Source organism: Podarcis gaigeae (genome assembly GCF_964106915.1).
Source record: "Podarcis gaigeae genome assembly, chromosome: 16".
Classification (NCBI taxonomy): domain Eukaryota; kingdom Metazoa; phylum Chordata; class Lepidosauria; order Squamata; family Lacertidae; genus Podarcis; species Podarcis gaigeae.
The window spans coordinates 8,410,213-8,543,567 of record NC_139693.1 but is presented as its reverse complement, the minus strand read 5'-3'; the positions used below and the strand labels follow the sequence as shown (position 1 = coordinate 8,543,567).

General features: G+C 49.0%; 6 protein-coding genes across 12 annotated transcripts in view; 2 read left to right on the top strand and 4 right to left on the bottom strand.

Annotated features, from left to right (window-relative positions):
• The window catches only part of LOC310833455 (cocaine- and amphetamine-regulated transcript protein-like), a 9,821-nt gene extending 6,675 nt beyond the window's left edge, over positions 1–3,146 (bottom strand). Inside the window, exon 1 of the mRNA XM_083716197.1 lies at positions 2,097–3,146. Within this exon, the coding sequence (XP_083572323.1) occupies positions 2,097–2,234 (138 nt within the window). The 5' untranslated portion in view covers positions 2,235–3,146. The remainder of the gene's footprint in view (positions 1–2,096) is intronic.
• A 16,732-nt stretch (positions 3,147–19,878) lies between these two features.
• Positions 19,879–43,899, bottom strand: CREB3L4 (cAMP responsive element binding protein 3 like 4). Of its 3 annotated transcripts, none has more exons than XM_083715900.1 (10): positions 43,836–43,899; positions 37,407–37,586; positions 35,501–35,756; positions 34,750–34,862; positions 31,404–31,511; positions 28,401–28,507; positions 24,763–24,831; positions 22,403–22,487; positions 21,198–21,294; positions 19,879–20,371 (listed from the first exon to the last, which is right to left on the bottom strand). In XM_083715900.1, the coding sequence occupies exons 2-10, from the start codon at positions 37,581–37,583 to the stop codon at positions 20,094–20,096; spliced, it is 1,290 nt and encodes a 429-aa protein (XP_083572026.1). In that variant the 5' UTR covers positions 37,584–37,586; positions 43,836–43,899; the 3' UTR covers positions 19,879–20,093. The 3 variants fall into 3 exon arrangements, with proteins under 3 accessions (XP_083572026.1, XP_083572024.1, XP_083572025.1); XM_083715898.1 differs by lacking the exon at positions 43,836–43,899 and adding an exon at positions 40,605–41,000; XM_083715899.1 differs by lacking the exon at positions 43,836–43,899 and adding an exon at positions 40,621–40,948.
• Positions 43,900–43,950: 51 nt separating this feature from the next.
• On the top strand, positions 43,951–58,967 carry SLC39A1 (solute carrier family 39 member 1). Of its 2 annotated transcripts, none has more exons than XM_083716013.1 (4): positions 43,951–44,155; positions 53,272–53,644; positions 55,071–55,201; positions 56,695–58,967. In XM_083716013.1, exons 2-4 carry the CDS (start codon positions 53,446–53,448, stop codon positions 57,382–57,384), a joined length of 1,020 nt encoding a protein of 339 aa, XP_083572139.1. In that variant the 5' UTR covers positions 43,951–44,155; positions 53,272–53,445; the 3' UTR covers positions 57,385–58,967. The 2 variants fall into 2 exon arrangements, with proteins under 2 accessions (XP_083572139.1, XP_083572140.1); XM_083716014.1 differs by having other exon boundaries at positions 44,128–44,704.
• Positions 58,968–66,088: 7,121 nt separating this feature from the next.
• On the top strand, positions 66,089–106,760 carry CRTC2 (CREB regulated transcription coactivator 2). Its single transcript, XM_083715650.1, has 14 exons — positions 66,089–66,798; positions 79,550–79,651; positions 83,748–83,866; positions 84,104–84,163; positions 87,953–88,021; positions 91,627–91,730; positions 92,072–92,101; positions 93,200–93,282; positions 93,460–93,509; positions 94,722–94,966; positions 98,234–98,709; positions 101,607–101,951; positions 103,471–103,714; positions 105,625–106,760. Exons 1-14 carry the CDS (start codon positions 66,562–66,564, stop codon positions 105,831–105,833), a joined length of 2,373 nt encoding a protein of 790 aa, XP_083571776.1. The 5' UTR covers positions 66,089–66,561; the 3' UTR covers positions 105,834–106,760.
• Positions 106,761–111,402: 4,642 nt separating this feature from the next.
• Positions 111,403–119,684, bottom strand: LOC310833469 (protein S100-A6). 2 transcript variants are annotated; one of them, XM_083716215.1, is made up of 3 exons: positions 119,640–119,684; positions 113,482–113,629; positions 111,403–111,625 (listed from the first exon to the last, which is right to left on the bottom strand). In XM_083716215.1, exons 2-3 carry the CDS (start codon positions 113,617–113,619, stop codon positions 111,491–111,493), a joined length of 273 nt encoding a protein of 90 aa, XP_083572341.1. In that variant the 5' UTR covers positions 113,620–113,629; positions 119,640–119,684; the 3' UTR covers positions 111,403–111,490. The 2 variants fall into 2 exon arrangements, with proteins under 2 accessions (XP_083572341.1, XP_083572342.1); XM_083716216.1 differs by lacking the exon at positions 119,640–119,684 and having other exon boundaries at positions 113,482–113,651.
• Positions 119,685–127,147: 7,463 nt separating this feature from the next.
• Positions 127,148–133,355, bottom strand: part of S100A5 (S100 calcium binding protein A5) — a 13,228-nt gene continuing 7,020 nt past the window's right edge. For 2 of the 3 annotated variants that reach the window (XM_083716210.1, XM_083716211.1), the window contains exons 2-3: positions 128,762–128,919; positions 127,148–127,389 (exon numbers count right to left, since the gene is read on the bottom strand). In XM_083716210.1, the coding sequence (XP_083572336.1) occupies positions 127,246–127,389; positions 128,762–128,905 (288 nt within the window). In that variant the 5' untranslated portion in view covers positions 128,906–128,919 and the 3' untranslated portion in view covers positions 127,148–127,245. Of the gene's footprint in view, positions 127,390–128,761; positions 128,920–129,535; positions 129,891–133,355 lie in introns of those variants that run through there. The other variant, XM_083716212.1, reaches the window with a different exon arrangement.

The following is a 133,355-nucleotide window of genomic DNA, read 5'->3' as shown; positions in this document are numbered from 1 at the left end:
CTACGAACATGAGTTTGACCAAACCGTGGGAGGCAGTGGAAGACAGGAGTGCCTGGCGTGCTCTGGTCCAGGGGGTCACGAAGAGTCGGACATGACTTAACGACTAAACAACAACAACACATTTTGAAAGGGCATTGGATGTCAATTAGCCAAAGGCTTGGTTAAAGAGTAACATTTTCGCCTGGTGCTTAATGAAGGCTCTAGCCGAGCCTCCCTGGGGAGAGCATTCCACGTGCGGGGAGCCACAGTAGAAAAAGTCCATTTTTGGGTTGCGGAGGTAGACTGCCTCTGAGACTGGAGGCTCCATTCTTAACAATCATGGCTGTCGGCCTAAGAAGTGCTTTGCTGGAGTGGACCAAAGGTACACAGACTCCATCCTGGAGGGCTTGAAGCTGAGTGGTAGACATTCCCTGTTCAATCCCTGGCATTTTCTGGTAAGCCTGGGATAGTCTCCCCTGCCTAAAACCCTGGAGAGCTGCTGGTGGTCAGTGCAGACAATATTGAGCTAGATGCACCAATGACTGGACTCAGTATAATACATGTTCTTTTTACATTCAGCCCTTTATCCAGAACCATGGAGCTGGAAATCTCACTTGATTCTTTAGGAGGAGGACTGTGGAGCAGTTGCTTGGCATGCAGAAGGTTCCAGGTTCAAATCTCCGGCCTCTCTAGGGAGAGCTTGGGATGTCCCCTGCCTCGAACCCTGGAGAGCTGCTGCCAGTCAGTGTAGGCAATACTAACCTAGATGGACCAATGTTCTGATTCTGAATGTAGGCAGTTTCCTACATTCTATAAGACGGGTCCTTCTTCTTATTGTTATTATTATTTGCATTTTTATCGCACCTTCTCCCCAATATAGCGATGTGCAGCTCATCCCACTGGTTCTGCTCTATACCACAAATCCATTAAGCAGACATTTGCTTCTTTTTCTTCTTCTTCCTCTTTTTCTTCTTTGCATTTTTATCCCACCTTCTCCCCAATACAGGGGTACCTCTGGTTAATAACTTAATTCGTTCTGGAGGTCTGTTCTTAACCTGAAACTGTTCTTAACCTGAAGCACCATTTTAGCTAATGGGGCCTCCCGCTGCCACCGCACCGCCGGAGCACGATTTCTGTTCTCATCCTTAAGCAAAGTTCTTAACCCGAGGTACTATTTCTGGGTTAGCGGAGTCTGTAACCTGAAGCGTCTGTAACCCGAGGTACCGCTGTATAGGGATGTGCAACACATCCCACTGGTTCTACTCTATAGCACAAATCCATTAAGCAGACGTCTGTTTTGCCCTGGGGGTGGATATCCTTGGGTACCACCCTTTGGGTGTCGGTGTCATGGGATAAAAGGTAAAGGTAAAGGTACCCCTGCCTGTACGGGCCAGTCTTGACAGACTCTGGGGTTGTGCGCCCATCTCACTTAAGAGGCCAGGGGCCAGCGCTGTCCGAAGACACTTCCGAGTCACGTGGCCAGCGTGACAAAGCTGCATCTGGCGAGCCAGAGCTGCACACGGAAACGCCGTTTACCTTCCCGCTGGTAAGCGGTCCCTATTTATCTACTTGCACCCGGAGGTGCTTTCGAACTGCTAGGTTGGCAGGCGCTGGGACCGAGCAGCGGGAGCGCACCCCGCCGCAGGGATTCGAACCGCCGACCTTTCAATCGGCAAGTCCTAGGCGCTGAGGCTTTAACAAACAGCGCCCCAAATATCTCGAAGGATGGAAGATGGAGCAAGCTTTTTTCCTGCTGCTCCGGAACTCAGGACCTGAACCAACGCATTTAAATCACAAGAAAGGAGATTCTGACTAAACATTTTTTTGGGGAAAACTTTCTGACGGGAAAAGACAGGGGAACGGGCTAACTCAGAACTCTGCTGGGAGGTTTTCAAATTCTTTTAAGCTACGCTTCCCACATGGCAGAGAGGGTTCGACTTAGATGACCCTGGGGGGACCCCTCTCTACTCTACAATATACCAGGGAGGATTGCCTATGGGGTTCTCGAACCCCTCTGCGCATCCTTGCCCACCGGGTGCAATTTATCCGCTGCCCCCCCCAGCACCGTGGCAGCCCACAGACGGGGACCAGCCGCAGACCTCGCCTCTTTTACTCACCAGCTCCTTCTCGTGCGCCTGGTAGGTGTGCTTGAAAGGGAACTCCTGGGGTGCCCGGCCGGCTGTGGCGAGGCTTCTGTGTGCCGCCCAAATCAGGCAGAGCAGGAAGGCCACTGAGCCCAACTGGGAGCGGTCCATTGTGGACAGGATCCGAAAGAGCAAGCTGAAAGCTCAGGGCTGAGAGAGAGCGAGCAAGACAGAGACTGTGAGCTAAGAGCCACAGGAGCTGTCCACGGTGCTGAAGTCTGATGTCTGTTTTTTTTCTGGCTTAGCAGGAGAGCGAGCGAGCCTGTCAGCTTCCGAGCCAGGCGGAGGGGTGGGGGTTGTCTTGGGAAGAGAGGGGAGTGAGGTTCCCCCCCACCCAGCCTGTGTCCCCACAGGAGGGGAGGCATGTGGAAGTGGTGGGTGGGTGTGGGGAAGAGAGCTAGGCACACAGCTGGGTGCAAAATTGCTCTTGGCAGCCCCCAGGGGTGAGCGCTGCGTGGGGTGCTTAAGCGGGAGGGGGGGCCCCCTCTGGCTGACTATTTATCAGAGGTTTACTCTGCAAATTGCAATTTTGGCAAGCGGCGGGAGGCATTAGATTGAGCAGAGAGCCTCATCCATCATCTTGGCCGGGGGCCCAGCGCTTTGCTGGGAGCAGAATGGGCTGGGAATTAGCTCGCTCCCCCGCCCAATAACCGTTGATTCTGATGTTCCACCCTGAGCATCTCTGAGCCTAATGATCTGCTATTATTCTGTCCTGTTATTATTAGAATTAATCATTGCTGGAGAGCGTCGCTGTGTCCAAAAGCGCTTAGAAATCCCGGCCTTGTTTATCTGTCTTCGTTCTCCCTCTCTCCCTCCCTATGCCCTTCTGTATTGAATGTCTAGAACACTTGCTTTGCATACAGAAGGGCCTGGGTTCAATCTTCAGCTAGGGCTTGTCTGAAGCCTTGGAGAGCTGCTGCCAGTCAGTGTAGGCAATTCTGAGCTAGATGGATCAATGGTCTGCTTCGGTAGGAAGCAACTACCTATGTCCCTCTGTAAAGCAGCCCTTTATTCAGAACCACGAGGACTAGATCCTTAGAGTCATAGAATTGTAGAGTTGGAGAGTCATTTACTCCAACCTTTAGCTAAAGAATCCATGACAGATGGCCATCCAACCTCTGCTTTAAAACCTCCTTTGAGAGCACACCACCTCCCAAGGGAGTCCATTCCACTGTCAAACAGTTGTCAGAAAGTTTTTTCCTGATGTTTAGTTGGAATCTCCTTTGTTGTAACTAGAGGCCATTGGTTCAGGTCCTACCCTCCAGAGCAGGAGAAAACAATCTTGCTCCGTCTTCTATTGCAGAGACGTCCAACTCCCAACAGACTGCGGTCTACTCACAGTATAAAAAACTGGCAGTGATGTACCCATTGTCGTTTGATGGATCAATGTTGTTGAGTTGTTTTTTTAGGAAGCAAAGATATATGGATATATGAATGAATGAAACTGAATGAGCATTGCGATATACACAGAACATAATAAAAAGTTGATTATATAAAACACCCAGCTGAGGGTCCTGAATCTGCAGTCAAATAGTGGACCTTAATCTGATAATCCACTTTTTTTGCTAGGAAGCAAAAGTTGCTGAGCTTTTTTTGGAAAGGCAAAGTTGTCCAGCTTTTCTTAGGAAGCCAGAGCAGTTGAGCTTTTTCTTTTTATTCCTCTTTTTTTGTGGGGAAGGAGATCCCTGAGGGACCAGAGATCTACCAGGAACACCCCACCCATGATCTACCTGTTGGACGTGCCTGTTCTATGGGACAGCCCTTGAGATATCTGAAGGCGGCTATCATATCTCCCGCAGTCTCCTCTTTTCCAGGCTAAATATACCCAGATCCTTCAACCATTCCTCATAAGGCTTGGTTTCCTCCAATCTTGGTCGCCCTTCTCTGCACACCTTCCAGCTTATCAATATCCTTCTTTAATTTTTAAGGAAAGGATTGTGGGTCAGTGCCAGAGCCACTGTTTTTTATACATAGAAGGTCTCAGGTTCAGTCCCAAATGGCATTTCCAGGTGGGGGTGAGAATGGACACTACCCAAAACAGCTCACTGGTTGGTTTCTGTCTCTGAAGCAGCAATTGAAAGGCAAGAAAAGAGAAGATCTGTTTGTCATCCATCCACCTACCTGTCCTGCTCCCCCCCCCCCGCCCTGCCTTAAGTTTCCCTCTGGCTAAACTCCCTTGCCTTGTACGTTAATCTCTATCCATTTATCCTTTTGACAGTTTGATCTTTGCTTTCTTCAGAAAACATTTAATGATGCTCCAAGGCTTCACACACACAAACACACACACACAAACACACAAACACACACACACTTTCAAAGCAAAGTAATCAGTGTTATTGGAAGGGAGGTGGAAATCAGGGATCAGGATCGTGCCTTTTGCCAGTTAAGGTTGCCATATTAAATGAGCCAGTTTGCCCCTCTGTCAAGTTAATTGCCATATTAAATGAACCAGTTTGCTCTTCTGCCAGTTAAGCTTGCCAATTTAACCTCCAGTGACTTAACCACAGTGGTACCTCAGGTTAAGAACTTAACTCGTTCTGGAGGTCCGTTCTTAACCTGAAACTGTTCTTAATCTGAGGTACCACTTTAGCTAATGGGGCCTCCCGCTGCCGCCGCACCACTGAAGCACAATTTCTGTTCGCATCCTGAAGCAAAGTTCTTAACCTGAGGTACTGTTTCTGGGTTAGCGGAGTCTGTAACCTGAAGCGTCTGTAACCCGAGGTACCACTGTACAGGAGTTTAGGGCACAGAGAAAAACAGGCCGCCCTTTCCGATGGACCCTGTACTAGTGGAATTCTGTCCTGCGTGGGAGATGTGCATCTCAGCCCCTTCTTCACCCACTTTTCATCAGGCCTTGAAAATCCCTCCTAGTTCAAGGAGGGCTGGGGTAACTTTCCTCAGCATGAGGGCCACATTTTCCTCATGGAAAACATTCCGGGGGCTGCATGTTTGTGGTGGGAGGGGCCAGGGTCAAAAAATGGGATGTCCTTAGGATGTCCCCATTTTAATTGGAGAAATGTTGGAGGGTATGGAGTTATCTGACCCCCGAGCCGCCTGAAGGCAATCCTGTATAGGGAAGGGTTTTTTTAAAAAAACTTTAATGTCATATTATGTTTTTATATATGTTGGAAGCCGCCCAGAGTGGCTGGGGCAACCTAGTAAGATGTGTGGGGTATAAATAGTAAAATTACCATTATGGAATGGGACGTCCCTATTTTCATCAGAGAAATGTTGGAATGTATGCAAGTGGCGTTGTCACAGTTCAAGGATAAACTCCAGCCAACCCAAAAACCCAGAGGAGTATGTGAAGCAGGTTTGATCTAGGAGAGTCCCGAGGGCCTGATAAAAAGGATTTTTTGGGGGGACGCATTTGCCCCACTGCAGTGCCTGAGACTTCTCAACCCTGAGTTAAAAGTTGCTGTTGTGGCTCTGCTATTGATTTTGCTGTTGCTTTCTCTGTTTTAAATTGTTCGGAATTGTTTCTACTGGACTTGCTGTGCCGGACTCTAGAGTGTCGTTAGGTTCATTATCCTTTTAATGAATTGATTTCATCTTTACTTTGTGTCTTAAAAGCTGGCTTGGGAGGGCCTTGTCTCAGATAACACTATAAGCCTTCCGTCGGGAAGCAAATAAGTTAAACCATCAGATCTGCTTCCATGCTCAGAAATCTGAAAGGAAAACCGATTGTTAGCTTTGTCCTTTCGCAGCAGGACTCCTGTGTCTTTTAAAGGCCGTCTGGCAGGCATAAATGCAAGCGGGGAAGCTTCATCAGTGCGACTCTGTGCTGTGGAAGGGAAAAGCCTGACCTGTTGAATTTCTGCCTCGCTAGCTTGCAGGTGTGTGAAAGGAGGAGCAAAAGATGGCAAAATGACTGCTAGCTTTGGCCAGGAAGCAAGGATGCAGATTGCCAGAATAACTGAGATGGTTTAGTGCATGGAATAGGCAAACTCGGCCCTCCAGATGTTTTTGGGACTACAACTCCCATCATCCCTGACCACTGGTCCTGTTAGCTAGGGATGATGGGAGTTGTAGTCCCAAAACATCTGGAGGGCCGAGTTTGCCTATGCCTGGTTTAGTGCCACTGTCAATTTGGCAGTTGATATGGCAGAAAATGGCACATGGCTATCTTTTCCCTACGTAATGATCCAAAATTCTAAAAGCGCAGGTCTGAGCAAGGATGTTTTATAGGACATATTTGAAGGGCAGGCAGGAGAATTTATGATGTTCTGAAATTTAGCTGCGATTCCTGCGTTGCAGAAGGTTTGACTAAATGAACTTTGGAATCCCTTCCAACTCTACAATTCTATGATTCTAGGTAAATACCCTAAAGAAAAGGCCTGGATTGAGCAAATCCTGCCGGCTTTATAGGCTTTTGTATTTCTGAAAGCCATTGGTTTATATACTACCGTAACACACTGCACTTTAAGTCTCCCTCCAGCCACTCTGATTGGGAGGGGAGCATCAAAGAAACCATCCTCTTCTGCCCCCACCCTGCACCTCCCAGATACATAACAGACTGCTCAGCCTCCCCTTGGCAGCTGGGGGGGGGGTTACCAGGAGGCCAACCCGCCCCCCTCGACCTCTGCAGCCGCCTCTTCCTTGCAGGAATGTCCAGCAAGTGCTCAAGGCCAGGACAGAAAGCAGCAGGGACCAAAAGGAAGGAGAAGGCACAAAGAAAAATGATGCAAAGCTTGAGAGAGAGGGGGGGCTGGGGGTCCCACACCACTGCTCTATGCTAGGGGGAGGACAGAGTTTGTCCCCCCTACCTCTGCTCTCACCTGTTGCACATAGAGATGTTGGAGGGGGACTGTTTTCTTACAGGTAGGGGGGAAGAATGGACCCCAGGCCATCCAAGCCCCCATGAAAAGCTACAGCAAGAAGAGCCCCCTTCCCCCCCACCTCTGAGTTAGACCAATGGGGGGTGCTTTTGTCTTTAAAGATGACAAGGTGACACTGACGTACTACTGTCTGTTCTTTAAATCCACAGAAGTTTTCCCCACTCTGTTTATATGGAATCCAGTAGGTCATTGTTTTAAATTATTTTTGTTGGTGTAGGTAGGGAGATTACCGTATTTTTCGCTCTATAAGATGCACCAGACCACAAGACGCACCTAGTTTTTGGAGGAGGAAAACAAGAAAAAAAATATTCTGAATCTCAGAAGCCAGAACAGCAAGAGGGATTGCTGCGCAGGGAAAGCAGCAATCCCTCTTGCTGTTCTGGCTTCTGGGATAGCTGCGCAGCCTGCATTCGCTCCATAAGACGCACACACATTTCCCCTTACTTTTTAGGAGGGAAAAAGTGAGTCTTATAGAGCAAAAAATATGGTAATTTAACAACAACACCCCCCAAACTACCATCACTTCTAAGTAAATCTTGCCTCATTTCTACCAGTCGTTCTGTTGTTGTCCCCATTCCCCGCACACTCTTCCCTGACCTATTTACTCTGCCTCCCTCTGCCAAGGGCAGGCTTCTGACATGTGGGTGATTACATAAGGGATGGACAAAACCATAAGCATGGATTCCTCCAGAGGATTAGGATTAATCACATCCTGCCAGAAGCAGGAAATTCAGCCAGATTACTGGACCTGCAGCTCTGCTGCTGCAGGCTGGGTGGCTCTCTAGAGCGCCCCCTGCAGCTAGGAATGTAAAGAGATGGGGCCTTTTTGGTGGTGGCTCCACGGATATGGAATTCCCTCTCCTAGGAGCACAGATTGCTCCTTCCTTGCAGGCCTCTGAATGGGCACTGAAGACACACCTGTTCCAGATGCCCTTTGAGGAAAGATGCAGTGGACATTCAAACCCAAGGGGGCCTCCCCATGGACTACAAATCCCATCATCCCTGATGATTGGGCCATACTGGCAAGGGCTGATATTCCAGCAACATCTGGAGGGCTGCAACTTCCCCATCTCTGTATAGGGTTTTAACCGGCCAAAGGGTTTGTTTGTTTGAATAGCTGTTTAAATTGGGAAAGGAGTACGACAAGGCTGTATATTGTCTCCCTGCTTATTTAATTTATATGCAGAATTCATCATGCGAAAGGCTGGGCTGGATGAATCCCAAGCCGGAATTAAGATTGCCAGAAGAAATATCAACAACCTCAGATATGCAGATGACACAACCTTGATGGCAGAAAGTGAGGAGGAATTAAAGAACCTTTTAATGAGGGTGAAAGAAGAGAGCGCAAAATATGGTCTGAAGCTCAACATCAAAAAAACAAAGATCATGGCCACTGGTCTCATCACCTCCTGGCAAATAGAAGGGGAAGAAATGGAGGCAATGAGAGATTTTACTTTCTTGGGCTCCATGATCACTGCAGATGGTGACAGCAGTCAGGAAATTAAAAGACGCCTGCTCCTTGGGAGAAAGGCGATGGCAAACCTAGACAGCATCTTAAAAAGCAGAGACATCACCTTGCCAACAAAGGTCCGTACAGTTAAAGCTATGGTTTTCCCAGTAGTGATGTATGGAAGTGAGAGCTGGACCATAAAGAAGGATGATCACTGAAGAATTGATGCTTTTGAATTATGGTGCTGGAGGAGACCCTTGAGAGTCCCATGGTCTGCAAGAAGATCAAACCTCTCCATTCTGAAGGAAATCAGCCCTGAGTGCTCACTGGAAGGACAGATCCTGAAGCTGAGGCTCAATACTTTGGCCACCTCATGAGAAGAGAAGACTCCCTGGATAAGACCCTGATGTTGGGAAAGATGGAGGGCAGAAGGAGAAGGGGACGACAGAGGACGAGATGGTTGGACAGTGTTCTCGAAGCTACCAGCATGAGTTTGACCAAACTGTGGGAGGCAGTGGAAGACAGGAGTGCCTGGCATGCTCTGGTCCAGGGGGTCACGAAGAGTTGGACACGACTAAACGACTAAGCAACACAATTGATTTGATGATGATATGGTTTGATTTGGTTCTTGGTTATAATTGGATTTATATATCCTATCCATTCCCCCCTCACCCACTGTATTAGTCTGCAATTTCTTTTCTTTTTTTTAAATATATTTTTATTAAAGATTTCTTGGTTTACAAAAGTATGTGCAATCTCAATTTTACAGATCAGTTTCATTTGTTGAGACATTAGTGTTGCATTAGGAAGAAAATGAGGGAAGAGGTGGAGGGGGGAATGGTGGGTGTGGTGACGATGCTTCTATTCTACTTAGTGTATGTGTGGGGTTTCGTGTCAGCATCGCTTGTGTGGGTTCTCTTTACTATTCGCTTGTATTCCTTTGGGGGTGGCCTTGGCTGCTTCGCAACTCTGCAAACACATTTAAATGAGTGATCCCTGATTGGCTGGGATTGACCTTCCAGATGTTGCTGTACTCCAACTCCCAGACTGGGGCTGATGGGAAATGGAGACCCAGCTGCCAACTCTGTCCTTGGGCCAACTCTGGAAATAGGGTTACCAGACCTCAGTGTGTGTTATCCATAGGGGCAAAGGTTCATTTGCCCGCTCGGCATACAATGCGATTGATGCCCTCCCCTGCCATGAACCCCCTTCTGCCTCCTCAACAGGGCAAAGAGGATGGTCCGTATGCAACAGGAGAAATGGACAGACGGATCTGACCTCAGAAATGTCAACGTTTCCAATGCTGGTAGCAGAATGTTTCAACCTCTCAGGACCTCTGTCGCTGACCTCGCTGTCCCTTTTAGTGCAAATTTCTCGTCATATGCACATTCGTTCCACACGCAGTCTTGCCAAATGCAGAGAAATTTCCACAAGGCAGTTTTCTGCAATATAATGTGTTTCTATGTCCCGTTTCCAATATTATATGCCATCTTAGGCACGCTTTACTCCAATATATGAATCTTTGTATACATGGCTCGGCTGGAGGACAGCACTATAAAATTCAGATTTTGAAGGACGGCTGTGTTTCTGTTTGTGCACCGTTTCGGAAAGCATGAATGAGTCAAGATTCAGGAGTGCATGCAGGAGCCAGGCCCTGTGATCAGTAGGACTTTGCAGGACTGGGGCATTCATTAAGTTTGTTCTGAAGAGGCAAGGCGTGGCCGCACAGGTGAGGTCAATTGGTAACTCACAGCACCTGGTGGCAAGAGCCAGGAAGGGATATAAGGTCAGCATTTTTCTTTAGCTCTTTGCCACAGCAACATATTCTCTGCCTTGCTGCATTTGGCTCCTCACTTCTTGATCCTCAGACCCCTGACTTCGTGACTCCTTGCTTCTTGATCCTCGGACCCCTGACTTCGTGACCCCTTGCTTCTTGATCCTCAGACCCTTGGCTTCTTGACTTCCGGCTCTCTGACCCTCGGACCCTTGGTGTGATGGCCTGGGAATCTGATTCAGAGGCTGAACCAGAGGAATCCCAGTCTACACAGGAGTCCCCGCCTCCAGGGCCGGCTGAACTGGGGCAGGGCCTTGATTCTGAAGCGCCTGCACCTGTGCCGGATCCTCAGGAGCAGGCACCAGGTGAATCCACTCTGGCTCCAGAGGTGGTTGAGGACACAGTGCCTACAGGTGCGCCTCTCCTGGCCCTGCCAGAGGAAGGAGAGTCTCCCCCTGGGTCCAGTAACTCCCCAGCCTCTCCTGAACTGCAGAGTCTTAGGGCAGAGAGGCGGAGGAAACTGGTTTCTCCCGGGAGGAGTGCTTGCCTTAAGGCCAAGAGAGGCGGGTCTCCTGGGGGCCGGGACCACCCCTGGCCTCAGAGAAGATAAAGGCCAGTCAGCCCGGTCCCAGGTTGTGGGAGCAACGTCGTTGAGTACCTGCTCCTGCCCGGACCCAGACCTGACCCTCCAGTGTTCCTGTCCCCACCTGGCTTCCTGCTTCGGACCTCACCCCGCTCCTTGTGAACTGTTTCCAGGCTAGTGACCCAGGACCAGACTTTGACTACGCCAACGGTAACCTTCCCCCCGGGACCAGCACACTTGGCTGCTTGACTCCCGGCTCTTGGACCATCGGACCCTTGGCTTCCTGACTCCTGGCTTCTGGACTCCTGTTCCTGCTCCCACCCCGCCATCTTGTCCCCGGTCCCGACGTCCCCAGCCGGGAACCTGGGAACCGGACCGTGACAATTCGCCTTCCGGTGCGAGCCAAATCAGATTTCTGCCCCCTACTCTGGATCTTCCTGAGCAGGTTGTCAAGATCACCCCGAATGAGATCACCCATCGCCGCTTCCATCCAGGGCCTTGCCTCATTAAAAGGTTCTGCCGCGAACGTGGGGCTCATGGATCAATGTCCTCGTAGTGGAGAGACTTGATTGATTTATCCTCCACCCTGATCTTGAAAATGAGTCAAGTCCTTTGCAGCAGCAACTAATGAGGACTCCTACGCCTCTCTCGGCCAAGGGTTTGGGAGCAAGCGATGGAAGACGTCAGCCGCAAGCCGCTTTTATATTACTGCCTGCCATGCTTGACATTTGTCTTTGTGAGATAATGAGGACCCGTCAGATCTATACAACAATTACACGATACGGCAGCGCGGCGGTGATGTCGTTGTGGGGGCGAGGAGGGGGTGATGCGTCAAGAAACTTCTGCAATAAACCAGGGGGGCGGCGGCCGCAGGTGAGGACATATTGTAAAATGGAAACACGGCCCGAAAGAATCAATCAAGCTCTGTTACCAATTTTATTTATGTGAAGACGACATCGCGGGCGTCTCTGCAGAGTTGCCAACTGACCAGGAAGTAAACCTGACTGCTTTGCTCCTGTGCCTTTAACAGAGGCTGGGCCGAAGCTGATCACAGGCATGGAGCTCACATGGAGTGTTGCTGTTTTTTACATTGTGGGAGCAGAGGAGCAGTGTCTGGCACAGAAGTTGGCAACCCTGCTTGTCAGAGCATTTTACACACACTCTCTCTTTCTTTCTCTCTCTCTCTCTCCTGTGCTTTTAAAGGGGAAATATGAAAATGGGGAAATAAAATACGCACAAGCAGCTGTCTCACATGAGGCAGACGAGGTCTCTCTGGGGGGTAGGATTAAAACCAAGGGAGTGGAAATGTCAGGGGAGCGGATTTCGGTGGAACATTAGGCAGGAGAAACTTCCCAATATTGAGAGCAGTTTAGCTGCAGAACGAATAAAATACAGTAGAATCATAGAGTTGGAAGGGACCTGAGGTTCATCTAGTCCAGGGGTCAGCAAACTTTTTCAGCAGGGGGCTGGTCTACTGTCCCTCAGGCCTTGTGGGGGGCCGGACTATATTTTGAAAATAAAAATAAAAATGAATGAATTCCTATGCCCCACAAATAACCCAGAGATGCATTTTAAATAAAAGCACACAGTCCACTCATGTAAAACTCACTGATTCCCAGACCGTCCGTGGGCAGGATTTAGAAGGCTATTGGGCCGGATCTGGCCCCTGGGCCTTAGGTTGCCTACCCCTGATCTCGTCCAGGGGTCAGCAGCCTTTTTCAGCAGGGGGCTGGTTCACCGTCCCTTAGACTATGTGGTGGGCCAGACTATACAGTGGTACCTCTGGTTACATTCGCTTCAGGTTACAGACTCCAATAACGCAGAAATAGTGCTTCAGGTTAAAAACTTTGCTTCAGGATGAGAACAGAAATCGTGCTCCAGCGGCATGGCAGCAGCAGGAGGCCGCATTAGCTAAAGTGGTGCTTCAGGTTAAGAACAGTTTCAGGTTAAGAACGGACCTCTGAAACGAATTAAATACTTAACCCGAGGTACCACTGTATTTTGAAAAAAGAAGAAGAATGAATTCCTGTGCCCCACAAATAACCCAGAGATGCATTTTAAATAAAAGGACACATTCTACTCATGTAAAAACATGCTGATTCCCGGACCGTCCGTGGGCCGGATTTAGAAGGCGATTGGGCCGCATCCGGCCCCCGGGCCTTAGGTTGCCTAGCCCTGGTCTAGTCTAACCTGCTGCAATGCAGGAATCTTGCCCCCAGTCATCCCTGGGGGGCTCAAACCACCAACCTTCTGGGTCCCAGGCAGAGCCGCTGACTCCCTCCCCAGGTCAGTCCATGTGCAGGAAGGCCCACCCTCCTCGATTCAGGAGTACGAGAGAGTTCCTTGCAAGGAGAACCCAGTGCTGCTTTGGATTGTTGTGTGTGTCTAAAAATGGATAAGATGCTTTTTCAGCCGGGGGGTGGGGCAGGGGGCGGACTACATTTCCTCCTGGACAACTTTCTCGAGAGCCACATCCCTCAGTGGGCGGGGCGGGGGGCAGAAGTGGGAGGAGCCACACATTACAATAAGCCGGTGTCGATCAGTCTTCTCGCCTGGGGAGAAAACAGCAAAAACCTGACAAAGAGAGCACAGCAGAGGTTATATTTTTTGAGAATCCTCTGGAAAAATAATCTCTCAAAGGACCTATTGATGGCATTTTCCCATTGTACTGTGGAGAGTGTATTAACTTATGGTCTCTGTGTGTGGTTTGGGAGCTTCAAGGTCAGGGGGAAAAACAATGCTGCCCAGGGTTGTAAAGACTGCGGAGAGAATAATTGGGTGCACTCTTCCCCCCTTGGATCAAATCTACGCTTCCAGGTACCATAAGAAACCTGCAGAGATAGTGCAGGATAGCGCACACCCCGGAAATGACCTCTTTCAGCTTCTGCCTTCTGGAAGAAGGTACAGGATTATAAAGACTAGGACTAGCCGCCTGAGAAACAGTTTCTATCCAAATGTGAGTTTGGTTTTAAATGCAGTGTAAGGTAGTCTTTATGCGAGCGTATTGTATTCTATTATGGGGTATCAGAGTTTTTAGGGGCTAACCAAGCTGGGATAGCAGGCTTGTGGGTTTTTGAATGTCTGATGTAGATTAATTCAATTTCGTTGTTCTGTATGGGACAATGACAATAAAGATTATCGGATCGGATCATAAGAGAAGCTCGTGTTTCTATTTCCTCAGCATTGGATCTCTGATCCACTTGAACCCAGCTAGTTTATACAGACAACTCACACCCATCTCTGAGATTCAGGACGGATAATAGAAAGTCCTTCTTCACACAGCCCCATAGTTAAGGTACGGAACTCCTTGCCACCAACTTGGATGGCTGTGGAGGACTATTGGACAAATTTGTGGAAAAGGTTAAGAATGACCACTAGCCACAATGGCTCTGACCTGCCTCCATGGTGAGAGGCAGTAATGCTTCTGAATACCAGTTGCTGGAAACCGCAGGAGGAGAGAGGGGTCTTGGGTTCGAATCCTGATTCCCTTTGGGGCACCTGAGTGGCCACTGAGAGAACAGGATGCTGGCCTCATCCAGCAGCGATTTATTTCAGTTCTGATCTCCCCAGCCAGGCAAAAACAAGGAGGGTACGAAGGAAGGTGGGTGGAGAAGGGGAGGATAGTTCTGGGAAAAGGTGGGAATGAATGAGGACTGTGGGCCAGAAAGATCAGCCCTGGAGGGAGCTGTGCATCTTTAGCCTGGAAAAGAGGAGACTGAGAGGAGATAAGATAGCCATCTTCAAATCTCAAGGACTGCCCCATGGAAGAGGAAATAAGCTTGTTTTCTCCTGCTCCAAAGGGTAGGACTCGAACCAGTGGCTTCAAGTTGCAAGAAAGGAGATTCCGGCTGTCAGGAATGAGCCAGCTCCCAGTGAAGGTTTGCAGCCAATAGCAGAAAGCAGCCAGGAACAGAGAGGCTTTGATGTTAGTCAGACAGGGGAGAGCTGGCAGCTGCAGACCTTGGCACTTTCTGACCCTGACGGAGAAGGCAATAGCTGAGAGCAGGCTAGAACACAGCCAACGCTTGCCGGAAGCACAATCAGGCGCAAATAAACTCAGAGACAGCCTGTTAGGTGTGTGTGTAGGAGCCAGGCCCTGTGACCAATAGGACTTCACAGGACTGGGGCCTTCCTAAGTTTGTTCTGGAGAGGCAAGGCACGGCCGCACAGGTGAGGCCGATTGGTAACTCACAGCACCTGGTGGCAAGAGCCAGGAAGGGATATAAGGTCAGCATTTTCCCTTTGGCTCTTTGCCACAGCAACACACTTCCTGCCTTGCTGCGTTTGGCTTCTTGCTTCCTGATCCTTGAACCTTGCCTTCTTGACTCCCTGCTTCTTGATCCTCGGACCCCTGACTTTCTGCCTCCTTGCTCTCTGACCCCCAGACTCTTGGCTTCCTGACTCCTGGCTTCTGGACCCCCGTTCATGCTACATCACCGCCATCTTGCCCACGGTCCCGACATCTCCTGCCGGGACTTTGATCACCCGCGAACCGGACCGTGACACAGCCTCTCAGAACTGGAAGAAGTTGGAGCTGACCTAGTAAGTCCGAGGAGTCGGCGAATGGGAGGGTTGTTAGACAGGAAGCAAAACAAGAGATGTAAGGGTCGTAAGTTCAGTATCTGCTGGAGACGCCGGAAGGAGTCTTCAGAAGGGTCATCTTGAGTGATGATGCCGGATGCTTTGTTAGAGCCATCCAGAGCTATCTGTTTGTTTTTGCAATAAATCCTCCTTTTTAATTAGCTATGCTTACTGTGTTATCAAGCTGAGAACCTGGACTCCTGACAACATCAGGAAGAACTTTCTGACAGTAATGGCAGTTCGACAGTGGAAGGATCTCCCTCGGGAGGTTGCGGAGTCTCCTTCCTTGGAGGTTTTTAAGCAGAGGTTGGATGGCCATCTGCAATGAATGCTTTAGCTGAGATTCCTGCACTGCTGGGGGTTGGACTAGATGACCCTCAGGGTCCCTTCCAACTCTATGATTCTATGATTTGTCCTCCGGGGCCAAGGCCTGAGCATCAGAAATTGGCGAGGGCTCCCTGAATGGTTCAGTAATCTGCGTTTGGCTCACTGGAAAGAGATGAGCTCATTTCAAGAGAGGGAGATGGTTCTGTAAACCAGACCTTCTGTGCTCCCATTCCCCTGCTGCTGCCTAAAAAACAGAGATTGCCTCTCGTTCGTCTTGCCATGTCCTTTTGAGTGCCTTCCGCAATATTCTCCTGGGATATGACTTCATCTTTGAGGCAGGCTTTGTCTGCCATCCTCTTTCATCCACCCTGTTCTCTCCCCCCCCAACCCCCCCCCAACCACCTTAATGCTAAGTTGTCTGGGTAGTCTTAAGAACATGGGTAGGCAACCTAAGGCCCAGGGCCCAGATCCGGCCCAATCGCCTTCTAAATCTAGCCCGCAGATGGTCCGGGAATCAGCGTGTTTTTACATGAGTAGAATGTGTGCTTTTATTTAAAATGCACCTCTGAGTTATTTGTGGAGCATAGGAATACGTTCATTTCCCTCCTCTTCAAAATATAGTCCGGCCCACCAATTGGATTATGATTCGGATATGTTGATTGGCTGTTTTTATTGGAAAATCAATAAAAATGATTTTTTAAAAAATACACACACACACACACACACACACACACACACACATATATATATATATATATGCTTTCGTAGATTTTCACGGGTACAGGAATGCAGGTTTTGGTGTCCTCGGGTGTCTTCCCGTGTAAAAGTTGGGGTGTCTAGGCGACGTTTCGACGAGGTCTCACTCGTCATCTTCAGGCTGGTGCTTTCGGCTTCTTGTTACTGGAACAGAGCGGGATCTCAATGTTTGAGTTCCTATAAATACTGTAGAGGGGGTGTGGTGTCTAGCCTCCAATGTTCTGGGCAGAGAGGAAGTTCCCAGGCTAGTGTGCCTTTTCTTCTTTTGTTCCTTAATTACTTGAGAGATACCTTGAGTGATTTCTTGAGTGATATCCTGAGTACCACTTAGGTGGGTCATTAGGTGTGGATTAGTTGCTAAAGTCTTTGTGTCTTGACCTCTTGAACTTTGTGAAGAGTTTTCCTGAGAAGATGGCTGTATTGCACTTAGTTGTGCTTTGGCTTGGCTTCGTGTATAGGGGCGAGCTGTGGTTTTGTGGCTTGTGTCAGCCAGATCTGTGTAGGGATTGCAGGGGGGTGCAGCATCCGGAGGTGCCACCATGGATTGGCTACTGGATGGTGTCAGTAATTCATCTGTGGAGAGGGTCTGGGTTTGGGTCTGGTGTGGTTGATTGGTGTTGGCGTTCTGTGTGCCTCTGGATCTGGTGTCAGTTTTTGTGGGGAGGGCTAATTTCCAGATGTCTGGCAAGCGGGATGTGTCGTCACGCTTGTTCATGTTGTGAGGGTGTTTCTAAAAAATAAAATTAGCAAAATCCTCCATAAACACAATATCAAAACAGCCTTTTGCACCAACCAAAAAATAGCCAATATCCTCAGAAACCCCAAGGATAAAATCCAGTTGGAAAACCAAGGGATCTATGAAATACCCTGCAAAGTCTGCCCAGCCACGTACATTGGACAAACAAACAGACGAATAAATGCACGTATCGCAGAACACAAGAATGCCGTCAAAAAAGAAGAAAAAACTTCCTCTCTTTTCCAACACATGAAAGAAACAGGACACGAAATTAATTTTGCAGATTCCAAATTGCTCTTTAACACGGAACATCACCACAAGAGAATAATCATGGAAGCCATCGAGATAGAGAAACACCCTCACAACATGAACAAGCGTGACGACACATCCCGCTTGCCAGACATCTGGAAATTAGCCCTCCCCACAAAAACTGACACCAGATCCAGAGGCACACAGAACGCCAACACCAATCAACCACACCAGACCCAAACCCAGACCCTCTCCACAGATGAATTACTGACACCATCCAGTAGCCAATCCATGGTGGCACCTCCGGATGCTGCACCCCCCTGCAATCCCTACACAGATCTGGCTGACACAAGCCACAAAACCACAGCTCGCCCCTATACACGAAGCCAAGCCAAAGCACAACTAAGTGCAATACAGCCATCTTCTCAGGAAAACTCTTCACAAAGTTCAAGAGGTCAAGACACAAAGACTTTAGCAACTAATCCACACCTAATGACCCACCTAAGTGGTACTCAGGATATCACTCAAGAAATCACTCAAGGTATCTCTCAAGTAATTAAGGAACAAAAGAAGAAAAGGCACACTAGCCTGGGAACTTCCTCTCTGCCCAGAACATTGGAGGCTAGACACCACACCCCCTCTACAGTATTTATAGGAACTCAAACATTGAGATCCCGCTCTGTTCCAGTAACAAGAAGCCGAAAGCACCAGCCTGAAGATGACGAGTGAGACCTCGTCGAAACGTCGCCTAGACACCCCAACTTTTACACGGGAAGACACCCGAGGACACCAAAACCTGCATATATATATATATATATATATATAGTCCAGCCCCCCCACAAGGTCTGAGGGACAGTGGACTGGCCCCCTGCTGAAAAAGTTTGCCGACCCCTGCGTAAGAACATGGGTAGGCAAACTAAGGCCCGGGGGTGGATCCGGCCCAATAGCCTTCTAAATCCGGCCTGCGGATGGTCCAGGAATCAGTGTGTTTTTACATGAGTAGAATGTGTCCTTTTATTTAAAATGCATCTCTGGGTTATTTGTGGGGCATAGGAATGCGTTCATTTTCCCCTGTTCAAAATATAGTCCGGCCCCCCCAATTAGATTATGATTTGGATATGTTGATTCGCTGTTTTTATTGGAAAATCTATAAATTTGTTATATCTATTGATATCAATTTCGATATATAATGGTCCAGGAATCAGCGTGTTTTTACATGAGTAGAATGTGTGCTTTTATTTAAATTGCACCTCTGGGTTATTTGTGGGGCATAGGAATGCGTTCTTTTTTTTTCTTTTCAAAATATAGTCTAGCCCAGTGTTTCCCAACATTGGGCCTCCAGCTGTTTTTGGACTACAATTCCTATCATCCCTTGCCACTGGTCTTGCTAGTCAGGGATGATTCAAAAACAGCTGGAGGCCCAAGTTGGGAAACACTGGTCTAGCCCCTCACAAGGTCTGAGGGGCAGTGGACCAGCTCCCTGCTGAAAAAGTTTGCTGACCCCTGCTTAAGATCATAACATAAGAACATGAGAAGAGCCCCACTAGATCTTGCCAAAGGCCCATCTAAGTCCAGCATCCTGTTCTCACAGTGGCCAACCAAACCATCAAGCAGCAATGAAAGCCCTCTGGTTTGCCTGGAATGGGGGTTCTTTGCATGCATGGCTACTATACAAAGCTAAGAGTCACATCCATTGCTTCACTGCACCGATTCTTGACTCCCATTGCACCCACCATGCAGCCCCCAAAGGGTTCCTCACAAGGCACTGTGTCTCCCTTTGGCCGAAAACAGCACCCTATCCCCAGTTTAAAGGCACAAGAACATAGCAGAACCAACAGCAGAACACAGCGCTCTCTTCATCCAGCCCTGTCCTTCCTAAAACGTCAAGCTCCAAATCTCCAGTTTTTTAAGAAAGAGAGAGAGGGATAGGTGCTGGGGCTCGAAGGTGCTCCTAAACTCCAAGAGGCAACTTCTCTGATCCTGTGCTTGTTGCATTTAACTTGGCAACAAGAGGCGAGCGGGAATCCACTTTGTGCATGCTCTGTGGCTCTCCTTGATTGCTTCCCCATACATCCCGGGGGCTCAGCCAAAACTGGCATAAAGGTAAAGGTACCCCTGCCCGTACGGGCCAGTCTTGACAGACTCTGGGGTTGTGCGCCCATCTCACTTAAGAGGCCAGGGGCCAGCGCTGTCTGGAGACACTTCCGGGTCACGTGACCAGCGTGACATCGCTGCTCTGGCGAGCCAGAGCCGCACACGGAAACGCCGTTTACCTTCCCGCTGGTAAGCGGTCCCTATTTATCTACTTGCACCCGGAGGTGCATTCGAACTGCTAGGTTGGCAGGCGCTGGGACCGAGCAGCGGGAGCGCACCCCGCCGCAGGGATTCGAACCGCCAACCTTTCGATCGGCAAGTCCTAGGCGCTGAGGCTTTAACCCACAGCGCCACCTGCGTCCCAAAACTGGCATAAAAAGCCCCTAATTCTAGCCTCCCTAGGACAGCCAGGGAGCTTCCTCAAAATCTGTTCTCTCCGCTAGAGATCTTAGGCTGCTTGTGCCATCCCAGACAGGATCCCGGCTGGATCGTGTGCCCCCAGAAAAGGAGGAACAGCACCAAGATGGATTCTTGGACGCCCTGCTGTGTCTTTTGCCTGGCAGAGCAAATCCCCAGTCTTTGCTACATCTCGTCTGCGTGCATTTGCTTTGTAGGGTCTTTCTCTGACTTGGGCCTCCTAGAATTAGTTTCCTTGACATCGCTCGGTGACCCTGGATCAGACGTGTTGGTGATCACGGTCTCCCTGGCGGTGTCAGGGTTACCAGCGGCCGCTGGGTCCCCGTCGCCGGCGTCCTCTCGGGGTTCTTCCATTTGAACGCGCGACGATTCTGGGCTGCGGGTGGCGGGAGACTCGTCCGGACCAGAAAGGCTGCCCTTAGTCAAGATGTGTCGGGAAATCACTAAAGGAGATGGAAAAGTTGGTTAGGGGACCTGGGTGGCGCTGTGGTCTAAACCACTGAGCCTCTTGGGCTTGCCGATCGGAAGATTGGCGGTTCGAATCCCCCCAATGGGGTGAGCTCCCGTTGCTCTGTCCTAGCTCCTGCCAACCTAGCAATTCTAAAACATGCCAGTGCAAGTAGATAAATAGGTACCACTGTGGCGGGAAGGTAAACGGCATTTCTGTGCACTCTGGTTTCCGTCACAGTGTCCCGTTACACCAGAAGCGGTTTAGTCATGCTGGCCACATGACCCAGAAAGCTGTCTGTGGACAAACGCCGGCTCCCTCAGCCTGAAAGTGAGATGAGCGCCACAACCCCATAGTCGCCTTTGACTGGACTTAACCATCCTGTCCTTTACCTTTTTACCCTATCTCGTGGGTAGGCAAACTAAGGCCTTCTAAATCTGGCCCGCGGACGGTCCGGGAATCAGCATGTTTTTACATGAGTAGAATGTGTGCTTTTATTTAAAATGCATCTTTGGGTTATTTGTGGGGATAGGAATTTGTTCATTCCTCCCCCCCCCAAAAAAAATATAGTCCAACCCCCCACAAGGTCTGAGAGACAGTGGACCGGCCCCCTGCTGAAAAAGGTTGCTGACCCCTGACCTATCTTATCAGAGACACCACAGAATCATAGAATTGTAGAGTTGGAAGAGACCCTAAAGATCATCTCTGTCCTCTCTCTCTACACACACACACACACACACACACACACACACACACACACACACACGTGTTCTTCCTCTCTCTGACACCCCATCCCACTTTGCCCCCCCCCCAATGATTACCTCCAGACGGCTTGTAGTCAACCCGGCTAACCTGGGTCCCCCCAAAGAAGGAGCTGCAGCTGGGCAGGATGAGAAGTCCAAGGGAGAAGATGATGATCTGGAAGCAGGAGGAGAGAGGGTTGATTTAAGCGCTGAAGAAACCACATGGGTGTAAAAGCAGGGATACGTAGCCTTTGGCCTTCCAGGGTGTTATTGGACTACAGCTCCCATCATGCCTCACCACTGCCCATGCTGGGAGCTGTTGCTGCTGGGACATGGAGTGCATCTGGAGGGTAAACTGAGTGATAGTCGCCATCAAATTCATTTATATCGATTACTTGCTTCCCTCGCCAAAGTGACCCGAAGCGACTCTGAAATATACTCGGAGTCGAGAGTGGATTTCATGCTCTTTATTCAGCTTGTAGTGTTGAGGAGGAATGGAAGTTGCCCCAGAATGTCTGCTTTATATACATTATTTACACAATGGGCCCCATGTGATTGGCTAATTCTGAGATTCTCCTGTAGGCCAATCAGGCTGCGGATTCACTTCCACCTGGAGCTGGATTGGGTGGCTCCTGTGGACCAATCAGACTGCTGCACTCTGGATCCTATTGTTCTAGGACCAATCAGACGGCTGCATTCTGGATCCTATTATTCTAGGACCAATCAGACTGCTGCATTTTGGATCCTATTCAACTCAGTACATAACAGACTCCCAGACACAATACAAACACTAAAACCAATTTATAATGAAGAACCGTCCATACATGTAAATACAAGACAGGCCTTAGGGACCCTGTCCCATCAAAGCCACATTCAAACCAAACCATGCCTTTATAAAGCCACCTTGACCAGTCATGGCTTCCCCCAAAGGATTCTGGGAGCTGTCATTTCGTTAAGGGGGCTGAGAGCTGTTAAGGAGACACTCCATTCCCCTCCTAGAGCTACAATTCTCAGAGTTCCCTGGGAAGAAGAGGGGTTGGTTCCCACCCCCTTTTTAAACCACTCTAGGAATTCCCAGGGAGGGGGAACGCTGAAAAGGGCCTCCCACCCCTGTATTCTCTCTCCCCACCACCGAATTTTTGACACCCCCTCCAAGATTCATCACTCCACATCTGCACACCAACGGGAGTTCTCTTTTGAAAAATGATTTTGCCGGTGTTGAGTCTTATCGCCACTCATGACCACCCCCACTTTGCTCTCTCTCTCCCCCCCCCCCAATTTACCACGAGGCAAGTGCTGGTCTGGGCTGCCTTTGTGGAGGTCTGTTTAATGAGTCCTTGTAGCTTCTGAAGCTGACCCAGCAGGGACCTGTAAGAGGAAATATGTTTGAGTTTCCCATGTCCAGATCTGGAGCCAGAATGTTTGCCACATGCTGTGTGTGAAATCATTGCAGAATAGATAGGTCTATTGTCTATTGCTCACCTTGCCGACAAAGGTCCGTATAGTTCAAGCTATGGTTTTCCCAGTAGTGATGTATGGAAGTGAGAGCTGGACCATAAAGACTGATTGCCAAAGAATGGATGCTTTTGAATTACGGTGTTGCCATGCTGTTTTCCAGGATATTCCATTCCAGTCTGACTGCATCCCATCCCAGATTGCCATTCCCTCACCTGAACAATCAGAATTTTCTGTATCGTTGGCCTGTTCAGTCCTTATTGTGCTATAATAGTGGTGCTGGAGGAGACTCTTGACAGTCCCATGGACTGCAAGAAGATCAAACCTCTCCATTCTTAAGGAAATCAGCCCTGAGTGCTCACTGGAAGGACAGATCCTGAAGCTGAGGCTCCAATACTTTGGCCACCTCATGAGAGGAGAAGACTCCCTGGAAAAGACCCTGATGTTGGGAAAGATGGAGGGCAGAAGGAGAAGAGGAGGACAGAGGACGAGATGGTGGGACAGTGTTCTCGAAGCTACTAACATGAGTTTGACCAAACTGCGGGAGGAAGTGGAAGACAGGAGGGCCTGGCATGCTCTGGTCCATGGAGTCACGAAGAGTTGGAAACGACTAAACAACAACAACAACATTGTCTATTGCTGCTGGGTAAATGGAACCTTTCCATCTAGGGGCAGTCAACCCCTTTTTCCCCAGCAGCGTTTTTGCTATCCTTGAATTCTGACAATGCCCCTTTAAGGTTACCAGACCTCCGCGTTTCCCGGGGGACAGTCCCCGGATTTACAAATCAGTCCCCTGACAAAATCCATCTATTTAGTATGAAGTTGAAAAGCGTCCCCGGATTCATTGAAAAAAAATCTGGTAACCTTAACTTACTTGCCTGGAGGACAGAGCTGTGTGTGCCGGCGTGTATATCAACCAGCTGACTAACATTCACATTTCCTTGCCTACGTTTGCCTCTGGCACCCCAAAAACTGGCATGTGGCCCCTGGAAGGTTGTGCATACGGAAATGTGGCCCTTGGCTTGTGAAAAGCGTTCACAAACTCAGATATAAAATGCCAATTTGGTCGGCTATTGTTATGATGCTTTGCGCCTTTTATAAATGGAAATAATAATAATAATAATAATAATAATAATAATAATAATAATTTATTTATTTATACTCTCCCCGGCCAAAGCCGGGCTCAGAGCAGCTAACAACAGTAAAAATGGCACAATTTAAATAAAATCATTGTCAATTAATTAAAATATATTCTAAAATCAATTCAGAATCAAATTAATGGTAACCATTGGGCTAGAGTTCTATGAGGATTACAGAAGGAGAGAGCGGGTCAGACTGTGCCTTGGCCAAAGGCCTGGTGGAACAGCTCCATCTTGCAGGCCCTACAGAAAGATGTCAAGTCCCGCAGGGCCCTAGTCTCTTGTGACAGAGCGTTCCACCAAATCGGGGCCACAGCCGAAAAAGCCCTGGCTCTGCTTGAGGCCAGCCTAACCTCCCTGTAGGGACACGAGTGGTGCTGTGGGTTAAACCACAGAGCCTAGGACTTGCCGATCAGAAGGTCGGCGGTTTGAATCCCCGCGACGGGGTGAGCTCCCGTTGCTCAGTCCCTGCTCCTGCCCACCTAGCAGTTTGAAAGCACGTCAAAGTGCAAGTAGATAAATAGGTACCACTCTGGTGGGAAGGTAAATGGTGTTTCCGTGCGCTGCTCTGGTTTGCCAGAAGCGGCTTAGTCATGCTGGCCACATGACCCGGAAGCTGTATGCTGGCTCCCTCGGCCAATAAAGCGAGATGAGCGCCGCAACCCCAGAGTCGGTCACGACTGGACCTAATGGTCAGGGGTCCCTTTACCCTTTACCTTTAACCTCTCTGTGGCCTAGGATCTCCAAGATGTTTTTATTTTAAGTCCGTAAGGGCCTCTGTGGGACATACCAGGCGAGGTAGTCCCGTAAGTACGGAGGCCTAGGCCATATAGGGTTTTCAAGGTTAAAACCAGCACCTTAAACCTGATCCTGCACTCCACCGGGAGCCAGTGCAGCTGGCATAGCTCCGGGTGAATGTGATCCTGGTGTGATTTACTGGTCTTCTGGCAATTAAATTTCAAGTGAAGCTTTCCCAATGGACACTATCCTCTTGCCTGCTGGTAACAAAAGGAAGGACCTTGCTTTCAGCGGGGCAGTGGCAGACTTACATGTTGTGGGTCTCTAGTTCCTGCACTTTCTTCCTCAGTTCCTGGTTCTGCACAGAGCAAGCTGCCACCCTACCGAGGAAGGAACAAGAGGGAAAGCGGTTACATTTCCTCACCTGTACATTTGTATTTTATCATCTTTTTGTAAAAAACACACAACCAATCAGCCTGCACACACTGGGAAACTGTGCCACAGATTGCAAAGAGAGGTGAGTTGGTGACGCAACAGATGCTAGCCAATAGGCACCTTTCATGGTGGAGAAGATTCTCCCGACGCTGTTGAACTCCACCTTCCACAAGCCTCAGCAAAACATGGCCAATGGCCAGGGATAATGGGAGCTGGGGTCCAGCAATCTCTGCAGAACCACAAGTCCCATTACCCCTGACCTAGACGTATGTCCCAGCCTATCAGGGATCACATGTTAAATGCATTTGCAGAGATGTAAAGACGGGATGGAGAGGATGAAGGATTTGATGCCCTACCATGTCACCCAAAATTAGCTGCCTGAGGCCATGGCCTCACTCTGTCTCAGGGTAGGGCCGGCTGTCTTTATAGGCAGATATTCTGCTAGTATATGCCTTTTTGTTAACCTGGCTGGAAAACCGTACTGCAGTCTTTGGAGAACTGTGAATTCCGAAGGAAGGCTGTGTTCCGGTTCATACACGGTTTATTTGTTATTTTAAATATATATTTTTATTAAAGATTTCTTGGTTTACAAAAGTATGTGCAATGTCTCTTTTTCCAAGTTACATTTTCTACAGATCAGTTTCATTTGTTGAGACATTAGAGTTACATTAGGAAGAAAAGGGGGGAAGAGGTGGAGGGGGAATGGTGAGTGGGGGTGGTGTCAGGTGGCAATGTTTCTATTTTACTTAGTGTACGTGTGGGGTTTTGTGTCAGCATAGCTTGTGCGGGTTCTCTTTACTATTTACTTGTACAGTGGTACCTCGGGTTACATACGCTTCAGGTTACAGACTCCGCTAACCCAGAAATAGTGCTTCAGGTTAAGAACTTTGCTTCAGGATGAGAACAGAAATCGTGCAGTGGTGGCACGGCAGCAGCAGGAGGCCCCATTAGCTAAAGTGGTGCTTCAGGTTAAGAACAGTTTCAGGTTAAGAACGGACCTCTGGAACGAATTAAATACTTAACCCGAGGTACCAATGTATTCCTTTGGTGGTGAGTGAGGTTGGGTTTGGCCCAGAACAGGGGTCAGCAAACTTTTTTAGCAGGGGGCCGGTCCACTGTCCCTCAGACCTTGGGGGGGGGGCGCAAAATATATTTTGGAAAAAATATATATGAATGAATACCTATGCCCCACAAATAACCCAGAGATGCTTTTTAAATAAAAGCGCACAGTGTACTCATGTAAAAACACGCTGATTCCTGGATCGCCCGCAGGCCAGATTTAGAAGGTGATTGGGCAGGATCCAGCCCCCGGGCCTTAGTTTGCCTACCCATGGCCTCGGTTGTGGTTGGCTGTCTTTGACTAGCTGTGGTAAATTTTGTTTTGATGTGTGAGTGGGGTCTGTGCGTGTTTTTGGATCAGGTTAGCCAGATTGATTCGTATGCTGTTGGCGGGTTCTTGTTGTTGTCTTCTTGGGCTGTGTATGTGATAAAGGGGAACCATACCAGGGTGAAGGCGTCTTCCTCTATTTGTCCCCGTGTCAGTTTCAGTTTGTTGGTTAGTTTTTCTAATAAGGCTATCTCCCATACTATTTGATAGGTAAAGGTAAAGGGATCCCTGACCATTAGGTCCAGTCGTGGCCGACTCTGGGGTTGCGGCGCTCATCTCGCTTTATTGGCCGAAGGAGCCGGCGTACAGCTTCTGGATCATGTGGCCAGCATGACTAAGCCGCTTTTGGTGAACCAGAGCAGCGCACGGAAACGCCGTTTACTTTCCCGCCGGAGTGGTACCTATTTATCTACTTGCACTTTGACGTGCTTTCAAACTGCTAGGTTGGCAGGAGCAGGGACCGAGCAACGGGAGCTCACCCTGTCGCAGGGATTTGAACCGCCAACCTTCTGATCGGCAAGTTCTAGGCTCTGTGGTTTAACCCACAGCGCCACCTGTGTCCCTTATATTATTTGATACCATTGGTCTATGCTTACTCCTGACAGGTCTCTCCAGTGCCTGGCTATGATGCTTCTGGCTGCTGAGAGAGTAGGTGGGTTATGAGCTCTTTGTGTTGTGAGTTGGCATTATTGTCTTGGAAGATGTTTAGTAGGGCCAGTTCTGGGGTCGGTTCATGCATTGTTAAGTGCAAATTAGGTATAAAAGGTAAAGGGACCCCTGACCATTAGGTCCAGTCGTGACCGACTCTGGGGTTGCGGCGCTCATCTCGCTTTATTGGCCGAGGGAGCCGGCGTTTGTCCGCAGACAGCTTCCGGGTCATGTGGCCAGCATGACTAAGCCGCTTCTGGCAAACCAGAGCAGCTCACAGGAATGCCGTTTACCTTCCCGCTGGAGCGGTACCTATTTATCTACAGTGGTGCCCCGCAAGACGAATGCCTCGCTAAACGAAAAACCCGCAAGATGAAAGGGTTTTCCGATTTTTTAGCGGCTTCGCAAGACGAACTTCCCTATGGGCTTGCTTCGCAAGACGAAAGCCCATAGGGAAATCTCCGGGGACAGCGGGGAAGCACAGCGCGCCTTCTCCTCTGTTCCCGGACCTGTCCTAAGGCTTGTGGTGGGAGGTCCGGGAACAGAGGACAAGGCGCGAAGGGCTTCTCCTCTGTTCCCGGGGCTTGCGGTGGGAGGAGGGTTTTTCCTCCCCACCGCCAACATTCAGAACAGCATTCTGAATGTTGGCGGTGGGGAGGAAGCCCTCCTCCCACCGCAAGCCTTCAGGACAGGTCCGGGAACAGAGGGGAAGGTCCTGCAGGGCTCCCCAAGCTGCGAATGTCTGCCCCGCGTGAGGGGCGCTCTGCTTAAGAGCGCCCCTCGCGCGGGGCAGCAGGCTGCTATCCGCAGCTTGGAGAGCCCTCTGGACCTCTTCTGAAGGCGGGCGGGGGGCAAAAGTCTTTGCTCCCCCCCGCCTGCCTTCAAAAGCCGTCCGGGAGCATTTTAAAATCGCCCTGGGACAGCGGATGAATTCTCCGCTGTCCCGGGGCGATTTAAAAGCCCCCGGGAAGGCAGGCAGGGTGGACAAAGACTTTCGCCCCCCCGCCGGCCTTCAGAAGAGGTCGGGGGACAGACTGTCCCCGGACCTGGTCTGAAGGCGGTTTCCATAGGAACGCATTGATTGATTTTCAATGCATTCCTATGGGAAACCGTGCTTCGTAAGACGAAAAACTCGCAAGACGAAAAGACTTGCGGAACGAATTAATTTCGTCTTGCGAGGCACCACTGTACTTGCACTTTGAGGTGCTTTTGAACTGCTAGATTGGCAGGAACAGGGACCGAACAACGGGAGCTCAACCCGTCGCCGGGATTCGAACCGCCGACCTTCTGATCGGCAAGTCCTAGGCTCTGTGGTTTAACCCACAGCGCCACCCGCGTCCCATACCAAATTAGGTATGTCCACCTTTAAATTCACACTGGCTTGAATTTCTACCCTGGGCCTTGTGGCTGGGAATACAGGAAGGGGAATCTGGGATGCAAAATGGACTGGGGTCCCCACGCCACAGACCCCACTCTCACCGGCTCTCCAGCCCATCAATATATTCTTTTTTGCGACGTCGGCTGTCCTGCGCCGACTGCTTGTTCCGGATTTTCCTCCGCACCTTCTTCAGGATCCGTTCCTCAGCCTGTTGAAGAAGTTGAGGGGCGAGAGAACCTTTTAGGTGCACACAGATCTTTGGGGCGAGCTTGAAGCTCACAGAATATAGTTCAGAAATCCCCAAACTATTTGCTGAGGAGAATATGCTTTGGAATTATATACCCAATACGTACAACCTAACGAAGGGACAATATGAATGGTCTCTCTGCGCCTATACTATGGCCAAAAAGACAGGTATTGATGGAGAAATAAAACTGCAGTTCCCTTCAACGATTGGATAGAAGGTATGTAAAAACTCACAGCACATGAACATATTGCACATAGTATACACATAGACTTGTCACGAACAAATTTAATGATATTTGGAATCCATTTCTATAAACATTGTATTAAGGTTGGATCTATACACAGGAAAACCGCCCACTATAAATACCGTAAGTCAGAAATTAGATGTTATAACGAAAGTAAAAAAATGCTATGGAAAATTGCAATTTTTTTACTCTCCAGCGCCATCTGGTGTTGCATTTTTATAATGCGTTCAAAATGCTGTTTTTTGACTAATGTAGCTGAGTCCTAGGTTAAATGTAGGTTAACTAGAATAACAAACATTTAATATCGATGGTTCTGTTTTTGTTTTGTATGGGTGTTATTTCTCTTTCCCTTTTCCTTTACCCTCCCCTTTTCACGTCTTATTTTGCACTTACAATTGTATACACATTACTTTTTATCTTTCAATAATCTATCTACATGTCCACAAACTACACCTGAAAGTCACTGCTGGGTGAACATGAGTGGGGTGACTGGGTGAGCCAGGGTGTCGTAGCAGTTAGCATGTCTGACTTGGACCTGGGAAAGTCCAGGGTTCAAATCCCACTTGGCCATGAAGTTGGCTTGGGCCTAGTTACTGCCCCTTGGCCTAACCTACCTCTCAGGGTTGTTGTGGAAATATAATGAGGAGGGGGGAGAACCAGGTACAGAGCTCCTTGAAGGGAAAAGGTGGGACATAAATGCTATAAGTACAGTGGTACCTCAGGTTACATATGCTTCAGGTTACATGCGCTTCAGGTTACAGACTCTGCTAACCCAGAAATAGTGCTTCCGGTTAAGAACTTTGCTTCAGGATGAGAACAGAAATCGTGCTCCGGTGGTGCGGCGGCAGCAGGAGGCCCCATTAGCTAAAGTGGTGCTTCAGGTTACGGACCTCTGGAACAAATTAAGTACTTAACCCGAGGTACCACTGTAAATAGATTTTGGGGTATAGCTTTGCCTGATTCCTAGTGCGCCTCTGAGATCAGTTTTTGTGGTTTTCGCGCTTTCCGAACATAATTCAAAGTGTTGGTGTTGACCTTTAAAGCCCTAAACGGCCTTGGCCCAGTATACCTGGAGGAGCGTCTCCACCCCCATCATTCTGCCCGGACACCGAGGTCCAGCATCGAGGGCCTTCTGGGAGTTCCCTCCCTGTGAGAAGCAAAGCTACAGGGAACCAGGCAGAGGGCCTTCTCGGTAGTGGCACCCGCCCTGTGGAACGCCCTCCAATCAGATGTCAAAGAGATAAACAACTACCTGACATTTAGAATACATCTGAAGGCAGCCCTGTTCAGGGAAGTTTTTAATGTGTGACATTTTAATCTTTGTTGGAAGCCGCCCAGAGTGGCTGGGGAAACCCAGCCAGATGGGCGGGGTACAAATAATAAATTATGATTACTACTATTACTATTTAGACACTTTGGGGAGAACTCGACAGGGAGGAGGATGGGGACAAGACTTGCATTGCTTGGCTCCGCCTCTCATTTATTCTAGCCCCGCCTCCTGATAGTCTCCATGCCTTCCACTCCCCAGTCCCAATGGGCCACAGTCAGGGCTGGATATAGGTTTGATGAGGCCCTAAGCTACTGAAGGTAATGGGGCCCTATATATGTCCAGCTGTCCTTTGTCAACAACAAATTGTCACTGTTTTTTGTGTTGAATATATGCTATATGGTAATTTATGGACCTAATAGGTATCTAAAGCCATTTGCACATAACAAAATATGTATTTTGTCAAACTAATTGTTGAACTGACATACAATTAAGAAGAAGTACTGTATATTAATAGTGAAATACAATTAAGAAGAAGTATATTAATAGTGAAATAATTACCAGTGATATTTTAGGAAGCAGGCTAGGGGCCCGTTATTTCCATCATGGGAGCCTACCCAACACAAAACACCGTTGCTGTATGTAGGTTTTATTTTATTTGTTTTTTATCTTTTATTTTGGAAATGCATATCCAGGTTTTTCCCCCCTTTGAATTTTTTTGGGGGCCCCCAAGAGAGCAGGGCCCTAAGCTATAGCTTGTTTAGCTTATATGTAAATCCGCCACTGGGACATGGGTGGCGCTGTGGGTTAAACCACAGAGCCTAGGACTTGCTGATCAGAAGGTTGGCGGTTTGAATCCCCGTGACAGGGTGAGCTCCCATTGCTCGGTCCCTGCTCCTGCCAATCTAGCAGTTCGAAAGCACCTCAAAGTGCAAGTAGATAAATAGGTACCACTCCGGCAGGAAGGTAAACGGCGTTTCCGTGCGCTGCTCTGGTTTGTCAGAAGCAGCTTAGTCATGCTGGCCACATGACCCGGAAGCTGAACGCTGGCTCCCTCGGCCTATAGAGCGAGATGAGCGCCGCAACCCCAGAGTCGGCCATGACTGGACCTAATGGTCAGGGGTCCCTTTACCTTTAAATCCGCCACTGGCGACCGTGCCTGGTGGCTAAAGAAATCTTAATGTAGCATTAAAAAGAGAAAAAAGCCACATGCACATATTTTTTAAAAAATTAAGAAATAACCCAAGGAAAGCTATCAAACTGGATGAAATCCCTGCTAATCTCGACTGGTCTCCGTTCCTTCTGGGATGGGAGAAGTGTCTCTGCTGGCTTCTGCAGCCACGTACCTTGGTGAGGGGGAGGTCGGAGCACAGCAAGACCCCTTCCTTGCTCAGAAGCTGCTTCTCCTCCTCCGTCAAGTAGAGGCCCTGGAGTTTTAGTGGCTCAAAAGGATCCTGCCCCACCACAGAGGAAGAGTGCGTTAGCTGCCTTGTGGCGTTTGCCCTCCTAGGTGTGTGACATCATACTGGGTCATAAGGAAAGGGTTAACTAAGGGTAAAATGACTAACCAATAGGAACCCAAGGGGAGGAGTTAGAGTTAGAGTTGTAACTTAAGAAGTCAGTCTGGAGTTAGAGAAAACAGAGGTAGGATAAGTCTGTGGGTTGGGCTAGTGTGATGTGAGAGAATCTGTTAAGAGGAGTCAGTTAAACAGTTGCAATAATCAGTCAGAAGGTACAGTGGTGCCTCGCAAGACGAAATTAATTCGTTCTGCGAGTTGTTTCGTCTTGCGATTTTTTCGTCTTGCGGAGTGCGGATTCCCTGGGTATTAACGGTTTTAAGAAAAAGGAAACAAACTCGCAAGACATTTTCGCCTTGCGAAGCAAGCCCATAGGGAAAATCGTCTTGCGAAGCAACTCAAAAAACGAAAAACCCTTTCGTCTTGCGCGTTTTTGTCTTACGAGGCATTCGTCTTGCGAGGTACCACTGTATTAGGAAGGTGTAGGCCGGTAAAGAAACTAAGGTTAAGAAACTGACAAGAAAAATTATCTGAAACCATAAACTTGTTAATGCTTATAAAATAAACTTGTTTATTTGGTTTGATGTTAACAACTGTCTGGACTCCGTGTGTACCCGAGAGAAACGGGTTGGTGGCAGCGGGGAAGAGAGCACAGTGGTGGCACAGGGATCAAGAGACCGTCAAACGTCCGGGGGACCCTGTGTGATCGCCACAACACCCCTTTGCAAATCACCCTCTCTCGGGGAGATAGTTCTTTTGGGACCTGCTTCACTTCACAAATGGGGTCCTATTGCATCATCAGCCAGGATTCTCATCTGCTGTCTGGATTGGCCGGAAAAGAGGGCCTCTAAGCATGTGCAAGGGACGCAGGTGGCGCTGATCGAAAGGTTGGCAGTTCGAATCCCCGCGATGGGGTGAGCTCCCGTTGCTCGGTCCCTGCGCCTGCCAACCTAGCAGTTCGAAAGGACGCCAGTGCAAGTAGATAAATAGGTACCACTCCAGCAGGAAGGTAAACGGTGTTTCTGTGCGCTGCTCTGGTTTCACCAAATGACCCGGAAAAACTGTCTGTGGACAAACGCCGGCTCCCTCAGCCCATAAAGCGAGATGAGTGCCACAACCCCAGAGTTGTTCATGACTGGACTTAACTGTCAGGGGTCCCTTTACCTTTACCTTTTTTAAGGATGTGCAGAATGCGCCATGATGGCATTTTGGGTGTCAATGTGGAAATACCACAGGACTAATCACAGGCCTTCCATGATTTTGGAGTCATGAGTAGGGGTCAGGCTCCAGTCTGCCATCTCTGATAAACTGGTGGTGGTGGTTAGAGGGAGGTAGCGGACTATGCACTAGCGCCCCCCTGTGGCAAGAGGGAGGAGCCAACCAGCCAAATACGGAAGCCGAATAAGAGCTGTGAGCCACGGCGGGTCATGTAACACTCCCCGAGCTCTACAAAAGCTTCTAGTATGCTCATGGCTCTCAACAATGCTTGTGCTGTCAAGACGTCCACTCTTGTCCCTTGATATGACATCATCTGTGTGCGACAGCTGGGATTTTGCAGAGTCTAGCAGTGAGTCTGCAGAGTTGCCAGCTAAGGAGCCGGGACAGATATCTGACTCCGAGTTTGATGTTGGAGATCTAAGGTTCATTAAGCCTGAGGCTGGCAGGTGAAGGCCCTCTGGACCCCACATCCCACAGCCCCAAGGCCCGTGAGGCCAGAGCCAGGACGCTTGCAGACAGCTCCTAGGCCCTGAGGAACTGTCTGCCTCCCAACCAACCTCATAGGTCTGGGTGAGAGTCCAGAAGACTGGTCTGGAGGAATATGGCAGTTCTCACAAAGGGAGAGAGGTAAAAGATAAAGGGACCCTGACTGTTAGGTCCAGTCGCAGACGACTCTGGCGTTGCGGCGCTCATCACGCTTTACTGGTCGAGGGAGCCGGAGTACAGCTTCCGGGTCATGTGGCCAGCAGGACTAAGCCGCTTCTGGCGAACCAGAGCAGCGCACGAAAACGCTGTTTACCTTCCCGCTGGATGCCACAGAGGCTCAAAAGGCCTCAGGCCACCTCTTTCCTTTGCAAGAGCCAAGTGGCTCACTTGGAGCTGTCTGTGGTGCTGAAAGCCATGTGAGTACAGCCTAGGAGAGGTGGATGGCAGGCAGTGGCTCAAAAGGCCTCTGTTTACTTCTAGCCTTTGTCGGAGCAAAGTACAGTGGTACTCGGGTTACATACGCTTCAAGTTACAGACTCCGCTAACCCAGAAATAGTACCTCGGGTTAAGAACTTTGCTTAAGGATGAGAACAGAAATCGTGCTCTGGCGGCGCGGCGGCAGCAGGAGGCCCCATGAGCTAAAGTGGTGCTTCAGGTTAAGAACAGTTTCAGGTTAAGTACGGACCTCCGGAACGAATTAAGTACTTAACCTGAGGTACCACTGTATGTCTATTGGAGCTGTCTGTGGTGCTGAAACACCTAATCTGCCTTGTTTCACATGCTCCTCTGGAAGACCAGGCCAAACCAGGGCTCCATGTAAAGCTGTATCATCCCACGTTAAACAGTCATGGTTCCCCCAAAGAATATCGGGAAGTGTAGATTGTTAAGGGGGATAAGAGTTATTAGGAGACTCCTATTCCCCTCAGTGTGGGGACACGGGTGGCGCTGTGGTTTAAACCACAGAGCCTAGGGCTTGCTGATCAGAAGGTTGGCGGTTCGAATCCCCGCGACGGGGTGAGCTCCCATTGCTCGGTCCCTGCTCCTGCCAACCTAGCAGTTTGATAGCACATCAAAGTGCAACTAGATAAATAGGTACCGCTCTGGCAGGAAGGTAAATGGCGTTTCCGTGCACTGCTCTGGTTCACCAGAAGTGGCTTAGTCATGCTGGCCACATGACCCGGAAGCTCCCTCGGCCAGTAAAGCGAGATGAGCGCCGCAACCCCAGAGTTGGCCACGACTGGACCTAATGGTCAGGGGTCCCTTTACCTTTACTATTCCCCTCAGTGTGGTTTAACAGTCAGGGAATTGTTGCTGTGTGGGGAGCCTCTTGAGAACTCTCAGTACCCTTAACAAACTACTTTCTTTGGGGGAAAGCACGACTGTTTAAAGTGGGATGAAGAAGCTTTGCATGCATAGTGCAAATTAGGCCCTGGAGAAGACACCCCAGAAGATCAGTTCCATTATTACTTACCTGGGGCCCAGGAATGTCTTCCACGTTGGATCTGGTCACATTCTCCAAGAGCCCGAGTGACACTTCGCTCATAACACAGGCCTCAGGGAGTATTGCTGGAGGAGTCCAGTTCTCTGGTGGGGAGGAACGAAAGAGTCATGGGGCCAGTCAGAAAGGGGGCAAGTTTGGAAAACAGACTTAGTCTAAATACCTCTAACGCTTTGCCCCAAGGTAAAGGTGGGACTTGCATCAACCTGCATAACTGTCACTGTTACAAGTTCAGCCCGGACACTGAGATCCAGCGCCGAGGGCCTTCTGGCGGTTCCCCCATTGCGAGAAGTAAGCTTACAGGGAACCAGACAGAGGGCCTTCTCGGTAGTGGCGCCCACCCTGCGGAACGCCCTCCCTTCAGATGTGAAGGAAATGAGCAGCTATCCTATCTTTAAAAGACATCTGAAGGTCAGCCCTGTTGCTGACCCCTGGCCTAAACTACCCCACAGCGTTGCTGTGGGCATTAAGTTTAGGGAAGCTTTTAATGTTTAGGGAAGCTTTTAATGTTTGATGTATCACAGTATTTTAATATTTTTTGGAAGCTGCCCAGAGTGGCTGGGGAAGCCCAGCCAGATGGGCGGGGTATAAATAAATAAATTATTATCATTATTATTTATTAAATGAGGAGGGGAGCCAATGAAGCCATCTTGAGTTCCTTGCGGGAAAGGGCGGGAGACGAATGCAACGCAATGCAGTAAAATAAAGAATCCTGCACACTTACCTAAGGGGTTGGAGAAGACAGGATCAGGCCCGGTCGCCTCCTCCACCATACCCATGTCACAAATAACTTCATAGATGATGGTGGCCGATATGTCCGGGGGCCCACGTTCACTCTGCACAGGGGGGTCCGCGTGGGGATTGTCTGAGATTCCACTGTCACTCTCTGGCGAGGCGACAGGGCTCCTCGATTCGTAGATGTCGTTTGGGTTAATCAGGAATTGCAAGAGATCTTCTGTGTCGCTGTTACTCGGACGACCCTGGAGCAGGAATGCGGTTGGGTTGCTAGTACAGTGGTACCTTGGGTTAAGAACTTAATTCGTTCCGGAGGTCTGTTCTTAACCTGGAACTGTTCTTAACCTGAAGCGCCACTTTAGCTAATGGGGCCTCCCGCTGCCACCGCGCCGCCGGAGCACGATTTCTGTTCTCATCCTGAAGCAAAGTTCTTAACCCAAGGTACTATTTCTGGGTTAGCGGAGTCTGTAACCTGAAGCGTATGTAACCTGAGGTACCACTGTACTTGCTTTGGAGTGCTTGTGTGTATCTGTTCCCCTTGGGGTGTCAGGAGGGATATTTACAAGAAATTTCAACCAGGGGTGGTTAGCTCTATCATTCCCCCTCTCCCCCGCCACACCCGAGAAAGCTCAGTCGGTTGAACACGAGACTCTTAATCTCAGGTTCGTGGGTTCGAGCCCCACGTTGGGCAAAGGATTCCTGGATTGCAGGGGGTTGACAACCCTTGCTGTCCCTTCCAACATTGTCACTTCCAATTCTATGATTCCCATCGGCCAACTCCTGACAGATGAGTGAGGCCGCTCGTCCGCCTGTCCGTCATCTGACCTGTCCATCACTTGACAGAGGCACAGCTCTGAAGCTGGAACACAAACAGAGCCTGTTGGATCAGGCCCGTCGAGTCCAGCATCCTGTTCTCCCAGTGGCCAACCCAATGGGAAACCACAAATCAGGATTCGAACCCAAGATCCCTGCGGCTTCCAGCAACTGGTATACAGAAGCACTGTGGCTGGTCGCCATCAGTAGCCCTATCTTCCATGAAGGTTAGAATTTTGCTATTTTTTAATTATTATTTTTTTATTTATACTTTTCAAGTTTATACATCTCACTAATTTTTCAATCATTTCGACATTTCAAAACTTGACTTCCTTCCCCCTCTTTCTGCAGTCCCCTTCAGTTTATTACATCTTCTGCATATCCAAAGTAACTTAAATTTGATCATTTATTCATCTTCTTTAAATATATACTCTTATGAAACTGCAGGTTTATTACAGTAATCCCGCCAATGTTTTTAACCTGTTTACAATTTATCTGTAACTTGGTTACGGATTTCCATTCTGTAACCATTTCCATTCGTGTGTGTGTGTGTGTGTGTGTATATATATATATATATATATGTGTGTGTGTGTGTGTGTGTATATATATATATATATATATATATATATATATATATATGAATGGAAATGGTTTCTTGAATAGTTACAGATAAATTGTAAACAGGTAAAAACATTGGTGGGATTATTGTAATAATAATAATATTAATAATATTGTAATAATTATATTGTAATAATTATTGTGTGTGTGTATATATATATATATATATATATATATATATATAGTTATATTGATTTCTTATTCTTCCAGTAAGTTTCACCATTTCTGCATATTCCATAAGTTTTGGTATCCGTTCTTCCTCTGCTGGGACTTCTGCTTCTTCCCATTTTTGGAAAATGGCTGTGAAGGTTAGAATTATAGCACTGTATAGCTGGCAGTGACTCCCACCCCAGGGGTACCCCAAAGGCCATCTAGTCCAGCCCCCTGAAATACAGGGGTTTCCCTGTGCCCTTTACAAACAGACAAATAAAACATTTTTATCCATGCAGTTTGTCCTGACTCACCAGCACTTCGCCGGTTGCCCAGGCCTCGTAAACCTTTTCTGACACTCGTCCATAGGCGTGGTCTTGAAGCGGGAAGCTGGGTTTGGACATTGGTGCAGAAAAGGCACCGTTGGGCACCAATCCTTCCTGCCCCTCGAAGAGGAGGGCATCTGGGAGAGTAGGGGTGCTGGATTCCATGGCCTGAGATGAGCAGACAGCATGTTAGCGGCTGAGAAACCTGCAAAGTCCCTGGTTCAAATCATAGCTGTCAACTTACAGATTTGAAAATAAGGGACCAGTAGCCAAAATAAGGGATTTTAGTCAACCAGCTGAAGTGCGAAGTTAAAAGGGACCAGATAATTTGGGAGAGTAGCGCCGGTTTTTAGCCCTTCGTTTCCAGAGGTTGCTGCTTAAAGACACCAGCTGATGAAACACTGCAATTAAATAACTACAAGCAGCAACTACTTTTTGCGCAAAACAAAGTCAGTCCAAGCTACAAAGATGCTGCTGCAGTTCTGTATCTTTTCTCTCGTGCTCCATCTGCAGCTCTCAGTTTCATCAGACAGGGCGGGAGGGGGAAATAGCTGCTTCCTTTGAAACCCCGGAAATTTAAGGGACATCATCAATAAGGGATAGCAGCGGGACACGGCGCAGGGATAAGGGAGTTTCCCGCCAAATAAGGGACAGTTGACAGCTATGGTTCAAATCTTGACCTCCTTTGGTAGCCTTAGGAAGCTACCCTCTTTAGGCCTCAGGGTTTCCATCTGCAATATGGAGAGATTGGGTGATAATGCCCTACCTTTTGGGGGGGGGGTAGAGATTGTGTATAAAAACAGATAAAACAGTTATAGCAACAGATGAAAATTATCATTATTATTATGCTACATGACTGCACCGCCCTTCATCCAAAGGTCACGGGGTGGTTAACAATGTAAAAAGGCACTATGAAGAACTGGCAAAACTGACATATAAGCTACAGGACAAGGATAACTATGACTTTAAAGATGAATGGGAACCCTTTACAAAGTATTTGAAGACATAACAAAGCGAACTGGACTCCTTGGCTGGTTTTGAATAAACATTCACAAACTTTTTGTTGATAATTATTACTTAAATAGTTTGAGGATCTATACAACTGTGTAACATGCAGAAAACAGCATTTTTAGAGAAATCAAAGACTGGAACTGAGGGAAGTCGGGGGGTGAGTGGGATTTGTTTGGGAGGGTGGGGGAGGGAGGAAAAATGGGGGGAAATAAGGATGACATGTTTCTGGATAATATGTTTTGTTTTAATTTTGAATAAAAAAGTAATTAAAAAAAAACCAATGTAAAAAGGCAAAAATGCACCTCCACAAAAACAACCACCTCCCCACAGTTTAAAAGGCAAGCAAAACAATGAAACAGGGACGTAGAATGAGTGCAGTTGCACAAAGGCAAGTAAAAAACCATTAGCATTATCTGATTATTGAGTATAGTTCCAAATTTGCCAGGTTTGTGATGAAGATTGGCCTGCACATTGTACAGTATATGTCATAAAGGAATGCTAACTCATATAAAAACTGTCTGGAGGTTCTATTCAAAATCTCAAATTACGCTTAATTTCCCCCGTTATAGCTATATTTCAGAGTGAGTGGTCTACCTTACAAGGTTGCTAGTAAGGGTTACCGACTGATTTATTTGAGCACCCTAAGACTGAAACCCTACCTAAGAGATGTAAAGTTGCAATCTTATACCCATTTTCCTGCAAGCGAGTTCCATAGTGTTGCCCATATGACCTCTTTTTCCAGGACATGTGTTCTTTTTCATGGATAAAATGTAAAATGAGAGTCGTCAGAGCGATCCAAGCAGAAGTCGGCAAATGTGTTCTCTCTTTTTTGCCCTTCAAAATATGGGAAGCCTAGACTTTATCTGAAGGAGAAGGGACACAGCTTGGGAGAGATTCTGGATCCATCGCTGCATACCCTCTGAAGCCAAAATCCAGGACATCATCATCTTCCTTGTTATCGCAAGAACATGGTGGCCATTTTGGTTGCCATGATTTCGCACTGCGGTTCTTCCCCCGCCAAAAAAAGCATTTGGGGGGCATGGCACCCCAAAACATGTGTTTTGGGGTGAAGATCGCAGCCCTGATTTTGGGGGTGGGTGGGAATTGTGCCTCAAAATCGAATGAAAACATGGCAACCAAAATGACCGCCGTTCTCTTGGGTTAAAAAATAAGATTTCCTGGCCTGGTTTTTCTGGGACACTTGGGAGGTAATTTCACTGTTGCTGAAGGCTCAAGTGGTTTTGATGGCATGAAGTGTTTTCCATCAGGGACACCCCAACGTAGGGTTGCCATATGTCCGAAATTTCCTGGCCACACACAAATACTGCAGCCAGAAGCAGTGTCCAGGAAAAACCCATACAGTGGTACCTCGGGTTAAGAACTTAATTCGTTCTGGAGGTCTGTTCTTAACCTGAAACTGTTCTTAACCTGAAGCACCACTTTAGCTAATGAGGCCTCCTGCTGCTGCCAGAGCATGATTTCTGTTCTCATCCTGAAGCAAAGTTCTTCACCCAAGGTAATATTTCTGGGTTAGCGGAGTCTGTAACCTGAAGCGTATGTAACCCGAGGTACCACTGTATTGGCACAGTGTTGTCATTGCCAATTTACAACTTTTGTGTGCGGATTTTCACTTTTTGAAATATGGCAACCCTCAACTTCTGAAATCCCCCTCTCCCCCCCAAAAATGATATAACAAACGTAACATAAAGGAAAATTAATGTAGACCGACTAAGAACTGTAAATAAAATGAAGCAAAAGACCAAGCATGAGATAGAAGAAGCATTACTATACAGAGTTGTATAATAAATAAAAATTAAAAAAAAACAGTAGGTGGAGGAGGCAGGGGCAATTCATCCTCGTTTTCTCCCCATTTTCTTGCTGAGAACACTGAGGCTAAGGGGGAGGAAGCTGACAACCAGAGCCACCCTCTGAACTGGTTGTTTCAGTCAGAGAGCGGGGGGGGCACTGAAGTCGGTGGGTCACTGTCTGCCCTGACAGCTTGCACAGCCATGAGCCATAAGCCTACAAAAAGTTCGCTTAACCATTGGTTTGTTCGCCTTGAAAAGCACGACTGCCCGGTGGATTTTTCTGAAGTGGGTTAGCCTGTGCTGAAATTGAAGCTGCGTTATCAGTTGGTCTCCCGCTCGGGATTCCTTTCCACCCCCCATCTCTTACCTTGCTCAAATATTACCTGCCCGCTTCAAATATCTCTCTGTGTCCCCCGCTGCCTGTCAGCGACCTGCAGACTTGTAGCCAGCCTGCCTCAAGCAAGGTAGCATTTCTTCCGCCTTCTTCTTCTTCTTCCGTACAGGATCCTGGCATCCTGGAACAGCTTTGCCGAGGCCCACCCCCAGGCCTTAAACCAATTAAAAGGGGTCAGGTACACACATTCACCTGTTCAGGCAGAGCTCAATTGGAGGAGGAGAACTCTTCACCGTGTGACCCTGAGTGTGCGCCATTTAAAAGAACAGAAAACACAGCGAAATCTTAATCACATTTATTCAGGTTGTGCTCATTTAAAGCACTCCTCGCAACAATACAGTGGTACCTCGGGTTACATACGCTTCAGGTTACATACGCTTCAGGTTACCTCGGGTTAAGAACAGAAATCATGCAGTAGTGGCAGCAGGAGGCCCCATTAGCTAAAGTGGTGCTTCAGGTTAAGAACAGTTTCAGGTTAAGAACGGACCTCTGTTCTTAAGTACTTAACCTGAGGTACCACTGTACTGGGAACTGTAGCATGCTAAGGGTGCTGGGAATTGCAGTTCTGTGAGGGATTAACGACAGAAGCCGTGTGCTTTAAATGGAATTAAAGTGATAAATCCCCTTGAATTTGGTAGTGTTTGCTTCTGAGTAAATAAGGTTGCCAGAAATCGGGGGCTGGAACACACTCATTTCTATTCAGGGCAGACATATTGAAAGCAATGGACCTAAGTTAGGCTGGCCAGGAGCCACATAATACAGTGGTACCTCAGGTTACATACACTTCAGGTTACATACGCTTCAGGTTACACACTCCACTAACCCAGAAATAGTGCTTCAGGTTAAGAACTTTGCTTCAGGATAAGAACAGAAATCGGGCTCCGGCGGCGCAGCAGTAGCAGGAGGCCCCATTAGCTAAAGTGGTGCTTCAGGTTAAGAACAGTTTCAGGTTAAGAACGGACCTCTGGAACGAATTAAGTACTTAACCTGAGGTACCACTGTATCCCTTTCTGCACTGCTAAGAAATCAACATTTTAGTGTGGCAACACCAGCACTTTGAAACTCCCTGCATGTTATTATTTATTCATTTACCGCCCGTTAGCCGTAGATCTCAGGATCACAACATGAAATCGCAATATAAAAAACAGGAAATGCGTAACAAAAATAAGAACAAAGCTGAACAGATAATCCCAGCTCCCACAACATGTTGAAAAGGGCATAAGATTTCAATCAGCCAAAGGCCTGGTTGAAGAGAAACATTTTTGCCTGGCACCTAGAGGTGTATTATGAAGCTGCCAGGCAAACCTTCCTGGGGAGAGCATTTGGCAAACATGGAGCCACTGCAGAAAAGGCCCCGATATCATGTTGCCACCCTATGGTCCTCTTGTGGAGGAAGCACATGAAGAAGGGCCTCGGAGGATAATCTCAAGATCCGGGTCAGTTCATATGGAGAGAGTTGGTCCTTGAGGCATTGTGGTCCTGAGCCCTCTATAGGTCTAAAGCATCACTTTGAACTGAGCCCGAAAACTAATTGGCAGCCAGTGTGGTCAATAGGAAGGCACTTTCTTCACTGTGCGCTTTTTGGTGCCTGCTAAAAACAATTTTGTTTAGACAAGCCTACCCAGATGTGCTAAAAGGTCTGCCTCGGATTCGTATCAAGACCATTCTGTCATTTTTGAGACTGCATCCCAGTACAGCTTTCGCGACTCTTTTGTTGACTATGAGGGCCACTCCATTTATTTTACAAGATATGCTGCTGGAGGAGACCCTTGAGAGTCCCATGGACTGCAAGAAAATCAAACCCATCCATTCTTAAGGAAATCAGCCCTGAGTGCTCACTGCAAGGACAGATCCTGAAGCTGAGGCTCCAAGACTTTGGCCACCTCATGAGAAGAGAAGACTCCCTGGAAAAGACCCTGATGTTGGGAAAGATGGAGGGCACAAGGAGAAGGGGACGACAGAGGACGAGATGGTTGGACAGTGTTCTCGAAGCTACCAGCATGAGTTTGAGCAAACTGCGGGAGGCAGTGGAAGACAGGAGTGCCTGGCATGCTCTGGTCCATGGGGTCATGAAGAGTTGGACACGACTAAACGACTAAACAACAACCCAGATATGTTAAAAGAAAATGGGAGAAGGGAGAAAATGATATCAAACAGGATTAAGCCGCTTCCGCTGTTCTTGGCATGCATGTGATAGAATTCAAAATGAAGCAATAAACAGCTGGATTGCCATGATTTCAGTAAACGGGAAAGAAAATGAGCACATAGACAACACATTGCAGTCAGTTGTAATTGCAAATATCCCAAGCTTGGGCAGATGGCTGTCGAGAGCGTTTCAGTGGGTCTGCGCTTGAGTGCGGTTTAACAATCAATTCCTCTTCCCAGGGGATCTGGGAACTGTAGCTCTGATTGGGGAAGAGGGGGCTTCCTAACAACTCTCATCTTAACAAACTACAGTTCCCATTATTCTCTGGAGAAAGTCATGGCTGTTTAAAGTGGTATGGTGCAGATGGGGCCTTGGTTGGAAAGCTACCACTCCTACTTTACGCCAGCTTTTGCCAACATTTGCTCTCCAGATGTTTTGAACTACAACTCCCATCAGCCCAAAACATCTGGAGGGCCCCAGGTCGATGAAGCCTGTTTTATTTGTCTTACAACAAAAAGGATAAAACCTGCTTAACCTCACACTACCAAATCAATCACATCTGCCCAATTATTTTACCTTAATCTTAAAGTGCAAAGCACCTTAAAGTGGAAATATAAAATAGATACCTCAATTATTGTCTACACTGACTGGCAGCCTTTCCTTAAAAAGAAATTGTAAGATTCTAGTCCTTATGGGACTGAGAAAAAGGATGATAAGAAACTGCCTTAGTATGACAATTGGTCTATATAGCTGATGTATTGCCTATGGGGACGGGGACACACACACACACACACACACACACACACACACACACACACACACACACGTGTGCTAGTCCTGCACTGAGTAGACCCATTCAGCCTAAGTCAGTCGTGTACATTAGCTTCAATGGCTTTACTCTGAGGAGGAGCACTGGATATAACTATATTATCTATATCTATGTCTCTATCTATATCTATATATCTATGTATATTACTTTATGTGAGTGTAAAGCAAAACAAAACCAAGCCTTGTTGCAGAGGCCCGGGAGAGGGAGAAATTAAAAAACCAACGCTTGCCTCCTTCTCATTGGCTCAAATCATACGGCTCTGCCCGCCTTCCTCAAGCTCCCGTTGGTTGAGACCTACAGGACCTACAGGCTCGCCGCCCACTTTCGAACGCCCAGACATCGAAGAAGCGTCACCGGGGCTCCCATTGGCCTTTTCCTCTTCTGCGCCCCGCCCTTTCGAATGTTCCTGTGACACTGTCCGCTGGCCCGACGTTACCATTGGCCGAGCGGTGGCTGGGGGAATTCTCTTGTTCGCATAGCCCCGCCTTTTGGAACGTCCCGACTCCCACGGAGCTTGTGTTGAGTTGGGAGGCGACGGGGCCGGAGGAGGTGAGTTCGGCGTCGCGGATCAAGGCCGAGAGGGCAGAAGCGGGGCTTCGGGGGCTATAGACCTGTCTCTGCCCCTTGGCCTCCTATTTTTTGGGGGTGGTAAATGATGGGGGTCGTGTAAGATTTCTGGATCGCCCCATCTTACACCGGCCCATTTAGCCTAGTATTGTCTGCACTGACCGGCAGCGGCTCTCCAGGGTTGCAGGGAGGGAGTGATTTTAAGGGTTGGACCTGGGACTTTACGCCAAGCGTACAGAGCTATGCCCCTCCCTTAAAAATAATTGTAAGATTCCAGCCCCCATAGGACCAAATAGGAGTGTAGGAAGCAGCCTTAATATGGCCATTGGTCTATCTAGCTCAGTATTGCCCACACGGACTGGCAGCAGTTCTCCAGGGTTTTAGGTAGGGAGTCTTTCCTAGCTGTACCAGGATTGGACCTGAGACCTTCTGTGTACAAAGTAGTTACTCTACCCTTGAGCTACAGGCCTTTCTCCTTCAAATCTGTACTTTGAAGTAAAGCCTGTTGAACTCAATGGGGCTTACTCCCAGGTAAGTGGGTATACACACCAAATTTTAGTCTAAAATTCAAGTAATGCTTACTTACAAAGCTTGTACTGTATTCGGTGTTAGCCCTGCTCTGAGGAGACCCCTTGATATTGCTAGACATGACATATGTTTGGTCCGTTAATGGTTGTACTCTGGGCTGCGGACACCCCATACCTTAGAGCCCACCTCTCCCTAAGGACCTTGTGAATTGTAGTTCAGGGTACCGGGTACTAGGAACTGCAGCTCCGTAAGGGGTAAACTACAATTCCCAGGATCATTTTATTCTGGATTGGTTTTACAGTGGTACCTTGGGTTACAGACGCTTCAGGTTACAGACTCCACTAACCCAGAAATATTACCTCGGATTAAGAACTTTGCTTCAGGATGAGAACAGAAATCGTGCTCTGGCGGCGCAGCCGCAGCGGGAGGCCCCATTAGCTAAAGTGGTGCTTCAGGTTAAGAACAGTTTCAGGTTAAGAACGGACCTCCAGAACGAATTAAGTACTCAACCTGAGGTACCACTGTATTTGATGTTTTAATGTGTTGAAAATGGCTTTGAGATTTTTTTCTTTAAAAGATAAAGCACCATCGAAATGAAATAAATAATAATAATAATACCTCGTGTAACAACAAAAAAGCGCCTAGACTTTCCGTTGTGGCAACCATAATCTGGGTTTAAGGGCCATTTGGTGATTAATTTATATATCTGAGTTTCTAACACTCGCCGTCCAGTCTCGGCCACAAAGCATACTGAGATCTCCAGCCTCCCTTGCATCTAGCTCTGTCTGACTTTGGGGTATACCTGCCGAAATCAGAAGAGATGACTAATTTCAATCCGTTAAATTCAGGATTTAGGTCGCACTCATACTGCACATTTAAAGCACTTTGATACTGCTATAAGCAGTCATGGCTTTCCCCAAGGAATCCTGGGAACTGTAGTTTGCTAAGGGTGATGCGAGTTCTTAGGACACTCCCTCTTTCTCCCTCCACAGAGCGACAATTAATGCTGTGCACCTCTGCCCCACATCTGGCAGAATCTGGCCAAGCATCATGCATGCTGGCATGTTGGAAAGGAAGTCGGTCCTGTATATAGTGGTACCTCAGGTTACATATGCTTCAGGTTACAGACTCTGCTAACCCAGAAATAGTGCTTCAGGTTAAGAACTTTGCTTCAGGATGAGAACAGAAATTGTGCTCCAGCGGTAGCAGGAGGCCCCATTAGCTAAAGTGGTGCTTCAGGTTAAGTACAGTTTCAGGTTAAGAATGGGCCTCTGGAACGAATTAAGTACTTAACCCGAGGTACCACTGTACCTGAAGGAGCGTCTCCACCCCCATTGTTCTGCCTGGACACTGAGGTCCAGCTCTGAGGGCCTTCTGGTGGTTCCCTCACTGCGAGAAGCCAAGGTACAGGGAACCGGGCAGAGGGCCTTCTTGTTAGTGGTGCCCACCCTGTGGAACGCCCTCCCTTCAGATGTGAAGGAAATAAGCAGCTATCCTATCTTTAAAAGACATCTGAAGGCAGCCCTGTTCAGGGAAGTTTTTAATATTTAACGCTGTACTGTTTTTAACACTTGATTGGGAGCCGCCCAGAGTGGCTGGGGAAACTCAGCCAGATGGGTGGGGTATAAATAATAAATTATTATCATCATCATCATCATCTGCCCCAGTTTGGATCACGTTTCCATTTATTTGGACCACAGTCCATAAATGCTAAAAGCAGTGCAGGGTTATCAAGACAACCGCGGCCGAGAGAGGAACGCAATATATTTGCACACCGCTTGTGCCTTTTAAGGGTTTTGTGAAATCCATGAACAATTGGAAGTAGTTCAAAAATAAATAAAGGCAGGAAACGTTGAATCTGAACTCCTCTTTAAGGACAGGGTGATCTGTTGCCCTCTAGACATTGTTGGACTGTAAATCCTGTCATTCCTGAGCATGGACCATGCAGGCTGGAGCTGATGGAAGTTGGAGGCAGCGGTGGTGTAGTGGTTAGTGTGTCAGGCCAGGGTTCAAATCCTGACTCAAAGTAAATAAATATGGCTGCCTTTTGATGGCGTAATATTTTATATAATCTTAGTTTTGGAGTCTGCCTGTCAGGGAACTGCCATCGGAAGGGCAGGTGGTGGAAGGGCTCACGGAGGCTAGGAGAGACTCAGCAGCAGAGGAGGGAACCAGCAGGGGGAGAGAAGGAGCTCCGAGGGAAAGGGAGTCGGAAAGGGGGCTCAGGGACACTTCCAGCGAAAACAGTGGGGAAGTTTCAGGACCTCCTATAGGGACACCCACCCCTCGCCGGAAACTGTCGCGCCGAGAATCCAGAAGACGCGTTTCCGTTAAGGAGCTTTTATGTTGGAAGAGATTCCGCAAACGCCCACTGTCGGATTCTGCCAGCGATTGAGGGAGTCATGCTTAAGGGGCTCCGCTATAGACAGAGCTTTGATAATCAGGCCAAACTCTGAGGGACTAAGCTTTTACGCACAAGCAGCTCATCATCCCATCACACTGCCATTAAAATTGAGACACTGAATTCACCCAAGTCCCCCAAAGAGGAGAGATTTACCCCAATCACAGAATTCCTATTTGCTTGGAAATTTTGGTTGGCAAAATGAATGTCAGAGTATGAATCCCTGTGATGGAACCTGGGTGTCCTGAGGTGGAAAGATCCTGGGGTGAATAACAGACTTCTCACCTGGGTGAATTGAAAACTGCTTCCAGGTGACCAAACCAGGAAACACTGTTATTTTTTAAATTCTTCTCCATTCCTCTGTCTCCAGTTTAGACCACCAATGACTTTGTGCTGCTGTAGGCAGACTAAGAGGCTTTTCTTGTGGACTACGAACTTTTGTGGGCCTCTTTGTAAAGCATACATACGAAGATGACTTCGTGCTCCTGCTCCCACTATTGCCTGGCAAAAATTGGATAAGCGTGTTCAACTAGGACTGCTAAGACCTGGGTTCAAGACGTTACTTGCTCAGCCAACATTATGGTCAGGGATGGTGGGAAGTTGTGGTCCAAAACATCTGGATTGTTGATAAGGTTGGCTTGGGCAGAATTACTGTAATTTTCCCCCTTCCTCTTTTGATGACCATGGTCCGTGCAGCCAGGTGGCTGATAAGAGACGAGGCAAAAGTGAATCTGGCAATTTCAGTATTTGTTTTTCCAATCTTAAATCCACACATCTACATTTCCATTTCACTTTGGGATATTTTTTAAGCCCTTATATAAACTCATCAACATTTTAGTTTGAATTATTACTATTTTTGTATGCGATTTTTGCCTGATAATGCACATTTTGCAATTCATTTCCCTTGCTATAATGCTTGTTTGGAATATTGTATTTTTCCTAGTGAATGCACTTATTTTTATTTACTTAACAGGAGTTTATTTATGCTATGTTGAAAATTTATATCTCGCTTTTTTGCAATTCCCTCTGAATGGGGTACGTCAAGTTCAGCAAAGACAATAATGAGCAAGCCTGTTTGAAAACTAACCATAAAAATCAGAAATGGTTTAAAATCTCTCCCGGAATAAAAAGTTAAGCACCAGAAGTATAACATTTCGATGTGGTGGTTAGGGTGTGGGCCTAACCTGGGAGAAACCTGGGTTCGAATCTCCACTCAGATCAGGTAGAGATATAAGGAACTAGACAGGTCCTTGAGGAACCCTGAACCCAAATTGTTAAGGGCGTTGCAAATTAATGCAATTAATTTACCGTATTTTTCACTCCATAAGACGCACTTTTTTCCTCCTAAAAAGTAAGGGGAAATATCCACCCCCATCGTTCTACCCGGACACTGAGGTCCAGCGCCGAGGGCCTTCTGGCGGTTCCCTTATTGCGAGAAGCCAAGTTACAGGGAATCAGGCAGAGGGCCTTCTCGGTAGTGGCACCCGCCTTGTGGAACGCCCTCCCACCAGATGTCAAAGAGAAAAATAACTACCAAACTTTTAGAAGACATCTGAAGGCAGCCCTGTTTAGGGAAGCTTTTAATGTCTGATGTATTACTGTATTTCAATATTTTGTAGGAAGCTGCCCAGAGTGGCTGGGGAAGCCCAGCCAGATGGGTGGGGTATAAATAAATTATTATTATTATTATTATTATTATTATTATTATTATTATTAAGCGAATGCACTGGACGGCAGAGGGATCCCTTTTGAACCGGCCAGAGTCCTGGGACTATGCAGCAGGAGTCAGCAAACTTTTTCAGCAGGGGGCCGGTCCACTGTCCCTCAGACCTTGTTGGGGGCTGGACTATATTTTGAAAAAACAACAACGAACGAATTCCTATGCCCCACAAATAACCCAGAGATGCATTTTAAATAAAAGGACACATTCTACTCATGTAAAAAAACGCTGATTCCTGGACCGTCCGTGGGCCAGATTTAGAAGGTGATTGGGCCGGATCCAGCCCCTGGGCCTTAGTTTGCCTACCCATGCTGTGCAGCTTTTGCAGCAGCAGTAGCAGTCAATGCATTTCTGAGTCTGAAAGCTGCTCCTTCCCCCTCTGTTTGGGCAGGAGAAACATTACCGGAATATGTCGGCCTCATGACTCACTCACAGCAACAGAGGCCAGGAAGTTCCCAAAATACAGTTTAGGATCTGCTGATCCGTAATCTGCCCTTTACAGTTCGAGCTGCAACAAGGAGAGGTTGGAAAAAGATCTCTCTCCTTCCTCCTCCTGTTGTTTGGGTTTTTAGTTTTTAGGCCCCCCCCCCCACTTGCAGACAGGAGAAGGGGAATCCATTTCCTTTCCTGGAATGCCTGTTGAAGGCTAATTTTAAAAGCATTGCAGCTTGACTTCTTTTCTTTTTTTCCAGTTGAATTCCAGTAACAACTAAGGAGTTACGGAAAAGAAAACGAAATAAAAAATGGTTTTGTTTTAAGTAGTCACAACTGCTAATAAGGAAGTGTAGGATACAGCTTAGAGCAGGGGTAGGCAGCCTAAGGTCCGTGGGCTGGATGCGGCCCAGTCATCTTCTCAATCCGGCCCACGGACAGTCTAGGAATCAGCGTGTTTTTACACGAGTAGAATATGTCCTTTTATTTAAAATGTATCTCTGGGTTATTTGTGGGGCCTGCCTGATATTTTGACATGAGTAGAATGTGTCCTTTTATTTAAAAAGCATCTCTGAGTTATTGTGAGGCATAGGAATCCCCCCCCAAAATAGTCAGGCCCCCCACATGGTCTGAGGGACGGTGGATCGGCCCCCTGCTGAAAAAGGTTGCTGACCCCTGGTTTAGAGATTCACAGAGTTGACCAGGGTTCAAATTCCCCCAAGTTGGCCATGTGGTTTGCTTGGGACACTCTCCTCCTCTCAGCCCAGCCTACCTCACAGGGCTCTTGTGGGTATTAAATGAAGAGCTGGGAGAACCATGTCGGCTACCTTGAGCTCAGAGAAAAAGAGATAAATGCAATAAGGGAATAAATTTCAACAGGACTTTGTTGAACGTATCTCCATCGTTTTGTGCTGGTTAACAATCTCAACACAATTCCTCTCGGAGGGCTGTTTTGGTGTAGTGTAGGGGTGACTTATTATTTACAGTACAGTGGCACCTCGGGCTACATACGCTTCAGGTTACATACGCTTCAGGTTACAGACTCTGCTACCTCGGGTTAAGTACTTTGCTTCAGGATGAGAACAGAAATCGTGCTCTGGCAGCGCGGTGGCAGCAGGAGGCCCCATTAGCTAAAGTGGTGCTTCAGGTTAAGAACAGTTTCAGGTTAAGAACGGACCTCCAGAACGAATTAAGTACTTAACCCGAGGTACCACTGTATTAAGAATTTGATTTGGTAACTGCCCTTCACCCTTAGGTTCCAGGGTGGTTCAGCTCGGTTTAGGATACAAACACTAACAACAGTTTAATCTCAATTGCAAGGATAGGGTGTGCCTTAATAGACACCTTAAGTGTCAGAGGTCATGAAAAAGAGAGGCATGTTTTGTGCCTCATGAGTTTTTCATGACCACCCCCCTCCCAAAATGGTCTATTTATTTACAGTGGTGCCCCGCAAGACGAATGCCTCGCAAGACAGAAAACCCGCTAGACGAAAGAGTTTTCCGTTTTGGAGGTGCTTCGCAAAACGAATTTCCTATGGGCTTGCTTTGCAAGACGAAAATGTCTTGCGAGTTCCTGCGGTCCCCCCCCTTTTCCTAAGCCGCTAAAAGCCGCTAATAGCGCTAATAGCGCTAATCCGTCAATGGGCTTGCTTCGCAATACGAAAAAACCGCTAGACGAAGAGACTCGCAGAACGGATTCTTTTCGTCTTGCGAGGCACCACTGTATTATTTTCTTTATTTTTTAAAATTTCCATATAAAATTACACACACACACACACACACACACAAAAAAAAAACCCAACCAAACTTGTGTGCGTATGTATGTATGTATGTGTATGTATCTATATTTATATACAGCGGTACCTCGGGTTACAGATGCTTCAGGTTACAGACGCTTCAGGTTACAGACTCCACTAACCCAGAAATAGTACCTCAGGTTAAGAACTTTGTTTCAGGATAAGAACAGAAATCGTGCTTCGGCGGCACGGCAGCAGCAGGAGGCCCCATTAGCTAAAGTGGTGCTTCAGGTTAAGAACAGTTTCAGGTTAAGAACGCACCTCTGGAATGAATTAAATACTTAACCTGAGGTACCACTGTAATTGACTGCCCTCCAACAATGCCATGCGGTCAAATAGTTTTTGTGCCCCTCTAAAATCCTCTCCACGTTTTTCCTTCTTTAAAAAAAATGTCCCGTTGCCCGAACCCTTGGAGAGCTGCTGCCTGTCAGTGTAGACAGTACTGAGCTAGATAGAGCCATGGCCTGACTTGGTGCAAGGCCGCTTTCCTCTGTGCCTGCGATGCTCCTGGAGGGAGGGGGAAGGAAATCAAACTTTGGTTGACACACCACATAGCTCCTATTTTTAGGACCCACCTTGTTTCTGTGTCGTACGTTGTTTTAAACCAGTGGTGGGATTACCTAGGGGTGTGCTAAGAGGCAAGTGGGACGCCAGGGGGCAGCTGAGGTGCCAAGGACTATCAAACTTTGAAAAGCTGGCATCACTGGATCATCAGTTTTGTTGAATAAACAAAATAGTTGTAACCGGATTTTGAGTAATTGTGCAATTAATTGTTCCTGTTTCCAGTTTTGTTGCGCTATTATCTTCCTTAGTGCGTTGTGGAAACCACTATTCTGAATAATGCTTTTTGTGTGTTTGTGAGTTTGTGGAACCAAGGGGAGCAGTGAACCCAAAAGTTTGAGTATCTCTGTTTTGAACTGTTTTCACATTGCGTTTTAACTGTTGCGACCCACCCTGGCCCCTTTGGGTGAAGGGTGGATAATTAATCATAATAATATTATTAAATGGAACTCCTATTTCGCTTTTTTTCTGGCCCACGTAGGACCAGTCTGGATAGCGGGCCTTGGTGAAGATTTGACGTTTTCATCCCCCAAAAGTGTTTGATTGGAGTTTCTACTGAAATGAGGCTGCATTTTAATGTAGAGGAATCCTATTCGGAATAAGGGGATTTCCCTTAAAAAAAGGGAAACGTTGACAGCTATGCGTCTAAATACAACAAACAAACAATACAAGCAACACGCAGACCAGTATACCAGATAGCACTGTAATTTTTTGTGCATAATATACATGATTTAGTAACAAAATCAAATTGTGTGCACTTGTAAATTCTCTAATATATTTGAAATCAATTGAACACATGTCTGTCAATCAAAAGAACATTTGTTGAGAATAGCAATCCCTTTCTGTTTAAATTCAATATCGTTGGTAAACAAAGTAGCTGCCTTTTGCAGTCTCAAACCCCTGGGTATACGGAGTTAAGCTTGCAACACAGGGGTTTGTTGTTCTAATACAACAACAGTAATGGCTTTGAAAATGAGCATTTTGGTTCCCTGCTGATGCCCCTTGAAAATGCTTCCCCCCTGCCAATGCCTTCGCTCCCTGTTCACTTTGGTTCCTAGCAGTGGCGTAGCGTGGGGGGTGCAGGGGGGGCCGGCCGCACGGGGCGCAACATCTGGGGGGGGGCGCTCGCCGCCTCCGGAGTCGCCGAAGAGCCTCGGGCGCAGGCTGTAGCAGAGCCCCATGTCTTGCGGAACCGACGAGCTGTGCGCGCGTCCGGGCTGAAGGCGTCCGGCAGGCAACGGCTCTCAGCGCTCGCCGCGGTCCTCATGCGTCAGGGCCGCGGAGGGCGCGTCAGGCAGCCCCTCCTCACAGCCCCGCCGCTGCTGCAGCTGCGGGGCCATGTTGTATTTTCCTCGCCTCTCTGCCCTCCTCCTCCTCCGGGCAAGCGGCGTCGTTTGGGCGGCAGCGCCAGCGGCAACTCGCCTCAGATCACCTGACACGGACCCGCCGCCGCCGCCGTGGCTACCTTACCGTAAATACCCCAGCCCAGGCAGCAGCAAGAAGAAGCTGGCAGCGGCGGCAGGTTAGGGTTAGGGGCGCAAATTACTTGCCTTGCCCTGGGTTAGGGGGCGCAAATTACGTGCCTTGCCCCGGGTGCTGACAACCCACGCTACGCCGCTGGTTCCTAGCGCCCCTTCACTCTCTTTTCTTCCTCCTTGCAGGACGAACACCTCCTGGACCCTAATCCCTCGGGGTGCCCCAAAACCGGCAGGGAATGAAGAGGATGGTGGCAGTTTGAGGGGAATCCTCCGCTGAGTTGCACGGCGGTTAAGCACAAGGTTACGGTGCTTTGTGGGCTCAGCCCAGAGTTGGCCAAGAAGTCCTGCACCGGAGCGATGGCGGCCGAGTTGAGGCACGAGACGCAGCTGGAAGAGATGGTGTGGGAGCCCTATGCCCACGTGGTGGGTCTCCGCTCCGCCACGGGTTTGGAGGTGAAGCTGGGCTCTTTGGCTCTGCTACTGGTGGTGACCCTCTTGTGTGGGTTCCTTCCTCTGTGGGTCTTCCGGCAGCCGGGAGCCACAACCAGCTCGTCAGGTAAAAGAATGGCGAATTAATAATAAATAATAATAAATTTTTATTTATGCCCTGCCCTCCCCAGCCAGAGCCAGGCTCAGAGCGGCTAACACCAATAAAATCACAGTAAAAACATAATAGGAAAAAAAAAACCAGTTTAAAATACAGTGGTACCTCGGGTTACAGACTCCGCTAACCCAGAAATAGTGCTTCAGGTTAAGAACTTGGCTTCGGGATGAGAACAGAAATCGTGCTCTGGCGGCAGCGGGAGACCCCATTAGCTAAAGTGGTGCTTCAGGTTAAGAACAGACCTCCGGAACGAATTAAGTACTTAACCCGAGGTACCACTGTATAGGTTAAAATGCAGGTTAAAGCATCCAGGACAGTTGGCCATCTAGCCTCTGCTTAGAAACCTCCAAGGAGTCCACAACCTCTCATGGGCAGCGATAGAAATAATAATAATAAATTTTATTTATACACCGCCCTCCCCGGCCAGAGCCAGGCTCAGGGCAGCTAACACCAGTAAAATTACAGTAAAAGCATAATAGGGGGAAAAACACCAATTTAAAATACAGGTTAAAATGCAATTTAAAATGCAGCCTCATTTTAAAAGTAGCCGATAAATCAAGACCATAAGGGGAGGGAAACATAAGTGTCAGACTGAGTCCAAACCAAAGGCCAGGCGGAACAGCTCTGTCTTGCAGGCCCTGCGGAAAGATGTCAAGTCTCGCAGGGCCCTAGTCTCTTGTGACAGAGCGTTCCACCAAGTCGGGGCCAGTACTGAAAAGGCCCTGGCCCTAGTTGAGACCAGTCTAACCACCTTGCGACCTGGGACCTCCAAAATGTTGTCATTTGTGGACCTTAAGGTCCTCCGCGGGGCATACCAGGAGAGGCGGTCCCGTAGGTACGTGGGTCCTAGGCCGCATATTCAATAGTCATGGCTCCCTCTGAAGAACCCTGGGAAGTGTGGTTTTTTAAGGGTGCCGAGAGTACTTAGGAGACTTCCTTATTTCCCTTATTCCCACAGCGGTTTCACAATCGATCCCACTTCACCAGGGAACTTGGACCTGTAGCTCAGGGTGGGGAAGTCTCCTACCTGCTCCCCCTTAACAAACTACGTTTCCCAAGATTCTTTGGGGAAGCCATCATAGATTTGTAGGGGAATCTAGTCAAGCCCCCTGCAATTTAGGAATCTTTTTGTCCCAGCATGGGGCTTGAATCCATGACCCTGAGATTAAGCGTCTCCTGATACTGTTTTAAAAGCATAACGCAAGATGTGGCCTTGTCAGATAGCTGTCGATTGCGGCTTTCCGTAGCCCGATATGAAGCAAGGTTAGGCTTGGCGATTTCAGACCAGCACTAAAATATTATTCTTCCAACTCGCCCCCTCACCCCATCTTTTCCTCTCTCCTCTTTCCTGCTCTGACGCTTTTTGCTCTCCCAACAGATTCCCGAAGGAAGGTTTTAAGCCTGGTGAGCTGTTTCGCTGGAGGTGTCTTCCTGGCTACGTGTCTCCTGGACTTGATCCCTGATTACCTTGCCGGTATTAATGAGGCCTTCAACAACTTGAGAGTCACGGTGAGCGAAGGCCCAGATTCTGCCACCAGTTTATGAGAAGGATTTATGTTGCGTTTAATCATCAAAACTGCTGAGTCGTTTACTGTTCGTTAGGGCTGGGCAATACAGTGGTACCTCAGGTTACATACGCTTCAGGTTACATACGCTTCAGGTTACAGTCTCCGCTAACCCAGAAATAGTGCTTCAGGTTAAGAACTTTGCTTCAGGAAGAGAACAGAAATCGTGCTCCGGCGGCGCGGCGGCAGCAGGAGGCCCCATTAGCTAAAGTGGTGCTTCAGATTAAGAACAATTTCGGGTTAAGAATGGACCTCCGGAACGAATTAAGGACTTAGCCCGAGGTACCACTGTACCTGGTTTTAACTTCATACCACCAGCTAAACATCACGATATATTGATTTACAGTGCTATTTTTCTAGAAAAAGAGGTGCTGGAACTCGCCATGAATCCTTCCCTCTTTCTGTTGGAATGGCAGTGGCACCCACCTGAGAGGTGCCAGAAGTCACCTGAGAGGTGCTGGAACTGAGTTCCCCCTGAAAAATAGCCCTGCCAATATATCATGATGTCTGAAATAGGATGAAACTAGGCTGAGGCACTGTCTGACTTCATAGCTTTTCCCACATAGTGATTTTGTATAGCGCTCTCTCGCTCTCTCTCTTACACACACACACACACACACACACACACACACACACACACAGAGGTCTGCTGCACCTGCTCACTCCACACTCCAGCCCCACTTACCCAGAATTCTTTGCCCTTCCTCCTGCCCAGCCCCCTTTACGGCTCGCCCACCACCTTGCCAATCCACCCCCCCAAAACTAGCCCTAAGCTCCTCTCCCCTTGTCCCACCCCCTTTCAAAGGAGGCAGGAAACCCTTCATTCAGCAGATTGCTCCCCATTTTAAACTGCTCACACCTGCCCCGGCCTGCCATTCCTGACGCTGCAGTTAGCACGGCTGCCTGTTGGCGGCCATGTGAACTGCAGAGCGTGACGACATTCTACATTTCCATGTATATAGGAGAGACGAGATGGAGGGGTGGATGTCAAGCTTGTGTTAGAATTGTATGAATTTTCACAACCACGCCCCTGTTTCTGTCATGGCCCCAAAGCAACAAGCTCCCAAAAGCTGACGAGGGCGTTTTCACGGAAATCTGAACCCGAGGGTTGGACAAAAATCGAGACTATTTCCCGAAAATCTAAGCCAAATAAGTGATTGATTGTATTTCTATGCTGATTTTCATTCAAATGAATCCCAAAGAGGCTTGCCAACAAAAAATAACAATAGCCACATGATAGAACACCACAAGTCTTGTTCTATACATTTTAGGAAGTTTAGTTGGTGTTAGATACCATGTATACATCATTTTCATCACATTTTCTTTTAGGGCGCTGCAAGTTATCGCTGTGCTTTGAATGTTTGGCGTGAAAGTGCCCCCCATAGCAAACCTCTGCCTCTGACCCTGTGCTCACACCTTTCCCCTTCCTTCCCGCAGCTCCATTTCCCCCTGCAGGAGTTCATCTTGGCCATGGGCTTCTTCCTAGTCCTGGTCCTAGAGCAGATCGTCCTGGCCTACAAAGACCCGGCGGGATCCCTGGAAGAGACCCAGGCCCTCCTTGGCTCGGCCGCAAACCCCTCCGCCTCCATCCAGGACCAGAGCTGGCCCGACGGGCCGCTGGCGCACCAGCACGGCCGGGACCGCCCCCACGTCCACGTGGACTTCAACGCCCACTCGGCCATCCGCTCGGTGGTCCTCCTCCTGGCCCTCTCGCTGCATTCCGTCTTCGAGGGGCTGGCCGTGGGGGTGCAGGAGGAGGGGGCCCAGGCGCTGGAGATCTGCCTGGCCCTGCTGATACACAAGGGCGTCATCGCCTTCAGCCTCAGCCTCAAGCTCCTGCAGGGGCGGCTGCGCCCCCGCGTGGTGGCCGCCTGCCTCGTCCTCTTCGCCATCATGTCCCCCCTGGGCATCGGGCTGGGCGTGGTGCTGACGGAGACCCCGCTGGCGGCCCTCCACCAGCTGTCGCGCTGTGTCCTCGAGGGCCTGGCCACCGGCACCTTTGTGTACATCACTTTCCTGGAGATCCTGCCTCACGAGCTCAACTCATCCGAACAGCGCATCCTCAAAGTCATCGTCCTCCTGGCAGGTTTCGCACTCGTCACCAGCATCCTGTTCATCAAGATCTGAGGAGGAGGAGGAGGAGGAGGAGGAGGAGCATGGGTTGTGGGCGGGCGAAGAGATGCCCTCGATCTGTGTCCTAAACTCACTCAGGGATCCCTTTGGATCCAAACCGCGCAGGGCTTTGACTTTCAGAAACTCGAGGGAGGAGGCTGAACCCAAGGCAGACAAGCAATAATTTTCACAGACATCCCCAAAGATCTCCCTCCAGAGGCAAAAAATAGCAGAAAACAGAGACAGTCCGGTGACATGGAAGGGAGAGGGCGACAACACACACACGCTATTCCTGGGAAAAAACCCACAAGCCTGTTTTTTTGTTTTGTTATCCCCTCCAGAAATTCATCCTACTCTGTTGATTTCCCCCTGCTGTGGGGTTCCTGTACATTAGAACCCAGGTCCAAAACTTGGGATAGACAGGCTTATCTCCTTTTTAAAGATTCTTCCCTCTTCCTCTGAAAATAGGAACGCTGTTTTAGACCTGCACTCTGACTGTTCCCACAATCTCAGGCCCCCTTTGGGCCCAGCTGTGCTCTAGGCCTGATTGCCTGGGGCGCCTCTGCAGTTGGGCACAAGGTCAGAGTGTCTGGTGGAGTGTTTACACCCTCTTGTGAGTACGTAGCTACAAAAATAAAACCATAGCCAAATTTGGCGTGGGGATGGCTTGACAATATTTCCCTGGGTTTTAAGAATTAAGCAGGTCGGGCTGTATCTGTCACCCTCTGCATGCGGCAACAGAGAGGAGAGTTCGAATTCTGCGCCCTGGAGGAATCGCAACACAACCACTTGTGCGATTGGAATATCGTTGCACCAGCTGGTCGCAAGGTCTTTCGTGCAACTGCGTTGTCACCACCCCTCCTTATGTGTTTCCTTGCACAACCACACCCCCTCTGGTGTGGTTGATATCTCAGAGTGATGTACCCAGGGCTCTTGTACACAACCCTTTGCCATGTTTTACAAATCAGCGTGTGTGGCAGGGGGTCTCTCTCGTTTGTGCTTTTTAAACACAACAACAAACTGGTTTCTGGTGCCAAAATACTTCTCTGCCATCTCCACAGCTCGTTAACCGTCTTGCCTTAAAATGTTGGTGCCTTGACTGTTTCAAAAGGGCTCACCAACTGTGTGTGTGTGTGTGTGTGTGTGTGTGTGTGTGTGTGTGTATGTGTTTTGTACGGTGTGGTTGGTTGGGTTGAGCGAGTCAAACACTTTTAAATTTTGGTTGCCTCCTTTCCTTGTCCAGCCCAAGCACTTTGGGAAGAACATTTCAGGGCCACATTTGGGGGGTTTTTTTTGGAGGGGGACGACTCTTGCATTCCCTGTCTTAAGTGCCAAAGTTGTTTCTCTCACCTGCCCGGGGTGGGGTGGGGTAATTCTTTGGGTTTTGCTCAAGTGAAAGTTGTGCAAAACGAGCGTTGCAGATCAATTGATGCAGACGCAGCTTTTATTGGGGGGAATGATCCTCTTCCATTGAAGCACGTGAGGCCGAGAGAGACAATGTAAAATAGCTGTGTTCATGCATCTGCTGTAAGCTTGCTTGATACAGAGAGAATCATCTAGGAGGTATCTTTCATTAAACTGACATGTTTTAGGAACAACCTGCTGGTGTCTGTATTTTTGAGTTGCGCGGAAGCATTTTGCCAGGCCAAAGTGCAGAACGTTGGTTGTGTGTCTGTGAATCTTGTTCTGTTAATCAGGGATGAGGAATCTTTGACCCTCTAGATGCACGTTTCTGGACTGCAACTTGCGTCAGGTCTAGTCAGGGATGACGCGTGTTGTATCCAGCAAGACCTTGCAAGCTGCAGGTTCCCTGTCCCTGTATTAACAGATGGTTAAACTCATGGGCCTGGTGTAAACAGAACATAGACCTATGTTTGGTGCATGAGAAATTGGGCAAAAGACTCTTGCATTGCATTGGGTTGGACTACCTGACCCTGGGGTTTGGGTGGGTGGGTGTCTATGATTTTATGTTAACCAGCAATTGTGAATTTCCATAGGGGTCTGCCCCTGTTGAATTTCAGCACCGGCTCATTTTTGGCCTAATATAAGGACGCGGGTGGCGCTGTGGTCTAAACCACTGAGCCTCTTGGGCTTGCAGATCAGAAGGTCGGCGGTTCAAATCCCCGCGACAGGGTGAGCTCCCGTTGCTCGGTCCCTGCTCCTGCCAACCTAGCAGTTTGAAAGCACGTCAAAGTACAAGTAGATAAATAGGTACCGCTCCGGCGGGAAGGTAAACAGTGTTTATGTGCGCTGTTCTGGTTCACCAAAAGCGGCTTAGTCATGTTGGCCACATGACCCGGAAGCTGTACGCCGGCTCCCTCGGCCAATAAAGCGAGATGAGCGTCGCAACCCCAGTCAGCCACGACTGGACCTAATGGTCAGGGGTCCCTTTACCTTTAAGGGCCCCAAGATCTGGAATTATCACAAGTGTGGAGCTGCAGCTACGGGCCTTCGCAGGGGCCAGTTGAGATGACTGCGGACAAAGAACGACGGAGAAGTTGGACTCAGAACAAATTTCCCCAGCCATAAAATCGGTTATGTTTTCATTTAAAAGTGGGACTTCAGTGATCAGACCACCTCCCTTGGTTGCATTAAGGCGTTTGCGAATGCTCGGTACCGATCGCTTGTTGACTTGAGCTGCTTTTGTTCTTAAACTGTTTCCTGTCTCTGGGAGGCTGGCGGGCACTCGAGACACCCACAACCCAAGCCGTTTACGCTGGCTGGAAAATACTCGGGGGCGGCGGGTGGAAACGAAAGCAGCTTTGATATCCAGAGCGGTTTTTAAACGGAAGTTCAGCATACAGTTTGTTAACTTGGCGTATAGCAGTCGCCGTCCCGTTTTTTCAAAATTTCCACCCCTCTGGACCCTCCTTCCCATGTGCACAGCACTGCAAGGGATTGGGGAAGGGTGCGAAACAGATGTCTCGTGGTACGTGCCTTGAAAATGCTCTCCCCTTCCCTTCCCTGTGGCTGTTTTTTGGGGATTACAGGCTGGCTCCATCAGGCCTCCTATCCCTTCAGTCAGTAGAGCATCAAATCTCAGAATCATAGAGTTGGAAGGGGACCTCAAAGGGCATCTAGTCGAACCCCCTGGAATGCAGGAATATCAACTAAAGCATCCAGAACATGGGGCCATCCAGCCTCTGCTTAGAAACCTCCAACCTCTCATGGGCAGTGACAGAATAATAATAATAATAATAATAATAATAATAATAATAATAATTTTTATTTATACCCTGGCCAGAGCTGCGCTCAGGGTGGCTAACACCACTAAAATTACAGTAAAAACATAATTGGGGGAAAAAACATAATTTAAAATACAGGTTAAAATGCAATCTAAAATGCAGCATCATTTTAAAAGTAGCCCAGAGATCAAGACCGTAAGGGGAGGGAAACATAAGGGTCAGACTGAGTCCAAACCAAAGGCCAGGCGGAACAGCTCTGTCTTGCCGGCCCTGCGGAAAGATGTCAAGTCCGGCAGGGCCCTAGTCTCTTGTGACAGAGTGTTCCACCAAGTTGGGGCCAGTACTGAAAAGGCCCTGGCCCTAGTTGAGACCAGTCTAACCACCTTGTGACTTGGGACCTCCAAGGTGTTGTCATTTGTGGACCTTAAGGTCCTCTGCAGAGCATACCAGGAGAGGCGGTACCTCTGAGAAACGAAAGCTAGGAGCTAAATGGCACCTTAAACCTGGAATATCTAGGCACACTTTTTAATAACAAGAATACAAAGCTGAAAACGAATGAACTGCAGGTAAAATATTGCATTCACTTTTCACATGGTCTAGTCCAGGGGTTCCCAAACTTTTTTCGAAGAGGGCCAGATTTGATGAAGTGAACATGTGTGAAATATACTGCCACGGGGGCCGGATTTAATCGACTGGCAGGCCGGATTAGGCCCCTGAAACGGACTTTGGACATGCCTGGTCTAGTCCTTCCCTTGCCCACTCCCCCTAATATTCTTAAGAGGGTCTCTTCTCCAGTCTTCTCCAATCCTGCAATTTTAAATCTGAAATCTTAGGCGCAGCACTGTGCCCAAAGCTCAGAAACTGCTCATGCGAATGACGCTCCCTGTCGTAAAATGCGCCTAGAACAATGGGAGTTTCGAACACTGTTCATGGGAGTCTATATTCCACTGTCAAACAGCTCTTAGTGTCAGCCCTTCCTGAAGTTGAGTGAGAATCTCTTTCCTTGTAACTTGAACGTTGGCTGAACTCCTGTCCTCCAGAGCAGAAGCTTGTTCCGTGGGATTTTTAATCTCAGCATCGTGGGTTGGAGTCCCACATTGGGCGAAAGATCCCTACGTTGCAGCGGGTTGGACTAGATGACCCTCGAGGTCCCTTTCCAACTTTACAATTCCATGATTATAGGACTGTCACCAAAGGAGAGCTGAGAAGGAGAGTTCGTTCCGTCAGCTTTCCCAAAAGAGCTGCTGCATCAGGCCACCTCCTAACCCTGAACAGTAGAAGCTGACCTTCATAAGAACAACTGTTTGAGATCTGGTGCCCAAGTTTGATAATTCTTGTTTTGTTTAAAAATTTTAAGCTTGCAGGGCCAGGACTGTTTTGTTATAATAGGTTGTACGCCTTTCTGGGGAGCCTTTTTGGCTGAAGAACAGAATACAAGTACTCAGAATAAATAAAATGGGGTTGACCAATCTCCCGGGGAAGGAATCCCCGTTTTAAGTTTCTGAGGAACTCTGTGGATCTGCCAAGAGGCCGTTTCCAAAGCCGCATTTACGATACCCAGCAAAGAGGCTGGCTCTTTGGTTGGGTTTGACCTGCGAAGAATGGGATGGGTTGGGTGGCTTGCAGCAATGATTTTGCCTTCTCCGTTTCGTTGGCCGAGCACCACCAGTTTGCTGCTTTGACGTTCTTTCTTTGCGGCAGTTGTTTTTTTTCCTACGCAGAGGGTCTCGATGAAAGGATGTGGGCGGCGGAATCCTTCCTTCTCACGGAGCCCTCGGAATAAATGCTCCCTTGCATTCCTTTCTCGCCAGATGAAAACACGGTTGGGGCTGACCGTGCCAAATTGCTTAATGAGATGGGAATGGAGCGGCCCAAATAAAAGGCGTTTTACTCCACCCACTCTGTGTGTGTGTGTGTGTGTGTGTGTGTGTGTGTTTGTCTGTTTCTCCCATGCTGCCTTCATTAAAACACAGCTTTCTTCTGTGAAATTTCTGTTGAATCCGTGGATTTGGCAGTGAGAAAGCAGAACGGCCTGTAATGGAGTGAACGGGTTGGGGGTGCTAAAATCTCATCTAGGGAATAAATTGAAGGGTTGTATGCAATGGTTATCCTACAAGTCAAATGAATGGACTCGAATACACCATGTGTATTATATCGTAAAATCAGAAGGGACGCCATGGGTCAGTCCAACCCTCTGCGATGCAGGAATCTCAGCTAAAACATCCGTCACAGATGGGAATCCAACCTGCTTAAAAAAGTTCAAAGCAGTGTCATGTCACTTTAAAGGCAGGGCTATCCACGCCTCCCAAAATTGGGCACTGTACAGTGGTACCTTGGGTTAAGTACTTAATTTGTTCCAGAGGTCCGTTCTTAACCTGAAACTGTTCTTAACCTGAAGCACCACTTTAGCTAATGGGGCCTCCCGCTGCCGCCACGCCACTGGAGCATGATTTCTGTTCTCATCCTGAAGCAAAGTTCTTAACCCAAGGTAATATTTCTGGGTTAGCGGAGTCTGTAACCTGAAGTGTATGTAACCTGAAGCGTATGTAACCCGAGGTACCACTGAACTGTATTTTGCTGTGTTAGGCTAACCTCTTGCAATGTTACAGTTCTGTGGGTTTCCTGGGAAGGGGGGGGGGTTACTTGTTAAACCACTCTGGGAATTGCAGCCCTAAAAACACTCAGCACCTGCAGCAAACTACAATTCCCAGGATTCTTTAGCAGAAGCCATGACAGTGGTTCAGTACAGATGGTGCCTTGGTCATTTCTACTAATTTCAGTGCGACTACAGAGCCTTGGACTTGCCGATCGGAAGGTCGGCGGTTCAAATCCCAGCGATGGGGTGAGCTCCCGTTGCTCGGTCCCTGCTCCTGCCAACCTAGCAGTTCGAAAGCACGTCAAAGTGCACCTCCGGTGGGAAGGTAAATGGCGTTTCCGTGCACTGCTCTGGTTTGCCAGAAGCGGCTTAGTCCTGCTGGCCACATGACCCGGAAGCTGTACGCCGGCTCCCTCGGCCAATAAAGCGAGATGAGCACCTCAACCCCAGAGTCTGTCACGACTGGACCTAATGGTCAGGGGTCCCTTTACCTTTTACTCTGGGTAGGACTAACATTAGAGAAAATGCTATAGGTCCACTTAGCTGGATCCAACCCTTGTTACGCAGGGGTGAATGTGGAATTCGTTTTTGGCGTAGAACTGGGCATCTCTGAACACTGTGCCACCCATTTGTGTTATAGTACGACTCGTGCAACACTTTGGTGACTAATATACACACCATAATTACCAAAATAATTATACATTCTTTATCAATCTTCTGAGAAAAGTGCAAAGCCACAGAGACTTGTGAACTACCCAACCTAAGATGAACTTATGATGTCTGATTTCAGTGGATTTTTCATGTGCTTATCCATTTGTGTTATGGCTTTCTGTTTTGTTAAACAAAAACAAAGAGCTGAAGTTCCCAGTCCTTAAGATTTTGGGAAGTATGTTTAGGCTCCAGCCTGCAGGAAATTGAACAGGGCCCCTGAAGTGGCACTTCAGAACTCAGCTGAGCTCCTTGTTCCTTATCCCCTTCCCAACGAATGGTAGAACAAAGTATGTTTTTTTGCTTTGATGAAAATCTATCTCATTCTGGGAGTGGTGGCATAGCCATTGAGTGGGATGGCATAGGGTTTGGTTCCCTCGGCTGTATGCAAGAGTCCAAACTGGCTGTGACGACGCAGGTGGTTGAATGCATTTCTTCAATTTCTTTATATATATAAATAAAAAATGATTATTATACACCAAGGCTTGTTTCCTATTGAGGCAGCTGGTTTGGCCACTGGGAAAGCAGGAGGCTGGACTGAGATGGGCTTGATCCTGCAGCAAGGGTCTTCAGGGTGCCCACTTTCCTCTTCACAACAATCCTGCGTGGTAGACTTAAGCTGGGAGACACTGACCAGCCCCCAAACTTCCCTGGGAGTTTTCCAAGTGGCCAAGGAAGGGTTTTGGCAGCATGTCCTGCCTGCTGCTCCTCTGCACAGGCCGTCCTGTCCTCCTCCTGCTCTTTCCTAGGTCGTCTGCCGCACAATCAGATACGTGCCTTGTTTGGCTTGCAATGTTCCAGTTCGTGTACTCTCTGGCGCGTCCCGGCCTTGGGGCAGATGCTGTTCCTGCCGTCCCTGGCTTTCCGGCTGCTCTCGCCTCTGCAAGCAGGATCTGTGCTGATCCCCTTTGCCTTTGCAATCTGCTCGTTTTCCAGCTTCCCTTTCAACGAAATCCCCTCTGATTTTTAATCCTTTAATGCCGTTTGCAAAACCACGGTTCGAGCACGTTTCTGCGAGGTTCCCCCCCCCCTTTATATAAAGTTCTGCCTGGGTGGGGAACCTCAGGCCCGGTGAGCCAAGGGCGGCCCTCCGAGCCTTTCTATCTGGCCCTTGGAATATTTCCCAGGCCACACCCCCTCTTCCTAAGCCACGCCCCTCTCTGGCCCTACTTTCTGTCTCAAAGTGTGTTTGCCTGGCAAGGAGGTGTCCTCAAAATCTGGTCTTACCTCTTGTACAGAAAAGTAAGACTTTTTTTCGTGCCAAAATGCATCGCTTTACACTTGTTGAAGTCATCTCTGATGAAGGAACAGAAAGCAATAGTGCCTAAAGGGTGATGTGGCTTCCTATGTGGGTGGACTTAGACATTTCAGTTTCACTCTGCCTTATATTCATCTATATGTATCTACAAGTGATACAGAACAACAGCCACAATGCTCTGTATGGTGCCCTCGTGATGTGAGACTACAACTCCCATCAGCGCCCTCAGGATCTTCAGGGATAAGCGTTGTAGTTTGGCAACACCTGGAGCTCACTTTATTGGCAATGCCAGCTTTAAAGTAATATTTGTGAGCCACCCCAAAAACTCTCGAAAAAGCGAACTCCAAAACTTGGTAATACTTCTGAAGCTGGATGTTGTACTTTTCTGTTCTCTTAAAAAAAAAAAAAAAAAAAAACAACTTGTGACACTGTTTGGTCCTAATATAGGTATTGCCCACCTGTGGATTTAGGTAAGTTAAGTGTCTAGAATTGCAGCCAGTGTTAGAAACTCAGATATATAAGCTAGGCACCAAATCGCACCTTAGCTCTAGGTTACAGTTGTCACAGCGGAATGTCTATTTGCCAGGGGGATGGACTGTATGACACTGGGGTCCTTTACAATGCAACCAATGCTTGACTATCACTTGCTCTTACATTTCATTTGTCCCAGCATGCAAGAAAAAGCAGCACACACAATGGAAATGGAATTAACTATGGACTAAGGCAGAGGTTTTTAAACTCTGGTTGCCAACCTGGTGCCCAAAAATCTTCATGTAATTGCAGCTGGACCTGCCTGTGGAATTTCGAACACCGATTGCAGCCTGTGTCTCTTTATAAGTCTCTACTTATTGTTTGGTGCTTGTTTCGTTAGATGGTTATAATGAAGCGAAAAAAAGAAAATAAAACCAATTATTTAAGAAAAACGCACTTTGCACATGCTCAGCGGCACGCCCGCGTTATTGAAATAGACCTCACAAATGTAATCACTGATAATAATTTATATACCGTTTACACGCCCAAAGGAGCTTCTAAATCGGCTTACGGGTTTAAAATCAATACCGTTACGCTTCTAACCCCGCACCAAATTAAAGTATGCGCCAGTCTCCCCAAAGCCGAGTCCGCGCAGGGCGCGGCGGGAGAGGTAGTTCCCGCTGCCCCTGCTTAGACCGGCGCCTTATGGACGAGGACTCCACCTCCCGTCGTCCCTTGCGGCGGAGCGTTCTCACCCCTCTCATTGCTCGCGCGGGGCGCGCCGGGAGCCGTAGTCTCGCCGCCTTTCCTCGGCCGCGCGCGCCCCATGTCGGCGAGGCAAGTAAACAAACTCGCTTTCCCGTCGTGCCCCGCGGTCGAGCTCACAGAGGGAGGGAAGGCCGCGGCCCCGTCGCTCCTCTCACGGGCCAGGGAGGGTTGTGAGGAGGAGGAGGAGGCGGCGGCGGCGGACCAAGATGGCGGCGTCGGGCTCCGGGGCCGCGGCGGCTACGGGAGCCGGACCAGGCTCCTCCTCGTCGTCGTCGGGCGGCGCTGCGGCCGCGGGGGGCGTCGTGGCTGCGTCGGCCGCGGCAGCCGCCGCCGCTGCGTCCAACCCCCGCAAGTTCAGCGAGAAGATCGCGCTGCAGAAGCAGCGGCAGGCCGAGGAGACGGCGGCCTTCGAGGAGGTGATGATGGAGCTGGGCACCACACGGGTAAGGAGGAGAACGACGAGGAGGGAGGACGGGACGGGACAGGTGAGGGTGAAAGGCCGCCTCGCCGCCCGCCTGCCCCTCGGCCGGTCCGTCCCTGAGGGGGCGCTGCGGAGGAATGGGGGAGCCGACTTCCGGTGAGGGGCAGATATAGGGGGGTAGCGACATCCGGTCTTGGGGGTGGGAGAACGGGGTGGGAAGGGAGCCAATGACGGGGCGCCGACTTGGGAAGGGGAGGGCGTGGATTGGTTGAGGTCCTGGGGTACAGCATCAGTTAAGGATGGGTGTGGAGGGGGGAACCGGGGTGGTGGGGAGCCAATGACAGAGTTGGAGCGCGTGGATTGGACTAGGCGGGTGTGAGGTCATGGGGGCATCCTCAGTTGAAGATGGGCGTGTGAGATAAGGTGATGATGATGTTAGGTCTCTTGGAGGAAGAGATGTTGAGTCTTAAGTGCTTAAATGGGTGAAAGTGGGGGGTTTGTTTTGGGGTCATGGGGGGGTCATAAGGGGAGGGGGTGCTGAGAGAGGTCATGGAAGCGCCTTAGGGAAGATGGTGGTGGCTGTAAGGATGTGAATTGGCGGACACACTTGGTTGGGTGCTGTCTTATTTATCTATTTTCTAATAGATAAATGAGAGGGGCGCGGGTGGCGCTGTGGGTTAAACCACAGAGCCTAGGATTTGCCGATCAGAAGGTCATCGGTTCGAATCCCCGCGACGGGGTGAGCTCCCGTTGCTCACTCCCTGCTCCTGCCAACCTAGCAGTTCGAAAGCACGTCAAAGTGCAAGTAGATAAATAGGTACCGCTCCGGCGGGAAGGTAAATGGCGTTTCTGTGCGCTGCTCTGGTTCGCCAGAAATGGCTTAGTTATGCTGGCCACATGACCCAGAAGTTGTACGCCGGCTCTCTCGGCCAATAAAGCGAGATGAGCGCCACAACCCCAGAGTCGGTCACAACTGGACCTAATGGTCAGAGTTCCCTTTACCTTTTTAAACGATAAATACGTGGGTCTCTTCCTCCACAATAACCCTGTGAGTTAGGTTAGGCTGAGAGGCAATGACAGGCCCAAAATGACACAGTGAGCTTCATGGCCAAGTGGGGATTTGAACCCTGGTCTCCCAAGTCCTAGCCTAACCCCTGCACCAAACTCCTTGCCTCAGGTCGACCAACGGCATGCAACCCACCCACCCTCTGGAAGGTTACCCAGTATATTCCTTATAGTATATTCTCTTGTATTACAATTTGAATTCTGTGGAATTCTCCAGTTCATTGCCCAATCGATGGAGTTCTGTGGAATTCAAATTGCAATTTGATAAAATTCATAGGAAATACTGTTAAGGAATCATCCAGCATCTAGCATAGCACATTACGATTGCAGCAACAGGCAGGAAAACCATTACGTGGTCTGCTGAGACCCTGAGCCATTTTTAAGTGGTCTGCTGGGATGAAATGTTTGGGAATGGCTGGCTTAGGATGTAAATGAGGGTGGAACTGTCTGTAGGAGGGCAATGGCTTGAGAGTTGGCTGTGAATGAATCAGGTTATGGAGGGACCTTATCTAGGGGTATGGTCTAGTATATTTGAGGTGGGTGTCATTAGTGGGCTACTGCAGTGTAGGGGACTTGTGGAAGAGTAGTATTCTCAGGACTGAGACCATTGTGGAAGCACACTGTTTAGGGAAGGGTGGGGGGTCATTGAAACACTCGCATAAGGAAAAGCAAGGGAGAAGGAGAATAGGGAGAGTTTGGCCTGATTGGGTAATGGCATGGAGCACTCCATAGAGGAGGAATCTGGGGGAGGGATGTACTGTAATAGGGGAGGTGGGGTTGATGGGGACACCACTGTGTTTTACAGTATAAAATGCTTAACTGCTGAAATCAGCTACAGATTTTGATGAGCATCAGTGCAAATCTTCCCCACAGACTGGAACGTAGGAAGCTGCCATCCACTGAATCAGACCACTGATAAATCTTTCTTAGTATTGACTACCCTGCCTGGTAGCAGCTGCCTAGGATTTCAAACAGAGTTCTCTTCCAGTCCTACCTGGAGATCCCAGAGATTGAACCTGCAAAGCAGATGTCCCTTCCCTTGGATAGGGCAGACTGGTCTATCTAACATGGGTAGAGAGGGCACTTGGGATATAAAGTGTGCACAGGTGTATTAACCATGAATTGCCATTCACAGAGGGCTTAGGTCAGACCTAAGCAGCATAGTGAGAACAAGCTTCAGGCCTTGCTGGCAGAAGGGGGACTTGATGCCAGTATCCCTGGGTTACTCAGAAATCTCTCCCATCCTCAGTTTTTTAACAACTGAATATCCTAAGCTGAACATGTCAAAAGTGGCTCTTATACGTTGAGTAGAGACTCTCTGGTCTTCTGGATACTGCCTCATCAGCCCCACCCAGTATGGCCGACAAGCAGGACTGATGGGAGTTGTAGTCCAGCAATATCAGGGCGGCAGGTTCTTCCACCCCCTCTGTAACAGAAATCCTCTTGCTTGAGTTTTCTTCTACCATTGTTTTTGGGTTTCCAGGGAGGAATGAGTCTCTCCTGACAGACTTGCTGAGGTCGTTGGTTCATTCATTTATCTCCCTGCGTGATTCTCTCCCTGATCGTGATTAGGGCCGTGAAATGTGGTGAACATCTGGAGATACATAACCAACTAGGAAACATTATTTCGACAATTGGCTTTTTTTTTTTTTTGCTTTGAACGATGCTTGGGGAATATGCTGATAAAGTTGTCGTCTTCTCTCTGGCTTCTGCAGTGCTCAAGGCAAAATGTTGGGCAGGTTCCCCCCCCCCCTCTTCTTTTCATTCCGCAGATCTGGAACAATCTCCCACGGGAAAGAGGGGGAAAGTCTGCTCCCCGGAGATGGTTAAAATTAGATTGGGCAAAGGATGAGAAAACGCAAAAACAGCGGCCTGGCCCCGGTGGGGGTGGAGGGGCACATCAGATGTGGCTGTCTTGGCGAGTTGAGTTGGTATCACTTGCCAAGGTTGGGTCAAGCTGGAGCCCTGGGGGATTTCTGTGCCAGGAGTCTACCTGGAGTGTGTATTACGCACCTTCAGATCTGTACAGATTTGGGGACTTAAGAGTGGCACTCAGGAAGTGCTTCTCCGTTTCCAGCGAAGGCTTGCCATGTTAGATCAAGCCCGGAAGGCCACACCTGCACCATACATTTAAAACACTACGATACCACTTTAAACAGCCATGGCCTCCCACAAAGGATCCTGGGAGCTGTAGTTTATCAAAAATTCTGAGAGTTGTTAGGAGACACCCCACCCCCAGTTCTCCTCAAGAGCTATAATTTCCAAAGTGGGTCAACAATCAATCCCTGTTCCCAGGGAATGGTGGGAATTGTAGCTCTAGGAGGGAAATGGGGGGTGTCTCCTAATGACTCTTGGCACCCTTAGCAAACTACAATTCCCAAGAATCTTCATCCTGTCGACTTGGGGTGACTTCCCAGCGTTTGGCCACTAGGTTGGAGGATCCACTGAGAACATCACTGGAGAGGTCAGAGGGAGAAATGGAAAACTCTTTGCGAGGCCTGCCTGAGCTGTCCAGACACCTGAGAATTAATTTAGGTGGATTGCTTTTCTCCATTGTGTAGGAACTTGTTGGATACAATCCTATGTAAATTATAACATTACATCTGCTCAGAGTAAGGCCACTGAAATTAAGACATGAATAGACATGACTAACTTCGCTTCATTGATTTCAGTTGGTTTTCCCTGCGTGGAAATTAATTGGATTCAGCCCACTCTTTTTCATAATGACATCCCACATATATGCGAAGTTTGTTTGACTTCTGCCAAACCACATTTGTGTGAATCGAAATGGTGTGATTGACAAGCTGGAAAGTGTGCAGAGGAGGATCGAGGGTCTGGAAACCAAGCCTTATGAGGACCGGTTGAGGGAATTGGGTATGTTTAGTCTGGTAAAAAGGAGATATGATAGCCAACTTCAAATATCTCAAGGGCTGCCACATGGAAGATGGAGAAAGCTTATTTTCTTCCACTCCGGAATTGTAGGACCCAAACCAATGGCTTCAAGTTACAAGAAAGGAGATTCCAGCTAAACATCAGGGAGCACTTTCTGACCATCAGAGCTGTTTGACAGTTGAATGGACTCCCGTGGTGGGCTCTCCTTCCTTGGAGGTTTTTAATCAGAGGTTGGATGGCTGTCTGTGATAGATGCTTTAGTTGAGACATTGCAGGAAGTTGGACTAGATTACCCTTTGGGTCCCTTCCAACTCCACAATTCCATGAAAATGTGCATGTGTTATGGGGAAGGGAGGTGAATCAGTAAACTTTGACATGGAAGAGATGTCCTTTCCCCTAACAGCAGACGTCTGTTGGCTTCTGCCAAGGTCTTTGAGATATCAACAGCTGCTCCTCCAATCCCCTTTCATCATCTCGGACCTTTTTGCATGCCTTGTTGTTGTTGTTTAGTCATCTCCGACTCTTCATGACCCCCTGGACCAGAGCACGCCAGGCACTCCTGTCTTCCACTGCCTCCCGCAGTTCGGTCAAACTCATGCTGGTAGCTTCGAGAACACTGTCCAACCATCTTGTCCTCTGTCGTCTCCGTCTCCTTGTGCCCTCCATCTTTCCCAACACCAGGGTCTTTTCCAGGGAGTCTTCTCATGAGGAGGCCGAAGTATTGGAGCCTCAGCTTCAGGATCTGTCCTTCCAGTGAGCACTCAGGGCTGATTTCCTGCTAACCATAAATTTGTCTAATCCATAGTTCCAGCCTTCCTGAACCAGATTTGCAAATATATCAGTGGAAGTTAGTAGCCAGGAACAGCACTGACTGGTCCACCTGTTAACATGCTGGTCGCTGGTGTCAAATCAGTGGCCTGAAGTAGGGCATGGAGAAGCCCAGCTATCTCCCAAGGTTATGAAAGTTCTCCTCCCTTGGCTGTGTATTCATCCCAGGTGACCAAGCAAGGTATGGTTTAGAAGCCTGTCTTGATCATGGGTCCTTTTTGTACTTGAACCAACGAAACCCTCAATGACTAGAAACTTGAAGCTGGCAATATTTACCCAGCCCTTTGCTCTCTTTTGCCTAAAACTTGGCGTATTCCCTTAAGAAGGTTGTGGATAGCTGGGAATCTTAAAAACTCTTTCCAGTTTTGCTCCTTGGCACCCCTTTAGATATCTCTGTGCAGTCATGAGGTCTAGTGACTTTATTTTTGCATAGAACACGAAATCTCCCTTCCGTGGAATCCGACTCCTGTGTCTGCCGCCGCACGCCCCGATTCGAAAAGGGAGGTGACGTCACCTCACTGCTTCGGGGCGGTGTTGATGCGCTCCCCTGTTTGCGCAAGAAACGGCTGGTTAATTTTCACCCGACGGCAGGCCGGCAGGTTGGTTAGGCTGCGAATTCTATACCTCGAGGGGACGTGCTCAGGTGTTTTCCCTCAAACCAGTCCTTCCAGAAAGGCTTGTGATAGGCAGGATCCCCTAGGTAGATAAAATGAAGCAGAGATCCATCCTCAGGGCTCCAAAAGCAACCCACCCTGCGGCAAAACAGGCCAGATGCCAGTTAGCTAGTTCAGATTTGCCTCCCTCTTGTTGGGTGAGAGGTGGATTTATGAGCCAGTTAAATGTTGCACCGTGACGTGCAGAGAACCTCGAAAACATAAGCGCAGGCTCTTAAGCGCTAACCTGGACCTGCTTCGTGGGATATACAGTATAAAAAGGTAAAGGGACCCCTGATCATTAGGTCCAGTCGTGACCGACTCTGGGGTTGCGGCGCTCATCTCGCTTTATTGGCCGAGGGAGCCAGCGTACAGCTTCCGGGTCATGTGGCCAGCATGACTAAGCCGCTTCTGGCAAACCAGAGCAGCGCACGGAAACACCATTTACCTTCCCACCGGAGCGGTACCTATTTATCTACTTTCACTTTGAGGTGCTTTCAAACTGCTAGGTTGGCAGGAGCAGGGACTGAGCAATGGGAGCTCACCCCGTTGCGGGGATTCGAACCGCCGACCTTCTGATCGGCAAGCCCTAGGCTCTGTGGTTTAACGCACAGCGCCACCCGCGTCCCATTGATATACAGTATCGTGTGATCCAAAGAGCTGCTTTGTATTGACTCAGACCATTGCTCCATCTAGCTATCTAGAGATGCACCTAAACGTTGCTAGACTAAAACCCCCACTGTCAGCATCCCTGACCATTGGCCAAGCTAGCAGGGAATAATGGCAGTTGGCTGCTCCAACCTGGAAGATCTCAGGTTCTTCTTCCTTTTGCCAACACTGCCTGGCAGCGACTGACCACGGTTTCAGGGAGGAGTCTTTCCTACCTGTAGATGCTGGGGCAGTGTTAGAAACTCAAGATATATAAGCCAGGGGCCAAGTGGCAAATCCGCTGGTCGAAGTCCTGTGCGGCGGAGGGGCGTGGCTTGTGGAGAGGGGGTGTGGCAAGGGGATGAGACACCTGTAGGGAAAGTCTTGAGGGCTGGAGAGAGAAGCCTGGAAGGCCGCATCTTGTCCTTGGGACTGAGGTTCCTTGCCCTTTGCATAGACAATACAGTGATACCTTGGTTCCCGAACAAATCGGCTCCCGAATGCCACAAACCCGGAAGTGAGTGTTCCGGTTTGAGAATGTTTTTCGGAAGCCAAACATCTGACACTGCTTCCACGGCTTTCAATTGAGTGCAGGAAACTCCTGCAGCCAATCGGAAGCTGTGCCTTGGTGGTTTTCAAACTATTTCGGGTGTCAAACAGACTCCCGGAACGGATTAAGTTTGAGAACCAAGGTACCGCTGTACCGATCTACACCGACCAAAGATCTGATCTTTGGACAACTTCCTGTGTTTATACGTTCCATTTCCCTTTGTGGACAGTGGTGGGTTCTCTCCCCACTTTAGCTGAGCCTGCAAATTTGAAGCAAGGCTTCCTGGTTGGAGGGTGCGATTCTGGCTGGCACGAGCCTCCCCAGCACCTCTCCTCTAGAGGGTACCTTCATACGCGCTGAGAAAAACTCCAGGAGAGGAAACGGGAGATTCTTTCCGTTCTTGCACAAGTCAAAGGCGATCCTAAATGTCAACTGCATAACATCAATAGCGACGAAGTGGCTCTAGTTACTGGTGGCTCATTTTAAAGCGCTGCTTTTTAGCTTTAAAGCGGAGATGTGGAAATCCATGTTCCTACAGCTGCTGCTAAAGTCCAGCTTCCATCAGCCCCAGCCAGCCAGACCACTGGTCAGTCCTGATAGGAGCTGTAGTCCAACCAGACATGGAAAGCCACAAATTCCCAATCTTGCTTTAAAGCCCAATATGGCCTGGATCCAGGATAACTTGAGGTGTGCCAGCTCCCCATATATGACTAAGGTAAAGGTAAAGGGACCCCTGACCATTAGGTCCAGTCGTGTCCGACTCTGGGGTTGCGGCGCTCGTCTCGCTTTATTGGCCGAGGGAGCCGGCGTACAGCTTCCGGGTCATGTGGCCAGCATGACTAAGCCACTTCTGGCGAACCAGAGCAGTGCATGGAAACGCCGTTTACGTTCCCGCTGGAGTGGTACCTATTTATCTACTTGCACATTGAGGTGCTTTCGAACTGCTAGGTTGGCAGGAGCTGGGACTGAGCGACGGGAGCTCACCCTGTCGCGGGGATTCGAACCGCCGACCTTCTGATCAGCAAGTCCTAGGCTCTGTGGTTTAACCCACAGCGCCACCCGTGTCCTGTTCCATATATGACTACAGTGGGCCAATTAGGAGTCTCTGTTTCAGGTTCTGGCAGCGGGAGAAGCAGGTGCTGGTGAAGGCTGTCAGGAATCATAGCTCAAAGCATCAGGTCACCCTGGTCGTATAAGGGATAACTCAGTTGGTAGAGCATGAGACTCTTAATCTTAGGGCAATGGGTTCGAGCCCCACATTGGGCAGAAGATTCTTGCATTGCAGGGAGTTGGACTAGATGACCCTCATGGTCCTTTCCAACTATACAGTTCAATGATTCTATCTGTGCCCATGTGACTAGAGGCTGTTGGGAGCTGCAGTCCCCACAATGTGTGGAGGAGGTCCCCACCTTCTAATTATTATTATTATTATTATTATTATTATTATTATTATTATTATTATTAAATATTTATATTTCCCCAGTGGTTTCCCCAGCCACTCTGGGCGGCTCCCAATCGAGTACTAAAAACAATACAGATTTAAATGTTAAAAACTTCCCTGAACAGTGCTGCCTTCAGATGTCTTTTTAAAGATAAGATAGCTGCTTATTTCCTTCACATCTGATGGGAGGGCGTTCCACATGGCGGGTGCCACCACCGAGAAGGCCCTCTGTCTGGTTCCCTGTAACTTCACTTCTCGCAATGAGGGAACCTCCAGAAGGCCCTCGGCTCTGGACCTCAGTGTCTGGGCTGAACGATGGGGGTGGAGACGCTCCTTCAGGACCGAGGCCGTAGTGGGAAGTTGGCCCACCTATAGGGAATGTTGCAACAGCAGATTCCCTGCATTGGTGGTGGGTTAGAATGAGTGACCTTCAGCCAGGACTCCTTCCAACTTGATGATTCAATAATAATACTGGGTCGGAACAAGGGTTCATCTAGCTTAGCGTGAAAGTACTGGCGAGCCCCTGTGTGCTGTGTCTCTGCCATCTGCTCACTCTGAGGTATACTGCTCCTGGGCATTCAGGTTCCATTTAGCTACTAGCTGCCCCTCTTTACTCCCATTATATTGTCCAGCCCATTTTCTTTTAACGAGAGGGAGGTTTGGAGAGTAGCAACAAGGGTGGGGGGTTGTTGTTCAGTTTTGGCACACTCTTCCCAGTGAGATTCACTAGGGCACCATCATTAAGACTTATTTCAGCCCCAGGCAGAAATATCTCTTCTCTTCCAGGCATTTTGATTAGTGATCATTTTGCTGGCTGTCGACGGCATGTGTTTTCTGCTGACCTTTTATTATTGCATCTGCCATGTCATTTACTTCATGGCTTCTCTCGCATACCCCCCGATCTTTCAGTGTGGCTTTATGCCAGGCGTGGGGAAAACCTTGGCCCTCTCTCCGGATGTGACTGCACTACAACTCCCAGCATCCCTGGCTGTTGGGCCATGCTGGCTGCTGGGAGTTGTAGTCCAGCAACATCTGGAGGGCTTTTTAAGAACTTGGAAGTCTCTTGAAGAACTCTGCATGGCGAGTAATAATAAATCAGAGCACCAGTTAAATCACCTTTCTTCCAATGGATTCCAATCCTTTCTTTGTTACTGCCTGAGATTTATACCATGGCTTTACCCTACGAGTGGTAAAAGATCTGTGTGTCCTTCTGATGTTCCTTTTCCTCCGCCACAACCCCAAAATCAAACTCTGTGCTTAATCTAAATTATGCAGGTTGTGGGCGCCTTTGCATAGGATCCCTCAACTGCAAGCACTCTGGGCTGTCTGGGTGATGGAATGTGATGGTGAAAGTTGGGAAATGTGGAGGGGACGGTTAGATGGTCAAAATGATAAGTTTGGAGAGGGAGGGGAAGAGGCAGGAACCAGTCACTCCATGCTCTCAGAAGTCTCCCTCTGCTATCTTATAAAATCTGTGTCCTCCATATACAGTGGTACCTCGGGTTAAGTACTTAATTCGTTCCAGAGGTCCGTTCTTAACCTGAAACTGTTCTTAACCTGAAGCACCACTTTAGCTAATGGGGCCTCCTGCTGCTGACATGCCGCTGTCACCACACAATTTCTGTTCTCATCCTGAAGCAAAGTTCTTAACCCGAGGTACTATTTCTGGGTACCACTGTATTGGCTGAGTGGTAAGCAGGACCAGAGGCAAAAGCGGGCAGCCATGTTGATGATAGTTTCTTGCACAGCCTTCTATGCCAGTGAGAGGCATGGTCCGAGTTCTAGGACACATCTCAGCCAGGCCAAGATGAAGGCGGGTGCAAAGCAGGCCTGGTGAGGAGGAGTATGGCCTGAGGAGAGTCCTGAGGGCCAGAGAGAGAGGTGTGGAAGGCCGCATAAGAAGGGCCTGCTGGATCAAACCCAACGGCCCGTCTAGTATCCTGTTCTTACCAGTGTTAGAAACTCAGATATATAAGCTATTTGCCAAATGGCACCTGAAACCCAGGTTACAGTCACCGCAACAGAATGTCCAGTCACAATTTTTTACAAGATTTTTTAACAATTCAGTCGCTCATTCCAGCAATTACAGTAATTTCTGCCCCCCCCCCAAAAGAACACGTGAACGAATCAACAATTCACATCGGTGACACATTTTTAATGCCACATTTTTAATCGCAGTTGTCAGTTGGAAACCACAAATGTAAACGGGGCAATCTTACTTTGAATTCAACCAAGGAATGAATCTGTGGTACCCGAAATCACAATAATTGCACAGCACAGGGTGGCAATTTTACTCTTCAAGTTGTGCCATAGCGCCAGCCAGCCGACGTGCACGGTAGCAATTTTATTCTTGCGCTGCAGCATGCAGCCAGATAGTGGAGATGTCGGTCATGGTACCTGCAGCAAGACATTTCAAATTGGTCAATTGTTCATTAGTTAATGAATTGGAATTGTCCATTAGTTAATGAATTCTGGAAACAGATTGGTATAGAAATATCGGGAATTGTGGGTAGGAAGGTGGAAATATCTAAATTAATGGTTCTTATTAGCCTGAGTAGCACCGAGCTAGAAACGAAAGAGGAATGTAAATGGGTAAAATTGGTGGTAATTGCAGCCAGACAGGTTATAGCGAATAACTGGAAAAATGCAGAAGAGCTAGGGGTAAACCAATAGAGGAAAAAACGGAAAAATAATTTTAGAATCTCTTAACTGTGAAGATACACAAAATGAAAGGTTTTAAGGTCAGTGAGAAGGAGGAGGATTGGTTGGAGAAGATATTATTTGAGCAGGTTTGAACAATTTGGGGCAATTAAAATGTTAAAAGTTAAATAAACCTTGTGGAGGGAGGAGTGTTGATGCATATAGAATTGTACATATGGTTGATTTGAATATGTTATTATTCATTATGTATACCCAATGTATCAGCCACCTGGGTGGTTTCACTGTTTGTGTTTTGGTTGTTGGTAAAAAAAATAAAATAAAAATGTTTATTAAAAAAAGACATTTCAAATTGGTTGCAAGTAGACCATTCCCAGTCACAAAACATGCCTGGCTACCGGGGAATTTCGAACACTGGTTCTTACAGTAGCCAGACAGCATATCCCAGCGGGGAAGTCACAAGCAGGATGCGGGTACAAGAGCAATTCTCCCCACTTGGGTTTTCCAGCTAGTGGTTTCAACACACCCACCACCATGGAACTTACCTGACTCTTGGCTCAGCTACCCGAAGGGAAATTGGAGAGATTTCTCTCCCACCGCCCCCATTATAGAATCATAGAATCCTAGAGTTGGAAGAGACCACAAGGGCCATCGAGTCCAACCCCCTGCCAAGCAGGAAACACCATCAGAGCACTCCTGACATATGGTTGTCAAGTCTCTGCTTAAAGACCTCCAAAGAAGGAGACTCCACCACACTCCTTGGCAGCAAATTCCACTGTCAAACAGCTCTTACTGTCAGGAAGTTCTTCCTAATGTTTAGGTGGAATCTTCTTTCTTGTAGTTTGGATCCATTGCTCCGTGTCCGCTTCTCTGGAGCAGCAGAAAACAACCTTTCTCCCTCCTCTATGTGACATCCTTTTATATTTTGAACATGGCTATCATATCACCCCTTAACCTCCTCTTCTCCAGGCTAAACACACCCAGCTCCCTTAGCCGTTCCTCATAAGGCATTGTTTCCAGGCCTTTGACCATTTTGGTTGCCCTCCTCTGGACCCGTTCCAGTTTGTCCGTGTCCTTCTTGAACTGTGGTGCCCAGAACTGGACACAGTACTCCAGGTGAGGTCTGACCAGAGCAGAATACAGTGGCACTATTACTTCCCTTGATCTAGATGCTATACTCCTATTGATGCAGCCCAGAATTGCATTGGCTTTTTTAGCTGCCGCGTCACACTGTTGGCTCATGTCAAGTTTGTGGCCGACCAAGCCTCCTAGATCCTTTTCACATGTACTAGAATTTGCAGAGCGGAGGTTGTGGGGCAACCCTAACCCACCACAACAAGACTGCAGTTGCAAGATTAGAGGGCTTTAAGGAAAGGATCGAAACAACTGCCTGCTTAAACTATTGCCCTGGCTGCCCACATTTTACCGTGTTTGTATTGCAGGGCCACTGGGAGAACAGGATGTTGGACTCAATGGGCCCTTGGTCTCTTCCACTAGGGTTCTTCCTAGATTCTTATGTTTGTGTGTTATTGAGGGGTGATGGCGGCTTAGACGAGGCCCCCAAAACCTGGTTCTAGTGCAGGGAGGAGTTTACTTCTCCGGGGAAGTTGCAGCATCTACTGTCTTTATGAAGTTCATTTTTATCACCCGTTTGAAATTCATTTATTTTTATTTAGCTTATAAAATTTTATGCTGGTTAATTGTTTAAAAAGAAAACCCTAAAAGTGGTTTACAAAAAGAATAAAACTATAAGTAAAGACAGAAGTTAAACACTTCATAAAGACAGTTAAACACAGCTGTTTAAAACATTGTTTTGAAAATTAAGATCAGCGATAAAGCGAAAAGCAGATTGAAACACGTGAATGTTTTACATAGAGCGCTCCGATCTCTATCTTCCTATGTGCGCAATGTGTATCCATTATATCTGTCTATGGATCTGTTTATTGATTAAGTGGTATATAAACCTTGCTGAATAGGAATAAATAAATGTTCTGGCACTGAAATGGCTTTTTTCTTTTTGCTTGAATCACCGATTTAGCTCCAGGCCCAGAAGCTGCGTTTGGCGCATAGTCGAGGCCCGTACTATGGCGGCTCTTTACCCAACGTCAACCAGATTGGGAGCGGCACCTCTGAGTTTCAGGTAACTGGGGACGCCTCAGAGGCTTCTTTCCCGAATTTTGTTCTCTTTCCACAATGTGACTGAGCCTTAGATAAATGAGGGCAGAATTGGGTCCAACTGTCTGCCCCCCCTGAAGCCTCTCCTGTGCTCTTGAATAGCCAGGGGGCCAGTTGGAAACCTAACAGGTGATTTTTTTCCCATCTCTGAGCTGGACCTGTTGAATTAGTGACTCAGACAGTTGCACTACACAACCCTGCTGTGAAGTGGATCTGATTTTTCTATGGTGCCCCCAGCAGAAGTGTGGGAGGCGGTAGTAAAGGAGGAGTGCTGATTAACCCTGAAGTTGTAAAATCTCCTTTCCGACCTATCTATAGGAGTCTGTATGTGAGCATGATTTTCCCCACCCTCCTGGCTATAGGGAACAGTCTCTTTCTTTGGATCAGGACTGAGGTGGGTGGGGGTTGGGAAATATCTGAAATTCCGAGGCGCTGGCATTTAATTTTTGACATACCAGCCCTCTAAGAGCAGGCTGATAAACATCGTAAATCGGAAGGAGGGTTGGCTTGTGCCTAGTTGTGTGGGTGTGTGGGGTTTTCCCCTGATCAGTCCCTCGCGAAGGGTTGGGCCACCCACCGTTGCCTGTGTGTGGTATGGTATTATTCTCACTTACCTTTCCCCTCTGTCTAGGAGGACGCTTTATGCTCCAGAAAACAGGGGTGTTAACTGAGAGATGCTATTAGAATGGGCAGAGGTGTATGACTGAGCATCTGCCAATAATAATACAGTGGTACCTCTAGTTACGGGACGCAGGTGGCGCTGTGGGTTAAAGCGTCAGTGCCTAGGACTTGCCGATCGAAAGGTCGGCGGTTCGAATCCCTGCGGCGGGGTGCGCTCCTGCTGCTCGGTCCCAGCACCTGGCAACCTAGCAGTTCGAAAGCACCTCCGGGTGCAAGTAGATAAATAGGGACCGCTTACCAGCGGGAAGGTAAACGGCGTTTCCGTGTGCGGCTCTGGCTCGCCAGAGCAGCGATGTCACGCTGGCCACGTGACCCGGAAGTGTCTCCGGACAGCGCTGGCCCCTGGCCTCTTGAGTGAGATGGGCGCACAACCCCAGAGTCTGTCAAGACTGGCCCGTACGGGCAGGGGTACCTTTACCTTTACTACCTCTAGTTACGAACTTAATTCGTTCCGGAGGTCCGTTCTTAACCCGAAATTGTTCTTAACCTGAAGCACCACTTTAGCTAATGGGGCCTCCTGCTGCTGCCGCGTGATTTTTGTTCTTATCCTGAAGCAAAGTTCTTAACCCTAAGGTACGGTACTATTTCTGGGTTAGCGGAGTCTGTAACCTGAAGCATCTGTAACCCGAGGTACCTCTGTAGTAGTAGTAGTAGTAATAATAATAATAATGGTAATAATTTGATTTATACCCCGCTCTCCCTGGCCAGGACCGGGCTCAGGGCGGCTAACATCAAAATATATAATACGTTAAAAACATAAAAGTCAAACAAATAATTAAAATACAGCTTAAAATCAGATTAAGAGCAAAATAAAATGAGATGGCAACCCATGAATTATAACTATGGGGGTTGGGGACATTTAGTGATCTTACACCTTACAATGCTGATCAAAACCTCTAAGAACTGGAACGTAGGGACTTGCCTTTATATTAAGACAGACCATCTAACTCAGTACAGTGGTACCTCGGGTTACAGATGCTTCAGGTTACAGACTCCCCTAACCCGGAAATAGTACCTTGGGTTAAGAACTTTGCTTCAGGATGAGAACAGAAATTGTGCTCCGGTGGCGCAGCGGCAGCAGCAGGAGGCCCCATTAGCTAAAGTGATGCTTCAGGTTAAGAACAGTTTCAGGTTAAGAACGGACCTCTGGAACGAATTTAAGTTCTTAACCCGAGGTACCACTGTATTGTCTCCACCAACCGGCATCAGGCCTCCAGGGTTTCAGGGAGGGAGCCTCTTCTGATTCCCAGCCCTACATGGAGAGCTCAGGGATTGAACCCACGGCCCATTTCCACGTAGCCCCAACCGTTTATGTCTATCCTTTTTCTCTTTTCTCGATGGCACTAAGAGCAGAGCCTAAATCCGGGCACCATTTTTAGAACACGTTTTTAATTGATTTTTAACATACAGGAAGATAAAATACCCTTTTTTAGTTATACGTAAAAGGAAAACGAAACCTAATTACAACAGATAGAATGTGGATTGAAGTCAGCTTTCCAGGCAAGCACATGTTGAGGAGTAGTAGTAGTAGTAGTAGTAGTAGTAGTAATAATAATAATAATAATTATTATTATTATTATTTATTATTTATACCCCGCCCCTCTGGCTGAGTTTCCCCAGCCACTCTGGGCGGCTTCCAATCAAGCGTTAAAAACAGTATTTTTGTTTAGGGATCTACTCATATAAGTGCATCAGACAAACATCTGAATCATTAAAAAACACAACACCCACCCCTTTCCCATTCCCCCCCGCCCTCCCGTTTCAGGGGTAAGAAAATTGAGAACGCTATAAAGGAGGCTTGAACATGGTTAGGAATCAAATAATCCAAATCTGCTTAAAAGCTTGAGATGGAGACCATCCACGTTTCTGTATATTAACAAACGTCACAAAATTATACCATGCTGATATATAAATAGATAAAAGTGGCCCTCTTCATTTGAATGCCCACTTTTGAAGTAATGCAATGCAGGAGTGCCAACTTGAATAAAATATTAGGGGACAGGTAAGTCCCACATAATCAATCACACGATGCAGTGCATGCACACTATTTAAATTGCATCCTCCGTCAATGTTTTTTTTTTGGGGGGGCAAAGACCCCTTGGCCCCTAGGAAATTGCTCCTATAATGCAGTGCACCATACCTGTGTTTCCCCATTTCTCCTCTGGAGATCCTGATTCTGAAACCCCTTAAAAAGGTAAAGGGACCCCTGACCATTAGGTCCAGTCGTGAACGACTCTGGGGTTGTGGCGCTTGTCTCGCTTTATTGGCCGAGGGAGCCGGCGTACAGCTTCCAGGTCATGTGGCCAGCATGACTAAGCCGCTTCTGGCGAACCAAAGCAGCTCACGAAAACGCCGTTTACCTTCCCGCCAGAGTGGTACCTATTTATCTACTTGCACTTTGACATGCTTTTGGACTGCTAGGTTGGCAGGAGCAGGGACCGAGCAACGGGAGCTCACACCGTCACGGGGATTCGAACCGCCGACCTTCTGATTGGCAAGTCCAAGGCTCTGTGGTTTAACCCACAGCGCTACCTGTATCCCTCTGAAACCCCTTGGGTGCCTTTAAAAGAGGATTGGACAAATTCACGGAGGGGAGAAAGAGAGCTGTCTATGGCTGCTAGCCATGGTAGCTGTTCTCCTCCTCTGCTGCTGGAGAAAGCAATACTTCTGAATCTCAACTGCTGGAAGCCACAGGAGGGGGAGAGTTGCTGCCATGCTCAGGTCTTGTTCTCCACAGGCGTCTGGTCGGCCACCGTGAGGACAGGTCGCTGGACTCGGTGGGATCTAGCAGCCAGGCTTCTCTTAAGACTTCTCCTAAGGAAGTTAGATTAGCCTCAACCAGAGCCAGGGCCTTTTCAACACTGGCTCCAGCCTGGTGGAACGCTCTGTCTCATGAGACCTGGGCCCTGCAGGATCTGATTTCTTTCCGCAGGGCCTGTAAGACAGAGTTGTTCCAACTGGCCTTTGGCTTGGAATCAACTTGATCCCCTCCCCCTCTTTCCTTTTTCCTTTCTCCTTCTGTGGAGGAACTCCTATTTGGGGACTTCCCTGGCTTTTTTTCTGGCCCACGTAGGACCTGTCTGGATAGTTGGCCTTGGTGAAGATTTGACGTTTTCATCCCCAAAAAAGTTTTTGATTTGCGTTTCTGCTGAAATGAGGCTGCATTTTAATGTTGTATTTTAATCTTATTTTTAAGTTGTATTTTAATCAATTGTTTTATACCTGGTGTTAGCCACCCTGAGCCCGGTCTTGGCTGGGGAGGGCGGGGTATAAATAACATTATTATTATTATTATTATTATTATTATTATTATTATTATTATTATTATTATTATTTCCTTTAATTCTGCTTCCACCCACTCCCTTCTTGTTTCCGTCCAGGGTCCCCTCCATTCGCCGCTGGACTCTGCCCGCGGCACGCGGCACCACGGTTTGGTGGAACGGGTGCAGCGAGATCCCCGGAGGATGATGTCTCCGCTCCGCCGCTACATGCGTCAGATATCCTTTTGGCCTCCTGCGTCTTCTCCTGCACCGCAGGTGTCCCCTCCACTCCCCACCCACAACTTTCCCCGCTTTGATTCATCTCAGTGCTGGGGATTAAAGAGCATTAAGGGAAATCGAACCAAAAAAATAGAAACCAATGCACCACTCCATCTGTGGAGTCTTGCTCTAATGGCAGCAAACTCCCTCCCCATCAAATCTCTGAGCCGACTTCTTCCTTAACCTTCTGCTCACATCGACAGCTCCCCCTACAGCCCTGCCTACGTTTCGCCACCGGCCGAACCCAGCTGGAGGAGGTAAAGCTCGTGCCGTCTCTTGAGTGAGGTCTGAAGCCCCCACCCCCCCACTGTGAAAACCTCCATCTCCTTGCCTTTTCTTCTTGGCCAGATGCTGTCGGACTCCATGAGAGCCAGTGTGGTGTAGTGGTTAAGAGCGGTAGCCTCGTAATCTGGGGAACCGGGTTCGCTTCCCCGCTCCTCCACATGCAGCTGCTGGGTGACCTTGGGCCAGTCACACTTCTCTGAAGTCTCTCAGCCCCACTCACCCCACAGTGTTTGTTGTGGGGGAGGAAGGGAAAGGAGAATGTTAGCCGCTTTGAGACTCCTTTGGGTAGTGATAAAGTGGGATATCAAATCCAAACTCTTCTTCCAATCCCTATTGGTCCCAGTCTGCATGGTTGGTGGGCAAGGATGATTGGAGCTGTAATTTACAACCCCCTGAAAGGTTGCAGTCCATAACTCCTGGCTTTAAGCTCCCTTAAGCATCTTTTTGCATGGAAGAGGAGAGGCACAGCTAATATCTATGGGCGGGTAGAGGGAAGTAGCCAAAGCGATGTGCACTGTGGGTGTTGTCAGACTCTCGGCTCCCATCATCCCCCGCAGCCAACATGGCAAACGAGCTCCTTCCTAGCGGATGCCCCAAACAATCAGGGATCACACATTAAATGCAGGGATGGGGAGCCAAATGTTGTTGGACTCCAGTGCCCATGATCTTCAACCAGCATCGCCAAGGATCAGGCATGCTGGGAGCTGTAGTCTAGAAACCTCTGGAAGGCCACTTGGCACTGTTGGCAGGGAGACTCTTGGTCAATTCTCAAAGCTCATGGGGTCCCCCTGCGCAAGTCACTCTCCTGCTCAGCTTGACCTGCTAGAGATGGCAGGTGTGAGGGTACCATTCTGTATGATCTCCCCTGCTAAAAAGGGTGGTGTCCAATGTTAGGCCTACTCGCAGTAGATTTGCTGAAATTAATGGTCATGTGTAACTTAGGCCCATTAATTTCATGGGACGTTGGTGGTTCTGTGGGTTAAACCACAGAGCCTAGGGCTTGCCGATCAGAAGGTCAGCGGTTCGAATCCCCGCGATGGGGTGAGCTCCCGTTGCTCTATCCCTGCTCCTGCCAACCTAGCAGTTTGAAAGCACCTCAAAGTGCAAGTAGATAAATAGGTACCACTCTGGTGGGAAGGTAAACAGCGTTTCCGTGCGCTGCTCTGGTTCGCCAGAAGCGGCTTAGTCATGCTGGCCACATGACCTGGAAGCTGTACGCCGGCTCCATCGGCCAAAAAGGGAGATGAGCGCCGCAACCCCAGAGTCAGCCACGACTGGACCTAATGGTCAGGGGTCCCTTTACCTTTACTTATAACAGGGGCAATACAGATATAGGTAAAGGTAAAGGTACCCCTGTCCGTATGGGCCAGTCGTGTCCGACTCTAGGGTTGCGTGCTCATCTCGCTCAAGAGGCCGTGAGCCGGCGCCTTCCTAAGACACTTCCGGGTCACGTGGCCAGCGTGACGAAGCTGCAGCTGGCAAGCCAGCATCAGCGCAGCACACGGAAACGCCGTTACCTTCCTGCTATAAAGCGGTACCTATTTATCTACTTGCACTTAAGGGTGCTTTCGAACTGCTAGGTGGGCAGGAGCTGGGACCGAACGACGGGTGCTCACCCCGCCGCCTCTGGGAGCTAACCCCAGAGTCGGCCATGACTGGACCTAATGGTCAGGGGTCCATTTACCTTTTTACTCTGAGCAGAATATGGCTGTATTCACCCCAAACATTGAAAGTGCTTTGATACTTCTTCAAGCAGTCACGGCCTCCCGCAAAGAGTTCTGGGAGCTGTAGTTTGTTCAGGGTGCTGAGAGTTGTTAGGAAACCCCATTCCCCTGGGAAGAGGGAATGGTTGTTTAACCAATATGGGGATTGTAGCTCTGGGAGAGGAACAGGGGTCTCCTAACAGCACCTTGAACAAACTACAGCTCCCAGAATTCTTCACTGTTGAAAGCGGTGCCATAGTGCTTTAAATGTCTGGTGCGAATGTGTCCTTTGTTGGACAGGATCCCAAACCATCACAAGTTCAGCTAACTATAGCAGGCTTCTTTCCAACCTGCAGAAATGTATTTATATTTTAAAGGAGGGGAACATTCCCCAAAAACGTTCCCTCCTTGCGGTCTGAAGTGGTGCAGATCGTTCTTTTCTCGCCTCAGAATTTCTCTGCCTTGTTCTGCTGCCTCGGTAGAATGGGGCCCTTTTTTTTGCCTAAGACAGGAAGGGACTTTCAAAATCTCTTTCCTCCTCTAATGTTGTCCCTGTAGCAGAGGGCTGTGTCAGATGTCATATAGCTCTCTGAGAAAGCTTCACTTGCGAGAGCGCCTCCTCCCCCAGTCCTTCGCTGCCTCGTTTCTTGAACCTCTGAGCATGTTCTAGCAACATGGATGGGAGACAGGCTGCCTCCAAGTGAAACGAAAGACTACTGGTTATGTGTCCTCCCTTCCTTATGCAGGGAAGTTTGGTAGTACATTTCATCTACAGTGGTACCTGGGGTTACATACACTTCAGGTTACACACTCTGCTAACCCAGAAATAGTGCTTCAGGTTAAGAACCTTGCTTCAGGATGAGAACAGAAATCATGCAGCGGGGAGGCCCCATTAGCTAAAGTGGTGCTTCAGGTTAAGAACAGTTTCAGGTTAAGAACGGACCTCCGGAACGAATTAAGTACTTAACCCGAGGTACCACTGTATTAAAAACACATGCATGCATCTCCCAGTTTCCCTGGGGTGGGGGTGGAAGGGGGCAGTTTCCCCTGCTGTTCTGTTGGGTAATTAAACAAACCCCTGTGTTGCAAAATATGAGTCAGCCATATCAAAAGCAACACGATGGGCCAGAAACAATTACAATGTGAAAAAACTTTATGGAATAATTCAAAACATCAAAACTAACAAACTGAAGTCTCTGAAAGTCCTTAAATGAATCACGGTGCCAGACTTTACTCTGGAACAGTGACTACATAATCGCATGAGCACTGTTCCAGAGTATTTTTCATTCTCATGTATATAATACCTATTCAAAAAAAGATGGGTTAATGAAGAAATTGCATATCTTTCTACTTACGAGTGTTGAACTAATTGGCTGATGAAGAATTCAACGAAACAGTAGTTGTTATCCGGAAACACTGTACAGCAGAGTTCAGAGTTGGGCATCAGAACTGCGACATTTGCTGATTATACAAAGCTTCACAGCTTGCTCTCTGCCGGGTAAAGTCAGGGACCGTGATTCATGATTGACTTTCAGAGACTTCAGTTTGTTAGTTTTGATGTTTTGAATTATTTCATAAAGTTTTTCACATTGTAATTATTTCTGGCCATCGTGTTGGTTCTGTTGGGTAAGCAGAAAGTACGTTTGGGTATTAACGATGCCAAGGGACCCCCATTTTGGACGACCTGAGAGGACTCCCTGGCTTATTTTTCTATTCAAGAGCATTATGGGTAATTAGAGCAAAGGAGAGGAATTTTGGGATAGCCTTCTGCAGAAAGCGCTATGATCTTACTTCAAACAGTTATGGCTCCCCTCAAAGAATTGTGGGAACTGTCACCAGTAATTGTCAGTTCCCAGAGTGGCAATTCCCAGAATTCCCTCTGAAGAGAGATTGATCGCTGAACCGCTCTGGGAATTGTAGCTCTGGGAGGGGAATAGGGGGCCCTAAGAATCCCCACATCCCAGTACCGATCTTCCTTTTCCTCTGTTTACTTCCCCCTGCCAAGTTTCTAGTCCCCTAGAAGTAATCCACTTGCTTTTTCCCCACCCCATTTTGAAGGACAATGCCCTGGGGGAACTTTCCGATGGAGAAAGGACACTTGTTTAGGCTGCCGGCAGCACTCAACAGGTGAGCCGCTTTTCCGATTCTGTATTTCCTTCCCCTTTTAGTCCGTGCCAGGTTCTTGCTAAGTGGGCTGCAAGTGTGTGGTCTTGAGTACAGAAGGAAAGAAGGCATCATCTCTTATAGGGGGGCTTGGAGAGCAAATTTGTTACAGTATCTTCTGCTAAGGTTAAGTCTTAAGGCAGGGAAGAAATGTCCAAGCCCGCAACAACTCTCACCGTTCACTTTTTGTTCCTAAAGATGCTTTCGAGAGATGCCTTGGCCCAAGGTATTCTGTGCTCTGGTAACGTTGAGATTGTATTGTTGCAATGTGCTCTACGTGGGGCTGCCCTCGAAGGCAGCTCCGAAACGTCAACCCGTCCCAAATGCAGCGACCGGCCATTTTCAAGCAGCTGCACCTGTTGCCAGTTTGTTTCCTGGTCCAATTCAAGATGCCCACATTACCGTTTGAAGTCCTAAATGACAGGTCCCAAATTCTTGAAAGGCCACCTCCTTCCCTACAGACCCCCTCAGGTTCTGAGTTTGGCGGGGGGTGGGTTGCTATTGTTAGCGCTCCTCTGCTCAGGGTAGCTCAGGGTGGCGGGGGCCCAGGAGAAGGGCCTACTCTGTGGTGGCCCCTAAGCGGAGGAACTCCTTCCGGCAGAGGTGCATCGGGCACTTTCATTATTCAGCTTCCAAAGTTTGCAGAAGACACACCTCTTTGCCCTGGCTTTTGACCCTTGAGGTGTATATTTTTAGGACTCATTTTTGTGATTGCAAATTGCTTTTTTTAACGTGTTTTAATGTTGTAGGGCAGGTAATGATAATAGCAATAGGAATAATAATGAATCAAACCATTTAAGCCTTACTCTTTGCAAAGCTTTAAAGTATTTTCATATCTGTGTTACAAAAAACGTAAGCTATCCATTTATTACCCTGACTTTTTATTTCATCTTCTGCATCTTCCCCCCCCCCCCCAAATCAGAGAGGTTTTTTAGTGCAAGATTTCCAGTTTTTATTTTGAAACAAACCTTTTTTTTCGGGTGCAAGGATTTTCCTGCCTACACACACTCCTTATCTCACAGGGATAGATTTTATTTTAGCTCGCCACCCGCCTCATGTTCCCCGTTTGCGTGAGAGACCCTGGCCCAGAAGAATCATCTTTTGCTCCTGCCTCCTCTATATAAAAAAAGAAGTCCCGTTTTTGCTTCAGTAGACAAGGGAATGGCTTCCGGCTGCTTGCACGCAGCTCTGCTGGGCTCGGCCAACAATGCCCCCGTTGTTTCCCCCCGGGGAACGACACGGATTCTTCCCCTGTGACGTCACTCCCTCCCTCGCCCTTCTCCCAGCCCCGGGTCCCAAAAGCACAGTTAAAAAACTCTGGGAAGCTTTTGGAAGCAGGGAGCCTGGCAAGGCTGTGGCTCCCCTGCCCACGCTTCCTCCCCCTGCCAGCCGACGGACAGGCTGTGCCTTGTCTGGGTCTCTGGGTGCTTTCTTAATTGGCAGAGACTCTTCCTTCTCTCCCATCCCCACCGCCCTGGGTCTCCCACCTCATCTTTGCCTCCGATCTGGGCGCTAATGAGGAGCACGGAAGACCGAAAGCCCCCGAAAAAGCAGCACATAGGATGATCGTGATCACTGCAGATGGTGACAGCAGTCACAAAATTAAAAGACGCCTGCTTCTTGGGAGAACATACCTAGACAGCATCTTCAAAAGCAGAGACATCACCTTGCCAACAAAGGTCCGTATAGTTAAAGCTATGGTTTTCCCAGTAGTAATGTATGGAAGTGAGAGTTGGACCATCAAGAAGGCTGATCGCCGAAGAATGGATGCTTTTGAATTAATGGTGCTGGAGGAGACTCTTGAGAGTCCCATGGACTGCAAGAAGATCAAACCTCTCCATTCTTAAGGAAATCAGCCCTGAGTGCTCACTGGAAGGACAGATCCGGAAGCTGAGGTTCCAATACTTTGGCCACCTCATGAGAAGAGAAGACTCCCTGGAAAAGACCCTGATGTTGGGAAAGATGGAGGGCACAAGGAGAAGGGGAGGACAGAGGACGAGATGGTTGGACAGTGTTGTCGAAGCTACAAACATGAGTTTGACCAAACTGCGGGAGGCAGTGAAAGACAGGAGTGCCTGGCCTGCTCTGGTCCAGGGGGTCACGAAGAGTCGGACATGGCTAAACGACTAAACAACAACAACAACAGGATAGGACATGAAGAAGAACTGGCCCCGCCGCAGAAAGATCCAGCCCCTCCTGCAAAACATAGGGTGCCCTCCCCACCCCACGGAGACCCCAGTATGGATCACAGTTTTGCACAGGAGATTCAGGGAGATGAATTACATGCGCACAGCCGCAGCTTTGGATTTGATTTGATTTAATAGTTATATTCCACTTTTCCAGCAACACAATGCCAAGCCCAAAGCGTCTAACGACCAGCACGGTTGCATTATAAAGCAGCAAAAATGGCAACCGCAGTAGCACATAAATAAAGCAAGCAGCAGCAAATTCATCAAAACAACTAAATCCATTCAGTAAAGTCAAAGTAATTCAAAATTTCAGAAATATCATACCTGCACATTTACTTACTTACTTATTTAAATGTACATGCTACCCTTCTTCCAAAGGTCACAGGGCGGTTTGCAGCATAAAACTACAAAAAGCATAACCCAGTAACAACAACAACAACACCCCTTCCCACTACTATACATTTTTTTAAAACCCTGTGACACCACTTTGACAAGTCATTCCTCACAAGGAATCCTGGGAAAACAGTTTGTTATGTGTGCTGAGAGTTGTTAGCAGACTCCCCCTGGTGGTGTGTGGTTGTGGGTCAAATTCGAAGGAGTGGTTCGGTCTGTGTTGGGGAAGGAACAGCTGTGAGCTTAACGAGCTTGCCTGTGTGCTAAGAATATCCGGCATTCCCCACCTGCCCCTTTGTTTCCACAGCAACCTCCTGCATTGTTGTTCCAGCTTTGGCAATTCTAAAGACTTCACGTGTCAAATTTTTATTGAACTTCCAAATCTTGACCCATGAATTACAGATTTCAAATTTGTTGTACATTTCGTTTTAAACCTTGGCTTTCCTCCTTTCCCTCTGTGCTGTTCTTAATCCTATCCCATTTACACCGGTCCTTAAAAGACCTACACCGGCTCCCAGTACGTTTCCGAGCACAATTCAAAGCGTTGGTACTGACCTTTAAAGCCCTAAACAGCCTCAGCCCAGTATACCTGAAGGAGAGTCTCCACCCCCACTGAGGTCCAGCTCCGAAGGCCTTCTGGCAGTTCCCTACCTGTGAGAAGCGAAGGTACAGGGAACCAGGCAGAGGGCCTTTTCAGTAGTGGTGCCCGCCTTGTGTAACGCCCTCCCATCAGATGTCAAGAAAATAAACAACTGTCTTGACTTTTAGAAGACATCTGAAGGCAGCCCTGTTTAGGGAAGTTTTAAATGTTTGATATCTTACTGTGTTTTTAATATTCTGTTGGGAGCCACCCAGAGTGGCTGGGGAAACATAGCCAGATGGGTGGAGTATTTATTATTATTATTATTATTATTATTATTATTATTATTATTCATTCTAATGTTTGTCTCCCCCCCCTTAATTCTCCCCTCTGCCCTTGCAAAGCAGAACAAATTCTGATTCCGCCCTGCACACGAGCGTGATGAACCCCAATCCGCAGGACACGTACCTGGGGCCCTCCCAGGGCGCCCCTCCTCCAAATCGCAAGAGCGGTGAGTGGCCCTTTTCCTCTGTCGGGTGGGGGGGGGGGAGGTCGCCTCTTCCCTCCCATCAAGGGGTGGATGGGTCAGAGGGAAGGATGGGAATAACTTTGGACATCCCCAATTTTGTGCCATCCAATCTCCTTGATTTTTTATTTTATTTTCTAATGTGCTGATTAGCAGACTAGCCAGGGAAATTTGGCTCTATTCCCACTATACATTTAAAGCACCATGCTGCCGCCTTTGAACAGTCATGGCTTCCCCCAAAGGATTCTGGGAGCTGTTAGTTTGTTAAGGGTGCTGAAAGTCTGATTCAACTTATTCTGCGCCCCTTTTCTCCCTCCCGCCCTCAGGTTACTTGGATAACGACATGGATAGCAAAGGTAACCACTGTCTCCTTGCTTGTCTCTCTCCCCCCCCCCCCCCTGTCCTTGCCTGGTGAATTTCTTAGGCCCCATAATGCTATTCCAAGAAGGGGGAGTCCCTTGCCAGCAAGGCTGGCTTATACATTTGGGGTGCTGGGTTGCCTGTTCCCATGGTGATTAGGAAAAGGGTTTGTCTACCCCCCCCCCCCATAAGCAAAGGCACTGAAAACTCCCACGCTGACTGTCGAGTCGGCAATGGCGTAGCGGTTAAGACTATGACCCGGAAGAGACCGTAGTTCAAATCCACAAAGCTTGCAGGGCTACCTCAGGCCAATTGCTGTCTCTCAGCCTCCGCTACCTCATAGGGTTTTTGTGGTGATCAAGTGAGGAGAGGTGGGGTCAGAACCACAAACACCACCCTGAGCTCCCTGGAGAAAAAGGCGGGATATAAATGCAAGAAATTGTGAAATAAAACCACACACGGCTGCAACAGTGGGGCAGCCACTGTGGAAAAATTTAAGGCAACTTGGGTGCCCTTGCCCAAAAAAGAGCATTGCCGCTTCCTTAGAATCAACTGGCTCCGCTGTGACCATTTCCTGACATCAAGACTACATCTCCCATCATGCTCTGGTGGTCTGTGTGCTCGATCAGGGCATGCTGGGAGACATGGTGTGGACCCAGCTGCGGAAGTGACAGTTCCCTGCAGCCTTGCCTCTCAACACCACAGGGGCGTGGCTTCCCCAGGCTCCACCCCTGAAGGGGAGGAGCCACAACTGGCCTGACCAGCTGTCCTATCTCCACCTGACCCCGGGGGATAGCTCAAGTCGGTAGAGCATGAGACTCTAAACCTCAGGACCATGGGTTTCTTCCCCATGTTGGGTGAAAGATTCCGACATGTGCAGGGGATTGAACTGGATCAGGGTTTCCCAAAACTGGGTCGTGGACTGTTTTGGACTACAATTCCCATCATCCCTAGCTAGCAGGACCAGTGGTCAGGGATGATGGGAGTTGTAGTCCCAAAACAGCTGGAGACCCAAGTTTGGGGAACCCTGGGGCTAGGTGATCCTCATAGTGATCCTTTCAATTCTACGATTCTGTGGTATTCCTCTCTTCCAGTGTTTCCCTTCCATGTGCCTTCCATCGAGGAGAGTCTCCTGGACGACGGCAAGCAGTTGCTGAAGCCCTGGGACACCAAAAAAGTAGGTGAATTGTGCGCAGTTTGAGATTCCAACAAAAGCTGCAGCCCCCAGACACTTGTTTTGTATGATTTGGCATTCCTTGATCACATAGGCATCGGAACCCCGTGTGGCCAATAAGTTCCCCATATCTGTATATTGATTTTCAGTTGACTCCACCTTCCTCTTTTCCTCTCTCAGCTCTCCTCATCGTCTGTCCGTCCGAGGTCCTGCGAGGTGCCTGGGATCCAGTAAGTACCATTGCAGATTTCCAGCTGGGAAGCCCTTCTATCCCGGCTCGGTCCCCAAGTTCCAGCCTCAACCACAAGTCAGTCATTTAGTGTCACCAGTCCCATGTTAGGGAATGGCCTTCCAGCAGAGAGATGGCAACCCTCACTTTTGACTCTCAGGCATCTCTTTTATTTATTCTTATAACAAAGTTTGTTTCCAGCCCTGATAATTTACGATTTTGCATTGTGGGAAATACATTAATGCATACCGTATTTTTCGCTCTGTAAGACGCACCAGACCACAAGACGCACCTAGTTTTTGGAGGAGGAAAACAAGAAAAAAAATATTCTGAATCCCAGAAGCCAGAACAGCAAGAGGGATCGCTGTGCAGCGAAAGCAGCAATCCCTCTTGCTGTTCTGGCTTCTTGGATAGCTGTGCAGCCTGCATTCGCTCCATAAGACGCACACACATTTCCCCTTACTTTTTAGGAGGGAAAAAGTGAGTCTTATAGAGCAAAAAATACGGTAAATATAGATCCACCTGTGTCTAACTTACCCACTTAAATGATAGGTTGGGGATTTGAAGCAGGCTGTATATTTAGGCCTATAACAATAATGATGGTGATCATGTACAGTGGTGCCTCGCAAGACGAAAAGAATCCGTTCCGCGAGTCTCTTCGTCTAGCGGTTTTTTCGTCTTGCGAAGCAAGCCCATTGACGGCTTAGCGGATTAGCGCTATTAGCGGCTTATCGGCTTAGCGGATAAGCGGCTTAGCGGCTTAGAAAAAGGGGGGGGAAGGCAAAAAACCCGCAGGAACTCGCAAGATATTTTCGTCTTGCGAAGCAAGCCTATAGGAAATTCGTTTTGCGAAGCACCTCCAAAACGGAAAACTCTTTCGTCTAGCGAGTTTTCCGTCTTGCGAGGCATTCGTCTTGCGGGGCACCACTGTAATTCTCTTCTTTTTTAAAATGAATATTTCCTCCCCATGTTAAAAAAGCGAAGCACAACTCCCTGCAGCTAGAAAGGATGCACGTGCGGGGGTGGGGAGAGGTTTTGTGCACATTTTCTAACTGCAGGGATTTTTTTTTTTAAATGGAGAATTGCATTAAAAATGTGATACCTGCCAACCTGCCTTTTGAAGTGATGCATTACGCTCTCTGTGTGTAAACCCATCTGAAGTCTTGAGTCCTCACCAGAACGACATCTCTCCCTCTGCCTGTCTCTCTTTCAGCATCTTCCCATCCCCAGACCAGCCTGCCAACCTGCCTCTGATCCCCACCGCCCTCAACACGGGGGGCTCCCTCCCGGACCTCACCAACCTCCACTTCCCCTCCCCGCTGCCCACTCCACTGGACCCGGAGGAGTCCGCCTACCCCAGCCTGAGTGGCGGCAGCAGCACCGGCAACCTGGCCAACACCATGACACACCTGGGCATCAGCGGCGGCATGGGGCTCGGCCCCGGCTACGACTCCCCAGGTGACACCTTGACCGTGCGCAGAGGAGCCCAGCCGGGGAACTCAGGAGAAGCGCTGGGGCGGGGTGTGTGTGTGTGTGTGTGTGTGTGTGTGTGAAGGCTTGGTGTGTGTAGCCAAACAGTGGGCAGAACCACAGGATAGCCCCACAATTGGCCCTTCCTCAAACCACCAAACTGTGGAATGCGGGGGAGCTGATAGGACAGGAAATGTCTGGTCTGTAGGCCAGATGTAAATAAAAATAAATCAAAATTTGTTATTACTATTACAGTGGTACCTCTGGTTATGTACTTAATTTGTTCCAGAGGTCCATTCTTAACCTGAAACTGTTCTTAACCTGAAGCACCTCTTTAGCTAATGGGGCCTCTGGCTGCTGCCGCGCCACTGTTCTCATCCTGAAGCAAAGTTCTTAACCCGAGGTATTATGTCTGGGTTAGAGGAGTCTGTAACCTGAAGCGTATGTAACCCGACGTACCACTGTATTATTAGATGTGGGCCACCAGGCCTCAGCATTGGGCCTGGGGGGCTGTTTTCACCAAACCACCCCCTTTGTGTCCCAAACAGGGTCACAAACAATTGGGAACTTAAGAGTGAGTCCTTATTCGTCCTTTGCTGGAGCATGGCGCACTACCCCACCCATTCCGATGGTGGGCAAGAGAGGGAGATTGCCTTCCTCCAGGGCCACTGGGGCCGCAGTGTTTAGTCGATCGACTGATCAGTTAGATCAACTGCCCTGCCAACCTAATGCCCTCCAGATTTTGCTAAGCCACACCTCCCTTCACCCTTGACCTTTGGCCCTTGCTGGCTGGGGCTGATGGGAAGTGGAGTCCCACAACATTTGGAGGGCCCACCACCAGGTTCATCCATTTCAGTAGGTCTGCTCTGGGTAGGACTTAGTTGAATGCGACCCGTCGGAGGCTGCGACTCTCGGTTGTATTCAGTCAAGTCCTGCTCACAACAAACCCATTGGGGGGAATTCAGCATAGCACAAAGGAGATTGTTCCATCAGATAAGCAGAGATTGCTTGCACTGGTGGAGCAATCTTCCTTCTTCTCCTGTGTGGGTTCTACAAACACAAGCCAATTGCGGTGGGGCACCGGGAAGAGTGTGGGGAAGTCCCGTTGCCCTAGCCTAAGTTCTCAGGCGGGCTTCCACTAGTGGGATCTGTTAGTTAAACCTGGCCTATTGAAATGAACGAACCCAAGTTGGGCATGTTCATTAACGGGTTTCTTTTAAGTATTACAGGGACGCAGGTGGCGCTGTGGTCTAAACCACAGAGCCTAGGGCTTGCCGATCATAAGGTCGGCGGTTCGAATCCCTGCGACGGGGTGAGCTCCCGTTGCTAGGTCCCAGCTCCTGCCCACCTAGCAGTTCAAAAGCACGTCAAAGTGCAAGTAGATAAATAGGTACCACTCTGGCGGGAAGGTAAACGGCGTTTCCGTGCGCTGTTCTGGTTCGCCAGAAGCGGCTTGGTCATGCTGGCCACATGACCCGGAAGCTGTACGCTGGTTCCCTCGGCCAATAAAGCCAGATGAGCGCCACAACCCCAGAGTCATCCGCAACTGGACCTAACAGTCAGGGGTCCCTTTACCTTTTAAGTGTGACAGTGTCATTAGCCCAGTGCCATCTGCTCTGGCAGCAACTTTCCAAAGTCTTCAGTCTTTCCCATTTCCCTGGCACCTGAATCTATGACATGGTTCTGAACCCGATAACTTTAGCATAAGCTGGGGGTTCCCTCTCCCCTCCTATTCGGGTGGTGGGCATGTATCAACTCCCAGCCCCCTTGCCCAGCTTTGGGAATTGAGGGCCTTCCTTCCACTCCCTTCTGAGGTCCATGTGGTTGGGAGTATGTGCCCATGCCATTTTTCTGTTCTCACCTCCACCTGTGTGCTCCCATTGCCCCCCCCAGTCCACGATTGCGCCACACACAGGGCAGGGGGGGGGTGTTCATGTGTCTCCATGGTTAATTGTGTGTGTACGCGAGGGAGATGTGGTTCACACCTAACGGTGAGCTAAACCGTGGCTTGCTGTGGTTTGGTGGATGTGCGGGTTCCCAGAGCAAAGATGTTCAGAAGAACACAGCTCCTTTGCCGCTTCCTTGGTCCTCCTCCTGTAAAGGAAGCCATGGTTTGCCTTGGCACATTGCCCAATCCTGGGATCAGGGTTTTTCTTTCTTCTGGGTTTGGACCTACCTAACGGTAATCTAAGTCACGGTTTAGTCCTGGATCGTACCTGAGCAGCAAGACTGGGTGGGAGTGCAATTGTCATTCTGGGAACCTACTTGTCCACAGTGCACCATGGTTTGGTTTAGCACATTGTGCCAACCAGGGCTCATGGTTTATCTTGTTTCCGGGTTCAGATCTAACACCAAGCTGAACTGTGGTTTAGTCCTGGGTCGTATGGCAGCAACATGACCGTGTGGGGTGATCGGGAGCCCTGTGGTTGCGACCATCACTCTGGGAACACACTGGTTTGCAGTACACCATGGTTTTGGTTTGTAGTACACCATGGTTTGACTTAGCCAAGGGTCAGCAAACTTTTTCAGCAGGTGGCCATTCCACTATCCCTCAGATCTTGTGTGGGGCCAGATTATATTTTGAAAAATAATTTTAAAAAATGAATGAATTCCTGTGTCCCACAAATAACCCAGAGATGCATTTTAAATAAAAGGACACATTCTACTCATGTAAAAACACGCTGATTCCTGGACCATCCAGGGGCAGGATTTAGAAGGCGATTGGGCCGGATCCAGCCCCCGGGCCTTAGTTTGTCTGCCCATGATCTTAGCACATCCTCCAAACCAGAGCTTATCTTGCTTCAAGGTTCAAACTTAATGCTACACTAAACCAGAGTCATGCGGCAGCAGGCAGACCGTCCTTCCGGCAACCTGCTCGTTCGTGTCCACTCCACGGTTTGGCTCATAGCTATCAACTTTTCCCTTTCCTTGCGAAGAATCCTATTCGGAAGAAGGGAATTTCCCTTAAAATATAAGGTTATAAATATAAGCACCAATTCTGTGAATTGGCCATATCTCCACTGCTATTTGTAGCACAATACTACTTATAATGTCATTTTTATAAATTGCTCTCTGGTCACTGACTGTATTAAAGATATTTGATTTGATTTGATTTGAAGGGAAACGTTGACAGCTATGGTTTGGCGTCTGGTGTGAACCGGGCCTGTATGTGTGTGTGTGTGTGTCTCTCCATTTCCTCCCCCCCCCCACTCACATTTATTTATTTCGTTCTGTTCTTTCTTTTTGTCCCCACAGGGCTGTGCTCATCTATGCAGAGTTCCCTCAGTAACCCCTGCATTCAGTCCTCGCTTAGCAACCCCTCGCTGCAGGGCTCCCTGAGCAACCCCTCCCTCCGCTCGTCCCCCAGCAGCTCCTCCATCCCTTCCTCCATGAGCAACCAGTCCTTGCCCTCCTCCCTCAGCAACCCCTCCCTCTCCTCCTCCCTCAGCAACCCCTCCCTCCCCTCCTCGCTCGGCAGCCAATCGGGGCAGCCCAATCCCACCCTGCAGCAGCCTCAGCAGCAGCAGCAGCAACAGCAGCCCAGCTATGGCGGCTCCCCCTCCTCCGCTTCCTCCTCCGCCCCCGCCTCCTCCTACGCCCCCCTGAACGCCTCGCCCCGCCGCAGGGTCCCCCTCAGCCCCTTGACCCTCCCAATGGGCGGAGACTCGAGAAGGCCGCACCCTAAACAGTTTTCGCCAACTATGTCACCCACATTGTCCTCCATCACGCAGGTACGCACGGGGCGCTCTCGCGCGCTCGCTTTCGGCCTCTGCCTTTTTTGAAGAATAACTTTTAGATTGGTTCTTTTCCATCGTCGTGTGTTTTTCCCTCCCTCCATCTCATCTCAGCTTCCAGGGAAAAAGCACCCGCCCTCCTTTTCCTTCTCAGGTGGTAATTTTGCTGGAAAATGTTTCCCCAATGCCTCGTTTATTCTAGGCTGCTTCCAGAACCTTTTCCCCGGTTCCTCTGTTTTTCCCCTCTGAAAGGTTCCCGGGGGGGTCTAAGCAGGGTTGGCAGCGGAGCAACAGCGCCAGCTGCTGGGCTGTTTGGGAAGTGTCTCCCTCCGAGGCGCCACAACACACCTTAATGCGGCTCAAGCAACTTCAGTGCCATTCAGATAAACATCGCAGGTGTTCCCATCTGCTGGAGACTGTTCAGGCCTGTGCATGTGTGCATTCTCTCCCAGTCCCTGACTTTAATGACCTCATCTCTTGCCAGTAAGGAGCAGGGCAAAGCCCCCATCTCCTCCTGAACAGTTGTGGCCATCTCTCTGGGTTTTGGAGTTGCCTTTTCCCTAGGAGATGGTGCCAGCTGTTCAATGAAGCCAATGAAGGAAGAGATTGGTTTAAAAAGACAGCCAAGGAGAATGCAATGTTTTTGGGCAACCAGCAAGCAGCCAGTTTCCTATCCGAGAAATGTGGCAAGCCTCCGAAATGTAAAAGATCAAAAAAACACACGAGGTGAAGTTATTAGGACTCCCGTCCCCCAGCACACATGCATTAGGAACCTCCTTGCATAGCCAGTTTGCAACTTTAATCAGACATTGTCCTGAGTGGTGGGGTGAATCAACATCTCTCTCCTCTCCTCACTTCACCCACCTGGGTCTCTTGGCCTGCCCAGAGACTATTTGCGGGCTCCGTGTAGGACACATAAGTGCAACCCTGCAGGATCAGACCCAAACACCCATCTATTCCAGCCTCCTGTTCTCAGATTGGCCATTTAGATTCCTCCAGGAAGCCCAGAGGCAGGGCAGGAAGGGCTTCGCTGTTACAGTGGTACCTCAGGTTAAGTCCTTAATTCGTTCCGGAGGTCCGTTCTTAACCTGAAACTGTTCTTAACCTGAGGCACCACTTTAGCTAATGGGGCCTCCCGCTGCTGCTGCTGCGCCGCCGGAGCACAATTTCTCTTCTCATCCTGAAGCAAATTTCTTAACCCGAGGTACTATTTCTGGGTTAGCAGAGTCTGCAAACCTGAAGCATCTGTAACTCGAGGTACCACTGTACTCGTAAGAGCAGCTCTGCAGGATCAGGCCCCAGACCCCATCAAGTCCAGCATCCTGTTCTCAGATTGGCCAACCAGGAGCCAGTCTTCTGGGGTGGGGGGGCCTTGGCACAGTGCCATTCATGCCTCCCTCGCACCTAGCGCAGGGCTCAGCCCTACTCTGACTTTAGAGCTATGAAATTATCAGAGATGGGGCCAGTGGGTAGCGGTGAGGGTCCCTTCCACACCCCTTAAGGCCCTTGGCCATTGCCAAGCCTGCCCAAATGGCAGTGCCAAGCCTGGCAAACAGGAGTCGGGTACCACCTTGAGTTCTTGGCGGGGAGAATAGCAGGATGTAGAAAATGGACTGTAAAAAGCATCAGTACTTTTTACTTTGATATATGCCCACTAGGTGGAGCTCTCGATATCTCCCTTTCCTTCCTTTTCCTTCAATCAGGTCTTTCCACTAGACCCCTGAGTGGGCTGTACCATTTCAGGCTTGTGGGTAAGAGCGAACCATTTTGAACGTTCCTCTGGGTAACACAGAATTCTCTGCGTTAAATAAAAATAAAATAAAACAGATAGGCTTCCTCAGCCTGCTTATTCATGCAGGAATAGTTTTGTTTAGCTATAAGCCATAGCAAAACAGTAAGGGGGAAAAGGAACTGTTCAAGAGTTGAGCAACAAATTTAGTTATTAATTGCCCAGGCAACAGCGCTAATAAGGAGATGTGCACAGTAACATGGTTTTCATGATCAAACAGCAAAAAAACACACAAACTCAGCAGGTATGACTAAACCTCCAACAGATTTCCCCCCACAGGGATCTTTTATAAAGCAGACATAGAGTTGTATATAATTGCCAACCTCCCCCTGTGGCAGTTTTGCAAAATACAAGAAGACATTGTGACTTCTTCTTAACCAGGAAGACATTGAAGCTTAGCTCTGTGAAGCATTTCCTACATGGAGCTGTGTAGTTACTTTAATTTTTGTGTGTAGCAAATATCTATTTTTATTAATACATTTCCAGAAATTTCCAGAAACTTGGGCCCAATACAAACCAGTAAACACACCGGGATAAAAGAAGTGGTTTTAAAATCTCAAAAGAAAGGGAAAAGAGAGGGAGAGGGAAAAAAGAAAAAAAGGGGAAGAAAAGAAAATGAAAGAAAGGATAAAAAGAGCTGTGTAGTGATTTTTGAGGCAGATTCATGGAGGAGGTTTGTTGTCTGCATGGCTGCTGGTCCTGATGGCTGTGCAGGAATTGGCATCCAGGGAGGAACAACTGTTGCACGCAGCTCCTGGTTTGCGGACTTCCCCTTCCCATTGAGCCGCCGTGTAAACAGGATGCTGGACTAAATGGACCCCCTTTGGCCCGACCCAAAACAGCTCGTCTTTAGAATTGCAGGGAGTGACACTCTTTTTGCAGGAGCATCAAAAGGTTCCATTCCCAACCTGCAGTCTGAATTGGTACAATCTGCTTTTTTTTTAAGGGAGGGTGGAGTTCACCTCTGAACTCTTCCACCGCTGAACCCTCTGCACCCCGCTGCCTCAATACTTGGCGGGGGGCAGCGGCGTAACCCTTCCCTCCTTCCCCCTGCGGCTGCAGACTCCCTTTTAACAGGACTGGAACGCCTCTCTTCCCTCTCCAGGGGGTTCCGCTGGACACCAGCAAGCTGCCGGCCGACCAGAGGCTGCCCCCGTACCCCTACAGCCAGCCGGGGATGCTCCTGCCGCAGAATCAGAAGTCCCTCCACCAGGCGCAAGGGCCGGCCTCTCAGCAGGGGCGCCAGCCTGCCCAGCACCAGCACCAGCACCAGCACCAGCAGCAACACCAGCAACAGCAGCAGCAACAACAGCATCAACAGCAGCAGCAACAACAGCAGCAACAGCAGCATCATCTGCAGTCCCAGTGCCCCTACCCAATGCATTACCAGTCCAATTCTATGCTGCAGAACCAGTTCGGCCAGCAGCTGGGTGACTTCGGCCTGGGCAACGTGAGTATACTTGGTGTCTCCTCGTCGCTTGCCCCACCCCCTTTTGTGTCTGGGAGTTGCATAATAATAATAATAATAATAATAATAATAATAATAATAATAATAATTTTATACCCTCCTGGCTGGCCTCAACCAGAGCCAGGGCTTTTTCGGCTGTGGCCCCGATCTGGTGGAACGCTCTGTCACAAGAGACTAGGGCCCTGCGGCCCTAGAAATGATTCTAAAATCATTTCATTATAAAATCAGTTCAAATCAAATTAATGGCAACCATTAGGCTAAAGTTCTATGAGAATTACCAAAGGAGGTGGTCAGACTGAGCCTTGGCCAAAGGCCGGGTAGAACAGCTCTGTCTTGGAGGCCCTGCAGAAAGATGTCCCGCAGGGCCCTAGTCTCTTGGAACAGAGCGTTCCACCAAGTCGGGGTCAGTACTGAAAAGGCCCTGGCCCTAGTTGAGACCAATCTAACCACCTTGCGACTTGGGACCTCCAAAATGTTGTCATTTGTGGACCTTAAGGTCCTCCGCGGGGCATACCTGCGTGGCAAGTGTTCTCTATGGCTTACCAGGGGTGCCAGCCCCTTTGGCCTCCCCCCCCCAAAACACATTTTAAAGGCATCGGATGTCGATCAGCCGTATTCTTATTCGTATTCTTATCATCAATGCTTTTTTTCTGGTGGGGCGCAGGGATACGCATACCCCTAAACATTTTGTGAATCTAAGTTTGGCCTCATTGAGGGACAGTATTTCAATATGAGTAGGAAAATGAGAGTACCCCTAAACGTTTTTTTAGAAAAAAAAGCACTGCTTATCATCATCATCATCATCATCAAGCCACCCTGGTGAAGCAATAAAACACAGTATTAAGCAGCTCAAAACAACTCGTAAACAGAGAAATAAGGCGGCTCCTAAAACTGGGGACGTGGGTGGCGCTGTGGGTAAAACCTCAGTGCCTAGGACTTGCCGATCGTATGGTCGGCGGTTCGAATCCCCGCTGCGGGGTGAGCTCCCGTCTCTCGGTCCCAGCTCCTGCCCACCTAGCAGTTCGAAAGCACCCTTAAGTGCAAGTAGATAAATAGGTACCGCTTTATAGCGGGAAGGTAAATGGCGTTTCCGTGTGCTGCACTGGTGCAGGCTCGCCAGAGCAGCTTCGTCACGCTGGCCACGTGACCCGGAAGTGTCTGCGGACAGCGCTGGCTCCCGGCCTCTTAAGCGAGATGAGCACGCAACCCTAGAGTCGGACACGACTGGCCCGTACGGGCAGGGGTACCTTTACCTTTACCTTAAAACTGCCCACCTCAAGCACTGGCAACTCCTTGATTCCAGCCAGTTCATAAGGCAGCTTCTTCCTTATGAAGCAAGGGGTGGTTTTCTGGGCCTGCCTGCCTCAGGTGTTTGTGTGTGTGTATGTGTGTGTGTGTGTGTGTGTGTGTGTGTGTGTGACAGCCCGTCCTCCCCACCCTTCCCATCCTGCAACGTAGCACCAAAACCGGCCCTGGCCCACTCCAGCCTTCCTTTCCGCAGTTCGATCAATACGGCTACATGGACAACATGAGCGGAGGCTTCGCGTTCAACAGCAACGCCTTCTCGGACGACCTGGGTGCCTTAAATTACCCGCAAGGCGACAACATGGGCTTGTCGGGCAGTGGGACCACAAACACCAGCAGCAGCAGTAGCAGCAGCAGCACGCACGACCCTCACCTGCTCAACCGCCAGAACCTGAGCAACTCAAACCGCCATGGCCCCATCCCCAACATCATCCTCACAGGTAAGGGGAGAGAGTGGGGAGGAGGGAGCGAAACCCACCTTGGGGTCGGGGGGAAACATCCTGACAGGTGTTGTTGTTGTTGAGTCGTTTAGTCGTGTCCGCCTCTTCATGACTCCCTGGACCAGAGCACGCCAGGCACTCCTGTCTTCCACTGCCTCCTGCAGTTTGGTCAGACTCCTGTTTGTAGCTTTGAGAACACGGTCCAGCCATCTCGTCCTCTGTCGTCCCCTTCTCCTAGTGCCCTCCATCTTTCCCAGCATCAGGGTCTTTTCCAGGGAGTCTTCTCTTCTCATGAGGTGGCCAGAGTATTGGAGCCTCAGCTTCAGGATCTGTCCTCCCAGTGAGCACTCAGGGCTGATTTCCTTCAGAATGGAGAGGTTTGATCTTCTTGCAGTCCATGGGACTCTCAAGAGTCTCCTCCAGCACCAGAATTCAAAGGCATCGATTCTTCAGCGATCAGCCTTCTTTATGGTCCAGCTCTCACTTGCATACATCACTACTGGGAAAACCATAGCTTTAACTATACGGACCTTTGTTGCCAAGGTGATGTCTCTACTTTTTAAGATGCTGTCTGTAGCCTAATATTTTTGGGCAGGAAAAGTAAGAGCGAAGAGGCAATTGTCCAGATCCGCCGTCTGAAACAACTGCCTCACTCTGGGAACTGCAGAGGCAAAGCATAGCCATCGTGGTTATTTTAATTAATTTATTAAATTTCTGCGCCACCCTTCATCCGAAGATCTCGTGGTGGTTCGCAAGATGAAAATGCAGGATAAAAGCTCAAATAAGTAGAACAAAAGCAAAACAGGATAGCAGTGCGCGCGCACACGCACCCCAGACAAATTTAAAATACTGTAGAATATTGATCAGCCCAAGGCCTGGTGGAAGAGGGAACGTTTTTGCTTGGCGAAATAGCATGAAGGTGCCAGACAAACCTCCCTCGGGAAAGTGTAACACCAATTATAGTAGCCTTTGCTGAATTTGTCTAATGATTTTATTATTTGTACCCTTCCCATCTCAGTTGCCCCAGCCCCTCTGGGCGGCTTCCAACACATATAAAAATATGCTAGCACATTGAACATTAAAAACTTCCCTAAAGAGGGCTGCCTTCAGATGTCTTCTAAAAGTTGTTTAGTTATTTACCTCCTTGACATCTAATGGGAGGGTATTCCACAGGGTGGGCACCACCACCGAGAAGGCCCTCTGCCTGGTTTTCTGCAACTTCACTTCTCGCAGAGAGGGAACCACCAGAAGGCCCTCGGCACTGGACCTCAGTGTCCGTGCTGAATGATGGGGTGGAGATGTTCCTTCAGGTATACGGGGCCAAGGCTGCTTAGGGCTTTAAAAGCACCAACACTTTGAATTGTGCTCGGAAACGTACTAAGAGTCAGTGTAGATTCTCCAGGACCGGTGTTATGCTGTCCCGGCGGCCGCTCTGAGTCATCAGTCCAGCTGCCGCATTCTGGATTAGTTGTAGTTCAAAGGTGGCCCCACGTAGAATTCCACAATTTAACTACCGTAGATTCCAGCATATAAGATGACTTTTTAACCCCGGGAAATCCTCTAAAAAGCCGGGGGTCATCTTATACACCGGGTATGGGTTTGCTGGGCAGCTGTAGTGGGCGGCGGGCTCCGCTCCACGCTGGGAGGCAGCTGCCCAGCGAAGCTGGCTTAGCACCGCTGGGCAACTTCTCCAGCGTGCTTCCTCCCGGCACGGAGCCTGCCGCCCACTGCCACTGCCACGAATAAGACTGGGCGTATAAGTCGACCTCCCAAATTGGCAGCTGTCAATTGGGGTCGTCTTATACGCCCATTCGCCTAATAAGCCGGAATCTACGGTATGCACCGTGTGAGGAAGAAACTTCTCTGTGTCTGTACATCTCTTTTTGCTCTCCGATCCTTCCCTCCTCTAGGGGACTCCCCACCCGGGATCTCCAGGGAGATTGCCACCGTCCTGGCGGGCATGCCGGGCTTTGAGATGGACTCCTCCTCCCTGGGTCTGGATGAGGACCTGAGGATCGAGCCGCTCACTTTGGACGGACTCAACATGCTGAGCGACCCCTACGCCCTGCTGACCGACCCGGCCGTTGAGGATTCTTTCCGCACCGACCGACTCCAGTGAAGGAAGGGAGAGGGCCGCAGTGCCGAGAAACGCCACCCCTGCGAGGTGGACCCTCTTGAGCCACGAAAAAACAAAACAAGAGGGGCTGGGGACAGCGGAGATTGTGTTTGCCCACCCTGCCTTTCCACCCCAAGTGTCGTCATCCCCTCCAAGCTTAAAACGCCTCCTAGGGTGCTCCGGGACCGGACTTTGCAACGAGCACTTGCAATCCCAGGTTATAGGGGACCGGGGCAGGGGTCGACCCCCCCAGGGTCAGGGAAGACGCCTCTGCACTCTTTAGAGGCGGGGGCGGGCCACGAGAGTTTTCAGCATCCTCCCCAAAGCAGGAGAGAACGTACGCAATCTAGGTGTTAGCGTTCCAGTTCCCTTGAATCGGGGAGTTGGGGGAGCTCGCATTTGTGTGAATCCAAGTGTCTGCCCCCTCCCTCAAAATCAATTCCAGCCATTTCGTTTCCCCAAGTTTATTCCTGTGTAAATTTCGTACCTGCACCCGATAGCTATAGAGACTTTCGTAGCGTGCAGAGCATTTTTTTTGGGGGGGGGCGGCGGGTTACGTTCTCGTTTTCTCTCTTTTTTTGGCCTAATCATGTTTTTTTTAAATTTTATTTTAAAGAAAAGCAATTATGTACATAACTGCCCTTCTCTCCTGCCCCCCCCCCTCCTCCAGAGCTGCCGTGTACATATGGGGGAGAGGAAGAAAGGGGGGGCGTTTCTCTTGTAAAGCACTTGTAACTTTGCATCCTTATCTGTCGTGAGGTCTGGCTTCTGTGCTTGAGTTCGGGCAGAGGGGGGAGCTCAAAGTAGGGGGGGCTGTGGTTGGGTTCAGCCCATACCTCACCTTTCCTTCCCCTCCGCCCCCACTGTGGAAGAGATAAACCAGAGCGATTTTATTATTATTTTTTAAAATATATGTTAATTATAACAACATTCCGTCACTGGTTTTTGTGTGCTTTTCCAGGCGGTGGTTCGGCCCGCCAGATCAGGGCCCATGGGGACTGTCCCTGCCTCGGGTCCTCTTTTTTCCAGAGCAGCTGCCCAAAGTCTGCAAGGAAAGGGCTCAGGGTGACGCCTGAGCTACATTTCGCCCCCGGCGTCTGGTCTGCTTCTGACGCAAAACTTTGGGAGCCCATCCGCCCCTGGTTTTCAGAAGCCGCTTGCCACGTGGTCTCGGCAAAAGAGGAAAAACCGATGCAAAATTCCCCAGACCGGTTTCATGTCATCTTGAGTGGGATACTTGGGCACACGAATTTACTAAGGGAAGTGCTTCCGGATCAGGCCCATGGCCCATCTAGTCCCGCATCCCTGTTCTCTCAGGGGCCTCAATGGGGCACCCACAACTGAACCCAAGCGCGAAAGCAGCCTCCCCTCCTGCCATTTTCAGCTATCGGTATTCAGAAGGATACCGTCTCTGACCCAGAGGCAGCCCAGGCGGCTTGAAGCAAAACAGAATATGGCAGCTCTTGGCTGCCTCATCTTCTGCAGCCAGAGAAGAAGAAGAAGACGAAGAGTTTGGATTTGATATCCCGCCTTTCACTCCCTTTAAGGAGTCTCAAAGCGGCTAACAATCTCCTTTCCCTTCCTTCCCCACAACAAACACTCTGTGAGGTGAGTGGGGCTGAGAGACTTCAGAGAAGTGTGACTGGCCCAAGGTCATCCAGCAGCTGCATGTGGAGCAGCGGAGACGCGAACCCAGTTCCCCAGATTACGAGTCCACCGCTCTTAACCAGGGGGCAGCAGTGGGCTCCTCAGAGGCCAGATCTACTGCCTGGGGCGACTGCTGCACCTTGCCTCATGGGTGCTCTGGCTCTGCTCTGACCGTGGAGGTAAGGTAAAGGTAAAGGTACCCCTGCCCGTACGGGCCAGTCTTGACAGACTCTGGGGTTGTGCGCCCATCTCACTTAAGAGGCCAGGGGCCAGTGCTGTCCGGAGACACTTCCGGGTCACGTGGCCAGCGTGACATCGCTGCTCTGGTGAGCCAGAGCCGCAAACGGAAACGCCGTTTACCTTCCCGCTGGTAAGCGGTCCCTATTTATCTACTTGCACCCGGAGGTGCTTTCGAACTGCTAGGTTGGCAGGCGCTGGGACCGAGCAGCGGGAGCGCACCCCGCTGCAGGGATTCGAACCGCCGACCTTTCGATCGGCAAGTCCTAGGCGCTGAGACTTTAACCCACAGCGCCACCTGACCGTGGAGGTAGCTAGTAGCCATTCCTAGCCATATCCTTCAAGAATTTGCCCAGTCTTCTAAAAACATCTAAGTTCACGCACGTTACTGGCATTTACAGAGTGAATTCCATAGTTAAAACAGCAGCACAGAGCTTTCAGCGACTCCTCTGCCCCTGATTTTAGCATGTAGCTGTTCAGTTGGCCAACTAGATACCCCAATGCAAACCCAAACACAATGGGAACTCTGCGACTCTGGCGCCGATTATGGAGGCAGAACATCCTGGCTAGTGGTCACCGATCGCCTTATTCCTCCCCGAATTTTGCATTGGCCAAGAGCCTTATTCGTCCATGGTTTAGCTACACGAAGCAAGATCGTTTACCTGGAAACAAAGGGCCTATAGCTTTCCAGAAGCAAGACTAGGTGGTAACAAGCTTTGGACTAAGCTAAGGTGTGGCTGGTTGGCCTCCTTGCTACCCTGTTCCCTTTCGGCCTCTTCCAGTTTCTGAGCATTGCTTGGCTTAAATTTTGATACAGAGTCTTCCCTGAAAGGCCTGTAAAAGATTTGCGTGCCCTCCAACATTCCTCGGATGAAAATGTCCCTATGGTCACGTGAGGACTGTCAGAAGATATGCTCAGTTGCACCAGCACTCAGGAATCCTGAGCTGATCGGGCAATGGCCAGTGTTGAAACCACATTAACTTGCTCCTTCATGCCTTTGCACTCTTTTTTTTAAAAATAAATTTTTTATTAAATTTTCTTTTACAAATTAATCAACACAATCCTGTTCTCAAATTTCCAGTTTTTTGTACTTCCACCAGCTCCTCCACCATGCCTTTGCTCTCAAGGTCTAGCTTCCCATTCAATAAATAAATAGCAGAAAGCTCCACATCTGAGATCCAGATTTTTTTGGTAAGACTACAAAACTTGCGAGTAACACCTGCCGGGAGAATTAATGCAGCCAGAGTGCCACCTTGTGGTGCTACAAAATAAGTACACCTGCAAAATCTCCCTCCATCTCACCTGCTTTACCTGGCAGGTGAGAGTCTGAGTGCACTTTTAACTAAGTGAGTAAGGGGTCAGTTGGCTCTGACATAGATGGTCCACTTGGTCCATTTTTCCCCACAAAGCCCAACCAGATTCCCCTGGAAAGCTCAGAACAGTGGCGGACCAACATTTTTGGGTTCCCAAAGGTCAAACTGTTATGGGGCAACCAGCAACGGGGTCTGGGTTACCACTGCTTTCTTCTTCACCACATCTGTACTACTGAATCTCAAACTTGGGGGTTCTTGAAATACATACTGCAAAAGATAAATCGTGTGACTCAAATTGTGTCTACTAGACCTTAAAACGCTAAGCAGCATGGACTAAATTTGCTTCTGGGGTCTGGGGGATGAGGCGCTCTGAAGCTTAAACATCATTAGTTTTGTAGTAGATCTGCTCCTGGCTCAGCAGCAGAGCAGGGAGGCAATAGCGCTCCCTGCTGTCGCCCTCCTGCAATTGCCGCTGCATTGAGAGAGACTGAATCTGGGGGTTCTGCTTAGCTGCAGAGGGCAGGGTGGTGTGTCACAAGCTGCTGTTGAAAATGATCTATACCCAGAAAGGGAACCAAGTCAGTGGCAGAGAGACCTGCCGTCCATACCGAAGGTCACAGGTTAAATCTCTGGCGTCTCAGGGTAGAAATGGGAATGCTCCTGTCTGAAACACTGTGGAGCTGTTGCCGGACAATGTGGACAAGACTGAACCAGATCGGCCCAGCAGTCTGGGCTGGCTCCATATTCTGTGTCGTCCCCCACCCAAAAGGCCTTTCAGAATCCCACCCAGCAAATTTATTCTTGATGGTGTTCTTTAAAGGGGCTTCCTGTTTCTGTTCGTTGGCTTGGGGTGTGTGTGAGACTAGGGGGTACGAACCCCTGCCCCCCAATCAGACTTACCCCTTTGCCCATTCCCCACCCCTGACCAAACCCTTCTCCCTTTACAATTCGTCCTCCCTTCCTACTCCCAAATCCCACCCCCTTTTGCTTGCTTCTTTAGCCCCTTCCATCTTTTTAACATGCACACTGCTTTTGTGGAACAACGGCTTGGTTTCTGTTCAGCGCTATTGTGTGAATCTTTTAAATTGCATAACATGCTGCTGCAATGGTGTTGACTATGGACTATGGTTCCCTATTTTCCAGGGACAGTCCCGGATTTACAGAAGCCGTCCCGGTTTCTGATTCGATCCTGGAATGTCCCATTTTCCCTAAGGACGTCCCTATTTTCATCGGAGAAATGTTGGAGGGTATGGAGTTCTATTAACCCCCATAGCCATCTAAAGGCAGCCCTGTATAGAGAAGGTTTTCTTTTAATGTTTTGTGTACAGTGGTACCTCTGGTTACATACGCTTCAGGTTACAGACTCTGCTAACCCAGAAATAGTGCTTCAGGTTAAGAACTTTGCTTCAGGATGAGAACAGAAATCGTGCTCCGGTGGCAGAAGGAGGCCCCATTAGCTAAAGTGGTGCTTCAGGTTAAGAACAGTTTCAGGTTAAGAATGGACCTCCGGAACGAATTAAGTACTTAACCCGAGGTATCAGTCTGTTGGAATCCGCCCAGAGTGGCTGGGGCAACCCAGTCAGATGGGCAGGGTATAAATAGATGATGACGACGATGATGATGATGACGATAATAATAGAATAGAAGGTGCTTATTTTCATCCGAAAAATGTTGAGAGGTGTGTGTGTGTGACTAGAGCGCCAATGCTGAAGATGAGAAGAGGCCTGGTGATAGGTCTCAGCCGCATCTTCAGGTTGGTATGAGAATTGTTGCTGACCTGAAACTCTGGACAGCTTCTGCCAGCTTGGACCATCTTGTGAATATAGGATCCCCCCGGAACCTGCTGTTTCTAAAAATGGCAGCCATTTTGACTTATGCCACTCCTCTCTCCAACAGCCATTTTGTGACTGACACCCATAGCACTTCCCTCAAAAATCCAGATATGCCCACTGTTCTAAAAATATCGGTGACGCTGCTTTTAGGCCACATTCGCACCATACATTTAAAGCATAACTTCCAACAGTCATGGTTTCCCCCAAAGGATTCTGGGAGCTGTTGTTAGTCAGGGGTGCCGAGGCCAGTTATTCCCCTTACAGAGTGTGTGTGTGTTGTTTAGCAATCAATACCTCTTTCTCATGAAATTCTGGGAAATGTAGCTCTGTGAGGGCAAAGCATAGTCAAAACACTCTATGAAATTATGGGTGGGAATGCCCGTCTCTCTCCCCCCCCCCCCAAACCGGTCCCCTTTTTAATTTCCGTTTTTTCCCTTTCCTTTTTTGCCAAGCACGTAAAGCTGAATGCGTAGAACTTGTGAGTTACCTGTTCACACACGATGGGATCTCTTTGATAAAAGTCACGGGATGTGGAGCCAAACTTTACAAAACTTAAATTTTATTGGACGTGAAACCGCCTACAGAGGTATAATCCCGATCCACAAGACCTCAACCCACCGGCATGTACATTTACGAACTCAAAGCTTCGTTGTAAATCATTGCCAGGGCACCCAGGAAAGTGACGTATTCCTGGAAATTCACCACTTGGTCGCCATTGCGGTCCAGATCTTTCATTAATGCCTGTATCTCTGCGTCTTGCAGTTTCTGGAATAGACAACGAAATCATGAATTTAGAATGCTCAGTGGAACAAGACCTTTGCTTTCCGTTTCAACATTTGAGGCGATTTTCTGGCAAACTTGTGGGGGGAGGAAGGGTTAGTATGAATACAGTGGTGCCCCGCAAGACGAACGCCTCGCAAGACGGAAAACCCGCTAGACGAAAGGGTTTTCCGTTTTGGAGGCGCTTCGCAAAACAAATTTCCCTATGGGCTTGCTTCGCAAGACGAAAATGTCTTGCAAGTTCCTGCGGGTTTTTTTCTCCCTCCCCCTTTTCCTAAGCCGCTAAGCCGCTTATCAGCTGATCCACTGATAAGCCGCTTAACAGCTGATCGCTAAAAGCCGCTAAACCGCTAATAGCGCTAATCTGCTAAGCTGTCAATGGGTTTGCTTCGCAAGACGAAAAAACCGCTATACGAAGAGCCTCATGGAACAGATTACTTTCGTCTTGCGAGGCACCACTGTAATAGCATTATTTTTATCGCAGGTGGGGGAAAGCGATGGGAGATGCTGTTGGCGACACCTTGCTCCTCCTTTAATGCTGTCTGTGTCTCGCTCTGCACATGCACAGAAGGCGTTCTTTATACCCTCCCTTTGGGATTAAGACCTCGCCCTGGCACCTAACTGTCTCCTACACTTTCTCATTTCCTGAGGCCATTGCGCGACAGATTCGTCTACGTGGCTTCCTGATCATTTGATGGAATTTTAACTGAAAAGCTCCTTTCTTGAGGATTTAGCCCAAAGCGGAAGACTGCTGGGTCATGAAGGGACTGCTTCACCCGCTTCCCACCCGTCCATATCCCCCTGCTCTCTCTCTCCATCCACCCAGATGCTTCTCCACTTGTGGGGAAAGGTCTAGGGTGCGTGGGTATCCTTCTGTATCCAAGACCACATAACACCAGTCTTGAAAGACCTACAGTGGTGCCTCGCAAGACGAAATTAATCCGTTCCGTGAGGCTCTTCGTATAGCGGTTTTTTCGTCTTGCGAAGCAAGCCCATTGACAGCTTAGCGGATTAGTGCTATTAGCGGTTTAGCGGCTTTTAGCGGCTTATCAGCTTAGCGGATCAGCTGATAAGCAGCTTAGCGGCTTAGGAAAAGGGGAAAAAAGGGGGGAAACCCCGCAGGAACTCGCAAGACATTTTTCGTCTAGCAGGTTTTCCGTCTTGCGAGGCGTTCGTCTTGCGGGGCACCACTGTACATTGGCTCCCAGCACTTTTCAGAGCACAATTCAAAGTGTTGGTGTTGACCTTTAAAGCCCTAAATGGCCTCGGCACAGTATACCTGAAGGAGCGTCTCCACCCCCATCGTTCAGCCCGGACACTGAGGTCCAGTGCCAAGGGCCTTCTAGCGGTTCCCTCCCTGCGAGAAGCGAAGTTACAGGGAACTGGGCAGAGGGCCTTCTCGGTAGTGGCGCCCGCTCTGTGGAATGCCCTCCCATCAGATGTCAAAGAGATAAACAACTACCTGACATTCAGAAGACATGTTAAGGAGCCCTGTTCAGGGAAGTTTTTAATGTGTGACATCTTAGTGTATTTTTGGTCTTTGTGGAGGCTGCCCAGAGTGGCTGAGGAGGCCAGGCCAAATGGGCAGGGTACAAATTATTATTATTATTATTTCCCCCTCTGGGAGAAAAGCAACAGGGGCAAGCCGTTTTGAGTCAGTGGGGATATACGGTAGGTCATACGGCTTAATCTACCCCACCATGGTCACATTGCAGAGCTTTTAATTTGGCGGGGGGGGGGGGGGAGAGCGCGAGAGACAGGATGTGTCCCAGTGTAGCCCCAGCTTCCTTCGTCCTCAAATAGGAACTCTGAGCATATTTGGTCCTTTCCCCCATGCTCACCGGTCCAATGGTGAGCTCCTTCTGGATCAGCTCCTTCAATTCCTTCTTGCTTAGGGTGTTCTTATCACCATCCTTGCCGGCATATCTGTGGAAGGTGGCAACCAGCAGGCCGATAGCTTGGTCAAGAGGTGCTGCCATGGCGAGAGATCTGCAAAAGGGGCAAGACAGAATGGGGAGAGCTCAAGAGGCTGTACAGATTGGGAGGGGAAAGCAGGCCTTCCAAAGCTTTCCTGCTGCCTACCTCTCTAATGCAAAGGGACATGGGTGGTGCTGTGGGTTAAACCACAGAGCCTAGGACTTGCCGATCAGAAGGTTGGCAGTTCGAATCCCCGCGACGGGGTGAGCTCCCGTTGCTCGGTCCCTGCTCCTGCCAACCTAGCAGTTCGAAAGCGCATCAAAGTGCAAGTAGATAAATAGGTACCACTCTGGCAGGAAGGTAAACGCCATTTCCGTGCGCTGCTCTGGTTCGCCAGAAGCGGCTTAGTCATGCTGGCCACATGATCTGGAAGCTGTATGCTGGCTCCCTTGGCCAATAAAGCGAGATGAGCGCCACAACCCCAGAGTCGGTCACGACTGGACTTAATGGTCAGGGGTCCCTTTACCTTTACCTCTCTAATGCATTTACTTTATTTTTATTTAATAAAAATCCCATAAGCATCACTGCATCTGTGTGAGCGGCAGAGAACAAGTTTAAAGAGCTGCAGGCACGGGTTCGAGTTGCACTTGTTAATGTAAAACAGGGCTGGGGAACGTTTCTTCAGCCTGAGGGCCAGACAGCCTTCCGGGGGCCACAGGCAAAAGTGGCTGACATGACAAATGTGGATTTTGCCCTTGTACACTAGGCAACCTTCTCTGTACACAACCCTCCATGCAGGTAGGAAGAAGCCTCTGTTGGACCTCTAAGCCAGGCAGAAACAAGGAATGTGGAAATAAGGTCTGGCAAGGGGTATGACTCAGGAGAAAGAGAAAAAATACAACATGGAAAGGGTCCCAAGGGCCAGACAGAGAAGCTGTATGCCCACATTTAGTTCCTGGGCCTGAGGTTCACTACCCATATTCCTTTTCTTTTTAAAAGTTGGTTCCAGTTTTTGTTTTGACTGCAACAAAGAAAGATGAAGGGGGTGGGGATGTCAGTCTGGTAGCACCACATTCACTGCAAAAATAAGGCAACTGCTTTCCCCAAGGCGATTTTTTTTTGGGGGGGGGGGACTTGTTCTACAAGCTTGCAACGTGGTTCGGGTTAAACTGGGAGGGGTATGCATGTAGGGTGCCTATTGGCTAGCATCTGTGATGTCACCTGGTTGCCTCTCCTCACAGTCTGTGGGAGAGTTTCCCAATGCTTTTAGGATGCTTAAAAAAGTATTAATATAATGCATCGCTTTATAATACTTTTTTTTTTTTTAAAAAAAGGGTAGCCCATCTGGAATAAGAGGTGAAGGAAGGACTTGTAGCTCAGCGATAAGAGTGTCTGCTTTTTATGCACAAGGTCCTGGGTTCAAATTCCAGCTAGAACTGGGGGAAACCTTTGTCTGAAACTCTGGAGAGTCTCTGCCAATGGTTTGACTCAACAGAACAGCTTCCTATGTTCCGGGGGGCAGAGGCCAAGCAGGCTTATGACTGAGCTATGATTTGTCTTGCAACTAGGCCCACCCACCCACTCACCCATTGTGATAGCCTCTCTTGGCATGGCCTGGTGCCAGGAGACAGTGTGTCCTTGTGGCACTCTGTCATCCTAGCTGATCACAGGGTGCGGTCTCTTAATCCTGGGAAGGAACATGCCCACAGGGGTAAGGACCAGAAGTCTTAGAAGTCACAGCAAGAGGTATTATTTTAGGCTTAACACTTCTCATGTGCTGCAAGCTGAGCGATGAAAGGAGAACACTCGTCCCAACCCACATCAAGGCAGCGACTCCCCCCCTAAAAATAAAGTAAGATTCTAGTCCTCATGGTTCCAGATTAAGGTCTGATTTAATTGGGAACAGAGGAAGCTGCAGTATATTGAATCAGAGCAGTGGTCCATCTGACTCACTACTGTCTACATTGACTGGCAGCAAGCAGCTCGTCAGAATTTTAGGCAGTGTTTACTCCAAGTCAGGGATTGAACCTACAAGGTGCTGTGCTGCAAAAAGTATGATAGGCAGCGGCAGCCACAGCAGTTTCAAGATCCAGTTCCGCAAGTTCTCATTTTTGCACAATCTTAAGGAAGAATCAACAACCCACCCTGAATCCGTCATGGTTTATGAGAACAGCAGTGGTTTCTAGAAGGGGTTTTTTAAGGTGGTGGTGATCTTATCTGGCCTCTTCAGAGAGAGTGAGAAAGCATACAGGGTGTTCTTGCTGTGCGGAAAAAGATCACCACCTTATCTACAGGTGCGATGGCAAACAGAAGGGGCACGGAGGCAGCACATCAAATCCTCACGGGGTCTCTGCCATGGGAGAATATTCACCCAGTGCTTTTCCAGCTGCACTGGCTCCTGGTGGAGTACAGGGGTCAGATTTAAGGTGCTGGTTCTGACCTTTAAAGCCCTTCATGGCCTAGGACCCTCGTACCTACGGGACCGCCTCTCCTGGTATGCCCCACGGAGGACCTTAAGGTCCATAAATAGCAACACTCTAGAGGTCCCGAGCCCTAAGGAAGTCAGATTAGCCTCAACCAGAGCCAGGGCCTTTTCAGCACTGGCTCCGGCCTGGTGGAACGCTCTGCCTCATGAGACCAGGGCCCTGAAGGATCAGATTTCTTTCCGCAGGGCCTGTCAGACAGAGTTGTTCCGCCTGGCCTTTGGCTTGGGAGTCAATTTGATTCCCTCCCCCTCTTTCTTTTTTTCCTTTCTCCTCCTGTGATGCGGCTGCATTTTAATGTTTTAATGTTGTATTTGAATCTTGTTTTTTAAGTTGTATTCATTCAACTTGTTTTTATTATTGGTTGTTAGCCGCCCTGAGCCCGGCCTTGGCTGGGGAGCGGGGTATAAATAAAAATTATTATTATTATTATTATTATTATTATTGCTGCTCCCTGTGTCTGCGGTTTGGGGCATCCCCAGCACCATCACCTGGCAGGGCCCCCGTCCCCCCAACGCAGTAGCAAATGAAAACCACACGGGGCCGATGACATGTGCTCGACAGCTAGATTTGTGGAGAGAGAGAGAGCAAGGCCCAGCCACGCCCTACAGGTGTGCTGCCTCACCACTGAGCAAATTGCATAGGGACCAGTTGCCTGGGGAAATGAGGGCATTGGGGAGCAACCTGGCGCCCTACAGAACTACAGCTCCCATCAGCCTCGGCTGGCACAAGAAGTGGCCAAGGATGATGGGAGTTGTGGTCCAACCACTAACCTGTGGGCCCTTCAGGATGCTGTTGGACTACAACTCTCATCACCTTTGGCCATTGGCTGATGGGAGCTCTAGTTGTCCCATAGGTCACAGAATCTCCCATTCCTGTTCTAGGATGGCACATAATCACACTCATCGACAACACTCTTATTCCACTTATTTTGTGGCTCCCCCCCCCCCCCCGGCACCCTGGGAAGTGCAGGTGATTTATTATTATCATTAATATCATCATTAATTTGTACCCCGCCCATCTGACTGGGTTGCCCCAGCCACTCTGGGCAGCTTCCAACACATATAAAAACATAATAAAATATTAAACATTAAAAAAAACACTTCCCAATACAGAATTGCCTTCATAATAAAAGAATGAACAGGGCTGTTTTCATGGAACTTTCATCTCCCTGAAAGACCTACAGTTTACAGCATGGGTAGGCAAACTAAGGCCCAGGGGCCGGATCTGCCCCAATCGCCTAGCGCCAGCAGCGTAGGGTTGTCAGCACCCGGGGCAAGGCAAGTAATTTGCGCCCCTAACCCCTAACCTGCCGCCGCTGCCAGCTTCTTCTTGCTGCTGCCTGGGCTGGGGTATTTACGGTAAGGTAGCCACGGCGGCGGCGGCGGGTCCATGTCAGGTGATCTGAAGCGAGTTGCCGCTGGCGCTGGCGCTGGCACTGCCGCCCAAACGACGCTGCTTGCCCAGAGGAGGAGGAGGGCAGAGAGGCGAGGAAAATGCAACATGGCCCAGCAGCTGCAGCGGCGGCGGGGCTGTGAGGAGGGGCTGCCTGGCGCGCCCTCCGCGGCCCTGACACGCGGGGACCGTGGCGAGCGCTGAGAGCCGCTGCCTGCCGGAAGCCTTCAGCCCGGACGCGCGCACAGCTCGTCAGTTCCGCGAGACATGGGGCTCTGCTACAGCCTGCGCCCGAGGCTCTTCGGCGACTCTGGAGGCGGCGAGCGCCCCCCCCCAGATGTTGCGCCCGGTGCGGCCGGCCCCCCCTGCACCCCCCACGCTACGCCACTGGCCTTGTAAATCTGGCCCGCAGACGGTCCAGGAATCAGCGTGTTTTTACACGAGTAGGAAGTGTCCTTTTATTTAAAATGCATCTCTGGGTTATCTGTGGGGCATAGGAATTCGTTCAATATTATTTTTTCAAAATATAGTCTGGCCCCCCACAAGGTCTGAGGGGCAATGGACCGGCCCCCTGCTGAAAAAGTTTTCTGACCCCTGGTTTACAGGATGCTTGTAGGGAAGTTAAAAGGACATGGCAGTTAAAAGCGGCATGAGGGTGCTTTAAATGTAGGATGCAAACGTTTTGCAACGAAATTACTGGGACTCTGTGTGCATTATCACGCCTCCCCACCAGAGGCCAGGAGGGCGTGTGGCGCAGTCTTGATGCGCAAAGTTTGCAAGACGCACAAGCTAAACAAGCATGGGGGGGGGGGAAGCCGTGGGTGCGTGTGATGCCCCACCCTTGGGCAATTCCCTATTTCTGTCACCCAACACCCCCCCCTCCCCAAACATCCTTCCTTTTTCCTGCGCTCTTGCAGTACAGCTTCATGCGTCAGGCTCCAAACTCTCCCCGTTTGGACTCTGGGCGCCTCCCAGTTCTCGAGAGGGTTGCAAAATTCCTCGGGTGGGGAGCGCAACGCCCACCCGCTCCCTCCCCGCAGCCGTGGAAAAACCCCACATGGCAAAGGCTTGGGTTGGGGGGAAGCGCATTTTTGCCCAATGGGAGTAAAGCCGAGGGAATGTAAGTTTCCATTTACAAGGGAGCGGCTCCCTGAGCGCAAAAGAGCGACGCGCTCGCTACCGTGGTTCGGCGGCGAGGGGACAAGCGCTCTGCGTATGCCCAGAGGCACCGCCTTTATTATTGCAGCTTAAATCTCCAACCGGCGGGTGGGGCAGAGGAGAGAGAGAGGGGCGTTGAATTCCAGAGCTGTGCTAACTCCGGATTTCCCGTTTGCATTTTGGCTTCTGGTTAAGTCGCTTTCAGACTTTCTGCACAAGAGAGAGAGAGTCTGAAAGCGACTTAACCAGAAGCCAAAATGCAAACGGGAATTCCGGAGTTAGAGCAGCTCTAGAATTCAACGCCTCTCTCTCTCTTTGGCAGAAAGTGACGCCTAAATGAGAAGAGTAGAAGTAATGAAAAGGTTTTTAAGAAAGAGGTTTTAAACGAAAGAGCACCCAATGGAGGAGGAACATCATTAAATAAACCATTGTACCCTTAACTTGGGAGGGTGACCCACTGAGCTCAACGGGACGAAATGCCGTTAAATAAATTACAATATCAGTATATAATCAATTGCACGTTTAACTTGGGAGGGTGCCCTACTGAGCAAAATGGGACTTAACTTCTGTGTGGGCCCCGGTAAGAATTACGCTGCCATCCTATGCGGTCTTACTTCCGAGGAGACCCGTATAGACTCGCGCTGCTAAGCTGCTCTCCTGTACTTAGCAGTGTGCAAACCTCGTTGAACTGAAGGGGGCTTACTTCCGAGTAGACCTATCGGATCTCCCTATTAAGAACGAGGGAGGGGAGGGCTAGGCAAAAGGATCTTTCTGATAGGGCAGAAAGAATATTAAAAGGTTCGACTTTTTTCCAAACTATTCCTAGGTTAGTGGGGAGGAAACCACATCTCTGAAATGGTCTCTCAACTGTCCCTAAGGAGGAAAAAAGAACAGGGGAACGAGGAATGAGGAGGGAGGGGCACATCTGGAGCAAAAAAGCGACACATCTGGCTCCCTGGAGTGGGGAAATCTTCTGCAAAAGCTCAGGAGATGATGGGAACGAAATGGAGGAGCCGTGGATGGGAGGAGCAGGATTCAAGACTTACCAGAAGCAGATGGTCCGGTGCTGAGTGGCAGGAAGCGAAGGGGAAAGTGGTAGTCCACAGCTGGGGCAGCTGGACTTAATAGGCAGAGGCGGAGCCGAGGCTGTCCCAGGAGGCAGCTGATTGGATGCAAAGAGGAACAACGCCCCCCCTACCCCAAAACTTTCTGTGTATTTAGAACTCCACCTTTATTTGCTGTATTAACTCTTTCCCAGGTTCCAGAACCCTCCAACACTTCTCAGGTGCAGAGAGAGAGAGAGAGTGAGCGGAGAGGGAAGAGAGACTTTTTGCCTATTTCCACCCAGAGGGCTAGAAACTTGTCATTTCTTCCCTTTCACAGACTTTATCTCTTTGCTCTGTGCCTCGGTTTCCCTTTCCAGATGAGCTTCCTTCTTTCCATTCCATCCATCCATCCATCCACCCACCTCTCTTTCTCTCTTCTTTTTCCTCCGTGCCTCAGTTTCCCCTCCAGGTGTTCATTCGGTCCTTCGTTTGTTCTTGTGCCTCGGTTTCCCCTCCGTGTCCATCTGTCCGCCCTTCAACTCAAACTGAGATTTGATGGGCCCTTAAACACACAGCCGGATCCCCTGATCATTTTCAAAGAACGTGTGTGTATACATACATACCGTATTTTTTGCTCTATAAGACTCACTTTTTCCCTCCTAAAAAGTAAGGGGAAATGTGTGTGCGTCTTATGGAGCGAATGCAGGCTGCGCAGCTATCCCAGAAGCCACAACAGTAAGAGGGATTGCTGCTTTCACTGTGCAGCGATCCCTCTTGCAGTTCTGGCTTCTGAGATTCAGAATATTTTTTTGTTTGTTTTCCTCCTCCAAAAACTAGGTGCATCTTGTGGTCTGGTGCATCTTATAGAGCGAAAAATACGGTATATATATATTAGGAGCTGCTGTCGCTGCCCAGCCTACCCCTTTCCCCACCCCTGATGAACCCCCCTTCCTTGATATCTAACTCACCCCCTCGCCTATCCCCCCCCTCTATTGGCAGCCATGCAAATAACTGAGCATGATGACACCTTACGTCTTTATGCATATAGGAATATATATATATGTGCCTTTTTTTTCTAACTTGCTGCATGGAAATTACAGTGGCACCTTGGGTTACAGACGCTTCAGGTTACAGACTCCGCTAACCCAGAAATAGTACCTCGGGTTAAGAACTTAGCTTCAGGATGAGAACAGAAATCGTGCTCTGGTGGTACAGCAGCAGCAGGAGGCCCCATTAGCTAAAGTGCTGCTTCAGGTTAAGAACAGTTTCAGGTTAAGAACGGACCTCTGGAACGAATTAAGTTCTTAACCAGAGGTACCACTGTACCTTTTCAAAGCGTGGCAACAGGCGAAGGTTTACAGCAAGACTCACTGCCCGGTCACCCCCATCCTCATATTTTCAGAATACCCTCTGCCTGCTTCCTACAAAACCAGTTGTACCAGTTCCTTTAAGAGCAATAAATGAGTGTTTGGCCTTGCCAAGGAGATCTGTTTGGACGCCTCATTTTCACACAAGGGGCCACCTTCCCTTCTGCGTTACCTGCCAGTGGTTGGCGGGGCTGGAAGCAGAACTAACAAATATATGCGTGCAACTTTTCTATTGCTGGGAACTGTAGTTTGCCAAAGGGTCTCCAAACAGCTTTCAGCACCCTGAACAAACTACAGTGCTACCCTGTTACCTAGTCCCTGTTCCCCACCCTTGTTGACACACAGACCTCTTACTCTCCCTAGCTAGCAACGTTCCTCAGATTCTCCAATACTTTCTCTCTGGGCTTTCACATATAGGACAGGGTGTGTGTGGAATGAAAGGGTTTGCATGCGAGTCGATTTGCTAACATGTACGTACTGGTGCCAATTTTAAAATGATTACTGCAATTTAAACAGGAATCCAGGACGTGTCAGCCTCATGGAGAAGATGGTGACTGGGTGATGTGGGTGCCTGTTCAGTCTGCCGCACGGGTGTTCGGTTACCTGCAGACGGGCAATTTCATCACTTCTCCCTTTTGGAGTTCCTTATCCTTAAGCTTGGACGCTGGTGGCGCTGTGGGTTAAACCACAGAGCCTAGGACTTGCCGATCCAAAGGTCGTGGTTCGAATCCCCATGACGGGGTGAACTCCTGTTGCACTGTCCCTGCTCCTGCCAACCTAGCAGTTCGAAAGCACATCAAAGTGCAAGTAGATAAACAGGTACCGCTCCAGCGGGAAGGTAAACGGCATTTCCGTGCGCTGCTCTGGTTCACCAGAAGAGGCTTAGTCATGCTGGCCACATGACCTGGAAGCTGTACGCCAGCTCCTTCGGCCACTAAGCGAGATGAGCGCCGCAACCCCAGAGTCGGCCACGACTGGACCCAATGGTCAGGGGTCCCTTTACCTTTACTATCCTTAAGCCAGATCAGATACGGCCATTCAAATGGAGCTGGAGTGGACCAAAGCGGCCCTCCAGCCTCTCTGCCTAGCCCTCGGAATTCTCCCCAGCCACACCCACTTTCTCCGGGCCATGCCCCCTCACTGCCCTTGCTTTGCCTTTGCTTGACACGCTCCTTGAGTGTTTTTGCCTGGCAGGAACGTTTATTTGCTCTCTGGTATTGTCTCAATACTTCCCCGATTGGGGGGGATAAGTGTGTGTGTGTGTGTGTGTGTGTGTGTGTGTGTGTGTGTGAGAGAGAGAGAGAGAGAGAGAGAGAGAGAGCTAGCTTACTGTACAAAGATAAAGCTGACAATTTTTGAACTATTTAAATAAATATTTTTATATGATGAATTTGTGATCAGGATTCGAACTATGAGCAACAGAAAGAATTATGGTTATGATATAAAAAAGGGAAGATAGGGTGCCACAAAGGGGTAGAATTAAAAAACACCGGGGAAAATGGGATGGGAAGTCGATAAAGCAAAAGAAAAACATATTATGTATTGGAATTTTATGTCAAATTTTTTAAAAAATTAATTAAATGATTTTTGATTCTTTTAATGTTGACACTTGTTGCTCCGCACTGGTGTGTGGCCCCTAAAGCATTACCAAGAAGGGAAGGCGGCCCTCAATCTGATAAAGTTCCCCCCTCCTTGCAATACAGGACAGGGCACGTGACCAGCCTATCCACCAATCAAAATTGAGATGCTCTTGTGCACAGTGGTAGTGGGGATTGACTGGTAGGGCAGAAGGCAGGGAGCCTGACAGTAGGTGGCGCCAGAGTCGATGACAGGCAGAGCCCATGAATCCTACTTTTGTCCCCATCTTCCTCCTCCCTGCTGAGGAGGAACCCTGAGACGAAGGAGGAGGAAGCAGTTGTAAGAAGGAAGGAAGGCAGCTGCAGACTTGGGGCGGGTCAAGGGTGATGGGGCAACTACCCCCTTTCCCCCTAATGGGCCAACCCCCTCACTGCAAATTGTGCAATGCCTTCATTATCAGATCAAGGGGCGCTGGCTAAATTCTGCCCTGCAAAATTGCTGCTGCTTTGTTTATTTTGGCCCTCTGTGTTCCAGTTTTCATTTTCTCTGCAACAGCCTCCTGCCTCACCCCGTGTTGCCAATTAAAAAGTAATGGATGGTATTTCCCCCCCCCTCTTTTTCTCTGGGGAAAAACACATTAGATCAAACGTAATTACCTCCTGTAAAATGCATGCATTGCAGCCCAGGCAAGGACCACACACCATGGCTAGGGCAGCCCTCCAAAATTGGCTCGGAACGACACAGAACCGTTTGGAAAGCATTCGCTTCCTCCCAAAACCGCCCAGAGGATTGTGAGCACATTTGAATGCATGCGAAACGGATGCGACCCGCAAGGAAAGGTTGCCGTGTGTTCCCGCTGGGGGTTGTAGCTAACAAGCCGCACCCTCTTCCAGGAAACTCCATTCCATTCTCCCTCCTTGCTGCCCTGGTTTTTCTGTTCTCTTCCATCCCAGGTGAGCCAGCGTAGGAATCTCCCTGACACCAAGTCAGATCATTGGTACACCTGCACACAGACAGTGCTTTCTCCAGACAGACACGGAGTCTCTCCCAACCCTTGCGGGAGATGGCACTGGGGATCGATCCTGCGACCTTCTACATGCCAAGCAGCTGCTCTTGCACTGGGCCACGCCCCTTCCCCATAACATTTTGATGTATTTTTAATCCTTCTTGGAAGCTGCCCAGAGTAGCTGGGAAAACCCAGCCACATGGGCAGGGTACAAAAAATAAATATTATTATTATTATTATTATTATTATTATTATTATTATTACATCTTGCAGCCACGGAGCTGCCCTCGTTGGACATGGTTCCCTTCCATGTAAGGTTTTCTTTTTCCATCCTAAATATGTGTTTTGGAGTAGTTCTGCAAACTTTGATATGGCTGGCCCTAACATTAGGTAGTGCAAGGGTCTGCTTCAGGCAGAGGGGTGGGTGGGTAGTTCTGCAGGCTGGAAGCTGCTGGTTGCTGCCTTCTGCAGTCCATTGGTTTGTTTTTATATATATATGTTTTGAAATAATTTTCTTTAGGTCTTATATATATATAATAAATGTTCATAAGTGCACCAACCAAGCTTGTACATCGATATATAAACCACATGTCTGAAACCCCACAGAAAGTCCTGAAACCATTTTGTCCCTCCCAAATTGACCTCAAACATTTCTCTGCAAGGTCGAAGGAAAATGGAAAAACCTCCCCACTGTCTCCTCCTTCACAAACCCTGTCTTAAGGGTATGTCTGTGTATGCATCGGGTGAGCCTGTGACCTGGCTCAGGAACTAACCATTTCTCATTACAAAAGACTGGCCAGGCTCCCCAGGGTATCCAACCAAGTGACCATTAACAGGTCTGCCCGACAGGAGATAAACAACGCACTCAGATTTCTGTTGTAGACCGCCCTTTCTGTGATGTAGGTATGATGTATCTACGGGGTGGTCTTGAGTTACACCCCTTCTGTGATGTATGTATGATGTTTCTGGGGGTGGTCTTGGACTCCACCAATTTAAAATGTCTATATAAGGGCGGGCACGCCTTTGTTCGGGGTCCTCCTCCTTTCCTGCGTGTGGTGGGAGCACCCTGTTGCAACAGATCCATAAAGATCAGGCTTACTAGCTGCTTTGCTTCTCAATATTCTCTGGTTGGCCTCTGTTATTTTCTCCGACCGATGGAGAACCTACAAAGGACTCTATCAGGGCTCTTGTGTCCCCCACAAGGGAATAAGGGCAGATTTTTGTTTATTACAGTTTAAATCAACCAGCCATTTGCATATTCGTCAGTGAATTCACCCCATCCTTTTGCTGGGTCTCCTTCCTTTCACCTGGAACAGAGCCCAGCTCCTCGGCTGAACAAACACCAGCCTTGAGTCCACATCAACCTGCTATGGCAATAAATAGGAAACCTGAGCATGCATGAATGAGATCATGTCTCTGAGGGCTTCTCTGTTCTCTGTTTGCTCCAGGTGCAACAGGAAAGCTTTGGTTACAAAAGGAAGTGTTCTCTAGCAAGGATTGGAGAGAGCCTGAGTCCCTCCAGGCATTGTGGGAACCCGACTCTGCTACAGTCCTAGCTAAGGATGGGCAAATGTTGCCCATATCAGTTTCTCAACTCCCCAGGGTTATCTTCTGTTCTCCACATTACCACACCTGTTATGTACTGAAGTTCTCACCCTGGGCCAGCAGCGGGATACTGTAGATAGTTATGCAAATGAAGGATCGAAAGTGACGTTCAGTGATTGGATAGTTTTTATGCTAATGAAGGATTGAAAGTGACGTTTAGTGATTGGATAGTTTTTATGCAAATGAAGGATCGAAAGTGACGTTCAGTGATTGGATAGTTTTAGAAAGTTGCTACAGTAACGTTGTACTGGAGCTCTATATAAGCAGGCTGACTGAGCCCTTCAGTTCAGTTCTGTTCTGGCCTCTGAATAAACAAGAGCTGTTTGAAGAATTCCTGTGTCGTCTGATATGTTCACCCACAACTTAACAACACCGGTTCGTGGTTCTGCCTTCAAAGGGGGGTGTATGCCACCTTGATCATCTCGGAGGTAAGGTGGAATATAAATGTAAAAATAAATAAATTGGCTTTTGTACTGCTTAGAAGCCTATTTTGGCCTTTGCAGGATAAATAAATAAACATTATCATTTGTAGCTTGGCCCCTCTCAGAAAACCCTAGGTTCACTTACTTTGGAGTAAGCCCTGTGGAACCCACTGGGACTTACCGCCGTCTTAAACGCAGATCTGAGTTTTGTCTCTAAGGAAAGGGCACTGAGATTGTAGCTCAACTGGGTTTTCATTGGGCATTGCCACCTAGTGGCAGAAGGAAGCATTGCACTTCCTGTGTGCCTCCGCGGAACATCCTGCCTGCCTCATCTACAGAGACAGGTCTCCTGATCTAGAAAAGACTTTGAAGCATCTTGCGGGGCTCCCTGTCAACTCTTTCATTTTAAAGTTGGCAACTTGTAGGTGTGCTTGCTAATATCAAATCTGAGTGTTGGCCCATTGACAACACAGCTCAGCAGTGGCTTTCAAGGGCTTTAAACAGGAGTCTCTCCTTACCTAGAGATCCCGGGGGAACCTTCTGCATCTAAAACATGGGTGGGGAACCTGCGGCCCTCCAGGTGTTGCTGGATCCCATCTCCCACCAGTCCCTGCTAGCATGGCCAGTGGTCAAGGATGATGGGAGTTGTAGTTCAGCAACATCTGGAGGGCACCAGCTTCCTCCATCTCTGGCGAAGACACCTATCCCAACCAATCAGGGACCACATATTAAATGCCACTTAAAGGTAAAGGTAAAGGGACCCTTAACCATTAGGTCCAGTCGTGGCCGACTCTGGGGTTGCGGCACTCATCTCGCTTTATTGGCCGAAGGACCTGGTGTACAGTTTCTGGGTCATGTGGCCAGCATGACTAAGCCGCTTCTGGCGAACCAGAGCAGCGCACGGAAACGCCGTTTACCTTCCCGCTGGAGCCGCACCTATTTATCTACTTGCACTTTGAGGTGCTTTCAAGCTGCTAGGTTGGCAGGAGCAGGGACTGAGCAACGGGAGCTCACCCCGTCACGGGGATTCGAACTGCTGACCTTCTGATCGGCAAGTCCTAGGCTCTGTGGTTTAACCCACAGCGCCACCCGCGTCCCTAAATGCCACTTACAGAGGTGTAAAGCCGGCATCAGCAATGGACAGGGGTGATGGGAGTTGGAGTCCAACTACATCTGGAGGGCCACAAGTTGTAGCCTCCGGACTGATCCTGCCTGCCTTCTCCAAAGGATCCATGTTTCATGTGGCTACAAACAATCAATCCTCGGGACTAAATAACTGAACCATGTTATGTACTGAAGTTCTCACCCTGGGCCAGCAGGGGGATACTGTAGATAGTTATGCAAATGAAGGATCGAAAGTGACGTTCAGTGATTGGATAGTTTTAGAAAGTTGTTACAGTTACGTTGTACTGGAGCTCTATATAAGCAGGCTGACTGAGCCCTTCAGTTCATTCTGTTCTGGCCTCTGAATAAACAAGAGCTGTTTGAAGAATCGCTGTGTCGTTTTATATGTTCACCCACAACTTAACAAACCAGTTTCTGGAGGTCGAGACCTTTATTTAAAGTTGCCATTTGGGCTCTAGGTGATGCAGGGCACCGACTGCTGGAGATTTACCCCACCCTCTCCCTTATTTTGAATCCTGCTGGAAGAAATCGTTGTAGGTCATGCAGAGGGCCGTCAGGAAGCCTGTGTACTCCTTGAAGTCAATCTCATCATCCTTGTTCTTGTCCAGGGTCCCCATCAGCTTGTCAATTCCGCCTGCCTTCATCTTCTGCAAGGGGAAAGGGGGCAAAGGAAAGAGAGAGGGGAGAGATTGGGGTACATGTCTGATTATGGGGGACACTGAAACCCCCTCACAAATTTAACTCTCTTTCAAAACTTAAGGGTTGCATCCAACCGAGGCCGTATTCACGCGATACATTTAAAGCTCTCCAATACTTTAAATGGGACGCGGGTGGTGCTGTGGGTTAAACCACAGAGCCTAGGACTTGCCGATCAGAAGGTTGGCGGTTCGAATCCCCGCGACGGGGTGAGCTCCCGTTGTTCGGTCCCTGCTCCTGCCAACCTAGCAGTTCAAAAGCACCTCAAAGTGCAAGTAGATAAACAGGTACCACTCCAGCGGGAAGGTAAACGGTGTTTCAGTGCGCTGCTCTGGTTCGCCAGAAGCGGCTTAGTCCTGCTGGCCACATGACCCGGAAGCTGTACACCAGCTCCCTCGGCCAGTAAAGCGAGATGAGCGCCGCAACCCCAGAGTCGGTCACGACTGGACCTAATGCTCAGGGGTCCCTTTACCTTTAATACTTTAAATAGTCATGACTTCCCCCAAAGAATTATGGGAGCTTTCATTTGTTAAGGGTGCTGAGAGTTGTTATGAGACGTCGGCTATTTCCCGCTACCGAGCTACAGTTCCCAGAGTTCCTGGGAAGCAGGACTGGTTGTTAAACCACTCTGGAAGTTGTAGGGAATTGGGACTTCCTAACAACTCTTGGTGCCTTTAACAAACCGCAGCTCCCAGAATTATTTGGGGGAAGCCATGACTGTTTAAAGAGGTATCATAGTGCTTTAAATATATGGCGTGAATAGGGCCTAAGCTGTATTCAGATCCATTGCCATTCACTGAAATATATTACATCATGCTCATTCATTTTAATGGGTTTACTTTAAGACTGAGATGGGATATTGCCCTGAAAGAAGGAAGGAAGGAAGGAAGGAAGGAAGGAAAGAGGCAGCAAAAGGAAAGTCAGTCACCTGGAAGGAAACTAAGGCATAAAGTGAATAAGGGAAAGATGGGGAACGGAAGGAAAGACTTATCCAAACTCCCCACTGTTTATCCCATGCGCAAGCCCCACATTTTGACTTGCTGTACCTCCCTGTCCCTTCCAAGGATGTGTATCAGGATCAGCCCCCTCGCCACTGACTGTCCATGGCTCTCCAGGGTTTCAGTCTGGGAGTCTTCCCCAGTTCTACCAGGAGATGTCAGGACTCGAACCCGGGACCTTCTGCATGCAAGGCAGATGCTTTGCCACTCAGCCGTGGGGTCCTGATGGAAGATGCACATCTTGAAGGTGGAACGCTGGTTTCCCCAACCTCACGTTGTGTTTTGGGGCCACCATTCCCCCCCCCCGATCCCCTGGGGCACCGACCTCTCCAAGTGCCAACTCCTTCTTCACCAGCTCCTTCAGCTCTCCCTTGCTCAGAGTAAACTTATCCCCTTCTTTCCCTGAGTATTTGTGGAAGGTGTACACAAGCGTCGCCAGGGCTTTCTCCAGAGGCGTCTCCATGTCCATCGGCCAGGCAGGATCTGAAAAGGAGAAAGCAGGGAAGTGAACTGTATGGCGAGATTTGTTTATTTCTTCATTAAATTGATATCCTGCCCTTCCTCCTGAAGTAGCACACGGTTAAGAACATACGAAGAGCCTGTTGGATCAGGCCAAAGACCAGACCCTCCAAGTGTCCTTATTTTCCAGGGACGGTCCAGGATTTACAGAAGATGTCCCTGTTTCTGTTTTGATCCCCCAATGTCCCACTTTTTCTTAAATGGTAAAGGGACCCCTGACCATTAGGTCCAGTTGTGGCCGACTCTGGGGTTGCAGCGCTCATCTCGCTTTATTGGCCGAGGGAGCCGGCGTACAGCTTCCAGGTCATGTGGCCAGCATGACTAAGCCACTTCTGGCGAACCAGAGCAGTGCATGGAAACGGCGTTTACCTTTCCGCCGGAGTGGTACCTATTTATCTACTTGCACTTTGATGCGCTTTCGAACTGCTAGGTTGGCAGGAGCAGGGACCGAGCAACGGGAGCTCACCCCGTCGCGGGGATTCGAACCGCCAACCTTCTGATCGGCAAGACGTAGGCTCTGTGGTTTAACCCACAGCACCATCAGCATCCCTGCTTTTCCTTAGGACGTCCCTATTTTTACCAGAGAAATGTTGGAGGCCAACCTAGGAATGGGAGAAGGGCCCTTGTTTTTCTTTATTTCAACCTGTGGGGCAGCTCAGGCCATAAAGCCTTTGATTATACAGCATTAGCCCTGGATGCGAGCTTGGGAAGCTCATCCTGGGTGCATATACATAAAAAGAGATCTTGCAAGCAAGTGCACATCAGAAGCAGCAGCGAACAACTCTGCAATTAAGGAGGGTGGAAACAAGTTGATAAGTGCTCCATTAGGACAGGTAGGGATTTCCCTGGGAACGGCTGGCCAGCCCTGGGCGAACACACCCGGCACCAGCGTGATCTCGACACTTCCCACTCCCAGCACTTTAGATTTGCAGTTTGTAGCATTCGAGTTGGCAGGTGAGGCAGCCCTAATCATATGATGTAAAGGTAAAGGTAAAGGGACCCCTGACCATTAGGTCCACTTGTCGCCGACTCTGGGGTTGTGGCGCTCATCTCGCTTTATTGGCCGAGGGAGCTATCGTACAGCTTCCGGGTCATGTAGCCAGCATGACTAAGCCGCTTCTGGAGAACCAGAGCAGCGCACGGAAACGCCGTTTACCTTCCCGCCGGAGCAGTACCTATTTATCTACAGTGGTACCTCAGGTTACATACGCTTCAGGTTACATATGCTTCAGGTTACAGACTCTGCTAACCCAGAAATAGTGCTTCAGGTTAAGAACTTTGCTTCAGGATGAGAACAGAAATCGTGCTCCAGCAGCGCAACAGCAGCAGGAGGCCCCATTAGCTAAAGTGGTGCTTCAGGTTAAGAACAGCTTCAGGTTAAGAACGGACCTCCAGAATGAATTAAGTACTTAACCCGAGGTACCACTGTACTTGCAACTTTGACGTGCTTTCAAACTGCTAGGTGGGCAGGAGCTGGGACCGAGCAACGGGATCTCACCCCGTCGAGGGGATTTGAACTGCCGACCTGCTGATGAGCAAGTCCTAGGCTCTGTGGTTTAACCCACAGCGCCACCCGCGTCCCTTCCAATCATATGATGTACTCCGTTGTATATGCCAGAGGTGGGGAACCTGCAGCCCGCAGGTCACAAGTGACCCACCAGGCCTCTCTATCTGGCCCACAAGACTCTCCCAAGACCACGCCCCTCATTGGGCCCTTATGTTTCGCACCTTGAGTACTTTTGCCCACTTGGAATGTGCCCTTAAACTCTGCCCATGCCTTTTCCTTGTCTGCATGGAGAACAGAGAGGGGTGTGTGAGAGTTTGTGTGTGTGTGGAAGCTAGCTGACTGTACAGTCACAATTTTTTACATTTTGTTGGACGCAGAGGAATGGTGGGAGGCATCGACTGGAGGACCCCCAAGGGAAGGAGGTTCAGAGCCTGGAGATGGGTAGTGGGATGACACTGCAAGTGGTCAGAGGGAGAAGAGGGTGAAGACTGGGAGGAGGAGGTGTCGGAAGCTGAAGAGGTAACAGGGTTTAGTGAGCGGGGAGAATCTGTGTCAGAGAGGAGTCCAGAAGCAGAGGCAGAAGTAGAAGCAGAAACTGGATGTCAGGTGTGCGTGCAGGAGCCAGGCCCTGTGACCGGTAGGGCTTCGCAGGACTGGGGCTTTCCTTAGTTTGTTCTGAAGAGGCAAGGCACAGCCACACAGGTGAGGCCGATTGGTAACTCACAGCACCAGTTGGCAAGAGCCGGGAAGGGATATAAGGTCAGCATCTCCCTTTGGCTCTTTGCCACAGCAACACGCTTCCTGCCTTGCTGCGTTTGGCTCCTTGACTCATGACCCACAGAACCGTGGCTTCTTGACTCCTGGGTCTCTGACCCTTGGCTTCCTGACTCCTGGCTTCCTGACTCTCGTTCCTTCTCCCACCCTGCCGTCTTGCCCCCAGTCCCAACATCCTTCACCAGGACTTTGACCGCCCGTAAACCAGACCGTGATGCTGGAGAGTAGGACGGCCAAGAGGCAGAGATGAGTCAGGCTGGTGAAGTCAGGCTGGCCTCCCTCTCCTGCTGCAACAAACTCTCTTCTTCTCTGGTCTCCCAGAGCCAGAAGAGGCATGAAAAGAGTGGAGAAGAAGTTAGCTTTGCACAGGCACAGTCTCAGATTGCTTGGGGGAAACTGGAGAAAGGAGGAGGTTTAGGGCAACTGCCTTATAGGGGCAAGACCCACCGAAGAAGAATTGTTGTGCTTACTAGGCTGGCACTCTTTAGCAGATCCGGTTTCCTCAAATAGTTACCTTCACTTACTCTCTGTGATTTATTGCTAGCTCGCCCTTGTCACATTTGTTGCCTCGCCCACCCCGGCCCGTGGCCCCCATAATGTTTCCCAGAAGGGAATGTGGCTCTTGGGCCATATCCTTGAACTCTGATACCACCACTGGTTTCCCTGGATGGAGAATAGGGAGAGGGATTTGTGAATGAGAGTAGAAACTAGTTTACTGCCCAAAGTGAAAATTTACACCCATCACTCCGCCCACTTTTGACACCCACCCACCGCTCGCATGTGGCCCCTGGGAGGTTTCTCAAAGGGGAAGGTGGCCCTTAGGCTGAAAGGTGGCCCTTAGGCTCCCAGCCCTTTTAAGCAAATAGTGAACTTGCTCTCTGAACCCGGATCCTTACGCAGCCAGAATGGCATCCCTTGGTAATGAGGGGGATATATCAGCAAGCTTGGAGGGAGGGAGAAAGGAACCAGCAGAGCTAAATAAGGGCTGAGCATGCTCAGTGGCCCCAAAGAGGAGAGCGCAAAATATGGTCTGAAGCTCAACATCAAAAAAATGAAGATCATGGCCACTGGTCCCATCACCTCCTGGCAAATAGAAGGGGAAGAAATGGAGGCAGTGAGAGATTTCACTTTCTTGGGCTCCATGATCACTGCAGATGGTGACAGCAGTCAGGAAATTAAAAGACGCCTGCTCCTTGGGAGAAAGGCGATGGCAAACCTAGACAGCATCTTAAAAAGCAGAGACATCACCTTGCCAACAAAGGTCCGTATAGTTAAAGCTATGGTTTTCCCAGTAGTGATGTATGGAAGTGAGAGCTGGACCATAAAGAAGGCTGATCGCCGAAGAATTGATGCTTTTGAATTCTGGTGCTGGAGGAGACTCTTGAGAGTCCCATGGACTGCAAGAAGATCAAACCGATCCATTCTGAAGGAAATCAGCCCTGAGTGCTCACTGGAAGGGCAGATCCTGAATCTGAGGCTCCAATACTTTGGCCACCTCATGAGAAGAGAAGACTCCCTGGAAAAGACCCTGATGTTGGGAAAGATGGAGGGCGCAAGGAGAAGGGGACGACAGAGGACGAGATGGTTGGACAGTGTTCTCGAAGCCACCAGCATGAGTTTGACCAAATTGTGGGAGGCAGTGGAAGACAGGAGTGCCTGGTGTGCTCTGGTCCAGGGGGTCACAAAGAGTCGGACACGACTAAACGACTAAGCAACAACATGCTCAATGGCTGCAGAATGTTGGTGCCGGCTGTAGCGGAATGGAGTTGTTTGGAAAGGGTGTGGCTGGCCTGGCTGGCAGCCTGAACACAAGCACTTTCCCCTGAAGCATTTATTGTAGTGGATATATATATGCATTCGCCTCTCCCTCTATGGATTAGCCTCTCCCCTCTACGGCAGTTTCCTCCATTCATTAACCTTTACAACAAATTAACTAATAGCTTCTGGAAATCTCGGCGGATCCAAAGGGCAGATTTCCTTCGCTAATCACTTCAAAACTGTGGACGGTGCCGCTTTTGGGAGCTACCCACATGCACGAGGGAGAGAGCAGCGGACCCCGAGGGAACCCCAATGTTTACGGAAATTACAAATAAATGAATGAACATGTTTGGGGGAAATA

What these genes read in the sequence shown, in the direction of transcription:
- LOC310833469 (XM_083716215.1), bottom strand. Translation starts at nt 113,619, where the DNA reads ATGGCAGCACCTCTTGACCAAGCTATCGGCCTGCTGGTTGCCACCTTC. An exon ending in AGGAGCTCACCATTGGACCG is followed by an intron (nt 111,626 to 113,481) that starts GTGAGCATGGGG and finishes TGTCTATTCCAG; the next exon opens with AAACTGCAAGACGCAGAGAT.
- CRTC2 (XM_083715650.1), top strand. Translation starts at nt 66,562, where the DNA reads ATGGCGGCGTCGGGCTCCGGGGCCGCGGCGGCTACGGGAGCCGGACCA. An exon ending in GCGGCACCTCTGAGTTTCAG is followed by an intron (nt 79,652 to 83,747) that starts GTAACTGGGGAC and finishes GTTTCCGTCCAG; the next exon opens with GGTCCCCTCCATTCGCCGCT. An exon ending in TAACGACATGGATAGCAAAG is followed by an intron (nt 92,102 to 93,199) that starts GTAACCACTGTC and finishes CCTCTCTTCCAG; the next exon opens with TGTTTCCCTTCCATGTGCCT.
- CREB3L4 (XM_083715900.1), bottom strand. Translation starts at nt 37,583, where the DNA reads ATGGAATCCAGCACCCCTACTCTCCCAGATGCCCTCCTCTTCGAGGGG. An exon ending in TGTCTTCTCCAACCCCTTAG is followed by an intron (nt 34,863 to 35,500) that starts GTAAGTGTGCAG and finishes CCTCCCCACCAG; the next exon opens with AGAACTGGACTCCTCCAGCA. An exon ending in GAACTAGAGACCCACAACAT is followed by an intron (nt 22,488 to 24,762) that starts GTAAGTCTGCCA and finishes TTCCTCTTACAG; the next exon opens with GTCCCTGCTGGGTCAGCTTC.
- SLC39A1 (XM_083716013.1), top strand. Translation starts at nt 53,446, where the DNA reads ATGGCGGCCGAGTTGAGGCACGAGACGCAGCTGGAAGAGATGGTGTGG. An exon ending in AGCCACAACCAGCTCGTCAG is followed by an intron (nt 53,645 to 55,070) that starts GTAAAAGAATGG and finishes CTCTCCCAACAG; the next exon opens with ATTCCCGAAGGAAGGTTTTA. An exon ending in TCAACAACTTGAGAGTCACG is followed by an intron (nt 55,202 to 56,694) that starts GTGAGCGAAGGC and finishes TCCTTCCCGCAG; the next exon opens with CTCCATTTCCCCCTGCAGGA.